General features: G+C 42.5%; 14 protein-coding genes and 1 long non-coding RNA gene across 27 annotated transcripts; 7 read left to right on the top strand and 8 right to left on the bottom strand.

The window, feature by feature from the left end:
• Nucleotides 1–5,126: 5,126 nt before the first annotated feature.
• Nucleotides 5,127–9,324, top strand: LOC119131665 (macrophage mannose receptor 1-like). The gene is made up of 17 exons (XM_037266299.1): nucleotides 5,127–5,306; nucleotides 5,406–5,583; nucleotides 5,648–5,872; nucleotides 5,959–6,128; nucleotides 6,219–6,306; nucleotides 6,406–6,462; nucleotides 6,539–6,658; nucleotides 6,726–6,863; nucleotides 6,935–7,089; nucleotides 7,156–7,255; nucleotides 7,350–7,585; nucleotides 7,668–7,851; nucleotides 7,922–8,170; nucleotides 8,459–8,641; nucleotides 8,723–8,782; nucleotides 8,909–9,045; nucleotides 9,123–9,324. Exons 1-17 carry the CDS (start codon nucleotides 5,127–5,129, stop codon nucleotides 9,150–9,152), a joined length of 2,490 nt encoding a protein of 829 aa, XP_037122194.1. The 3' UTR covers nucleotides 9,153–9,324.
• Nucleotides 9,325–9,668: 344 nt separating this feature from the next.
• Nucleotides 9,669–19,047, bottom strand: LOC119131281 (AF4/FMR2 family member 1-like). Of its 3 annotated transcripts, none has more exons than XM_037265580.1 (19): nucleotides 18,824–19,047; nucleotides 16,294–16,414; nucleotides 15,071–15,802; nucleotides 14,892–14,933; nucleotides 14,726–14,797; nucleotides 14,495–14,531; nucleotides 14,188–14,248; nucleotides 13,748–13,883; nucleotides 12,817–13,572; nucleotides 12,609–12,700; nucleotides 12,165–12,366; nucleotides 12,016–12,086; nucleotides 11,889–11,952; nucleotides 11,666–11,802; nucleotides 11,375–11,446; nucleotides 11,075–11,168; nucleotides 10,967–11,001; nucleotides 10,723–10,904; nucleotides 9,669–10,505 (listed from the first exon to the last, which is right to left on the bottom strand). In XM_037265580.1, exons 1-19 carry the CDS (start codon nucleotides 18,838–18,840, stop codon nucleotides 10,381–10,383), a joined length of 3,048 nt encoding a protein of 1,015 aa, XP_037121475.1. In that variant the 5' UTR covers nucleotides 18,841–19,047; the 3' UTR covers nucleotides 9,669–10,380. The 3 variants fall into 3 exon arrangements, with proteins under 3 accessions (XP_037121475.1, XP_037121476.1, XP_037121477.1); XM_037265581.1 differs by having other exon boundaries at nucleotides 12,016–12,083; XM_037265582.1 differs by having other exon boundaries at nucleotides 14,191–14,248.
• Nucleotides 19,048–20,332: 1,285 nt separating this feature from the next.
• Nucleotides 20,333–23,703, top strand: anxa3b (annexin A3b). 2 transcript variants are annotated; one of them, XM_037266637.1, is made up of 14 exons: nucleotides 20,333–20,440; nucleotides 20,679–20,722; nucleotides 20,808–20,855; nucleotides 21,003–21,090; nucleotides 21,177–21,271; nucleotides 21,335–21,448; nucleotides 21,603–21,693; nucleotides 21,767–21,846; nucleotides 21,926–21,982; nucleotides 22,067–22,160; nucleotides 22,730–22,825; nucleotides 22,944–23,002; nucleotides 23,256–23,378; nucleotides 23,462–23,703. In XM_037266637.1, the coding sequence occupies exons 2-14, from the start codon at nucleotides 20,711–20,713 to the stop codon at nucleotides 23,516–23,518; spliced, it is 1,014 nt and encodes a 337-aa protein (XP_037122532.1). In that variant the 5' UTR covers nucleotides 20,333–20,440; nucleotides 20,679–20,710; the 3' UTR covers nucleotides 23,519–23,703. The 2 variants fall into 2 exon arrangements, with proteins under 2 accessions (XP_037122532.1, XP_037122533.1); XM_037266638.1 differs by having other exon boundaries at nucleotides 20,373–20,416; nucleotides 20,674–20,722.
• On the bottom strand, nucleotides 23,702–29,388 carry rcl1 (RNA terminal phosphate cyclase-like 1). 3 transcript variants are annotated; one of them, XM_037266603.1, is made up of 10 exons: nucleotides 29,173–29,233; nucleotides 28,658–28,888; nucleotides 28,200–28,271; nucleotides 27,765–27,940; nucleotides 27,489–27,563; nucleotides 27,287–27,411; nucleotides 27,051–27,176; nucleotides 26,431–26,587; nucleotides 24,368–24,471; nucleotides 23,702–23,874 (listed from the first exon to the last, which is right to left on the bottom strand). In XM_037266603.1, exons 1-10 carry the CDS (start codon nucleotides 29,216–29,218, stop codon nucleotides 23,721–23,723), a joined length of 1,266 nt encoding a protein of 421 aa, XP_037122498.1. In that variant the 5' UTR covers nucleotides 29,219–29,233; the 3' UTR covers nucleotides 23,702–23,720. The 3 variants fall into 3 exon arrangements, with proteins under 3 accessions (XP_037122498.1, XP_037122500.1, XP_037122499.1); XM_037266604.1 differs by lacking the exon at nucleotides 29,173–29,233 and adding an exon at nucleotides 29,278–29,388 and having other exon boundaries at nucleotides 23,704–23,874; XM_037266605.1 differs by lacking the exons at nucleotides 28,658–28,888; nucleotides 29,173–29,233 and having other exon boundaries at nucleotides 27,765–27,984; nucleotides 28,200–28,257.
• Nucleotides 29,262–32,624, top strand: ak3 (adenylate kinase 3). 2 transcript variants are annotated; one of them, XM_037266659.1, is made up of 5 exons: nucleotides 29,262–29,522; nucleotides 30,677–30,796; nucleotides 30,872–31,044; nucleotides 31,137–31,255; nucleotides 32,015–32,624. In XM_037266659.1, exons 1-5 carry the CDS (start codon nucleotides 29,375–29,377, stop codon nucleotides 32,124–32,126), a joined length of 672 nt encoding a protein of 223 aa, XP_037122554.1. In that variant the 5' UTR covers nucleotides 29,262–29,374; the 3' UTR covers nucleotides 32,127–32,624. The 2 variants fall into 2 exon arrangements, with proteins under 2 accessions (XP_037122554.1, XP_037122555.1); XM_037266660.1 differs by lacking the exon at nucleotides 29,262–29,522 and adding an exon at nucleotides 30,563–30,596.
• Nucleotides 32,625–34,300: 1,676 nt separating this feature from the next.
• cdc37l1 (cell division cycle 37-like 1) lies at nucleotides 34,301–39,856 on the bottom strand. The gene is made up of 7 exons (XM_037266639.1): nucleotides 39,560–39,856; nucleotides 38,318–38,620; nucleotides 38,098–38,185; nucleotides 37,822–37,937; nucleotides 37,591–37,713; nucleotides 37,185–37,361; nucleotides 34,301–34,549 (listed from the first exon to the last, which is right to left on the bottom strand). Exons 1-7 carry the CDS (start codon nucleotides 39,635–39,637, stop codon nucleotides 34,433–34,435), a joined length of 1,002 nt encoding a protein of 333 aa, XP_037122534.1. The 5' UTR covers nucleotides 39,638–39,856; the 3' UTR covers nucleotides 34,301–34,432.
• Nucleotides 39,857–40,083: 227 nt separating this feature from the next.
• exd3 (exonuclease 3'-5' domain containing 3) lies at nucleotides 40,084–62,469 on the top strand. 2 transcript variants are annotated; one of them, XM_037266542.1, is made up of 21 exons: nucleotides 40,084–40,358; nucleotides 40,854–40,913; nucleotides 42,695–42,759; nucleotides 43,393–43,536; nucleotides 43,744–43,929; nucleotides 44,005–44,058; nucleotides 44,283–44,425; nucleotides 44,497–44,603; nucleotides 44,669–44,742; nucleotides 44,894–44,932; nucleotides 45,025–45,191; nucleotides 45,789–45,936; nucleotides 46,005–46,203; nucleotides 46,286–46,395; nucleotides 46,478–46,661; nucleotides 46,769–46,941; nucleotides 47,435–47,659; nucleotides 47,986–48,039; nucleotides 48,118–48,249; nucleotides 61,548–61,614; nucleotides 61,703–62,469. In XM_037266542.1, exons 2-21 carry the CDS (start codon nucleotides 40,886–40,888, stop codon nucleotides 62,029–62,031), a joined length of 2,628 nt encoding a protein of 875 aa, XP_037122437.1. In that variant the 5' UTR covers nucleotides 40,084–40,358; nucleotides 40,854–40,885; the 3' UTR covers nucleotides 62,032–62,469. The 2 variants fall into 2 exon arrangements, with proteins under 2 accessions (XP_037122437.1, XP_037122436.1); XM_037266541.1 differs by having other exon boundaries at nucleotides 46,769–46,947.
• A 3,413-nt stretch (nucleotides 62,470–65,882) lies between these two features.
• nrarpa (NOTCH regulated ankyrin repeat protein a) lies at nucleotides 65,883–69,366 on the top strand. 2 transcript variants are annotated; one of them, XM_037266677.1, is made up of 2 exons: nucleotides 65,883–66,122; nucleotides 66,252–69,366. In XM_037266677.1, the coding sequence occupies exon 2, from the start codon at nucleotides 66,541–66,543 to the stop codon at nucleotides 66,877–66,879; it is 339 nt and encodes a 112-aa protein (XP_037122572.1). In that variant the 5' UTR covers nucleotides 65,883–66,122; nucleotides 66,252–66,540; the 3' UTR covers nucleotides 66,880–69,366. The 2 variants fall into 2 exon arrangements, with proteins under 2 accessions (XP_037122572.1, XP_037122571.1); XM_037266676.1 differs by having other exon boundaries at nucleotides 65,885–66,122; nucleotides 66,256–69,366.
• Nucleotides 69,367–69,623: 257 nt separating this feature from the next.
• Nucleotides 69,624–70,793, top strand: LOC119131893. The gene is made up of 3 exons (XR_005099727.1): nucleotides 69,624–70,298; nucleotides 70,384–70,492; nucleotides 70,585–70,793. It is a non-coding gene; the product is annotated as an uncharacterized LOC119131893 (long non-coding RNA).
• A 12,324-nt stretch (nucleotides 70,794–83,117) lies between these two features.
• Nucleotides 83,118–85,185, bottom strand: LOC119131855 (protein AMBP-like). Its single transcript, XM_037266636.1, has 10 exons — nucleotides 85,007–85,185; nucleotides 84,757–84,896; nucleotides 84,596–84,666; nucleotides 84,334–84,450; nucleotides 84,157–84,258; nucleotides 84,044–84,090; nucleotides 83,809–83,899; nucleotides 83,574–83,741; nucleotides 83,346–83,513; nucleotides 83,118–83,267 (listed from the first exon to the last, which is right to left on the bottom strand). The coding sequence occupies exons 1-10, from the start codon at nucleotides 85,121–85,123 to the stop codon at nucleotides 83,245–83,247; spliced, it is 1,044 nt and encodes a 347-aa protein (XP_037122531.1). The 5' UTR covers nucleotides 85,124–85,185; the 3' UTR covers nucleotides 83,118–83,244.
• Nucleotides 85,186–85,371: 186 nt separating this feature from the next.
• LOC119131874 (protein AMBP-like) lies at nucleotides 85,372–86,728 on the bottom strand. Its single transcript, XM_037266666.1, has 5 exons — nucleotides 86,479–86,728; nucleotides 86,261–86,403; nucleotides 86,054–86,130; nucleotides 85,877–85,996; nucleotides 85,372–85,510 (listed from the first exon to the last, which is right to left on the bottom strand). Exons 1-5 carry the CDS (start codon nucleotides 86,578–86,580, stop codon nucleotides 85,398–85,400), a joined length of 555 nt encoding a protein of 184 aa, XP_037122561.1. The 5' UTR covers nucleotides 86,581–86,728; the 3' UTR covers nucleotides 85,372–85,397.
• Nucleotides 86,729–86,874: 146 nt separating this feature from the next.
• Nucleotides 86,875–88,583, bottom strand: ptgdsa (prostaglandin D2 synthase a). The gene is made up of 7 exons (XM_037266658.1): nucleotides 88,350–88,583; nucleotides 87,830–87,969; nucleotides 87,690–87,766; nucleotides 87,490–87,600; nucleotides 87,325–87,426; nucleotides 87,125–87,153; nucleotides 86,875–87,037 (listed from the first exon to the last, which is right to left on the bottom strand). Exons 1-6 carry the CDS (start codon nucleotides 88,566–88,568, stop codon nucleotides 87,125–87,127), a joined length of 678 nt encoding a protein of 225 aa, XP_037122553.1. The 5' UTR covers nucleotides 88,569–88,583; the 3' UTR covers nucleotides 86,875–87,037.
• Nucleotides 88,584–89,235: 652 nt separating this feature from the next.
• slc27a4 (solute carrier family 27 member 4) lies at nucleotides 89,236–101,441 on the bottom strand. Of its 2 annotated transcripts, none has more exons than XM_037266579.1 (14): nucleotides 101,268–101,441; nucleotides 96,432–96,593; nucleotides 95,642–95,852; nucleotides 95,384–95,567; nucleotides 94,540–94,698; nucleotides 94,361–94,430; nucleotides 94,159–94,250; nucleotides 93,942–94,051; nucleotides 93,643–93,852; nucleotides 93,244–93,370; nucleotides 93,024–93,161; nucleotides 92,796–92,960; nucleotides 92,572–92,718; nucleotides 89,236–92,492 (listed from the first exon to the last, which is right to left on the bottom strand). In XM_037266579.1, exons 1-14 carry the CDS (start codon nucleotides 101,369–101,371, stop codon nucleotides 92,335–92,337), a joined length of 2,037 nt encoding a protein of 678 aa, XP_037122474.1. In that variant the 5' UTR covers nucleotides 101,372–101,441; the 3' UTR covers nucleotides 89,236–92,334. The 2 variants fall into 2 exon arrangements, with proteins under 2 accessions (XP_037122474.1, XP_037122473.1); XM_037266578.1 differs by lacking the exon at nucleotides 101,268–101,441 and adding an exon at nucleotides 97,761–98,120.
• Nucleotides 101,442–103,839: 2,398 nt separating this feature from the next.
• On the bottom strand, nucleotides 103,840–116,491 carry fam163ba (family with sequence similarity 163 member B, genome duplicate a). Of its 4 annotated transcripts, none has more exons than XM_037266667.1 (4): nucleotides 116,361–116,491; nucleotides 112,906–112,989; nucleotides 106,649–106,764; nucleotides 103,840–106,113 (listed from the first exon to the last, which is right to left on the bottom strand). In XM_037266667.1, the coding sequence occupies exons 3-4, from the start codon at nucleotides 106,739–106,741 to the stop codon at nucleotides 105,658–105,660; spliced, it is 549 nt and encodes a 182-aa protein (XP_037122562.1). In that variant the 5' UTR covers nucleotides 106,742–106,764; nucleotides 112,906–112,989; nucleotides 116,361–116,491; the 3' UTR covers nucleotides 103,840–105,657. The 4 variants fall into 4 exon arrangements, with proteins under 4 accessions (XP_037122562.1, XP_037122564.1, XP_037122565.1 ...); XM_037266669.1 differs by having other exon boundaries at nucleotides 112,906–112,980; nucleotides 116,361–116,446; XM_037266670.1 differs by lacking the exon at nucleotides 116,361–116,491 and adding an exon at nucleotides 113,207–114,828.
• dbh (dopamine beta-hydroxylase (dopamine beta-monooxygenase)) lies at nucleotides 116,258–124,599 on the top strand. The gene is made up of 12 exons (XM_037266580.1): nucleotides 116,258–116,751; nucleotides 117,891–118,037; nucleotides 118,232–118,489; nucleotides 118,827–119,003; nucleotides 120,440–120,542; nucleotides 121,583–121,749; nucleotides 121,948–122,091; nucleotides 123,291–123,329; nucleotides 123,593–123,652; nucleotides 123,807–123,934; nucleotides 124,003–124,162; nucleotides 124,331–124,599. The coding sequence occupies exons 1-12, from the start codon at nucleotides 116,374–116,376 to the stop codon at nucleotides 124,442–124,444; spliced, it is 1,875 nt and encodes a 624-aa protein (XP_037122475.1). The 5' UTR covers nucleotides 116,258–116,373; the 3' UTR covers nucleotides 124,445–124,599.
• Nucleotides 124,600–125,107: the final 508 nt, after the last annotated feature.

Here is a 125,107-nt window from a genome sequence, read left to right as displayed (position 1 = left end):
TTCCAAACTTAGGACCTAAAATAGGTTTTGGGCGATTTCCAGTAAAAATTGTTTTAAATGATTTTATTCATGCATGCAAGTTTGATTAGTATCAGTCCTGATGTCGAATGGTAATTTTAAATTCTCGACAAACAACTATTCATACTTAAATTTACATCTGGCTGTCAATGAATCTTACTTGTCGTGCACTTAATCATTGGTGCTCCAGATAAGGACCAGGATGGAACATTTCACTGGGTTGACAAAACTAGCATTAACTACACAAACTATGGTCCCGGTTGGCCCAGAAACACTGCAAACATCTGGGACTGTGGACAGATCTTCACAGGTACGATCCGTTTCATCCTAACAATCATCCTAACATAAGCTATCACATGACCAACCGATATATGTTGTTGCCCTCAAAAGGAAATTATGAAGGAAAATGGGAAACAAGCAGCTGCTTCAAGAAGCTCGGTTATATATGTGAGATGACCGGAGGACAAAACCCCAAACCGACTCCAGCACCGAGTCAGTCTCACCGATTTTTCCATCTTCAATTCTTTGAGGGTTTTGTAATAAGTGTTTCTCCCGGGTTTTAGCTTCCCACTGCGACCCTGGCTATTTGCTGTATGGTGATTTTTGCTACCATTTCGAGGGGGACCTGGTGAAAACATGGCACGATGCAGAGGCTTATTGTGTCACACAACAAGGTCATCTAGCCAGCTTCCACTCAGCGGAAGAGTTCAGCTTCTTGATTGGTGAGCACCAAGACTAAGCATCCTACAATCCAATCATCCTTTCAAGCTTTATCTTCTACAAAAGCTGATCTTTTCTTTTTCCCCCCCGAAGCACACATGCCTGGACAAGCATGGGTGGGACTTAATGACATCAAGATTGAAACCCAGTTTGTGTACACTGACGGAACAGCTGCAGTAAGTCAAACATAAATCAACAAATTGAAGTGGAGTGAGTCCCCATCTCTAGTGTAGACAACAAGCAAAAACAACATTCCAAATGATTGCACAGGACTTCCTCCTATGGGGACCTAAACAGCCCGACAACTGGCAGAACAACGAGGACTGCGTTCACCTCCGAGGTCCAACGCACACGGACCCAGGAACATTGGCTGATGACTCCTGCTCAACCACTAATGAATTCATCTGCAAAAAAGGTCTGAAACTCATTTCTAACTCTTACTTTGCATGTCTCTCATGTTTTTTATTTATCACATTCCTGCAGCCAAGGGTCAAGGGCCTCCTCCCCAGCCACCAACATCAGGACCAGGTTGATCTCACACCCGAATGATCACTCCTCTCTCATACACACACACGTAAGAAAATTGTAATGAGGCGTGTTTGTTGCAGGCTGGAATGAAAAATGCGGCTCGTGGACGGCGGACCCCTTTAATGACTTTTGCTACCTGTTCAACTATCTGTCCATGAGGACATGGGCTGAAGCACGAGCCGACTGCGTCAACCAAGGAGGAGACTTGGTCAGCATCACCGACCTCTACGAACAGGCCTTCATACAAGGTACAACAACCACGTGAAGTCTTTCGTTCGTCTATTACGTAGTTTTACTAACCCTCATTTATTTATGTGCCCTGCAATTGGCTATTAACAAGTCCAATCTACCAAAGTCAGCTGGGTCGGGTCCAACTCATTTACAACCTCTGTAAGGACAAGCAGTATTGAAAATTGATCCATTCAATTAATTCTCTGTAGGTGTGATCCAGGCAAGCCCAACCGGGATCACCCTGTGGATGGGCGGCCATGACTCCATCACTGAAGGCGGCTGGCAGTGGACTGATGGATCCCCGTTCAGATACATACGCTGGGGCGCAGGTACATCTAAAACCTTGATGGGTTACAATGTTGAGAAATGCAATATTTAAACCCTTACAGGTAACCCTGATAACTACTTTGGCGAAGACTGTCTTTCAATATACATCAACGATGGCTACTGGAATGATGACAACTGTGAAAGCAAAAGAGGGTACATCTGTAAGAGAAGAGGTAAGATGGAATGTTTCAATTGTTGTTGCAGCATTCACATCCATCATTGGGTTTTTTTTGCAGGAAAGACACCGGAACCCCCACCACCTCATGACGGTACGCCGTCTTCAAGTTAAATTAAAATAAATGCAAAACAAAATAACGCAATCGTGCTCTTGTAGGCTTCATGACGGCAATCGTTTGCCAGGGATCATCCGCTGTCCTTCACTGTCCGCAAGAAAGCGTCATCAACATCCAGTCGGTTTTCTACGGACGAAAAAGTGCTGACATCTGTCCACATGTGGAAGGGTCAGATGGTAAGACCCAAGAATCTGCATGTGCCGTCTTTAATCCAGTTTTCTAAACTTCACAATGACTGAGCTCAATATTGTGGAAATCCAAAAATCCTTACTACTTCAGTTTGCTCATGATAATCTTATGAACCGATATCTCTTGCAGAGAGCTGCACAGTGGAAGGTGTTCTCCCGCACTACAGGAAAGTGTGCGACAACCGTCAATTTTGCTTTGCATATGCCTTCACCGAAGTGGACCCCTGCCCCACAGTCTCTAAATATCTCGAGATCGTCTACAGCTGTGAACAGAAAGGTGGGCTTCACATCTTTTAAGATAAATGCTGAAGAAAAATATCAAATAGAAGACCCAGAGTGAGCTGGCTAAGGGCTGATGGTCAGACATTTAACCGTGTCTTTTTGGATGTTCTCAGTGTGTCTTCACGGTCTGGGTATTGAGGACAGGAACATCACAGACTCCCAGCTTTCAGCCTCCTCCTCAATGGGTGGCTTTACCCCCAACAAAGCCCGTCTGAAGGGAAACTCTTGTTGGAAGCCATTTGGAAATCGTACGTACAAAACTATCAAGCTTTTAAGTATCAAGTGGATATTTTGGTTGCCAATGTAATGTCGCCCTGCTGCAGCCAGCAGCAGTTGGATCCAGGCAAACCTTGGCCAGAAAAGAAAGGTGACCGGAATCGTGGTACAGGGATGTCCTAACAGTGACCATTGGGTCACCAAATTTAAGATGCAGCATAGTATTGATGGGAGAGTCTGGACTGACTACACAGCTGATGGGCAGGTGAACAGGCAGCTAGTCAATATGACTCCAACCGTGTCGTCCAGTCTGCAATTGTGAAATGCAAACTTTGAGATGTTCCATTTGTAGTTTTTGCCGGGATCAACAGACAGAAACACTGCTGACACACAGTTGCTCGGCACGCCTGTTTCTGCTCAATACATTCGGATTCTGCCTCTGGAGTATAATGGTCAAGTCGGTCTTCGCTTTGAGGTGTTGGGATGCACGCCTGACTGTAAGTAAGACACTACATCATTACGAGTGCGGCGGAAATAAAAACATGCTTTGAATTCAAACTTCTATCCGACAGATGCCATCACCTGTGCCAGCAAGCTGAACTTGAACTTCACCGATGATAAAAAGACGTGAGTGGGAATTGATGTTTTCATCTCCCGGCCTCTACTCTGATACAACCATGTCTTCCTCAGGGTCCACTGTCCAGCCGGTTGCTCCAAATCTAGCTACAGGGTCTATGGAACGTCCGTCTATCGAGCGGTATGTGATTGTAATAACTACCAAAATTAAGTATATATTTGAGCAAGAATTTCCGGTTCTTTCGGACAGGACTCAAACATCTGTGCAGCTGCTATCCACGCTGGCGTCGTATTGAATGAAGTTGGAGGAGATTGTACTTTGCTAAAAGCTCCGGGACAGAATTTCTATGCTGGCTCGACCAGGAATGGGATCACCTCGAGACAGTGAGTGGCTATGATACTGCTAAGTCCAATTAAGAGCTAATTATCGCTAAAACATCTGCAGATATAACAGCAAATATCCTGTGTCTTATACTTTTGCCGATGGAGGTAAGTACGTCTTCGTGTTAAAACGTCAACTGGTCATGATTGCTACATTCACATGGGAACTCATCTTCAGAGCTAAGATGTTCGGGAGCTGACTGGTACGAGTTTGGGGAATTCTGTTACAAACCTTTTGAGGACAAAAAGACATGGGCCGGTGCTCAAGACACCTGTAGGAATCTTGGTGCTGAACTTGTGTCTATCCGCTCCATGATGGAACAGAGCTGGCTGGAAAGTTATCTCTACTTTGGTACGCAGCAACATTTAAGGCCGAGTCGTCCCAATAACAACTAAAGAACAAATATTCCACTTTTATGTTTCTCCTCTGCAGCCACTAGTGACATGTGGACAGGACTGAACGACTTAGTATTTTCCGGCATGTTTGTTTGGTCAGACCACCACATGGTGACCTTCACTTACTGGGCCCCAGGAGAACCCAACAACCATGAAGGTTTCAGTGACCATTGTGTGGAGATGTCACATCAGGTAGAACAACATTGCAACGATCCACTCATCTACAACCATATAACAGCACGTGCAAAATCTATTGAAATTAATTCCATTTCTCTTCCAGACTGGAAGATGGAACGACGTCTCTTGTACAGAACTCAATAGCTTCATGTGTAAAATGCCCAAGGCACATTACCAGCTTCCCTCAGTGAAGCCCACTGTCTACGGCTGCCCGCAGGTGGGACAAGAGAACTTCCTATTTTTTTTTTTTTTAACTGATTATTGTACTGTAAGATGTCCATCACTTGGGTGTTACGTGTCAGGGCTGGGAGGCCTATGGCTACAGTTGCTACTGGACGGAGGAGACAGGCCGGAGTTGGTCGGACGCGAAGGCTTTCTGTAAAGAGCAGGATGGATTTTTGCTGCACATTGGAGACATGTGAGTGGTGCAATAATAATAATAATATCTCCAATGAATTTAACAATTTTTAGTGGAACCATCTTGAGACGATAAGGCCACACTATCTCGAAGTTAAAGACACTTCAAATAATCTTTCATTGCAGATACGAGCAAGCACATTTTACGGTGGTGCTGTCAGGACAAACAGGTTTGTGGTGGATTGGCTTGCGTGCTAAAGGGGGTACCGGCGGAGGGGTACAGTATATCTGGGACAACGGTTATCCACTAACCTTCACTCACTGGGACAGGAACCAGCCAGGTACAGAACTGATCCGCCAATAAAAAAAAATAGAAAAATTAAAACAGGATCGGTTGATATCGTCACTAGATAACGGGGATGGCACTTGCGTGGCCATGACGACTGGGCAAGTCGGTGGCTTCTGGGATGACAAGCAGTGCTCAGAGAAATTTGCCTTTATCTGTGAGAAACTTCGGCCAGACATCAGCCCACCCACCAAGGCCCCAACCCCTCCTCCTGTACAGGGCTGCGCTAAGAGCTGGATCTCCAAGCCCATTTTCAGGAATTGTTACAGGGTACGGTTGTCGCACTTGCACAGAAGAATTTAAATTGGTCCATCCCACTCTGGTTGATAAATCAATTGGCAACACGCTATGTGCCATGACGGCTTGCAGCTCTTCCACAATGTGGACTGGTCCATGAAGAAGAGCTGGGGGGCGGCACATGAAGACTGTGTGGCAAGAGGGGCCAACCTGGTCAGCATTCACAGTCAGGAAGAGGAGGAGTTCTTGTCCCTGTATGGCAAAGGGAGCAGCAAGTGGATTGGCCTGAAGAACAACCCCACAGAAGGAGGTACGTATAAGGTGATGGTCCCAGGAAATCCAGAAAAGACTTGAGCAACTGCTCTTACTGGTAGGCTATTCCTGGAGTGACGGTTCACCAGTCTCGCACACCAACTGGGGTCCCGGCGAGCCAAACAACCACGAAGGTCGTGAGGACTGCGTGGAGATGGTTAGCAGCACTAACGGAACCTACTCCTGGTGGAACGATCTCAACTGTGATGCCCACCAAGACTGGATATGTATGATCGCCAAAGGACAGAACCCCCTCTACCCTCCGGTGCCCCCACCGCCGGTACCGGGTAAACAAACCCTCCTCGTCATTCTACTTGACTTCAGGTCACTTTTTTGCTTGGTCAAAACAGTCTCCTGATTTGCCTTTATGCAGCTCCTGATTGTGGCAGCAACCCCGGCTGGAGGAAGAACAACAACATTTGCTACTACTACAACGACACGGACATCGTGAACTTCCACATGGCTATGCACCGCTGCTGGGCCGAGAAAGCCAGGCTCGTCTCCATTCTCAACAAGGACGAACAGGCATACGTCAACAGCATGGTAGGACTTTTTCCCTTGTTCTTAAAAAGGAAAATGTCAATTTTTATCTCCGAGTTGAAATGGCTGATCCTGTGCGATTTCGCTCTTCAGGTGGGAACGGGTCAGATTTCTGTTGCTTGGATTGGACTGAGGATGTTAGGGATCACAGATGGCCAATATGCGTGCGTCATCCCTCACTGTCAATTTAAAATGTGTCACTTGATGGATCCAACAGTTCTTTTTAATTCATGAAGGTGGCAAGACCATTCCCCTGTCACATACACTCACTGGAGTCCAGGTGAGCCCAACAACGCTAATGGGGAGGAACAATGTGTTCAGATGAACAGACATCAAGGTAATGGAGTTCCTCTCGCTGGAGAGTTGGCAGACATACTTAAGAGCTGATGTATCTAAACCCCGTCACGCTTAAGGTGGTTGGAATGACGTGAACTGCGGTCAAGCCGGAGCTGGTTACGTCTGCAAGAAGTTTCCCGGAAGTGACCACACCCCTCCTCCCCCTACGCAGCCCTGGGAGGGCTATTGCCCCGCTGGTAATGCACATTTCATGAATAGGCTGAAAAGTAGATGCATAAATTGTATTGTATTGTGTTCTCTTAGGGTGGATGCGTTTCAAAGACAAATGTTTCCTGTTCAAGGGAAACAAAAACGATATTAAAGCCAACTGGACGTACGCACGGAGTTGGTGCAAAGACCAAGGAGGAGAGCTGGCCGTTATTGACAACCAGTATGAAAATGGTATGAACGTTGCCTATGAGGATTTCTCGGTGATGGCTCCACACGAAAGAAATTTCCCCATCTCTTCTTAGACTTTGTGTCCAGTTACTTAAAAGACATGGTGCTTCCCACATGGATCGGCCTGTCTGACATTGTGGTGGAGAATCAGTACGCCTGGAGCGATGGTGTGAGCCCAGTTCTCTACACCAACTGGAACGGCAAGGAGCCCAACAATGCAGGGGGCACGGTAAAAAAAAAAAAAAACTGTCGTCACGATGGCTTTATATTGACAAAATCCTGCTTTTGCAAACAGGAACACTGCGTGGCCATGACTCACAGTGAAGTTGTGAGCGGCAAGTGGAATGACGATGCTTGTCACAACGAGTACAGTTTTGTCTGCTTCCGGAAGAAATGTCAGTAGTCCCAGCATAGAGTCACTCAATCATGATTGCACAGTTGAAACATAGAGCGGATCAAACTCAGTTTGTTCTCTGGGTTCCACCTCAGCGAGCAGTATCGCGCCACCTCCACCAACAAGCAGTCCGTGTCCCGCCGGCTACATATCCTGGTACCTCAACTGCTATAAGCTGGTGGACGAGCCAGCGACCTGGGATGAAGCTCAGAAGGCTTGCAAGCAGCATGGTGCCAACCTGGTTAGCATCGACATGAGCTATGACCAAGCCTTTGTCGCCGGGGTGGTCCTGCAGGGAAAAGCTGATGCCTGGATCGGACTGAGGCTCAAGGTGCACACAGAGTGCATTGACCACATGTATCCACACATAGTTTTGGGGTAACACTCCAGCCTCATCTGATTTTGTCTTTCAGGATGACGGCTCATTTGCCTGGACAGACGGCTGGCCAGTATTCTTCACTCAGTGGGGTCCCGGAGAACCCGGCAACCTAAAGGACGAGGGCTGTGTAAGCATGCGAGGCTCACCGTGGTTCCACGGCACCTGGAATGACACCAAGTGTGACCTAGCCAAACCCTACATCTGCAAGATCTCTTCAGGTATCTACCCCTTTTGACACTCATCAGGATTGTTTGCATATTTCACTAAATCTTACGAATCTTTCTTCAGAGAAACCACCGGTGACTCCTACCCCAGGTGACGGGAAGTGCTTCCCATTCTGGATTCCATACGGTGGCTACTGTTACTGGGTTTACAATGAGCAGAAGGGCTTCTCCTGGCCCGACTCACGACATTACTGCACAGAATTTAAGGCCGAGCTGGCGTCCTTCCATAGCAGGGCAGAGTTGGAGTTTATCAGGAATCTCAACCACACCAAATATCACAACCTCTGGATCGGCCTCACCAGGGACCGCAACTGTGAGCCAACTGAGTTTTAACATAGTACAGATTATCCAAAATTACAATCAAAGTAAAAGGACTGATTCATTTACAGCACTTGAGTAAAATTAGACTATGAAATATTTTGTTATTCATTTTACTGTCACCTTTGTACAACACCTGATTGCAAATATGGGGAGTAAAAGCAACAAGTCATCAGAAAATTAAGTAGTTCAGTAAAAAAATATATATATCTTTTTTTAATTTTTTATATTGTGACTTCCTACCATAGGTTTGTGCTCACATTTTGTATTGTGGGGTTTTCAGTTGGCTGGGGCTGGACGGACAAAACCTCTCTGGGTTTCCTCAATTGGGCTCCAGGTGAGCCCAATGAAGCTTTTCACCCAGGCCAAGTGGCTGAGGAGAACTGCGTGGAGATGTACCCTGACGGACGCTGGAATGACAACGACTGCCTACAGAAAAGAGGCTTCGTGTGCCGTCACAGACAATGTAAGCATTCCGACAGGTCGATAGTATCGTTACGCTCTTCCTGAGAAACACTCAAACTGTTTTTTGTTGTCTTTTTGTCAGACTACACAACCGATGATGGCGGAAACCCCATTTTCCCCACAGATGGACCAAATGTTTTCAGTGAGTTAGCAGAATATCATTTGTTTGTGACAATCTCATTTACTGTGGGTGTAATTTAGAAAGTAAATCAAGGTACCACCGTATTATCATTTGAATCTCCGGGATTTTTTTCCGCTGCTCTTGCAGACAGAGACGTGATCATTATTGTGGTAGTGGTCATTTTCATCCTGCTAAGTGGACTGCTCTACTACCTAATTGCCGTGCGAGGCAACAAATTGTCCTGTCAAGGATTCTCGACACGGACGAGTACTAACGTCAACATGGTGAGTTATCTATTCCTGAAAACTTGAGTTTTTTTGTTGGGTGAAGGAAGTCTAACAATTCTTTTTTTCTATTGCAGCCTGTATTCAGCAACCCCAACTATGAGTAGCGCACATAACTTTTGACAATGTGACAATTATCCGTTTCATATTTTAGACATAGAGCAGGACCTCAACTTTCAAGTCCACCAACATAGTTTTCCAAGTTGTGTTGAAAGAGCTTAAATAGAATGCGAGATGACGGGAGAGAACAAACAATATCCTCAGCTCAGTCACTGCACAATTACAGTCATAAGCCAAGATATCAATTTATATCAAATCGGCTGTACATAATACCTAAATTTTATTAGTTTGGATCGGGGAAAAAAAATGTTAATGACAAATTCATTTCCAGTGTTTATTTTTCCTCTGAACACGGAAACAGAAAACAGACACATTCCACAAATTGGGAGAAAAAAATGTTCCAGTACATGCTCATAATCATGATTATCAGCAGACCAGGAAGTGTAAATTCACTCCCGAGTCAGTCGTTAACATCTACTGCAGGTTGGACGGGGCCTAGATAAACTCAATTAATGGGAGGGGAGATAATACCCGAAGGCTATGATGACACACACATTTTTTTAAACTTCTTCTGGGGGTAAATAAATATTTTCAATCTTCATTTTTTGCTTTCGTCGTTTAACTACACACAACAACGGAATTGACGATCGAAACCAAGTGGGGTTGTTTTTTTTCTTTTCTTTTAACATCTTTTAACAATTTTAATAAGCACATCCAAACAAATTCAGTTTGTAATAAGTCAACAAAAGCTTCATAATTAAAGATTTCGATATACCCAAGGCTAGCAATTGGTGTTGTGTGAAAAAAGTTGAATTACTTCACTTGTCCTTGTTAACTGAAATGCAGAGAAATGTGAGACTCAATCCTAAAATTATTCCAACTAGCCACTTTTTTTGTGTACCTAAAAAAACAAGTGACAAACCTGGATCTGGGATGGATTCCTTTCACATACTGATCCATGGAAAAGTGCTCATGTACAAAAAGTATAACAACAATAAATTAAAAAAATAAAGTGTGCTGACAAATATGATTGGCTCGAGAAAAAGTCCTCGTCACTAGGAGAATGCCGAGAGAATAAAGGCACTTTAACCTAATTCTATGACTTGGCCTGATTTTGGGGCATTCCACCCTGCTTTAACAAGTGCATGTTTTTTTGTTTGTTTTTTAACTCAATGGCAAATCCACATAAGCCATATTTCTAGAGTCTGTCTTCAGCACATGACTTACGTACATACCCCAATTGGATCCCAAGCTTCAGGTACCTTCAGCAGACATTCATTTAGCTTTTGAGCTGTCCAGTCGGAGCCACGCCACTCCCTGTTTTGTGTAGCGCACCATGGCGCTCACGCCAGAGGTCAAGCTCAGCGGGCCGATCACAGCATCCAGCTCTGCCACGAGACCTTCAAAGACAAATGTACTTGAGTGGTTCCAACTTTACACACTGGGGTTTTTCATTTGAATCAATTCAATTGCATTTGGTTACGCTGTTTCAATTCAACCGGTCATGAATAATTACTTCAAAAAATTCTCTCTTGGTCCTAATTGGGCCAATAAAATTTGAGAAGCAGACGGTCATTGTGTTCGAAATGTTTTAGGAGAAAATTAGCACCACCGTACCGCTGCCTTTGACAGCCATCTGGTCCGCCTGCTCCCACATTTCGTGGGCATTCAGGAATAATTTAGTGATGTTGACATAGGCGAGCGCCACCTGCTCCACAGCAATGGGAACAGCCACAGTGCTGCCAGCTCCGCAGGCTGGGGACGGGATGCTGGTCAGAGGGGACGGCGTGCTCGGGCCCCTACGACAAAGACACAACATGAAGGGAATGTGTGACGGCGCCGCGGCGTGATCCTAACTTACTTTGTGGCGCTCACTGAAGACTCAAGTGCGGGGTTCTGGAAGATAATTTGAATAAATATGAAGACTGGTAAAAGTTAAGGAAATCACCACGGGATGAGAAATACTAACTTTGAAGTGGTCTGTGAGCGTCTTGGAGTACTTGAGCGCAGTTTTGTGCTTTTGGCGAAACATCGCCATCTGCAGGAGAGACTGGCACTTCAGACTGTAACACACCAGGAGGGAGAGGTTCAAAATTCATCACTACAAAAGTTGAAAGTATTAGAAATGAGCATCTGTAAAGCACATTTCCACCAAGCAATGTTGACAAATCTCTCCGACCAATAGGGTAAAAGCGTACTACAAAGAGTACCTGCTTAATTGCAATTTCTAGAAAGAAGCAAAATGATACGACTTGGTGGAAAGAATTACCATAATGCTGCAAAGTCCTTTTCTGAGGAGTGAGCTGATGTGTCCGCCAAGTTTTTAAGCTTCAGCACAAACCTGCGGAAGAGCAATATTTTAGGTGAGAAAAAAATAAAAATAATAAGCCCAAAGCGAGTACAGTGAACCCTCATCATACCAATACCCACACACACTTGCGCTATGGAAGACGTGAATGGAAATATGTTTAAATTGTGTGGGAAAGGTCAAATCCAAATAAGTTTTTATGCGGTCACTATTATGTGGATCTGGAACATATTCCCGAAATTATTCTCTCACTTGAGGAGCTCCACTGTCTCTGCAAACATAGTGTAGGAAGACATGGAAATCTGCGGGTCTTTCTCTATGGCGATTCCGCTTTCCACAAAAAACATAGCGGCGTCCAGATAGTTGAAGGCTTTGCTGAGTTTGTCCGACTAAAAGAAAGAGAGAGGGTAGCAAAAACCTTTATTCCTCCTACTGGGCAGTTTGGTAAGAATTTTCAAAGGATTTAGTGTCAAACCTCGGCATCTGCTTTGTGCTTCAGTCGTTTGGCCTCCTTGATGTAGTGCTTCACTGGATACTGCCTGCAGGAGGTCACTGGATTACGAAACCTCACCGAGAGTTTGACAAACAATGTTTCATCTCACCTGTCCTCAGCCCTGAGCAAGGGCCTGGAGGTCTCAACTTTTCTGAGGTGCTGCAAGGATGACTGCTTCTGCTGGCATCCCAAAATGGAGGTCAAACTTACTGACACCCAAACCCCAATTTGAGAACCACTGTGCAAACAGAATGTTACCTTCTCCGCTTGCGTGTTCTTTGCATGGCTGCTCTTATGCTTGGAGGAGTCTTTGCTCTTGGGGGCATCCTTGCGAGGCTCCTCCCGCGATCTTTTGTGCACCTTCAAATCTTTCCCTGAGGCTTTTGGGGGCTTCTCCAAGTCTACCTGCTTTTTCTTGGTCTTCTTGTGCTGCTGCTCACTTGGTTGGGTGGCGCAACTTCTAAAAGTTGAGAAGATAAAAGAGTTTGCTTTTACCACATACTGCTTCAAATAACACCAAGACAGTTTGAGAATTGAGAAAAAATTGAGAAAAATATATGCCTCCCTCCTAACGTTTACCAACAGGAAAGTAGGTCAAATCTCTCGAACTACATTTGCTATTGCACTGTCCCATCACCACGGCAACCTGAACTAAACTGTAATGCTACGCTTGGTGGGAATTTCGCTTTTTATGTAACCTACTCCACTTTGACAGAAGAATCCTTGTTGACTGCTGTCATCTTTTTCTCCAGCTTCCGCTTCTTTCTGGGATGAGCCTGGTCATCCGTCTCCACCTGGAAGTTGTCAATCACAAGTTTAGTTGTTTTACAGGTACAATAGGTTCATCCTGAAATTGACATCAAAATCCCAGCATCACTAACTTATTATGAGTAGTGTGTGATAAGCTCACAGTTTGAGGTAGAGTCTTCTTGCTGGCCTTGGTTTGTTTTGGGGTTTCTGCATTCCCAGATGTCGCCAGAGGGACTCTGGAGAGCAGACTGAGGTCGAGCTTTACCAGTAGGCATCTAGCAGGCCTGGTGGGGATGTCCTTAGAGGATTTAGGGGCACGGCCCAACTTCTTGCAGGACTTATTGTTAGTGGCGGACTCTTTAGGAATGGTTTTCTCCTCTCGGACGACTTCCGGGCCGGCTTTGCTCGTGCTGGTTTTGACGAGTGGGGTGTGGGTAGGAATATGGCAAGAGCATTGATGAGGGCACGACGAACACCTAGCATCAGGTTGGTGCAACTCGAGCTTAGATTCAGTTTTTTGCACGCCTGCTGATTTTAAAGTCCTCTTACTTTTAGAGTCACCGCTAGTGTTCTTGGAACGTTCTGACTTCGTTTTGACCTTAGGTCTGTCTGAGAAAGGGGGTGCTTTACTCGATAAAGTGTCCTCAGATTTCACACAGTCTTTCGGCGGTTTGCGCACGCCGGCCAGATGTTTCAAAGAACCGCCGTTCAGAGAGCTTTCATGAGAACTCTCGTTGCAAGGAAGCACTTGTGGAGGGTTTCCGCCATGCTCAGATGACTGGGTCGCCTCCACAGGAAGTTTTTTGGAGCCGCGGATAACGTTGGCGCCATCTTGGCTTTGGTTGCCGGAGTTTTGTTGACTGGACTGGATCCAGTTGCCCAACTGCCAGTTGCCACATGCTGCCGCAGCATCAGGCTAGTGAAAAATGGCAAAAAGTGCAATTCAGAAAAATATACTCTCACCAGACACGTTACAGCAGTATTTGGTTTCTATAAATAAAATGCATTTGAATCCAATTCTACATCATACATAGTCATGGCATTTAGAAATTAATGGAGGTGGTGCGAGCACTCGTTCAAAAAATGTTTACCTCAGATTTGCAGCTTGCTGTCAGTCCACAAGGCTCATCGGCAACGCTGTCACCATCCGACTCCGACCTGGAGCTGCTGTCAGAGTCACTGGAGCTGGCCGACTCCACGCCGCTGGAATGAGCCTCTTTGTGTGAACTAAAATAAAGCATGAAGTTAACCATCTGATCGAAAATGTAAATTATTACGGCATGAAAAAAAAAGTCCGATTACAATATACTATCTGTATTTACGTGTGAACATTGCTGTATGAAAATTTCATGTCCTTCACGAGATTTGTTTTTTCTTTTTATTCCACCATGTGCACAGTTTGATTTAATCACAGCGGAACATTATTTTAAAAATAAAGGATTATTCAGCGGGTTCACGCGAGTTCAATCCGCTCGCACATATTCATAACCATCTTTGGCCAGACTTGTATAAAGCGGAATTTAGGACTCACAACAGTTTGGAGCTTTGTATGTTGAGACACTGAGTCTGTCCAGGAGAACAGTTGTGGCTTTCTGAAAAAGAAACAAAAGCAAAAATGTGCAATCGTCCTGAATATATTTGATTTATTGTATACATTTTTGAAATGATGTAATCCACAGCACCTTTTGTATTTTAATATACACTTCCTTACAGAAGCAATTCGCTTATGTGTATCAGTTACAGCTGGCAGTTTCTACTTTGCATAGTCCACAAAGCACTGAAATATGAACTGTTATTCGACTGCTTTGTACTGTACAAGGGGTGCTTTATTGACTCACGTTGTCGTCCTGCACATGAAGAGGCTTGCTCTGCTTCCTGCGAGGAGACGCACACACACAAAAAATGCAATGCATGAGATTGCTAAACTTTGACACATCATACAGCGGAAGCAGAAAGTTGAAAGCCCGAGAAAGGGCACACATTTGGGATTTTGGGTGAAGGAAAATGTGCCTGTGAAGTTGCACAAAAAATCAGGGAGCAACACAAACCTACCAGATGATCAGTGTTACCTTTATTGGGGCTGCATCAGAGTTGGGGATATGTATGGCTGTCAGGAGAGGCGGCCAGGAATGAGTCATTTCCTACCAATATGCAAAAACAGAGCAAAAAAAAAAAAAACAATATGCTTTTAGCAAGCATCAGAAGCAGGTTTAAAGAAGACCTTACAAAGTATACCTTCAAGATGTCTTCCACACACACTGCTTCATTTGTCTTTGTCTACAAAAGTAAGTAAAGTATATTTAATTTTCAATGTGAAAATGCATCTACATGTCAACTATGTCAATCGGGAACAAAGCTAAAATTGCTGTTCATGCCAAAGAATCAAGTCAAAAAACAAATATTGTAGCTCTCACCTCCAGATACTGGGGCAACATTTTAGGCTCGACCTTGTGGATCTCCGGCAGAGCTACGTGTGGCTCGGGCGAAGGCTTCAACTCCGGCGAGCCGCTGATCAGTTGGTCCTGACCGTCCATAGGCCTCACGTACGCCGTGGGCTTCTGCATCACGGCAACACTGGGTTGCTTGGACGAGGACAGCGGTGGCAAGCTCTGCAAGAGCAGGGGGTTGCCGCCCTTGCCCGCCTGATGCAGGGAAGCGTCCGCTGGTGACTGCCTGAGGTTAAACGCAGAAACGTCCGCCATGACAGCCGAGGGAGCTTCTGTGGATTCCTGACGTTTGGCCTCACTGGAATGTAGGAAAGGTATCGGCTTGACGTCCAGAGACTGAGCGGACCTTCCCTTAGGACTGCTAGCATTCTCCTCGATATCCGACATAGTTTCAACCTTCTTCTGGTGATCCGTTGAAGCCTTTGGCATGGTGAGTGAGCTTCCATTGTGGTTTGGGGATGAAGTGGGGATGTCCCTCATTGTCTGAATAGGGTAACTATTACTTAGGGGGTTTTGGCTGGATACATGAAGGGCCGGGTCTTGGACGACAAGTGTGCTAGGCCTACTGGAGTTTGGCTGCCCTCCATCTGACTGTGTGAAATTTGTAGGAACTGCTGAAGGCTCTGTAGAACTGTTCACATCTTCGTAGCTTCCCAGCATTCTCTGGATCTTGTTGGACAGCTCATCACCTTTGTTTGTCTGAAACGCAAAGAAGGAAAAGGTTCGTTTCGGATCACTCTGTCATTTGCCAGTCTGAGATTCAGAAGTGTAGTTTGGAAGTCTTACTCCAGAAGCACTGTAAACAAGTATATCACAGTATTCATGTGTGAATTGTGGAATAAGCTTCGCATTGGAACGTTTTAGCTGGGCACCATTGATTCAAAGCGCTACAGTTGGCAATGATATCTTCAATAAACATCCCAAAAAACAAACTGATTTTGTTTGTTTGTTTAGAACCTAGAAGGAAATCATTGATTTTTGCCAGATTCAACATGTTATGTGGCCGGTTTCTACACTGATCTGGGTTCATCTGGACAATGAGTGTCACTTGTTCAGCTGCCGCATCATAATCATTTTTTTTTTATTATTTGAAGTACATTGAAAACTTATTGACGTTTCAAGTAAACATTTTAGACCGTAATAACTGTGACAATATCGAAAAAGCATCGTAATGTAAAAGTAGCACATACTTTGTACGGCTGCCCGAAAAGCGGCACATTCTCAGTGCCCAGTTCTTTGGCTTGGCTGGTTTCTTGGTTCCTCTGTTCCCAGGCTCGAAGGCGGAGACGATTCCTTTCTTCATCATATACGCTGTGGAGCATCACCGGGAAAGACTATTAGAACACAAATACAGTCAAGATGCATTCACGAGAATAAACTGTTTGGCGAGGAGAAGGTTGTGGGAGTACTGAGGGATTGGTCTCTTGTCGTAGACCGGTTCCACCCAAGGGACTGGTTGGGACCCAATACTTTGACAGATGTCGCTTACTGCTGTTAATTATAAACCTGCATGACTGCAGGTGTCATGAAGAATATTCTTGGGGGACATTGAACATATGTCAACATTTTCGGGTGTTGTTGATGTCCAACCCCAATGGGTTTAATTCCATGGCAACTGCAACAGTTTTGGTAGAAAGCCAAGAGAATGATGGAGCGAGTTGTGAGGATCACTCCCGGGGGAGCCTACAGTCAACTTACAATCTTCCAAAAACATGAAAGCCCAGGATTTTTCCAGATTTGTTCTGTGGAAAAGATATCAACATATAATGGGGAGCTAAGTCAACCAACAGCTTCTGAGGTGGAATGGCGGCTGTGTGAAAAGCCAGTACTGCGAGTAATGTGTGAAAGCGATTGACCCAAATTTAGTGATCAGTTATGATTTTCAAAACTTTTTAATAATTGTATATTTAGATTGCTATGCTGTCACTTATCTCAGCTGGATCTGTAATATATAAACAATAAATGCATCAAGGTTGCGATATCTCATCAGGTGGTCACCGTCTACTAGCAAGGAACAAAAAAATATTTCTTTATCAAGGAATGGGTGTGGCCGCTTCCTCTTTCATCTGTTTCCAATTCGAATGGGAATGGTCCATGAGGAGAATTCAAGCATAAGGACTGAAGCATATAGGAGGCCCACGGCCAAATGCTTGACAGTGGAAGAGGGATAGCGTGCGGCTTCTGGCCAAAGACAACAGCGTACAGAGCATCTGAGCCTCCGGGAATTTGTAGAGTTTAAAGCCTCGGCTCAATTATCCATCTTCCCTCGCTAACTCTGTTGGACAGGCGCACCGGGACTGGTTTTGTAGCAATTCCATATAGTCAGTGATGGTGAAATCATAGATGTTAACTTTTTGGAGCAGTGGTTCTCAAACTGGGACACGGGATTTTGACTACTTTCATAACATTACAACTAAATTGACCGTACATACAGTCCTTCAAGGAGACAACATATTCAAGAGCTGACTGAGGGCAGCTGCGGCAAAGTGGAGACTGCGGAGTATAATACTGCAGTGTCAGAGTGAGCCAACGTTAGCAGGCATGTTTATTTTTGTCCCGTGTATCTACGGTGCACTAGTCATAATATGGGAAAACAAATGTTTGCATTTACATTATAGCTATAAAAAGCACGCACAAAATGCTATTTTGTGGCCACAAAATAGGTGTACTGTACTCATTGGTTATTATCGTTGCCATGGATAACTTCACTAGGTGAATAAATGGAGCATACTTACCATTTCTTGAGAAAGTGCATTACATTTGCTTACCCAACTGCCCAAGACTATATGTTTACTATTTTTTTGTTTAATACAACCTTTTTACCTAATTTATTGCCACAAATTAGTATTTTGTGCACACGTCATATCTACATCGTGGCCGTAATGTTAAAAAATAAATACATTCCCATGGCATCTCTGGGGTTCGATATGGATCCTTAAAAAGAACAATGATCAATCCGTTCAAATAATGAGCAACAAGCAGAGGTTCCCGGTAACTTTTTAAAGCAAACGAAAAATTAAATTAAGATTAACGCTGAACAAAGATGTAAATGTCCCATTACAGAATCAAACTATTTTCATCATCATCATCATCGTGCAGAAATATGAACTGGGCAGTATGCTCGTCTTAGATTTCATTGCTTCTCACGACAGGCTGGCTGTACCAAGTAGAACCCATAAGAAGGTTCGGATTCTCATCCAAGTGCAATTTTCAATCATGTCGACAAAAACTTACTAGTTTGAGGGATTTATGTTGCCCACCCTTTCAACTATTTGAAAAAAGGTTGAGGTCCTAAAGTTACTTTGCTGCAAACGTCATTAGTAGGTGTCACCAAAAGTTAGGAACTATAATAAAAACGTTTTTATGAAAGTTTTTAATGTACAAAAATAACGAGACTCAACGTCAAATTCCTCAAATAAGGATCATTTTAAAAATGATAAATAAATATGTATTTCATTAACTCGCTTCAGCAATCTGAGTCTGAGTACCCCAGGTGGTTAAAATCAAAACGTCATTCACCTATCCGACTTGATTCTTTTTCTAAAAACACGGGGTGGGAAGTAAAGACTTTTCAAAAAGTTTATTTATTTTAAACGAAACGCGAACAACAGCGTGTCTTGACATTTTGACAGCCTCAATGAGCTCCTGACATGTGAGAGACAACCAGCCCCCCCTCCCCGTCAAGCTGCTAGCACGCTAGCCGCCTTTGGGTGCGCCTACCTCGGCTGAGTTGCCATGGCGTATGGCACTCTCTTTCCCGCTTGTCAAACAAGCGAAGTTGGCCGTCGTGTGCTGCTGACTTTCGCCGCCGAGCTCGTCTCATTCGGCCGCATTGTCACATCGTGTACCCGAGAGAAAAAGCTCCAATAAACGGGGCTGTCACGCCACCTTTAGCTCTCGTTCGCTAGTCTCTGCCCCCTCGCTGCGAATGTTTGGCTCGTCCATTTGCTGCCCAGTGGACTTTTCTACTCGAAGGGGTCACTTAGTGTTTACACATTCAAAGTTGTTACTAAATATCCATAACAATGCCATGTTTCTAGTTTGCACACAAATTAACCTGACAAGTCCGCAACAGAACTACCAAAATGTGTTTTATTTACTGTCATTATTTTTTACTCGTCACATACATTGCCCAAACTTTACTCAATTGCCCCTGTATGACCGACATGGTACATCCGAATTTGTTTTGGGCCTCCAGGTTCACAGTTTTGAAACAATTTTAAAAGTATACATTACTTAATACTGGATACCTGAGAGTTGGTACTTAGATGTGACACAAAAATTTTAATTATATGGATGCTGACAGTCGTTCACCATAAGCCTTGATTTGGAGATTTTGAAAATCATCCTTGCCCAATTTTTTCAGACCTTGTAAAATCCACCTCATCTTGAACTGATGATGTGATGATAAAGTGACCTCACTGAGGTCATCAATGTAGACAATTATCAATCGATTTCTACCATTTACCTAACTAATTAATCAAAAACCCTCAGCATTCATCTAAAAGTACTGTATGTATTCAATTAAACTCCTGCTTTAACTTTGAAAAACAATAATACATTTGTGTGGGTGCCTATTTTCTGACATGTTGCAGACTAAAGCAATAACAGAATCTTAATTCATGTGTGTTCTGCAAGGTCGAAGAAATGATGTGAGTAATTTGATATATAACCAGATTATTTGACAAAATAATAGTCAGATTATTTTGAATACCATAAATAATCACTAGTTGCAACCCAAATTCCTATATGCATCCATTTCCAAACTGTTTATCCTATATCTTTTTTTTAAATTATTCTTTCATAAACATGTGGATTATTGCATTTTAAAGCGACTAGCCTTTATATTCACTCAAACATCAAAGGGTCGTAACGGCAGTGTTACACGTTTACCACAAGACGGCGCAATTTTCACAACACGTCCACTTTTTAATTAAAATAATAATTGACTTCAAACTCTTTCTACCTCTTTGTAAATTACCCAGAAAATCATTAAATGATTTTATACACTATTCTTGTTCCAAAACCTGAAACACATTTTGAGAAATATTTAATTCATTTTTTAAAAGATGGTTCCTTGTTTCTTTTTTTCTTTTTTTGTGGATCCCTTTATTTTCTTTGACTTAGTTTCTTTTTATTTTATTTTTAAATTGTATTTTAACTGCATTACCGTTACTCGTCGAAAGAAATGTTGGCGACCGCAAAAAAAGAAAAAAGAAAAAGATGACTCAACTCTCGCTCTGATGGGCGTTGCCTTTTCCCTCATTCGTGAAAAAAGTCCGTGAGCGTGACATTCTGGAGTTTCACCACGGATATCAAGCTTGTCATCGGATTTAGGTAGGTAAAACTGCTCGTTGGTAGCCTTTTATCCCCGTTTAGTTTTTATTTTAAAAAGTGACAGTAAACTACGTCACTTTCTTTTTTATTTAGGAGGGCAAAAACGTTAGCGCTAATACTGATTTTCGTGCAGTTGATGGAATATTCCATCGGGTTTGGCATGTTTGCGGAAGTGAATTTGGTAGTATTGTTGATAAAGTTGAGGTGAAAGCCGATATCTTGCATTCTGCTCTTTCAGCGTAGTGCAAAACTGAATCCACTAGCACAAACATGTCAGTTTGGGTGAGTACTTAAAAAAAATTCTGCATGCAATGTTTACTTGACCAAGTAAGAGCAGTGAATGGAATCTTTATTTTAATTACTATAGGATGATTTGGATTTGCTGTTGGACTCCCCCTCCTCACTGAGCGTGACAGTAAGTTTACCATCAATTTCTCAAAAATTAATCAATTAAACAAAACAAATGAGATATATAGTCTATACAAAGTGGGTGAGAGTAAAATACCATATGTGGCCTAATGTTTATTTAGTGATTGTGTTGCGTGTTTATTATTATTATTAGTCCAACGCAAGGGGAACTGTGAAGGACAACGCCAATTTTAAAGTGGAAGAGGATGTGGCGGCCATAAGGAAGGCAATAGAGGGCATTGGTAAATTGTCATAATTCTTTTAATATATCACAAATCTTTATTCTTTACTGTGTTTATTGACATATCTGATTTCTCTTTTCTTGCAGGCACAACAGAAAAGACCCTAATCGAGGTGCTGACCCAAAGAAGCAACGCTCAGCGTCAACTCATCGCTAACGCCTACGAGAAAGCCACGGGAAGAGTAAGTGTGAAATATTGCGAGAAATATTGCGCATGGGAGGTAATATCAACTTGTCCGCCTCAGGCATTAATTGCTGATCTGGAAGGTGACACCCATGGAGACTTTGAGGATTTGTTGGTGGCCTTAGTAAAACCTCCTGCCGTCTACGACTGTCATGAGGTCATCAAAGCCATCAAGGTGAGGTGAAGCGCTCATTTCACACACCTTTTTTTTTTTTTAATCGCAAACTTCCTCACACACTTGAAAGTGGCCCTGGATCTTCACCCAGCCTAGCCTTATGCAAATTAGCACCACTATTGGGAAACAGCCTGAATACTATATGTCCTTCCAGGGAGCAGGGACCACCGAGTGCTCGTTGACTGAACTCTTTGCATCGAGATCCAATAGACAAATCAAAGCCATGTCTGACGAGTACCTGTCAGGTAAGCATCGTGTACCTCAAAGGTTTGCATTCCACCACCTAGCAATTGCGTAACAGTACTTTGTGTGTCATAGAAACGGGAAAATTGATGATTCACGACCTCAAGTCAGAGGTGTCTGGAGATTATGGCAAAGCACTGCTCATCTTGGCCGAAGTAAGTTTGAATCATTCTTTAGTTGGGAGTTCGGACTATAAAATAAGATCTAATATTAATGGTGCTGTTTTCCTCACAGGGAAAGCGGGACGAGAGCCTCGGTGTGGATTCAGCCCAAGCTAAAGCAGATGCCAAAGTACTGCACAGTGTATTATTATTGTGTTTTGTTTTTGAAGCTAACAAACTAAGGGCTTGTTCTTATTGTCCTGAATTCCCCCAGGCTTTGTATGAGGCAGGAGAAAAGAAGTGGGGAACCGACGAGGGCAGGTTCATTGACATCTTGTGCCACAAGAGTGTTCCTCAGCTAAGACAAAGTGAGTAATTTATCTTTACTTCCTGTCTTTTTTTTATGCTAAAAGGCCACATTGATTTTTTTTTAAATGAAAATGAGTTGCGCAGATCATTTGCTGAATGTAAAAAAAAAATTCATTCAATTTTTTTTTATTTAGCTAAACTGTCTCAAATTCATCACTAGGTTGCAACAGAGACTAGAAGAGTTACAGAAAGGAATAGAAATAGGCTTTCTTGGCAAACATTTATGGATCAACACCTATTGTGAATTTCTGTATTGAAAATTCTGTACTGAAAAGTTGTAGTGCGTTTGGAGTTCAAGTTGAGTTCAAGTACCCACAAGCCGGATATCCTTTACTTTTGTGAGTCACGTTCCATCAGAGAAAAAAAAAAATCTTGACACCAGTGAAGTCTCAAAAGGGGGACAACCAATGTACTTACCGCCATCTAGCGGTTAGAACATTTAATGGTTCTGCCTGTCACCACAATGTCACTGTCACACTGACAGATATTTGACCCAAATTATAATATACAATTAATTGCTGTTACAAAATAACGTCAGGAACATAACATCCATATTGCATGTGTGTAGCTCTGGTGGAGTACAAGAATATAAGTAAGAAGACTCTGCAGGAGAGCATCGAGGGTGAAATGTCCGGAAACTTGGAGGAGCTTCTCGTGGCTGTTGGTGAGAATGACTGACGCATTTGTTGAGTCTTGTTTGTTTTTGTCCTTTCAGATAATAAAATCAGATGTATGTTGTGTCCTCTTATGGAGTTGCACATTTGTTTTTGTTCCCCCTCTAGTCAAATGTGTGAAAAGCGTCCCAGCGTACCTCGCAGAGCGGCTTTTCAAGAGCATGAGGGTGAGCGGCGTCCCTTTCACGATACCCCAAAACGCATTGTTTCGCATCTTTGTTTAGTTTCAATGCAGCAGATGATCGCATTGTCATCAGAAGCGCCGAGAAGAATGTTAAGCCTGTCGCTTGGGGGTGATGGGGAAATGTGCAACGTTGGTTGAAATGTAACTCTGTGATTTAAAAAAAAAAAAAAAAGCATCAGCTTGGAAATGTGTTCCATCCCTTTATAACCTTTTTATTTTCTAAAACGTGTCTTTAGGGTTTGGGGACAACAGAGTCCACACTGACCCGGATACTGGTCAGCCGCTCCGAAATTGACTTGCTGGACATTAAAGCAGAGTATAAGAAGCTGTTTGGATATTCACTCTACTCTAAGCTGGAGGTCAATACAAACATATTTGATAAACATTGGAAAAAAAAAATACTAATAAACAACCTACCCTTCTTTTTCCTTCCCTCCCTCAGTCTGAAGTGTCAGGCAGCTACGGTGACGCCCTGAAACATCTGTGCGGCCAAGACTAACTCCCTCGAAATTCCTGCAATGACAAATGGACGAGGAGGGACTTTTCCCAATAGTGGAACACAAAGGACAACTTGAATGGAACATGGCATTTTAGCTATTTTGGTACTAAGCCTCACAAACCTAAAAGCATTTCACATTCCACTGACTGATAACTGTGACAATTAAATAAAGCAATACCAAGATATTTATGTACAAAAAGTTTTATTTCAAGGTTTTACTCAAATTGCTATAACCGACTCCGACGCACGTCATCAGGACTTTATCTCCCCCTTTGCGTTCGTCCTCTAGAGGCTTGCGAAGTTCAATTTTGAACATGATCTGGAAGAAATCTCGAATGTGTCTTAGAAACTCCATCCTGTTTGAGAGAACAAAGAGACACTTTAAGTTAGCTAGGAAATGAATTCATTTTCTGTAGTGCTTGCCCTCATTGGGGTCATTAGTGAACTGGGTCCTATAACGAGGAACCTTTAATTTAGTTAGTGACAGCACCTATATTTTGACTTCAATGCATGGGGGTCGTTTATTAATATTAAAAATGAAATCAATGAAGCTTGAGGGCAGTCATCTGGACGAAGAGGCGTGTATAGCGATGGCACTGCCAATCTTCAGTTATCATAGTACTGTACTTGAGAGCAACACAGCACCGGTACCATGATAACTGAAAATGGACAGTTCATAGTTGACTTCCAGCATCACGGCTATTTGACACCACAGAAAAACAGTTGGTGAACTTTGGGCTTATCCTGGTTGTCTTATGGTTGAATAATAACTAAGCAGGAAGTCTGTTTATACTGTAACTAAACCAAAATGGCACATTCTAACCTTCGCTGTGTGTTCCAATGACTTACGTGTACGGCGAAAGGGGTCCGAGCAAAAGTTTTGACACGTCCTGTTGGCCAAGGGTCATCAGGAGCAACGCCAGGCTCTGATTGGATGAATCCACACAGCCGCCCTTCAAACACAAAGAGGGACCACCGTGTGTTTGTCAACTTTGAAATGTACGTCATAGAATCGGGGATGTTTGGACCTGCGATGGCGGGGCAACTCCGATGCAGCAAATTTATGTTTAAAGTCAAAATTATTCTTAACTATAAGTTACAAATTGTCATTCTTTAAGCCTAACATTATTTTCTCCAAGTTACTAAAACTTATTCAACTGACCCTAATATTCCTAATTTCCACAACTGCATAGCTGATAATTGTGTCGCGTTCAGATGCTAATGACACCAGACACAAATGTGGTCAGTCACATTTTTTCTTACCAATCATCTTGTTTTCACTGTCTTTCTTTCAGTAATACAAAGAATGTCTATTTCACGGAGTGAAAAACAAAAGTCTCCCAAGACACCACAAGTCTATTTGGGAAAAGTCCCTCAAATGCCGTTTCCGTTTTCCGACAAAGCCATTATTTGTACATTTCAAAAAACAATTTGTTCTTCTATAAGGTCAATGAGAAAAATGGTAAATCTAAGAGAGAAAACTAAATCTTCAATTTTTAATACACTACAGTAAATTACTGATGAATAGCCCAAAAACAAGCAAGCATCGCAAATCAATAACATCATTCGAGGACCACTTACATCAGCTCCCGTCCATTGTTGATGTTGAGTCCAAAAACAAAATGTCCATGAAGTGAGCTTGCTTTACTACAAGCAGACTGTACTGATTAACCACAGAGCAAACATGCAGAGCACCCGTTTGTTTTTTTGTTTTTAAAAGAAAAAAAAAATTCGCAACTCCAGATGGACAATCAATATCCTTGTTCCCGCTCACTTCTCAACTGTGACCAACTCCACGATTACAGTTGGGTTATTTAAAATAGCAGTTATTCAAATAAAGACTTCTGTAAGGACCTGATCTGCCAGATGCTGCTGCCTTAAAAAAAAAAAAAAAAAAAAGCCAAGCATGCTCAAGAGCCTCTGGAGCAGGCACATCAGCTCCGGGCCGTGTGCTGCTGCGACTGAAGAGGAAGCATCCAACAATATTGCTCTTTCAGAGTTAATCAGCAATACCCTGACCAGCTAACTGGATTCACATGGCTCCAATCAGAAGCCAAGGCAGACTCACTCTCAGCACACACTTGCTGAAACGAATTCTTCATTTCACACGACTACTGTTTGACATTATTTGTTTCTGTTTTTACATAGCGATGCTCACCTTGGCAACTGCAACCGAGCAAAAACAAAAAAGTTGAATCCTGAATACCGCTTCTGAGGTTTTTTTGCGACGGCCGCATCTGACATGGAGCGATACGGCTAATTATGTCATTTATTTATTTGATCAATTATTAATTACCAGTATTTAACAATTATAGTATCGTGTAATATTTTTTTTTTTAAAGTACCGGTACCTGGCGCAACACTAAATTTGCCCTTTTGACACCTCCCACATGCTTGTCGTGTATATAAACAAATTCATAGCTGCATTCCAGAATGGCATTGGTGGTCATTACTGGGGAATGTCAGCAAACAAGGGCAGTGAGTGTAACCGTTGCAACACATCTGAGTCATGCCCTGACCGCAGCCAAAGAAGACCATATTGTCCGACGACGGGCTGAAAACAACATTCCCAAGTGCCGTTGCTGACATCTACTTGCAGTTGTAAGATACAGTGACAGTGCTTTATTGGCGTCATAATTGTTGCATGACCACGTCACCATTCCGTACAGAAATAGTTCCAACCCAAAGCCAACAGATCTTATGACTGTACTACCATCCGGTGTGGTTGAGCCCCCAAAAAGAAAGGGCTTGTCAGTTTGCATAACACTTGCATAGAACTTTACATTTGATTAACAAACCAAATCATGTTTCGCGCCATATGGTCTAAGAATCCAAATTGGTTTTACTTCTCGATTAAATGAGAAACTGAAAACAATTTAATTACTTTTTTAATTGCGTTTTACAACACTTACCCGGTATATTTCTTCCAGCAGCAGCTTGGCGCAGTTACGGCCGAGGTCCTCGGGCAAAACGGGTTCTCCTTGACCCTGTGGCGTGGAACACATCTCAGCACTGAGAAAACAGCCTTCGAGAGTCTCTGCCACTAGAGTCAGCCCGAAACCTGGTGACCTGCAACAAACCGATACGGCAGTTTGAGGACAATAACAACCGTAATGTACCTCTTCTGCAAAACCTGCCAAAATAGGAAATATGATGCTTGGAGTGTATCTTGTTTTTTTTTTTGTCATGTCATAACTGGTAAGTTAAATTTACAAATTAAGTATAGTTAAGTACCGAGCAGTGTAAAAAATACACAATTACACGTGTACAAGTGTTACATATTTACCAGGCAATTTTCAAATGTGACTGGTCCACAAAGTGTGAAAGCCTATCAATAAATTGTGTTGTACAACCACCTAGTGATGAGGTAGGTGAATTACAGTTTTGTCATGAACCCAGTAATGCAAACCTGAACTTGTGGGGTTTTTTTTTCTGGTGCTCCTGCACAAACTGCTGCATTGAGCATCGTCTGTAAAAGTATGTTGGGACTGTTCCAACTCAGAGCAAAGCAGCTACGTGGATGGAAACTCACTTGCCAGAGCTGACTCCCTTCATATGGTCCGTATAGATGTAGATATCTGGAATGAACTGGTTTAGGACGCCCCGCGCCGACTCCACAATCCTGTTGCCCATTTGAGGGGAAACTCTCACTGAATATCTGCGTTTGAATTGTCAAGGCTCATAGAAAGAAATGATGACGTTGGAAAAAGTTTACATAGCGCTCATAATGCACAAATAAGTCGTAGAGTAAGATCATTCGAAGGATACGCTACTCCTCGGATTCTCTTAATCTTTCCGGAGTCAGTAAGCTGCAGCGGCCTGACGGTCTTTCGGACGGGACACGTGAAGACAACCTCACCGCCTCCACCGGGTGCCATTCCCCTTTTGACCACCTGAGGGCACAAGAACAAAGATTCAGCCTTGGTTTTTAGTGTCTGAACTTGAACGTTAATAAAGTTTTACTCATCACCTTGAGGTCAAACCCTTCGCCCTCAATGCCAAACTTCTTCATCAGAGGAAGAGCACTAGACTTCAACCGATCAACCTAAAGAAGATGCATTTGTTAAAACAGCGGCAACAGGCATGGTTGCCATGACAACATCCATCTCCCACAAAACTTCCATCACCGCAATACTGATACTTTTTGCAGATGAGTAAATAAATCCCTCCATGAGGAACTACAGTAGGCATACACATTTATCAAAACTGATGACAGAGGCTGAGGGTGTGACAATAGTTATCTCACTGTTGGGTCCGTGGGGTTATTGGTGACGCCAAGCAAGGTGGCCTTCAATGGGGTCTTCATGAAGGGAGCCAGCATGAGCAGAGCCTCCAGGTAGTACCCAATGGACCGTTGCAGATTACAGTCGTGTTCTATAGATCCCCCGTAAAGTAAGCCAGGCTGGTAGAATAACACGGTGCCTTGAAGAGGACATGGGTAGCATCAATGAGTGAGGAATATGGAACTTGAAAGAAAAATAAACAAAAACAAGGGTTGGAAAATGTTGCTAAAAATAGATTTTGTTTTGCCACTTAGTTAACGTATGCAGAGAAAATCATGCTAATATGGAAGCTTTTTTGAATAAAATGCCCTTACAAATACATTTGAATTATTCAATAAATACGATTGCATAAATTGTAAATAGCACATTCATGTATACAATAAAAAACAAATATTCACCTGTTTGATTTATTTCTATTATGGAGCCATTGGTCACTTTGTCCAGAAGTCTGATGAAGCTGGCTTCAAAATCTGGAGAACATTCAAAAAGCAAGCATTCAAAAGCATAGAAATATAGAAGTTCTTTTAAATGTTGTTAGACAGAGTACGGATAGTTTTTAAAGGCGTGACTGTGACGTTTTCGCATACCAATCAAGACATGATCATGGAGCAATTCTAACGCAACAAAACGGCGTTTGAAATTGAGTTTATCTTTATTAAGCTTCTTGAGATTTTAAAATTAAAAAAGTATTGAATAATAACAAATGTTGATTACAATTAAACTGGAAATCCCAGAGCCTTAGGATCTCCCCCTCGATCACCGTCACCAAACTCACTCCCAACTGCGTAGCAGCTAGCACGTTAGCATGGATGCTAACTGCGACGCCACATGAATTTTGGCTGCCCAACTCACTCACCACGGAGCCCCGGGTTGTCGTCTTTGGACCTTATATTCCGGATTTTAACCCTCTTCCCACTCAGTGTGGCCAAAACGAGGCGCTGCCTGAAGAAGTTACAGCCGTCGTAGGAGAGCCCGTGGCTTGCCATGATGACGGTGGTGTTGTTGTTGTGGCTGGCTCGCTTCTCTTGCTTGGCTCGAGTCAGTGGAAATCCACGTGTGTTTCCAGGAAGACGCAGAAGGCAAGGGGCTACGGAAAAGCAGGAGAGACAAAAATAAAGCTTGATTTTTGCGATACCACTTCCGCCCTGTAGAGAGCGTTAGATAACAAAAGAAATTCCAAAAGCTTGCTTGCCGACGAGCTAAGATTTTATTATCCTTTAATATTATAAGAAGTCATTGAAATTAATTTATTTTTATTATAGCTGGACACTAGCTGCATCATTCCAGAGTATTTCGAATGACCTAATTATTTTAAATGACGCGTCATACGCAAATATAATGCAAAAACATCTCCACCTAGGAACAAATGACCTAATCGCCTAATTAACAATTTCCATAACGAAACGAACGTTCTCATTTTTATTGTGAAGCACGTACAGCCTCCGAGCCACTCCCACTCGAGTTGACGTCACGCACTTGCGTTGCCATCAGGGCCACTCTTCGCTTCACCGAGCATCCAGAAGGAGTTTAATCCGACTTCTGCAACTGAAAACCCGAAGGCGGCGTTCTCGATATGGTTCTTCAAAAGATTTTCCGTGCAGTAATCATGGGACCCCCGGGATCCGGAAAAGGGACGGTATCAGGGCGGATAAGCAAAAGTTTTGGTCTCCAACACATCTCCAGTGGAGATATTCTGAGAGCCAACATCAACGCTAAAACTGGTAAGCTTCTTAATGCACGAATAGAACGTTCATTTGTGCACCCCCAAAAAATGGGGTGTATTTGGTGGACTGCGTTGATAAGACCACCACACCTTGCTTATCTGGAACATACACAGGGAGTTGTAATCGAACTGGTTTGCAGCCTCTTTTGCTCCAGGGAGTAGTTTTATGTTTGCACTGAAAACACTTGGCCTACCTTATATGGCTTGAACGAACTTTGGAAGAAGGCCTTCTCGGGTATCACCTTGACGGAATGATTAAAAGAGCTGTAAAGATAAGCAAAACAGTGCACGTATTGATTTTTGCATTGAGCGGAAATAGATGTGTGTGATGGTGTCACGTCGAGTCTGCTGCTCTCTGCACAATTGTAAACCATTAATAACCCTTTTCACGTGGAGCACTCAGCAGTCAAAACACGTTATAATCCTTGTCCTTGATCCAATTTGCCTTAGATTTGAAAAAAAAGGTTTTGTCCTGAAGTTTTCCAATAAAAAAATAAATAAAAAAAACAAGTAGCTTTGAGTATTGCATAGTATTGTACATTCTAGGTTGAAAATTAAATGAATCACATTTAGCAAAAAAAATTCCATGGAGGTGGAGTATGACAGATGTTTGACACCTTTCAACCTTGCAACAATTTTGAACGGGTTATAAATTAATGACTGACCATGTTTGTGTTAGCACAGCTGCCTCACAATTCTGAGGTTATCAGCTCAAATCTCGGCTTTTGTCTGCATAATTAAGTTAATTGAGCATCCATTTCCATAGATGTGAGCATGAATGGTTGTTTGTCTATATGTGTACTATTGATTGACAACCAGTCCAGCGTGTACCCTCCCTCTCCCCCAAGGTCATTTGGGAGAGACCTCCAGCTCACCCATGACGTTAAAGAGGACAAGCACGATTGGGAATAGATGGATGGATGATATTCAATAGGGGCTGTTCTTTGGGCTAGTTTTTAGCACTTCTTCACAATTCTGATGTTTGGGGTTTCAATAATATTTGGATGTTGTCTCTTCTGTGGAATGAGGAAACCACAGTTGAAATTTGAACCCTGAACTTTACAACTATGAGGCAGGTGCACAATTTGCATAATTCACATTTCGTGGAATGGGAAAGACAGCTATTTCTAATCTTGTTTTCTTTTTTGTCAGAGTTGGGACTGTTACTCAAGTCGAGTATTGATCGAGGTCAGCTAGTGCCAGATGACGTTATGTCTCGCCTCATCCTCACAGACCTTCGTGCTATAGAACAAAGCAGCTGGCTGCTAGACGGTAAGAAATCTTTACACTGGCATGCATCAATAATAATAAAAGAATTCTGACACTTTATTTTTATCTCAACTCCAGGTTTCCCTCGAACCGTCACCCAAGCAGACTCTCTGGATCAAGTCTACTGTGTAGACACAGTCATCAACCTCAATGTACCTTTTGACACCATTAAAGAGAGACTGTCCTCCCGCTGGACTCACCTACCCAGCGGCAGAGTTTACAACATTGACTTCAACCCGCCAAAAGTGCCGGTAAAGTTCATTATTACTTTTACAAATGTTTTCCGACCCGGGAAACTGTTATCAGTGATTAAATTAATGAATAATAAATAAATGTTATCCAGGGTCGTGATGATGTCACAGGGGAGCTTCTGGTCCAGAGGGACGATGACACACCAGATACAGTCACGAGGAGATTGAAAGCCTACAAAAACCAGACGGAGCCTGTTTTGGAATACTACAGGTATTCAGGAACATTCTGTATGTTTTCAATTTCTATATCCAAAAGATGGATTGTAATAAGGTCCAACTCTAGTTTTGTGGAGAGGTTTTTATTCCATCAACCTCCTTAGTAGAAGTCGTGATGCTTTTTATATTTTTATTTCTGAGGTGTTGTGTGTCAGTCCAGCTATTACATCACTAGTGTCAGTTTGCATCTCAGTAGAGAGAAAAAATGAGTTAAACTTGGCAGATGGTTGCCATATTACTACTTGCAGCCTCTCACCATAACCCCCCCACCCCCCCAAGCAGCACAATGTGTAACATTTTTCTTCCTTCGTGCACATTCACGTGTTTCTTTCACCAAAGGATTGCTTCAGAGCCACATTTGTCAAGACTGTTAGAAGCATATTTGATCTTGGCACCAAAATGGTTTATAGTACAAAAACACAAATTGTGGACTGACTTTTAGAATACATGGATCATTGCTTTTGGTGGACTATTAAGAGTAAATCATTGGTCCCAGTCAAACCACGTGGCACGCATTAACATTGAACCCTGACTTATTTTCCCCTATGTGTCCCAATACTTTTGTTGAAAGTAATTCAGCACAATCCTTCAATGTCTGATTTGTTCTGATTTCTAAATAAACTTCCCTAAAGGAAATTAATTCAAGTTAATGTGTGAGGATGCTTTAAATTTATTTTTAAAATCAATTACAAGCAACACATGAAAACACAATAAAAAAATCAGTTCAACATTTTTCTTCTACTTTGTGTTACAGGAGTAAAGGTGTGCTTGAGACTTTCATCGGTACAGAAACTAACAAGATCTGGCCTCATATTGAGACCTTCCTTCACAAAAAACTCCCTGTGCTCAATCAGAAAGTTGCATAGCAGAAGACTATGAATTTACCAGCAAAATTGTATTTATTAATACAGAAGTCATTCAGGACCGTGTCAATCACGGAACCTTTTTAGAGTGGTTGAATTTTGCTCTCGTCATTCCACATTGTGCCTTACACCAAGTGAGACACAATAGAAATGTTTTCTAAAATGAATCTTATCCAGTTAACACTCCTATGGTTCCATAGAGCCCAAATAAAGATTCAGTTTCTCATGTAGTATTCTGACTTAAAAGGGAATGTGTAATGGTCTACTGTAGTGATCCAGTAAATGAACTTTTGCACTCCAGTGCCTTTGAATGTAGTAACTGAATGTTAATACCCTCATGAACTCAATTATTTTACATTAGCATAAGACCATTTGATTTTTTTCCTCAAATAATTGTTTTAACAAGCACACTATTGTCTTATGCTGTGACCAGTGCGTTGTGTTGTTAAAAGTTGCCTTGCAATGGAAACGTGAATAAATTAAAATATGAACAAAAATATTTGACTTGAAATCTTTTAAATGAGTGAATGTAAAGGATAAAAATCCACAATGCATTTTTCATGTAATTTAATGCACCATCTGGTCTATTTAATACCACTCTGCAGCAGAAAAACACTTGGTGTATATATATTTATATATATTCTTGAAATTATTACATTGAGCAGATAGGTAGCTGGAAGCCTGAGAAAACTGGCACAGTGACCACAATTAGTCATTCAAACGTGAAAACAGCAAACTAAACAAAAACTCCTCACACTGTTCAAATTAAAAGCGTACCACAAGCCTTCTTGTATTAAGTATTTGACTTTACTAGGGCTTCAAAATAAGTCAATTGTAATTTAAAGAAAAAAATGTCAAATATAAAGTGCAGTACACAGTCGAGCTCCTTTCTGCAATTGAGCATAACACTTAAAAGAACAACCTGAGCCCTTTACATCTCTACACCTTTTCCCGTAATGATGTCAACTGGAGATGTTGAAATTAAAATCTTAGGAGAAAATTAAAGCAACATGCATTAAAATCATGGCGAAAAACTTGGCGATTCTCCACTGAATTCTGTAGCAGTTCCCAACCAGTGTTTTGTGGGAAATGAGCCACTCTCACTTAATTATTCTAAAATTGATTATTTACCATGAATAATGTATATTAGCTCACCTATTTATGACAGCGACGTTTATCAACCGACAGGACGATTAAATGCTCTTTCATTAGTCTGCAGAAGGTCTAATTAAGCATCTGTTCCCATTCATGTAACAGAAAAACAGCAACAGAAACACATTTCACACTGACTAAGTCAATTTGTGGGTAAATTGAGCAAAGATCATCATCAGTGTATATACTGTACTAGTTGTAACATTTCTGTCTGGTTGCTGTGCTGTGAGATCCTTGTATTGTTAAATATGAGCCGAAAAACGTTTGAGAAGCACTTGTCTAGCCTACAACGCGGGATTTCAACACGGACGCCGCTTCTATTGCGTTAGCAACAGGCTATCTACAAATTCTGCTGCACGCCAAAAGGAGGGCTAATCAAAATGCACTTGAGCAAATGTCCACTTCTTAAAATGTGTGAGTGAGATGCATCAAGAGCCACACACACACACACTGTAGTGTATGAAGTGCCCAAACCTTGGTTGTCATGGTAACCACATCACCTTTGGCCCAGCAGTTTTGGTATGATATAACTGATTTCGGCAAGGCAAGAATTACTCTCTACAAAGTGTATTTTCATTCTTGATCTTTGGGGTATTTTATTGTTTTGGGGTATTTTATTGTTACGGAAACACCTGGTACAACATTATATTTAGACAAAGTGCATAATATCTCCTGTGTCGCCATTTGGAAAAGAAAACCCCTGGAAACTGCCAAATAAACATTATTTCTTCAAATCACATCTTATTTAGGGATAAGACATTTATCACATGGAGGACCGAAATCCGAGGAAATGCAGAACATAAAGCATGGTTTTGAATCTCCTTAATCCACACTGGTCTGGCCCACCCAAAATGCTCTTAAATATTAATTATCGATGCTGATTGAATGATGGATTTGTTTGACCTTAGCAATTTAGATCTGCGTGTTGTCTCCAGTGGGCTTTTCACTTTTCAAGAGGACTAAAAAGGTTTTAAAAAGCAAACATCGGGTCACCACTGTAGCACAGCACTCACCTCTTGTTTCTCTGACGACAAATGGTGGCATTCGAGACCTGACTAATCGTGCTGGTCTTTTTTTTTCCTGTTGTGCTTGGGTGTCGTTAAGAAGGGCTCCTAAATGGGGAAAAGGTGAAGATGGAAGAAAGGCAGCCATGTTTCCTAAGAAGTCTCCATCATGCGTGTATCGTCACTTTCCGTGGCATCGTCCTTTGTCCACCTCTCTGTGTTTATCATCAGTCCAGTTTCTAAACAGCGCTTGGTGTTGTGCTCCGCCACCTGGTGGAAGGTAAAACATGAAACATATTTAAAGAGAAACCTCATAATATTCCAAATATGTCATACAGATGAATATGAAATAGAAGGGTGAAAAAAAAGACTGTGGTTGGATGAAGCAGCGGTTGCCTCGTTAGAGGATTATTATCAATGTTTACGTAATTGCACTTTAAAGTTCACATGCTGACCAAAGGGATTTAAACAGGCAGTCGGTCCTTCTGATGCGGAGCGAGATATGAAAGCAGAGAATGACACGAGGATAAGGAGACAGGGCCAGGAGATTCCAGCTTTGGTTCCAACAGGCTGGGTTGCATTCCTCGCCAGTAAGTTTTCTTCCGAGCCTCTCCGGCAGCAAGGGGCCCACAAAAGGGGAGGAGGAAGCTTTTGCAACAGGCTTTTGCAACAAAGCATCCGGGTTTGGAGTTTAGCCAAAAAGGTCATATTATATGTAACAGCAAAAAACAAAAATCACATTTATACAATTTCATCAAATCACATTGTCATTACTTCTACAATTCAGTCAGATCAAAAATGTAACCACTGCCACAGACAAAAGTGTATCTTTACTCGATACAGTATTTGTCATTCTTTCAATTACCAAATTTGGATGCCTCCAAAATATAGTAGAATGTTAATGCTCTGACAAACTTGACATGACAAAATTTAAACTTTACAGAAACCATTGCCCAACTGAATGACAACTACTATTAAAAAAAAAGAAAATGATACGATGGCGCCACCTTACGTGTGATCTGAGTATAGCAGTTCTCAATCTTACACATTTGAAATTTGGCTTTGCTGACCGACACGTACCAAATAAAAGATCTTAAAATGATTCTATTTTTTAATTACTGATAATCATCCTATGTATGAACAGTTGCATCCTTTTATTGTGTCTGGCGTGCCCATCCATCATCGAGTCAAATTAACCAATAATAGTCACTCGGAGGTCGTAAAGGTTGCTAAATATAGCGACAACGTTGCCAAATTGGCAACACAAGGCATCTCGCCCTAGCTCTGCCCAAGTTGTCATGGGAACAAAAGCAGGACTCAGCATTTGCCTGGAGTAGAATTTCAAACCCTCACAGCAAAATATTTGAGTGGTGTCTCTAAGCAAGACATAGTGAAAATCACAGTACACGAATGAAAATACCGTAATTTTCGGACTATAAGTCGCACCGGAGTATAAGTCGCACCAGCCATAAAATGCCCAAAAATGTGAAAAAAAAACATATATAAGTCGCTCCGGAGTATAAATCGCATTTTGGGGGGCAATTTATTCGACAAAATCCAACACCAAGAACAGACATGAACGAGCAACAACAGGCTAAACGATACGGTATGCTAACGTGACAAACACAAACGAGGAGCTGAGAACGGGCCTGACGTAACATTCAGTTATTTAAAAAAAACTATTACATCTCGTAACCTTCGTTCGCAAAACGCTACCCTTTTAGCGACACCGAGGGCCAAGAAAGTGTCTGCAGGGTCTAGAGCATTTTCTATCCGGGCTCCAGAGCTTTGGAATGCCCTCCCAATGGATATTAGGACTGCTACCTCAGTAGAAACATTTAAGACACGTTTAAAGACACATTTCTATGACATGGCCTTTAACTAACTTGGAGTGGCCGATTCGGCCGGAGTTTGTTTTGTTTTCTCTCCCCCCCCCCCCCTCCCCGGCCGGGGAGGTGGTTAGGTGGCACCCAAGCTGACAGCGGCTATCTGGATTCTTGTGGGCTAATTCAGGTTGGGGGAACTGCAGCTCAACCTCCACAGCCAGGATAGCAGAGGGCTCCTCTGGCAGCCCTTCGCTCTGACTTGGACATCTACTTTTGATTTTCATATTATGTATTATTTGTGCCCTCTCTGCATCCATTACAACCTGGTGATCCTGAAAGGGGGATCCTTCCATCTGTGGTCCCTTCTCAAGGTTTCTCATTTTCCCCGGGCAGGGGTTTTGAGTTTTTCCTTGCCCTTTTGGGAGCTTAAGATCAGGGGATGCTTTGAGAATAATTGTCAATTTTTGTCTATGTGAAGCCCTTTGAGACTGCTTGTGATTTAGGGCTATACAAATAAACTTGACTTGACTTGACTTGACATAAATAACACGTTTATAAAACCATCTGTGTCACTCCAATTCATTAAATCCATCGATCGTCCTTTGTCAACAATGCCGTGTGCCGCGCCGCAGTTCAAATTATTCCACAGGCCCATACAACGATGTATAAATTATATTTTAAATAACTATCACATAAACAACAATATTATCAAACCATTTGTGTCACTCCAAATCATTAAATCCATCGATCAAATTTCTCGTCCTTTATGTCATCCTGGTGACAGAGGACATGTCCAGAGGATATGGCGCTTCAAAGTGTTAATTACTTTATTTGATTTTTTCTCTCTATTTTTCATGTTTTGAATATGTTCAAGATAAAGATATCAAAGCATGTGAAGTGATCAACTATACTAAAAATAACATGTGAAGTGGTCAACTATACTTGTAAGTGATGTGTTAATGATCAAGTAAAAATTTGTGAAAAAAAAACATATATAAGTCGCTCCTGAGTATAAGTCGCCCCCCCACCCAAACTATGAAAAAAAACGCGACTTATAGTCCGAAAATTACGGTACTCACTTGTGCTAAAATGTTCGGAGATTCTTTGGGGTCAAGTCTGCAGTTTGTGCCGTTGCTCGGCTGCTGGGTTATGTTGTTGGACGTGGTGCTTTTATACCTGACCACATGTTCTCTCACTCGGGATTTGAAGGCCTCGAGCTCGGTGTGGAAGACTTCCAAGTAGACGTCTTGTCCTTCCTGCACGGCCGCAACAGATTGAAATGCTAAGTTTGAACAGCAACACGTAGCGTAATTGAGGCCCTACTAGAAAACAAAAAAAAAGAGGCTAAAAAATAACTGTGAGTTTCAACAAACAAGACATGGAGACAATTTTAAATGTATTTGTTTACTGCCTCCTCTATAAACTTACTGATAGTTCCAAATCTCATCCAGTGGCAAATAACACCATGACATGTGGGTGCCTTACTTTGGCTTTTTTGAAGAAATGCCTGAAGCAGCCTCTGGGGTCCTGCTGTGAGTTTGAGGCCATCTCCAGGACAAACTTCATGGCGACTGCTTGGTGAGCCACCTGCTCCATGAGTGCTTCTTTCTGCAGAAAAAAAAATTATGGTGGATCTTCTGCTCACTCGCAGTGTTCCTGACATGTCTATCAAATTAGGAGGTAAAACATGTATGCAGTGCATCATTTAATCATTACCCCCTCCTGCTGGAGAGCAATGCACCACAAATATAAATAGTTGGCCGTCTCCTCGCAGATGAGCTGAGGCTTCGCTGCCAGGAATCGCTGACTGTCGTCCCATCGTCGTAACATACCTGAAAAAAGAAGTGCTCGATAAATGTGAGGAAACTGCAATTGATACTTAAAAACACTAACCATTCAATAAACTGACATGGCAAATATAATGTAACATCAGCATAAAAATGAGGACAAAAAGGTTTCTCATTTTCATTCCTGATTACGAATGTCACTTACCAAAGTGCCTGAGGTCCTGCTCAGACATGTGGACTGGCGCCTTGCACTGTTCTTCTTCCGATAGTTCATTTTGGACATTGATGATACTCTGGTGGAGACACGGGAAGTTGATGTTGTTGACAGGCAGCAAAAAAAAAAAAAGAAACGACACAAATGCAACTTCTGGCACTGTGTACACCCTAGAATTAGCTAATTGTGCATTTTGTTTCTCCACACTCACTTTATCAAAAACATCCCAACTTCCGTCAGCACCGAGCACAGGTCCTCGACTGTGCTCCCGACCTCCCAGCATGAGCTCCTTGCGGAGCCACTCCTCCACAGTATGTGTGAGCTCCGTGGGGCTCGCCCGAGTCCGAGCATGTTCCTGCTCCAGGGATTCAGAGCTGTGGAACCTTAAAGCGCAAAGGCGGTCCTGGGCCTCAGCCAGCATCCAGCTGGACACCATGGAGGTTGTCGAGCAACCCTGCTGCTGGTTTTGGCACAGGGATGCCTCGGCACAACTCGAGAGCTGTGTTGATGAGGTCTGATGGAAGCAAACAGAACATAATTATTGATTTGTTGAGTAAACAGTTAACTGATAATATAGCCAGTAGCTACCTGCAATGTATGAAAAGAAGCAGAGAAAAGAATACAAACAATACCTTCTGCCCCATTTCAATGAAAATATTTACCTAATTATAAATACCTCCACTATAATTTTACACCTATACTGAGAAGGGATTGAACTTTTACATTTTAAGTGGTTAAGTCGCTAACAAAACTATGGGGGGGAAACATTTACATATAATCTATGTACAAAGAACACGTACATTCAATACCATCTAGCAAGTACGCAGCCAAGTCCACTGTTTACAAAGAGACTAGTGTTCTTGGAAAGACAGTATTCTGCATTCTTTGTATTGAGAAAGGCCCAGTGTCTGTCTCCTTAGCTCCTCTCTGTTGACCGTCCTGTCTTATATGTAAACATTGTGCAGGTCACAAAAATGGATGTGGAGGACCAGGCTCGCCCGCGGCCTTTCTTCCATCCCGAAAATATGATTGGGTTTTAATGACCACACCCATTCATGCTTCATTTGGAACGGGAGGACTAAAAATACTTAATCTTATTTAACAGTCTGACGTTAGTGTCGGGAAATCTGGGGGGGCCCTGTGAGAATTGGAGGGTACTGCGAGTGAAAGGGGGGCTATCTCAGAGATAAACAACATAAGGGAATCGTTCTAAGTTATTAAATATACATTAGATACATACGTAGATATAGTTATCGTTATATAATAATTGTCCGTTAAGGTCACTACATAGCGAGGGTTAGCAAAACCCCAATGCAAAACGCGAGCATGTGGCTAGCTGACTTTTAACTTTGTTGTTAGAGACTGTCAGATATTCGGCTACGCGAACTATTATAGCTCGCTTGTGTTAAGCGTGGTTGGGATGGTTGTTGGGCCGCTTACTGGAGCTGCCTACCTGCTGGCGGGGACAGCGTGTGTCCCTTTCAGGGGACTCGCTGTCGGACAGCCCGTCGTTGTTGCTTCGCCACTCCATCGCTGCTCAACTAGCAACTAGCTAGTGTGCCGTTGTGATATTTATTATCTATCAACGAGGGAGGAGTTTTATGTAATCTGCAATGTGACGCACTACATCCCCACGACGTGTTTCTCTGTGAAAATAGGATAAAGCAGCTGCTGCAGTACACAACAACGTCAGGGACAACAATCTAAACTCAATGGCACTGCTACTACGGGGTACTGCATCTGTCTCTTGACGACGTAACAACCACCTGGTACAAGAAACTTTTGTTAGATTTTTTTTTTTTTAATCCAATTAAAAATATATACGAAGTCGTGTTTTGTAATTTGTCAGGGAAGGTTAAACAATCATTTATAAATTACCTCGGAAATAGGAAATAAACATTTTTCTGGCCAATCAACTATTTTTAAGCTTTCTCGCGTCACCCAATCACCGGGGGTGGTGAACGTCCCGTGACTAAATGAGGAAGTACAAGTTTTAACCATAGTGTTAGCTTGCAGGAGAAATACGCAGAATAATACGTCAACGTTTCTTTAATATTTTATGTGATATATCTATTTTTGGGCGACCATTTGTTGTATATTTGTTATATACACTTTACAAGACATTATGATAAAAGTGGCACAATTTTTAAAATGGCGAGTTACCTTAAACCTACATTGAGGAAAAAAAAAATGTAAATGCTAGCAAAAAGGTAAATTTAGTTCAGTCGAGCAGCGAACAAATTACACATGTGGTAAGTTTCACGTTCATTTCGTTTCAACACTTTGCGTTTCGATCAAACAGATACGTATTAGTTGTACTCGACGGATGAATTCAAGAGTTCCAGTGTCCAAGAGTGTTATCCCGAATTAGCACTAGATGACCTAGCTAAAATCTGTCATGACGTAATACCACTAATAGTTGAGGTAACACTTAATTAATGTGTTACGACTGTCATTGGAGTTTATGTTTAGTGTGATATTTTTTTCCCAATATTTTCGTAGAAGTGGGTTCCGTAGCTGCCTTAAACAGTAGATGGCAATAGAGGATACGTTTTAAATTGTGGTGGGCCAGCCCATAGACATATACGGATGCCTCATGTTGTGAAACATTTCTGAATACTCGCATGACGATTATTGATGATGTGTTAATTGCAGGTTTGTGAGTCTGAGCCTCATCCTCTGTAAATGTGAGCACCTGTCATATGACTGTTGTCTCATGAGTATATTTTCTATTATCTTCTTTTCAGATTGACAGAAACCTTCCAGCTGGTGGACAGAAATGAACAATTTATCTCTGGATTCAAAGGGTTTGTATCACTATTTACATATGTTGGATGTTTTGAGGTTATAATTGGCGCACAACACTGTTGTTGCTGGTTTACATTTGTTTTATATTTAGGACTGAAAGGGTTGTTTTGACAATAAGAATGTTACTTTTTGTGTAAACTGAATTTATCAGACTCCATGTTAAAGAATTGTCATTGTGGAGCCTGGAGCACAATGTATGTTAATTATTTATACAAAAATCATGCTCTTGGGGCTCCAAACTAGAGTAATTCATATGCAAACATTGCTTTATAAAGGTTCAGATTCAGCAAGTGCTCTTAATCTTCTCCTCGATGCTTTACAATGGCACCTGTTGAAAGGTTTATCCAGTACAATACAAAAGTGCTTGTTGAAGGAATGCCATGGCATCTTTCCAGTGGGGCTCAACCACTCGCGGAAGCTCTCTGCCAAGTCACACTAAAGCTGTTCTGGTGGCTGAAGTGACACCAAACACCCCATTTACACACTTGATCTTTGTGCTGCCTTTATTTTGGCAGCTCCCTGGCAACAGGCAGGCAGAGTAGCTCGTGCACTGAATTTCATAGAGATTTATTCATAGAGTTGGAAGTGTGGCTTTTATTATTTGTGAGTCATTTTGGTCAAAAGCATTCGTACTAGAAAGTATTGAGTGTTTTCCATTTCTGAGACAATTTTTTATGACCAAAACACACATTTCTCCCAATGTTTGTAGTCATAGGTCAAACTTTCCAAGATATAGTTCCGTTAAATCTCTGTAGGGGGCGCTACAAACTAATTATTTTGTACTCGTGTATGACAGCTTTCAAATATGAAGAAAAAAACAATCACCAGTCCCCATATGTGTGCAATTTGAGTTGTCATTTATGTTTAGGCCCTCAGAAATGTGCTATATTATGCAGAAAACAATAAGGTTGCTTTTCAGGCCCAATACAAAAAAGCCCGTTAAACATTTAACTTGCAAATGCTTGAAAAATATTTTTTTTAATCATTACTTCATATGATTAAGGCACCAAAATCGACCAAAGTGCATTGATGGGGTCAATATGTTGTGAATAGCGAGCCTCCAGCCTCTCATCATAGTCCATCAGTTAATTTTACAAAATATAAATGTTTAATGCGCAAGGCAGGCACATACAATGAATTGAGAGGAGGGAGAGGTCTTCTAGGGTCTACGTTCCCAGGCTGTTCATCAGGAAGGCTTTTATTTTTTACACCATGACTAGCGCATAGCCCTTTCCTGGGGAAATCCGAGACAAAATCGAGAGAGGCTGCCGCGGGGAGGGTGCGGAGGACAGGAAAACGAGCCCTGGGAAGGAGGAAGGGAGCTAGAGGGGCAGCAGGTATAGTAGTGAAAAGACAAAAATCATTCGCTATGTAATTGCGTCGACAAATCTTCCCTTCTTTGTATTTTTGTCTGTGTCCTGCCAAAAAGTGTCCTTTCAAGCTGCACATGTGTTTGGAACGCAAAGCTGATGTCAGGTTCCTTTCCTGCCCAACTACCTCAGCTGTTATTCCAATGTTATGGTGGCTCTGGTTTGCCTGTTAAAGAAATAATAATAAAGAATAACAGCTTCTTTGCTGTGTCTACTTTGATCCAAAATGACTTTCCAAGCTGGATGTTGGCCTAAACTAATTTGTAATGGTATTTTTTTCTACAATGCTGCTTGACTTCCAAATCATTTATCAAATATCAGCTATAGCTCCATTTGTTTTCGCTCCTTGACAGGTTGAAGGAGGTCAAGGGTCAAAGTGAAACCCCACCTCACGTGTGTTATCCCCACAGGTCTTGACCCGGCCTTGCTGAGACAGCACCCCTTGGAACCAGGGTGTAGCGACGATGTGCAGACGGTGAGAGTTCGCCCTATATTAGCTCCATATGTGGAATATTAATAAGGGTGAAAATATGGAGGGTTATTTTGTTCTCTACACGGAGCGGTTGAAAAGGAAGAAACACTCAATAGAGTGATGAAGAACTTGACCCTAAATGAAGCTCACCAGTGTGTGTTTGTGCGTTAATGAGGAAACCAGAGTGGCTGTCAGTAGGAAGGAAGGAATTTGCCCTGAATGAACTTGAGATCTGTGTGAGGAGGATATTGAGTGAATGACATCTGTTGGGCAAATTAGGAGGCAGCGCCAGACATTCTCACACAGATATTATTTTCTCCTAAAGGAAGTTTCTAAAGCCAAAGTTTGCATTCCTAAGTAGGCACCCCATATATGTATGTCCCCTGGCGTGTGTATGTGTGTGTGTGTGTTCCTGAACCATTTAAGTGGAAGTCTCATTATGGTGAAATGCTTGAAAGTAAAGTGGAAGTGCAAGCTGAACACTTTTTTTTTTTTTTACAGTAATGCAAATTTGATGTAAATAATCCATCATAAAACCTATTTAGTGTTCAGACAATGTTTTACTTTACTTTTAATTATCCCTTGTATCTGACTTCTCATCTCCCCCTTCTTTCCGTCGGTGTTTTCCTCCTACAGCTCCATTTGGCAGCCCAGGAAGACTTTTCAAAGCTGGACGATCCCCTGGAGGCCTTCCTAACACTCCTAGAGTGCTCTGTGTCTAAACAGAAGGGGGCCCAGATCTTCAAGGAATTCCAGAGCTGGCTAAAGGAACATCCTCAGGTCGGTGAGATTCTAATTGCAATGCTCCTCTGAATTTTTTTTTTTAGCACAATACATTTTAATCATATTATGAAGGCTACCTTTCTCTAGATTATTCTTTTTCCTCATTAAAGTAGTGAGCCTATTTCTACTATTGACAATTTGCCTTACAGCATGAATTTAACATTTAACCTCCCTTAATGTTTCTTTGATATTTTTGTGCTTCAGGTTACACTGACTTCACTTCCAAAGCAACACGCAACAGCCCTCCAGCATCGGGCTCTTCTCCTTCTCACCGACTCCCAAAGCAGCCATGTTGACAGTCTCATAAATATCTACCAGCTTACCACTTTGGATCCAGCTACCTTGCGACTGCATGTCAGAAAGTTACTGGACCGCAATTGCTACAAAGAGGCGAGTGTTGCTTGTTAACATTTAAAAACAATTGTTCCACAATACACCAAATTAACACCAACTGTTTTGTTACAGGCAGCAGTGCTCGGTAAAAAGCTGAACTTGCAGAATGAGCTAAATTTGGAGGAGGTCAGTTGCTCATTTTTATATTTTATCAAGGTGGCCTTAAAAAGATTGTTAGAACTGCATTTCTGTAACACACTTCTGACAAAGTACTTCACTTATTGCACACTTGACACAGTCCACTTTTTTGTTGTGTTGAAATCAGCCCCTGTCAACTTTGGAAAAATATTTTTTGTTGTGGTTTGTTTATATTCTCAAACCTCAGAGTGTTGTCCAAATGTCCCCTGCAGGTGTGCATGCCACTCATCCTCAAGGACAAGCTGTCATTAGCAGAGAGCTTTGTTACAGGACACGTACATCTTGAAAAGCAACTGGTCTCACTGCTTGACTCTTGGTGCCACCCCAACTTCTCCGTGAAAGACATGATCAGCAAGTATGGTGCACATTACAAGTGCAAAAAAGACAAAATGTGCACAAAAGTTCACCATTTGTGTGTTTCCATAGGCAGTTTCCTCACCTCGCCACGTCCAAACAAAGCCATCCTCAAATCAAGCCCAAATTGCTGGCAAAACATGTCTTTCGACTTGCGGAGAAATTCAATATCGATCAAGGTGAGTGTCTGTGCTCGTGTGAATCACTGTTCGGTATTCATCGGATGATATTCTCGTTGACGCAGGGCTGTGTCCTAATGCCCTGCACAAGAGGAGACATGATACACTTCAGTACCTCATGTTCAAGAGATTTGTAGATGTAAGTGAGATTTATTTTTTTTAGAAAATAATTTAAATTTCAATTGGTCAATGAAATGCCAAATTTATTTTGGCTGTGTATTTCTTTATGGGATAAAACGTTTTTTTCCCCTGCAAATCAAAACCTGCTTGGTCCACTCTTCTCTTTGTAGAACAGCATGACAGAGGAGAATTGGAGTGACCATGTGCAAGTAGGTGCCATCTTTTAGTTTATGATCATGCATGAAAAGAATTTGTATTCCTTCCACAACAGCCTTTTTTTGTGTGCGTCATAAACATCCAGACCGTCGTGGCAGATGACCTCGAGCTCCAGATCATGTTGGTGGTGAGGCTGCTGCGGTGCTGTGGACGTGAAAAAGCCGCTCAGTGGTCGCTGAGATATAGCCTTCCCAGGCATAGACTCCCTTTTGTGATTTGGAACACCCAGCAGAGTTTATCACCCGAGCTACAGTGAGTCAGCCAAAATGTTTGTAAAGTCAAAGTCAACGGCCTTAAAGTGAGACAAATGATGACAATTGGAGCTGATGGCCTGTAGTCACGTGTCCCTTCTGTCAAACCATAGTTGATTTCTTTTTATACATGTGACGTGACAAATATTGTTAAAACCAATGCTCATATTTGTATGACAATGAAAACGTTGCCTGTTAAGATGCGATGGGGTCTGGAACAAATAAATTCACAATATGATTAATCGCAATGGGAAATTCGGTTTTGGGATGTTTCACTGTTATGCAAATTGTGATGTGCACATACGGAACCAATTTTGTAAAAAGAGGAATAGTTTCACTCTCGTAGTTTGGTTGACCACATCCCCATTTTCTCACAACCCGAGCGATTCAACTTTCTTTTAGATGAATTACACAACATGGAGAAATGTAGTGAGACGCTCATATTAGAGTATGCACAATGGATCTTTTTTTTTTAGCCGCACAAACCATGTTAGTGAATGGTTTTTTTAACTCGTGAACATTGTGGCACAAACTGCAATGACAATATGTGTTTTTCCAAACACACTCAAAAGGATGCACATCTGTCACATCTTCTCAGACATCTAAGCGATTCCGCACACAGCGAGGAGTGGACGCCATCTGAAGCTCATTGTCAAAAGTTCTACCAGGTACCTCTCGCCAAAGAGAAAGTTAAGCACGTGGACACCCTGGAAGCCCTTCAAAATTGTCGGGAGACTCTCTTTAAGGTAAAGATGGGAAAACCACTGAAAATATCGAATAACTAATTAAATGATTGACCTTTTCTTTTTTTCAGAAGGGCAGTGTGGTAGGAGTTGATATGGAGTGGCGGCCCACATTTGGCTGCGGTTCAACTCAGCACGTTGCCCTGATACAGCTTGCTACTTCTGACACCGTTTTCCTATTGGACCTCTGTGCAAATGGATTGTGGCAGCATCCCGAGACCATTTTATTCCTGAGAAGTTTCTTCTCTGAGCAAAATGTCCTTAAAGTGGGTAAGCATCTAAACTAGACAACGGATATGGTTTTATTTGACATATTTGCGCAGACATACTTAGAACCATGTGTTTTCTTTAGGTTATGGCATGGCTGGAGATCTTAAGTGTCTCAAATCCACTTGGCCTCAATTTGTGCAGGAGCCACTGAAGATAGAGGGAATGCTTGATCTTCTTAACGTACACCAAAAGGTAATATCTGGCGTTCTAATCATTTCCAACAGTACATTTGAATTAAAGTTATTGCATTGTAACGCTTTTTTTTTTTTTTTAGATCCAATGTGGCAAGGTGAGCGGCGCACAGCGTGGCCCTAAGGAGGTGCTGGTGGGAGAGAACTCTCCTGAGAAAGGCCTCAGTCTTCTAGTTCAACAAGTCCTGGGAAAGGCCCTCGACAAGACCGAGCAAATGTCCAACTGGACTAAGCGTCCGCTGCGCGTCAGCCAAATCAGATATGCAGGTGAGTCACTCAGTAACACCCGATTTTTACACTTATGACTGATAAGCAATGTATTCCCTAAATAATTGCTCTCTACTAAAGTCACCTCCTCTCTCACTTCATTCCAGTGACGGATGCTTACTGTTTGTTGGATGTGTATTCTGTGCTCTCTGCTAAACCTGCCAGCTTTGGGCTTCCAAGAGATTTGCGCTCCATCACTGTAACGCAACCAGAGAAGAATGAACATGCAAAGCAGAAGGAGAAAAAAAACAAGAAGATGAATCAAAACAGCAACAAAGAGGTTAGGGTTCGAAATATCAAGTTCTTTTTTTACCCCTCAAGGACAATTTCTCAATTTGACCCATCTTTCTTTTTCTTTTCTTTTTTTTTTGATTACCTTATTTCAATTGACACTAATATTCAATCCAGCTTTCCATTGTGAAAATACCAAGGAATTTGGACACAAAAAATCAAAGTTACCATAGTAGCACTGATGAAACCAACCTTGGCAGAGATATTATACAATATACCAGTACTTGTACTTTTACTAGCGGTACTTCTTCGCGCTTGTGAGTGACACAAAATGGAAAGATCCCATGTAAAGAATCTGGATTGGGGCATCAAACCTGCGGGTGGGAACAATGTGTGTTTGACCAAGACACTCTAGCAGCGCCGGGGGTGGTGGTTGTATAGCTCACCCTGTGCTTTGACCTCCCAGCTCTCTTCTGCAAGTGAAAAGAAAATCCCCCTGTGGGGATCACTTAAGTATCGCATTATTGTCTCTGTCCATTTAGGAATGTCAGGGGGCTCAATGGGTCAGTCCCCCTTGCTCTGACACTGAGAAAGGCCTCCTGTGTGGCAAGGAGCCCCCCGAAGACTCCCCTCCTGCTCCTCTGGCCCCCCAGCAGTTGCGGGTGGTTTGTGACAACATGCTGCAAGGCCTCGGGAGGTACTTGCGCTGTTTGGGAGTCGATGTGGTCATTTTGGAGAATACTGATGACCACAGAGTGGCTGCAAAGGTACATGTGTTGAAAAAAGCAGCATTTGTACTGACACCGACTTGTATTTGGAACTGTTTGTAATTCCCTCCACCTGAGCTTGTTTTGTGAGATTTCTTGTCCACATGCAGAATGCGCTGACTCCTTTGCCCCTCCTAGCTTAGCATTGCCGTAGGCATACAGCACGTGTCGTATCATTTTTATATCCATGAGCCAATTGCTAATCTGAGCTCACCACAGTCAACAGTCAGCCATCTCTAATCTAAGATGCACAATAAAAACCACAGCCAAATACCTTGTTAACATGATTGTTAAAAAAAAAAAAAAACATGTGTTCTTTTGTCCAGATAGCACAAGCCGAACACCGTGTTATACTCACATGCGGACAACCATACCAGACTGTAAGAAACCAATTCTAAGTTATATTTGCAAAAGCTTAATTGATTTTGATTCATCAGGGTTTGTTTGTACCATTACAGTTGAGATCCCAGGTGGGCGAAGGCCGCTGTCTGTCCCTCGACTGCTCGGAAAAGGCCAAAGATCAAGCTGTCCGAGTGCTCAAACACTTCAACGTCCGGCCTACTCCTTGCGATGTATTCAGCCGCTGCCAGGTAGGAAGAATGTTCAAGATGTTCTGTCTTTTGACTTGATATATGCCATATGACCTGACAATATCTTTGTGGGTGGCTGTTTTGAGAAACGTTTGTGCTGACTGTGAGGGCGTCCAAATCTTGGGTGTTCTTAACCCCCTGCCCTCCCCCCCAAAAAATATGTGTCAGGATACACCACTTGGCGCTGTTTTGTCAGGCTTCCAACATGTAGACCAACCTGGACCACCAATAAAAATGATCCTGCATTGCCGTAAAATTAACATATGCTGTACTGTAATAACAGTACATAAATAACTAGAATATACTATAATAATCATAATAGTGCTTAATGACCAATAAAAGGCAAAAATAATCATCTTTGACCCACATCGGGTCCCTACTTTAAGTTAGTGAAATATTACCAAGTTGAATACATTCTTATCAATAGACGGTCAATTTGTTACGTTTACACTTTATGTAATTTCCACAAAGATCAGATTGTGGTGTTGTCCTTTATCTTTAAATTTCATCTTTTTCAAATGTTTGCAAAGGGTTTGGTCTATGGGTGGAGTTCACAGTGTTAGACACTTCATTACACTCCACTTATTCAGCTTCATCCACCATCCTTACCACAAATATGCCACATGTGTACTAATATACTTTCCTGCCACACGCACGCATGCACATAAACTTCCGTTCAGATGTTCAGTGCCTCGCTAGCCATTTATAGTCATGCTGTGATTGCACAGATTGCCTGTGAGATAGACAATCTAGCAAACGCATATCACACATAGCGTGAGATGCATGCACACTAAAAAAAATCCCTAACTCACACTTCCTGGCACTATCACGCACAGTACCTATACACACACACATGCATACATGCATCCACACACACACTCAGACAGGAATTGAGTCAGTCATAGACAGTGCTGCTGCAGCAGCGGCGACGTTGGTTCCCACGCACCAGACTTCTGGGGAAGTGAAAACAAGAGCAACAGGAACCGCCACACCACGCGAGGGAGGGGTCAGACCTACGATGGGGCTAGCGAGAGGAAAAGAGCAGGGAGGGGTGAGAAAAGAGAATAGAGGTGATGACAAGGAGGGGAAAAAGCAAAAGAGAACCAGTGAAAGTAAATGAGAATTAAGAGAGGCTAAACTAGCACACATTAGTTATGACAAAGAGGTTATGAGTGAGATGCCACTCAAAAGGAGCTTAGATGAGAATGAGGCAACTTCTCTTTGCTTTGATCTGCAAAACGCCGTGGGCTGACAACCATAAGGAATGTGAAAAGTTTCAACATGTTTGAAGATACTTTGTGTTGTGCGGGTATATGAGCACACGTGTGAATTGGCCAAGCCTCATTCATATTTGTGTGATTCTCTTTTTCCCCAATCCACCGCAAATATGCTCACACAACTGTAATTTTAAACAATGTCTCTCAGTGCAGCATTGCAAAGAATCTCGAAACCACAGTATTGTTTGAAAGGCTCATATAAATCTCTGCATGAGAAGCATAAGCCTGAGAACGAACAGTAAGTGCAGATAAATGACCTTCTGACAACACTTGTGTGGATGAATTTCTTTGCGCTGATTCTGAACTTGTCCTTGTTTTTCCTTAGCACATCAGGTTTTCATAATAATAATATAACAAAAATATATGCAATACAGTATCAGTTTCAGTCATATTTATGATTTAAGTCTTAGGTTCAGCAACGGGTGGAATTTCTTTTCAAAAACGTCTTAGGTTAAAATTTGTATTGCGCAAGCTTTTATAAGTCAAATTTAAAAACAAAAAAGAATGAACATTTCTGAAAACATGACGTGTTGGGGAAAGAAATGTAAAAAAAAAAATGTGGACAAATTTTAGCCAGAATGAAATGCCTTTTAATCCCCTGCATTAATATTATCTTTGCACTTGCAAGGTGACATTGATGCACTTTAGCGGTTTCCCATTGCCCCTGCTCACAGCAGATGACGGGGAGCTACAGCAAGAAAAGGGAGTTACAGACGGTTAAAAAGGGGGAGGGGGGGAGAGGACATTCCATAGGCATGCCAAAACATTCCGAGGGAAACCATCCCAAATATTTCCCACTGTGTGTGGTGAGCGCTTCACGGCTCCTCTTACACACACTCGCAGGACTTGAGAAAATGCTAATGGGCGCGTGCACGCACACACACACACACACACACACACACACACACAAGTGTGGTCATTTTCTACATCTGACATTATTACAGTGCGATGCCGTCGTTAAGATGAAGAGCCTAAATATTTGTCTTCTTTTTTTCTGTGTGTGGAGGGAAACCTGCTGCGTCTGTGTGTCTGACTGGAGCCACACCAGGACAAAATCCCACTGTGCAAACATGAGTGGACCACTAATGTGTAGCTTTTACTTTACTGTTCAGGAACTGTCATGTGACGTGGAAATGATTTTTTTAAGTGCAACAGGAGCTGACACATTCAATAATAATTATTCTGGAGAAATGAGTGGAACACTGGCATTGTGATAGCGTTCTTACTTTAGGAGTTAAGTTACGTTTTGGTAGTTGAAGTAACAATTTTAGGTCAAAAAAATGTTTTCAAGTTCAATTATGTCTTATAATTACGGTATCGATTCTCTGTTCAAAATTAGAGCATATCCTCAACTCCCTGAAATTCAATCCACTCTCCCTGAGCTCACCTTTATTTCTCGCTGTCTGACCCCGTCTCCCCATCTGCTCCTGGCCTCCTTGCCCCTGCCTCACTTCTCCACACCCACCCTCAGAGTCTCACTCTCCGTTTCACTTTAGCAAAGGCGAGGAATCCGGTGCAGCCGGCAGCTGGAATGTCCTGTTTGTCTTGCTCTGTTTGTCTACATGTGTGTGTGCGTGAAGTTGGCGAGGCTGGTGGCGAGTTTTGATGTGTTCCATTGTCTGAGAGCCAAGCTGCTTCCTGTCACCGAGCCTGAGAGAATCAGAGTGGGTTTAAGGAGCCAGGGAAGGGAGCGAGAGGGAGAAGGAAGCAAGTGTCCATGACAATGACATGGTGAGATGGAGGTAGGGATGCAAGATGGAATATGAAAGGGGGAGATGATGGTAGCTGAGTGAGAAGGAGACAGATGAAGCAGGTTGATGATGATGGAAGGAACAGAAAAGGGAGGAAGAGGTGAGAAGGGAGGAGAAAGCCTCAACAGGGCTTTTCCTCTAAGCACCAATTCAAGGAAGTAATGCGTAATTTCCCTTGTTTTCCCACACACACACACTGAAACACACAAAAGTCCCTTTTGCGCCACACACTATTGAGGCTCAATCTTCTGTAAAAAAAAAAAAAAAAAAAAAAAATGCATTGGCAAAGAAGCCAATAGCCATCAACCATCTAGTTGTGCTAAAAGCTATTGCAGTCTCGGGTCACAGTTCATCAGCTGTAAACATGCTAATGCTAATTGGCTGTTTTGATATCTTTCAAATCAAATTCACCAACCCTATTATTTTGATGAGTCTTTGTGTGTGGGTGGGCTTGCGACAACACACGTATCCAAGTGGTGAAGAATGATGGGGCTACATTTTAAAAGTAGGGACGCGAATGATTCATTAAAACCGACCGTTGAGGAAAAGGAATGCAGGAGGAGAGTAAATAACTCAAATGCCACTCACGTGCGTGTTGTGTACACTATACATTACCCTGGAAAAAAAAAATGCTGCTGGTGGCGCATTAATCATTCAACGTCTGCTTTTGTGCATGTGTGTGTTGGTACGTGTGAGTTCCTGGCCGGCGGAGGGGTTTCGACAGGGCAGAGTGGTGCATTCCTGACGGGTGGTGATGTCATGAGAACTAGCTTCGCGCTTGCAGACAGACAGCCCTGTTTATGTTCCCCTCCTGAGGAGAAACCACACTGTGCGTGTGCGTGTCCAACCACGCTGCCGGTTCACGGGGGAGGCGGGGGAAGCCGAGGGGCACTCGAGAGGGTCTACTTTCCCCCGCAGCTCGGGGGAACGGGAACCACTTACCGATGCTTTCCCCTCCGACGTCCTCGCAGAAAGAGGAAGTTTCTCATGTTTTGCAGAGCACAGTAGCTCCATGGCCTGACTGCTGCTGTGAGTGATTGCCCTCCGAGTCTCCTAAGGGAGGGACAATTCTAGGCTGCATAATAACAAAGCTGGCTTCAAATAATGCCAACAATACCACACAGTAAAAGAACGACATGTTTTCTTTTGATTTAAAAATGCCCGGACGATAATGTCAAAATGATCCACAGCTTGCAAAAAATAGAGTAATTGCTCTGTAGCTTTTATTCTGCTGGATCCCGACTTCAAAAGCCAAGTACAAATGGATTCCTTTTAGAGACTTTTATCAATCCCGATTGTAAAAATGTATAATAATGACACATAACTCGACAAATTCCCCTCAGTGAAATGTAACTGAAAAACCTGTTGAGAGGACGAGTCCCGGCAGCCGCGACTTTCCCCTCCCCAGATCCTGCTGCCGTGTCTGTGGTCATGGTATAATGGTTTCCCTTGCGGTAGTGAAATGTGATCTTGGGCCTTTGCAGCTTAGTGAAGCATGGAGCATTCTCCCACACTCGAGTGTCAGTGCAGCATAGCAAAGCTCTTTTGCAACTCATTCTGCCGATGTAGCACACAACTTGCATGATGGGCAACTCTTCCCGCCCTTCTCAGCAGGGACCTGGGTTGTTTCGCTTTATTATTATCTTGACTCTGTGGCACACTAAGCTTGCTTTTATACCTTGGCGTGTCTCCGCGACATGCAATCATGCCTTTCATGTCTTGTCCGCTCTTGCTTTGATTTGACAGTATGTTATCCGGAACCGGGGGTTGTTTATTGTGTTGTTGATGTGACTTCTAGGAGAGAATACACTTGATTATAGGTTGAAGTTTAAGAGATTGAGGGATACATCAATTTTGGAGGATGCAAACAAGTTTACAAGCTTGCCTGAAGTCAGCATTCTGGACGGACGGGTTTTAAACGACTGTGTACTTTTCTATGCTTCACGAGGTTTTTTTTTTTGGTCCTCTTTCAACTTTATTGTTATCTATTGCCAGCAGGGTCACTGACATTTTTATTAGCTATTCAAATCAATTAGCATTTACATTGCCAACGGCAGCTAAAATATTATTTATTTGCTACTAGTCAGTTGTTGTTTTTGCATTATTATATTTTTGTTTTGGCTTTGGGAGAAAACATTCACTTTTGCGGACATCCGGTTGTCTTGAAATGTGATGGCCTCAACTCAGTGAGAATTACCATTCTAGACTTATTGTGAAAATAATGTGGACAGATGAGGAAGACTGTTAAAATATAACCTTGGAATCAGGCTGACAAGCGTTACAAAGATTTGTGCGTGGCCTTCGTGGCCACTTAGTTTCCTTCTCGTTTCCTCCTCTGTTACACATAGTCGGATTAAAGTCAATGCGCTTGGCGGGTGGGAATAGCCACAGGCGGATACCCCTCACCCCCAGGGATCTGAGAGGTAGAAGTCTAGGGAGGTCAGGCTTGCTTGGCCTGGGAAAAGCCTGGATGAGCACAAGGGGGGGGAGAGATAGATGGAGAGGATAAGAATGAAAAAAGAACTGACGGAGATAGACATGAGTCACATGGAAGATAAATCATTGGGGCAAGATGGAATGTAATGCTCAATTACATTTAGGATGGTGATACCTAATCAGAGATCTTTGTAAGAGTAGATTTCTTGGACTCCTATGTTGGAATCAAGAGGATGTGCTGTACTGTAAATGGAATGGAAAATTCAATTTGCAGCAGTTCAAAAAAAAAAAAAGAAAACATGACGATGGTATGTATTTGCATCTTTTCCCATTTCCTCCTCCTCCCCCTTTCAGACCGAGGAAGCCTCGTGTCTATGTTTCTCATAGGAACCTCATTCCGGTATTTTATCTTGCGTCATCAAAGTGTGTTTGCATGCGAGTATTTTTGTGTATGCTCCCTTGGGACCAGTAGCCATTGCCTATGGACCAAACACAAATAAACACCAATATGGCTTGATTTCCACAAAAAGATATCGCCGTTAAGGACACAAGCTGCCGACTATTCCGCTCATGTCTACTCTGAACTTAGGGTCGACTTTCAGACTCGCCTCAAGTTTGCTAATGTGGTTTTTGGGGCCAATGTGGTTACTGGGTGTGTGTGTGTTTCTGTTGCATCAGTGTCTTCAAGTGGAGGGTCTTTGTGGTCAGTTGCTACTATTCTGTTGACGGTGCAAAATGTGTGCAAGAGCCAGATCACCACCGCAATCTTTGAGCTGAAGCAACTCGGCGTCCCCTTCTGCTGTCGGCGTCACCCAAAAATGAGAGACTACCTGGATGATCTCATGGACTTGTCACATGTAGCCTCACTCCTCCATCCTGGGAGTCTTTTCTATCTTTCCTTCTTTCTTTCCTTCCATTTTGCTGCTGTCTATTTTGGTCAACTGGTGGCCCGTTCCCACAGTGCTGCTGTTCCCATGGTTATCGCCGCGGAGATAGCGAATAGGGGCGGAGGGGGGGTGGCGTTGAGCTTGATGGAGAGCGGTAGAGACAGCGTTGCTCTGTTCCAAGGGATCGGGGACTCTGTGGCTAGGGGGGGGGAGTCGATGGTGGGGGTGAATGCAGGGTAAGGGGTTCAGTGTGCGTGTGTGTGAGCGTGTGTGATATGTAGCTCCCATGAAGATCACAGGTGGCCCACGAGGATTCAGGATCCCTTCGATACAATGTTTTTAATTTAATTACCAGTTGGTGATGGGCTTTTCACTCCCATCCATGAAAATGGGATCAATCCTGAGATATGGATGATAGAGTCCATCTTATAATTAGTTTACCGTATAAGGTCGAAAGTAAACTCACCCTTTGTTCACACTGTTAGTCTTTTTTTTGTGTGTCATTAAGAGCAATTAATATTGACACAATGTTGACATATTCAACTTCTTGGCATTAAAAACACCACTCACCATTCATTGTGATCCTGTCATCCTAAAAGGGGGATCCCTCCATCTGTGATCCTCTTCTCAAGGTTTCTTCCGGTTTCCTAAATTGGTTTTCTGGTACTTTTTCTATGCCCGGATGGGGGGTTTACACCAGCCGATGTTGTCAATCCCAACCTTATGGTCGGAATGCAAAATTAGGTCACGCGTCAGTTTTTATTGCCTCGCAGATTGTCAGCGAGTAAAATTAGTTTAAGTGATCTCATCAAACTAATGTACTCCATGTTCTCAATAATTGTTTGTATACAGTCGCTTTAATTGTCACCGCTATGGCAATACGTGAAACATTGTTTTCGGCTTAAGCTTAAATCATTAACCCTGATGTAGAAACATGAAAATTTCCTTGGCGACATGTTGGGCCCTCGGGCTTAAGAACGAAGGTGAGGTGACAAAGGTGGCACAGGAAGTTGAGAGAAAGGCTAGCTGCCTGAAGCTGCTTGGAGGGCAACGAGGAGTGAAAGGATGGGAGCAAGCCCGGGTTGCGAGAGAGGGAGGGGGGGGGGGGGCTTGTGGGGCTCAGAAAGAGGGTTGGATTCAGTTCCCACACTTCTAATTACTGTGTCACTGGAGACTGAAAGGGGACTGCCCCTGGCCCTAGGGAATTCGCTGGGGCCGGTTGCGGAGAGGGAGACTCATCGCAGGGAAGGAACGAATAGTAGAATTAAAGAGTGTGCGTGACAGACCAACTCTCTCCATCATCCCCTCTCTTCACACTCCAGGCGATTTATTTCACTGGAAACCCCAACTCTCTCTGATTTCACCCACGTAGCCCAACCGTCCACCAGTTCTCCTTTTGCTCCGCCATCTTCCCCTGCGCTCTTTGTTCACCATGGTGTACTGCCACCCGTCTCCAACATTGTACGCACTCCCTTTTTAACCTCTGCCCCCCCCTTTTCCGTGTCTCTTGTTGACATGGGCAAGGCTCCCTGAAACACTTTGATGTGAGTTTTAACTCGCATGTACACACAAACCCACTCATGTCTTATCCCGCATCATTATTGCCACTTAACCCCCGGGTCCCCTCCCTCTTTTATGTGCTATTATCGCACCTTTCCATAACCGGTGCCCCTTTGCTTTCATGCTAATAGCGTTTTTGATGTCAACAAGACAAATGGGAAAACTACCCTTATCATTTTTGCCCCCTCCCCCAAATCAAGGAATTATGAATTAACCTAAATGTATACTATATAAAAAGATTTATCATGTAGATTAAGTACAAATATGAATGTGTTGTCACAAAACTTTCCAATTTATTTTAAAGTCACGAAGAGAACCAGTACTTGTATTCCACAGCTTTATACATTCACACTTTGAAGTAATGGGCAACTGCCAAACAGCATGTCTCCAACCTCGTCTTATGGTGACCTTCTATGTCCTCAAGAGAGAGCGGCCCCGCTTGCGGCCGCCGCTATTGTCAATATTTACAATCTTGGATGAGTCACTCAACATTACAATAACATTCCCCGCGTGCCTCCGCGTCAGGAACAGATGAGAACAAAGTGAAGCGCGCTGTAGGATGAGCTGTAGCAGTGTTGAGCCAAAGATTGTGCCGCGAAGTATGTGTGCACAAATTAAGTTCACATTGCGACAGTGAGCTAAACAAGCATTTTAATTATGGCTGTGTAGCTTTAAATTAGCGAGACTTAAAAGGGCATTAACAAGCTGCTTAGAAAGCAGCCATCCGAGCACCATCAACAACCTTATGTTCGCATGGGAATGAGTTTACTCCACTTGTGAATCACCCATGTGCCAAGTAGTGTATGTCATCCGATCCCCGTCGCAGTGCCAGGCTTCAAGTTTGCTCTCGTTGTTTTTCATTTTTACCCATCGTGCCAAAAGCTAGCCATCAATAGATGCTGTGTGGTTGTCTAATCCAGCTATTAATGCATTTTTATCCCTCCTCAAAACACACTGCTGAGCGAACAGCATTGTCAATAGACCTTTTCAGCGTAGTGTTTTTCCTCCGAGCTGCTTGTCTTAGGACTGGCCTCAGCTATCTGGCGTCTAAAGAGGGAAGAAAGAGTCCTCAGAGAAGCAGAGAAAGAAGAAGGTTAGAGGTGAGAGACAACCAGAGAGAAGTGGCGAGGTAGATTGAAGGGAACCCTGGAAGGGGGTAGATGAAGCTCTAAGCAAGACATAGAGTGAGAGAGACAACATGGGTCCAATTGGTGAGAGAGCCAGAAAGAGGTTGGGGTTGAAGGTTGAGTGGGGAGAAAACAGAATTAACTGCTGAGGGAGAGCATTAGTGCCGTTTGTGTAACGGGCAGACTATCTTCTCGACCACCGACGGTTATTTTTCAAATCTCGTCTTGGTACCTTGAAGATTCGGAATGACCGTTATTTCTGCGCAGTCTATGCAGCGACTAGTGTGGGTTTTTTTTTTTTCTGTGTGTGTGTGTGTGTGATTGAAGTGAGTCAGAGGAAGGAGTGTGTGATGTCAAGTCCAGACAAGCCCTGCTTCGGTCCAAGTTCAGGTTGCCGTCAGGTGGTAGTGGTTAGTTAGCAGAGCTGCTAATTACGTCAGACTCGGGGTTCGGAGACACTAGCCAGATCCCCCCCTCCCCCTCAGGATCCTGTGGGAAACGTGACCACGGCACGTCTTACCTCAGATTCCCTCCGGCTTTAGTGGAGTGTTGACTGCCCGAGATTTTAACTCGGATAATTTACAGTCGGCGCTTATTTGGAATTGCCTAGCATCTGCATAGGAATGGCAACAGATTTAAGCTCAGGTGGGCAGACAAGCCAAAAATGTGTCTCTTTGGCTTTTCTGGTGCGATCCAATAAAATGAATAGATTTCTGTTTACTGCATGTTTGGTTTCAGTTTAAGTCTGGTGTTGATTATGGTCACTTCCAAACCGCAGAGTGGTTTTTTTTTCTGAGTTCAAACAACTTTTTTCAGAAAGCCAGGCTAAGGTCCTGGCATCCTCCATTATGTTGTTGGCGCTACCTTCACACTGCTGTAAAAATCAGTCCCCCCCCTCCCCATATGTGACTTTTTCTTGGCAATGTCAGAAACACAAACCACACAGAATGTGATATTTTCCAGATCGGATGTGGGTCACTTCAACATGTGGTCTTGAAGTTGCTCTTAAAGACAAGTGTGAGTTGTAAAGAGATGTGACCTGACTTTAAAAAGGCCCAGCAGACTTCCAGTCAAAGAAATTAAATGAAGTTTTATGCTTGTTGAAAAAGTTTTGTTAACGCATGAAGAATTCACCAGCTTGCAGTCCAAATGGCACGGGGAATTTTCTTTTCATAACTCAAGTTGGACCTCGAATGTTGAGCGTAGCTGAAGTCCTACGATTTTAAGACTTCTAAAATCAGTATCCAAGGAAGATTACTTTAAGTTGCCCTTTATTCAAGAAGTTCCCTTGACTTCTGCTTGTGTCCCTTTCCTCTTCAGTCAGCCAGGGGGCTTATCCCAGCGGGAAAGTGACATCATTGAATCCCCTTTATGCTAAGCGCCGTCTTATGTCACTTGAACATTCCTGGCGGTGTGAACGCATATAGGAAGAAATAAGCCCTGGAAAGCTTGTGTTATTCTTGAGAAACCTCCGGCACAGCGGGTAGGTCCTCTCAAACCAAGCCTCACGAGTTCCTCGAACCCTCTGGTTGTAAAAATAAATCTCATTTTATATGCAGCGTGTGCTGACTGATTTATGAATGTATTTGCTGCTAATAGTAGTTTTTAATGTATCTATATTAATGGCTGCTTTGTGACTTTTTTTGGAACGGCTTATGTCATGTAAATCTTGTATAACGCACTTTCCTTGACCCAGACAGACTTTATAAATGCAGAACGCATCACACAATCATTTCCACGTGGCGCTAAAACGCTGCCGAACAAAATGATGGGGAACCTAAAATGTTAAAATTCTGTCGACATGGGACAATGGGAAAAAACAATGAGTCTGTGCAATGTATTTTTTTTCCCCTTTCAAGGAAGGATGTACTTTTCCTAAATATTGTATATATGGGTTAGACCGCAGCGCTCTCCAACAGCGGACTTCGGTATTCTTAACCTTTTTCTGGACTACCAAAGTGAAAAAACAACATTCAAAGGGAAACGATGACTTGCTCCCCATTTCTACGTCTTCTCTTCCAGTTCCCACGCTGCCCCTTACCTGACTCGCCACAGTTTGAATCAAATCACCGGCACGCAATTGGCTGCCCAAACCATGTGACCTACATGGGCCCTAAAAAGCGCCGCCTTTTTATATTGGTGTAGGATTTTCCCATGGGAGCTGCCTACGGAGTCAGCGCCGGGTGTGTGAGCGCGTCGGGGGGGAATCTCCCCCCCACCACCTCCTTTCCAATATCCCCCCTTTCTCTCCCCTTTTTTCCACCACCTCCCATCCTTTGAAACACAGTATCACACTTTAGATGGCCTTTGTTGTCACAGCAAGGAGCATTCTTTCTCTGGCACGGCCACACGGAGTGTGAGAATGCCCGAGGTCCCCTGGAAAACACCGAAGGGAACAAAAGAAGGCGACGACGTGTCGCAAGTGTCTAAAATTAGAAACGTTCCGTTAAAACAAGAGTTCAGTTTGAATGTTTGCCGTCCTGAACGTTTTGATTTTGGCTAACGATTGCACTTTAGAGCATGAAAACCGGTCTCAATTTGGACTTTATTAAAGACAACATGGGGATCAATTCTATTTTATTGCTGTGAAAACAAAAAATCTGTTACACGTGTGTCAAGTGTTCACTGTGAGCATTTGGAGTGCGTCACAACAACAATAGCTAACCACATTGCTGTTATTACTTTTATGGTTATTGGGTACATTTATTAAAAAGACTGCCTCAAATTAGACCCGAGAGAACACACAGTGAAGAAACCTTCCCAATTTTAAAATGAATTAGTCATGAACGGGAATGAAAACAGCTGCTTTGCTTTTGGGTGATGTAAGGAGATATTTTTCGTATTTATTTATTTTCTTTTCCTGCCTGTGTAGACACGGCAGATTTGTATCAGTATAACAATGTAATGATCTTTGTGCAGTCACCTATGTACTTTTTTGGCATGACTTGTGCTCTTTATGAAAAACAGAAAAAACTCCAGCAGTTAAATGTATTGATGTGGAAAGTCTAGTCTTCATGTGCTTTGGCTAGCCAAAAGCAGCAGCGAAAAAGAAAAATCATCCGGTCTCAGGCAGTGAGATGGAAGCATTGCCATCTGTATTCATTTAAAGACAAACCACCCACTTTGACAAAATTCATTTTGCACTTTATTGCCATCCGAACCATAAATGTGTTTAAAGCACTCCACAAATGTGTTCATACCACTTAATCACCCCGCGTGTGCCTTCTGGTCGTCTTTCGTAGCGTACCTGCACTTGTCGTTGTGTTTTGATGAATCACGGCACCGTTTCCATGCAGGTTTGCGTGTGTGCCTGCCTATGCGTGGCTCAGCCCTGAGACTTCATTGCAGGTTTTGGCTTGCTCCGCTCTGGGAAACTTTTGAGCTGAGCAAATAGCACTCTGTTTTTCTGGCTGCCGCCTCGCTCGTATGTGTGAGCCATGTGCACGCACTTTTTGGATGCCCGCGGTTTTGCACGCACTGCGAGTGTTTTGTCTGTGCCGGTGGAATTTTTTTTTTTTCCTGGTGTGTGCGCAAATGCATGTTTTCCGCAAGTGTGAAGGCGGAATGACGGGAGTGATGAGCCTCATTCCCACGGACAAGACAGGAGCTGACACCTCACTCTTCCCACACCTCCACTGTCTAGCCGCTCTCCCCATGTCTTGGCCTCAGTCACCGCAGCGGCAAACACAGCTCGCCAGAAGCCAGATCCAAAAAAGCTTCGGCCTTTTAGGTCATATGGGGCCAACAGAGCATTTCATCTACTCTAACTTGACTGCGATATGCTGAATAGGGTTTGATTTAAAACCCTGCACTTAAGTGGAATGTTGTTTGCTGGGTGGAGCTCAGGTGTGTTGACAAGGCTTTTAGCACTCTCATGCTGTCAGGATGGCTCGCAGACAAGTGTGTGTGTGTGTGAGAGTAGGAGTGTGTGTGTGTGTATGTGCGCACGAACGTCGGGGGGCTGGCAAACAAGAGGTCACTAATGTCCTGCCGGGGAGGGGAGGGGTGTCCTGCACCGTCGAGGACAGGACGGCACGGACGTGTGAATGTTAGAGGCGTAAACACTCTCCTGCACACACTCGCACACACACTCTCCCATAGATCCGATCCGTGTGCATCTTCAGAAAGCATTGCTCCACGTACCACAGTACCATTAAAACTTTACCACAAGTTCATTCAATTGCGTCAGTAATTATTCACAAATTGTTAAGTCCTTTATGACTGGCTTTTAATTATTGTTTTCTTTTATTCTTGATGCAGGCGTGTAACAGCGATCAGTATGTGGCACTGCCCAGACAAGACATGATCAGGATGCTTAAACAAAAAGGTTAGTCAACCACCTCGAATTGACACGCAACGCTAGCATAACACGATGCTAATGTATGTGTGTTTGCCATTTCTTTTTCTTTTTGTAGGATTTGTGCAGGCGACCGATACGTCGCTGACACCACCGGAGGAGGAGCCGCTTCATCTTGAACTCCCCAGATATGGTCCTCAGTGTAAATGGGCCTCCCTGTCAGATCTGGACCCCGTGACCCTGAACTTTCCCGGAGGGGCACCCATACAGCTGCACACGGTACCACCGACCCTGGTACCCAAAGTACCCCACTATTTTGTCTGTACCCGCTGTGGAAAGGTGTTCTGGGAGGGCTCTCACTTTGACCGTGTTGTCTCCATGTTTAAGGAGGTCATGCACATCACAGATATACATTTTAAACGGAACGGGAGAAACACCAAAAGTTAGGTGGAAGGTGTCTAAAATTAGACACAAAAAGTGACTGTTTTCTAATTCATTTTTAGTATTATTAGATTTGTTGGAGCTTACCTGGGTTAAAATGTAAACACGTTTATCATCACGGTGTTTCTTCAATCAAGGATGTTTTTGTTGTAGAAGCCTTAAAATGGAATCCACCATGAAGTTGAATCACAACTTGATATCATGTAAGTTAGAACAGACAGCTATTGAAAGTTTTTTTAAAAACTTTTAATTCAACTTTTTTGGTAATTATTTTTTTTAAATTGTCTTTATTCAAGAAGCTGGCCATTTTTATTGCAATTCTCTGGCTGTCTCAAAAATTGTATAACGTGTACATTTAATATTTGTTATTAAAATGTTGTGTTTCTTCTAAGGACAATTTTGCAGCATTGTGAGAATGTGCTTGCCGCTGTTTTTTTTTTCCTTAAAAAAAATTTTTAAAAAAATTGAAGCTGCACAGGTGCAACATGAACAATTTGGGAGGTTTAGGATTCTGACCTGAAAGAATAACCCAACACATGCGGTGAGAATTCCTTCACATTTCATCTCCAACCTCTTTCTGTCTCTTCCCAAATACTTCATTGACTTTATGTGTTTGCCCTTGAAGGTTTTAAGAGATTCACATGCATTTTCTTCACTCATAAAAATCCAACTATCCTTAACGCTTGGCAGATGTCCACGCCGCTTTATTGACGTCTCACATTAAAAAAAAAAAAAAAATGTAAAAAGCCACAGGGATTTCCATGAGTCATGTTGTGCTGAGTGTCTTTCAGGTAAATATCTTCTGAGTCATCCATTCAATTTGTGGGACTGACAGTTGAGGAATGTCATTTAATGCCGTGTTGCTAATTGCCTAACTTCAAGGGATTGGCCACCACAGATTGAGGCTTTGTCGGTAGAAGTAACATTACACCACGTACAATCTGTAGGGGCTTTGCAAAGTATTGTGTCTTTTGAAAGATAATGGTGACGATCTTTTCTTTGTGGCTGTTTGGAATTGGACCTGTGAAATTGATCAGTGACCAAAGGACAAAGGAGATGATGTCTAAGTCTGACATTTAATTAACACTATGATATTAATGCAAAAAAAAATTCTGAGAAGGGCTCTAAATATTACCACAATTTATCACTAAGTGTGACCTAATTCCCCAAATTTTGCAAAGAATGATTTTCCCTTTTTAAAATAACTGAATAAAGACACCTCCTGCTTTTTGCATTTACCGCCACCCCTTTTCAAACCAAAACAATAATCAAGCAAATCTAAAATGATTAGAATGCAAAGAGTTGACACCCTCTAGCTCCAAAACGACACCCTATGTGCCTGGTCCAGGTGGTCGCAGCTCCCTCCACATGTCTTTGTGCTCAGCTCAGCTCCTCCGCCTTTTAAACTAAACCACACAGCCTCAACTCTTTTGCAGAAGTTGCCACTTTCTCTGGGCAGAAATCAGCTCTGCCTTTGGAGTGAACTCCTTGCCTGTCTGCTGAGCACCATCTCTGCTGCAGCGCCATGTTATTTGATCCTTGCTCTTTCTTTGCTGGGAAGAAAAGCTCGCCTCTTTCCCACGCTCTGAGGACACGTGGTGTCCGGAATGAATTGGATGTAGAAGGCCCCTCCCTCCGCAGTACCACGTCACCTCTTTCTCTCACTCTCTCTTGCTCTACACACACACACACACACACACACCCTAATACAGGCTTTTCAGCAAGAATTCCACTGTTACCAATGTGAGGTGTTGGTTTTTTATTTTCCAACTGACATTTTTACATGACACTTTTACATGCATTTCCTCTGCAAGTTTTCCTGTCTCCTCATTTTTGCATACCGTCCCCACCCTCTCCCGGGACCCCCCTCCTGTCTTTCCCCGCACGTCTCGGCGCCAAAGCTCGGCCTTGCGCGCCGAGTTGCCTCGCTCCGTCCGGCCCGTGCGTTTACAACGCGTCACCTCGACTCCGGGCTCTTTTGTCTTTACGCTGGAAAATGCACGCCTTGTTTATCAACACGGCTCCAATAATAGAACCGCAACTGACTTGCGTGAGCGTTCAAACAGTTCATTCCATCATGGATGATTTAGTAGCCCCAATAATGTGGTAATAACAGTTTGAATCATCCAATCATTCTTTTGTTACTTCCCAAAGCATTGTTTATCTGGTTTTGGCTGCGTCCCAGAGAATTATTCCTAAGAATTAAACGGAAGAAACGCCGAAACATTTTGCCGCTGCGGTCTGCGCAAATGTTTTCCAAGTGTCCAGACGCACTAAAGCCAAAGTTCTGATGGTGGACAGATGTTCCTGATTTTCCGCAAGTTCTCCTCCATTCACCAAGTCAAGGAGAGAGGGAGGAAAAACACACAGAAAAACATAAGCAAAACACATGTAGATCGAAATCCCATTGACACAGAAAAACCATGAGCCGCATTCCATGTTTGAAGTACAATGCGTGTGCACTCTTTCAGGTCAGCGATGGCGGCGGCAAGGACTACACATCTGTTTCTGAACACGACATAAAAAGATCTGAGTTAAATTCTCACCGCAGTGATTGGAGTGAGTCAGAACTATTCTTTTGAACCTTTGCAGCTGTGGGAACAAACAATAAGGAAGCTCACCGACACCTGCAGACGCACCTACAAAAATGCATTGATGAATCACATTCAGGTTTGGCACCTAAGATCATTTTAATGTTAATTTTAGCATGGCATGCTTTGATAAATCCTGACTCAGTTCATACCTGTGGGACGGACTGGAAAAAAAATTATTTTGGATGAATGGGCACCAAAATTTAAAATAGTTAACATCATTTCCAACTAGGCTAGTAATTTTGGTTTTATCTAGAAAATATGCAACTTTTTCTCCTAAACATACCCTGTTTTTTCCCCTCATTAGTGCTGCTTAAAGTCTTTACGCCTATGTTTTAGAGGTGTTTTCTTTTCTTTTTTTTTTTTCAAGTAAGCAAATCCGGTTGAAACTTGCAGCCGCAAATGTGCACCAAATGTGTAGTTGAGTGTGGGAAACAAAAAACAAACGGTGCAAACGGCCCACATACACCTTTGTGCGGTTTGCACTCATTTCCTCCATCCATACGTTTGTTACACTTCAACAATATTCTCTCACCACCTCACACTAGGCGTCAGTCTCACACACACACAAGCACTCGGTTCCCACGGTGGTGGGGGTGGCCGAGCGGCGTGTCAATCTGCGCACAGCGTCACCTCTTTTCACTCGCTAAAAAAAAAAAGAGGAAGTAGAGCGGGCCCTTTTGTTATGGCAAGTCCCACACAGTCTAGTCATTTCAAAACAACTGCAATATATCCGCAGTTTATGATTTAAGAAACCGACTCTAATCTCCTGTGCGGCAGTTGTTCTAAATGAGGGGGGGGGACAGACTTCCGGGTTGCGTTTGGAGGGCGTTTGTAGTGCCATTTGACCCCCACCCACCCCCGACACACCCACCCGCACTCATTTTATAGTAACAACAAATAAATAGTTAAGGAATTCCATGTTTGCTTGGAACTTTTAATTTGTAGAAAATAGTAAAGTCACAATACAACGGCACCTAAGCACATATCAATTATTTTTCTTGAATAGATGACATGATCCAATCTCATTAACATTGACCTGGGGATTTCAGGAAAAATAATCATAGAGACCGTACCCATTTGGCTAATTAATCAGACATTATGATAGATGGATAGACATAGGTAGATAGAAAGATAGATAATGACAGCACATTTGGAGGGGTGCTCGGGCAGAGACCACGCCTCTCTCTCCCGCCGCCCCTCTTCCAGAGCCGGCATCAGCCTATAACCTCGCCGGGTTTCCACCCATTCCTCCACATTTGTCCCCCCCCCCCCCCCCCCCCCTCCTCCTCCCTTGTATTGTCATGCAAATAAAGGACGCGTAAAATATTCCCCCAGAGCGCAGCCACCAGCCAGCCAGAGCGCACCGAGGACGCAACAGAGCGGACCAAACGCTGGTGGATTTTTAACCTTTTTCGGGGGGGTTGTTTTTGTTTTGTTTGTTTGTTTGTTTGTTTGTTTGTTTTTTGTCTTTTATTCGGCGTTCTTAATCCGTCCGTCCCACAGGTAAGTCCGAAAGACCCAAAGGTGTCCGTGCGTAAAAGCATAGCGCACGGGTTTGGATGTGGTGGAATGCGGTCTGGTGTCTGATCTAGTTTGGACTTTGGTGCGCGCGTGTGTGTCCCGCTTTTTCAGGCAGACTCTCGCATGAACAGCCGACGTGGACGTGGGAGAACCAAAGAAGGAGAGTGGTCCGAGGTGTCCCTATATAACATCATCTGCCGCTGCTAGGAAACTGTACAGAGCACCACGCCAACACCGCCGCTCCACACAACACACGGGATCAACTACCTTGAGGATCTGCGTGTTTTCACTCCTTTTTGGGGATATACAAACAAGTGTGGCCAAGCGCGAGAGCTTTTTTAGACGGGATTACTGGGCGCCCCCCCTTTCCCCTCCCTGCTCCTTGTCCTCCGACGCAGCCATGAGCCAGGCGGACGTGTCCACATGCTCAGCCCCGCAAAGGGTCTTTCAGGAGGCGGTGAAGAAGGGCAACACCAAGGAGCTGCACTCGCTGCTGCAGAACATGACGAACTGCGAATTCAACGTCAACTCGTTCGGACCCGAGGGTCAGACGGCGCTGCACCAGTCCGTCATCGACGGCAACCTGGAGTTGGTCAAGCTGCTGGTCAAATTCGGTGCGGACATCCGGCTCGCCAACCGGGAGGGTTGGAGCGCCCTGCACATCGCCGCCTTCGGGGGTCACCAGGACATTGTGCTATACCTCATCACCAAGGCCAAGTACTCCTCTGGGGCCCGGTGATCGCTCGCTCCCAGCCTCCCTTTCTCCTTCCTCCTCTCTCTGCTGTGTGTCAGGTAAAAAAAAAGAAAGAAAAAGAAGGAAAAAAAAGGTAATGGCAGCAACACAACTCTAAACTCCATGTGCCAAACATCAATTGGGCCGCATCTGAATCTTTTAATAACACACACTTATTTTGTTGGTACTAAAGCAGGGGTGGGGGACATTTTTCCAATCAGTCCTCTTGGCACAGTGCTAAATTCATGATCATAATTGTATCATCTTCAAACGCACTTGGCTGGCCGCTGAATGGCCCGCAAGCCGTAGGTTGCCCACCCCTGTCCTAAAAGCTTTTTCTTCTTGAATGTGTCTACAGATGGTGCGTTCCACTCATTGTCCCCCCCCTCCATCTTCAATAATGCTCATCATTGTCCAATAAACCAACCATTTTAACTTATTTAAAGTGAATTAGGGCACTTGATGCTGGAATATCTGAAAGGGAGGACACTCAAAGCAAGAAAAGGCAGAAATATTTTATTGTACTGAACTCAAAGAGCGGCATTATGGCTATCTGACATGCTTTTATGTTTGTTTGTTTGGTTTGTTTGTTTAACCGTCTTGATATAACAAATGGCTTCAATGTGGTTGTGAAGTACTGTACACCATAGCTTTACTTTGTTTCTGTCATTGTTTGAAGAGAGATACAAAACATTCAACTCGCCATCATCCACGCTGGCGTCCAACTTTTTCAAGCCAATCTGCCAATGGTCATTGTGTTGTTACTTTTAAGAAAGAAAGAAAAAAAAAACAGCTGCTTTGTTTTAAAGAAGAAAAAAAAATCAATGAAAAATTGGAATCACTTTATAAACACACTTCAGTATTCTATTAACATCCTCACTGTGAAAGCAGGCTGTTTTGTATTTTTGTCATATTTATGAAGGTACATTTTGATTGAAAAAAAAAAGAGAAAAAAATCTTTAAATGTTAGAGAGTGACTCAAGCTGCTTCAGTTAAAAAAAAAGAAAACTGTCCCATGTGGAGGTATCTCCTCTGTGCGTGCCCCCTCCCATTCCTCCCATTCCTCCCATCAGGATTGGTTGCCTTTTGCCAGCTACCTCGACTTTTAAAGTATTTTCATGTTGTGCTTATGCCAGTATGTTGTGTGTTTTTGCCCCCTTCCACTCCCCCCAAAAAAATATCCTGCATCCTCATTTGGGACTATTTGTTTCACACTACAACCAAACCAGTTCAGACAAGCTAAGCATCAGTGTGCCTTTCTGCAATCTCTCCTTTTTGGGAGGGGTCTGGGGGGGTGTTTTTTTGTTTCCAGTCAAGACAACAAGTGGAATGGCTTCTAAATGCAGGGAGTTTGAATTGCACAAATACACGGAGCCTTGAGAGTCTCTTGGCTTTGGATGGAAGAGTTACTACTACTGACTTTTTGAACAAACACATCAGAACTCACAACATGTGGCAATTGCAGGACTCACAAAGAAAATCCTTAAAGTTGCCTGCTGCATTTAATAAAAGACAAAAAAAAAAAAAAAGCCGTGGCACCCTAACATTTGAATCAACGCTGCTTGTATTTTGTCATAATTATTTTTTTTCTTTTCAAAGGCTTCACAGCAGCTTCATGGGAAGAGTGTTTGAAAGTGTATGCTTCTCATGAGGCCCAAAATTGAGGCCTTCTCATGAGGCCCGCACACACACACAAAACACACACGCACCAGTAAACTGAAGCGATTGGATTGGTATCAGGCAACACATGAAATATGCATCGCTTGTCTTAAACTTGATGTTTTTATTTTTTTTTTTGTTTCAATATTGCACTGATGACTGCTGTTGAGGTTGGCTTTTTATGTGCCAACATTTAAGAATTTTTTTCTGATTAGAAAAAAAAAAATCAAACAGCAAAATACTATTGTATAAATATATGCTCCAGGTGATGAATGCGCATGTTACTTTGTGGAAACTGTTTTTCAAGCAAAGGTATGTACGGTTGTTTATTTGTGTGTATGTGTGTATGTATATATATAGATATATATATATATCTATATATATACACACACACACACACGCTAATGATGAAATTGGGGCACTTTCTTTTCTGAAGTGCTGTCTTCCTGTTTTTTATGAAAGGGGAATACATTTGATGGTAAGATCATTGTAACATGATTAAAAATTGCACGGTTGTGTGGTTGTAAGGCTTACCAGAGTCATAACATTTATGACGTAATGAGCCAGCTGCCGGAGTGGTGTACATGATATGAGTGTGTTGTTCTTTTTTTGTGAAGAAAAGTTTGTTTTTTGTGGGGGGCGCAAGTTGTATTTCAGTTTTTTGTTTTTTTTTGCTTAATTTCAAGCAAGAGGAAACGGCTGATTTTCCTTTTTCTGAATTTTATTTTGAATGTTTGTAACACTGTGATGATGACGTGATGTCACATGGAGATGAGTGCTGTATTATTTTTGTACGTTTGTGTACAAGCCAGTAAAGAAAACATGAAACTTCCAGATTTCCGTGTATCTTTCTATTGTCATGCTTGTACAAAAAGTACATTCGCATTCTGAATTTCCCATAGAACGTTGGTGAAGCTCCACACACGCACGCATGCACGCACACCCTCCTTTTGCTCTTCTGTCTTCTAACCAAGCAGGTCCAGCCCAAATCGACATTCTCTCCCTTTGTCATTCATCTGGCCTCATCCTTTCACCGCCGGCATAAAAGGGCCCGGTGCATTGTGGGTAGGCTCCGTTTAAAGCAGCCTTCCCCTCCCTTGCGTGTGTTTTGGGAGAGATGGTTTTATGTTACCCGCACACATCCAAACCCCCTTGTGCACTCCATCAAGGTTCTGCTCTTAACTAAGCCTTCCAGTCATTATTATTTGCTTCTTGTTCTGAAATAATTATTTTTTATCACTAAGGGTGGTTGCCGTACTGTAAGCTATCATGTGAAAAATTCCATGACACGAGGAAGGCCGTGGGAAAAAAAAAAAGGCAACATGACAAAGCATTTGTCTACATGTTGAACCTGTTAGTGGTGCAAAACTTGAGTGGGCGTTGACTGACGGTTAACTACAAAAGTTACGTCCTCGCCGATTCAACTTTGCGGCCTGGGAACTTTCTGTTTGACATTGTTTACAGTAAGTATAAGGGTAGGATAGATTTGCGCTCCACCACAGAATCTGATCCAGCCCGCCGTGCAATTCTGAAAATAAATAAAATCTCAGAGGAACTATTACGAGAAAACCTCAACCATCCATTTTCTACGGTATATCGCTTGTCCACATTAAGATTGCGGGTGAGGCGGGTGACACCCTGCATTGGTTGCCCACCAGTCGCAGGACAAATATAAACCAACCGCCCATTCACACCTGAGGACAATTTTGAGTCGACTCTAACATGCATGTTTGTGCAATGCGGGAGGAAGCCACAGTACAACCACGGTAAGAAAATTTAACAAATCCACATGGGAAAGCCAGATCTTAGATTTGAACCATGCTAACCTCTTCATTGTCATTTGAAATTCAGGAGGGCTTAAAAAAAAAAGCATTCAAGGGACAGTGCAAGACATTTGAAAGCTTCTTTGACCAGCAGCTGAACCTTCAACCTGCACCTTCTGCATCTCTCTGCGCTTCAGGTACACAAATGCAGGAAAGTTGGTGTGTTTGACATGGCAGCCTGCCGCTGGCTCATTCTGCTGCTCTCTCTCTCTCTCTTTCACTTGTGCAGGATGTTTTTGTTGAGCTTAGCTCCCATTGTTCACGCAGCAACTTGGCTGGCCTCCCACGGCTGCTGCTTGCCGCTGCTGGCTGCTGGTTCCTATCGCCCCCCCACCCCTCGTAATGGCTTCTTCATGTGCCTCCTGCGTGAGCCAGACAGACAACGCAAAGCATCATGGGAGAGAAGAACCAGCTGAAAGTAAATAAACAGATCGACAGGAGTGAGCTCAGCGCTGCAAAGGGCTTAAACTGTTTTTCGACTGTTACCTAAACGGTGGTGGGCTGTGTTTTTGGTACCTATCCCAAAATTGAAATTCGATTGGATAAAAAAATTCATTGCTGGCCCTAGTGTCTCGCCACGGGAGATGGATGCTCTTGCAGCAGCTGCAAACAAGTGTGTGATAATCTTCAGTGTCATTGTTGGGACCCCTCTCATAAAATATTCATAGCAGTGCTCAAAGAGGCCTCACATGATAAGTGTAACATGCAAATGACCAATCAATTCCTCATTTTCTAACGGCAACTGTTCAACCTCAGTGTTGGCTTTGATTGCGTGATCCTTCGCGCCACTTCCTCAAAGTCCCTGACGGTTAGTAAGACAGCGCATATGTGCGGTTTGTGAACTAGGGTGAGAATAAAGCGGGAAACCGCAAAGAGGAACTCAAAGAATGTCTTTCTCATAGCTTCAGTTCCACCAGCAGGTTATTAGCTGACGCTGCACAATCTAATGAGAGCTCTATTGATTTAATGACATGTATGTAACATATTGTAAAGGATTTGTTTTTATAGAATTTTGAAGGGCAAAAGAAATGCAATCCATTTTTAAATACAGTCGATTTGGGAAAATGGAGTTAATTGGTTCCGAATGCTTTTAGGCCAATGGCGAGCTTGGCATTTGTTACCATGACAACAGGTGGCAAAGCCTGAGCATTAGAGGGTTAATTGTTCACATTCAACAACATCAAGTGATAGATTCTTGCAGTAAGGTTATATTTAGCACAGAGCTGATGATGCTCAGTGCATCGCTATGAACATGCTGATGGTGCACAAACAAAAACATGTCTGTGGGCCCCCCACCCAACTACCGGCACCCCGGCCAAAGTCTGCTCGGGTGTAAGACATAAAGAGAGAGAGACAGGTGGTCAGGACGGTCTCTCCCTCGCCCCTACGCTCCTTTTTGAACTCCTCTTTCATTCTCGCACTTCATTCTGCGCTCCTCTCCACGGCGCTGGTGACAAGGCGCTCCATTCACGGCCTCATTCTTACACCCGCCCCGTACCCCATCTCCCCTCCCGGTGCACCACGACCCCGTCCCCCTCCCTGGTAGCTCCATTGTCTCGCTCGTGGGGGCCTGCTTTAGCTGCTATTCACCAGCCAGACGGACTGCCATTGACTGGACACCCCCCACACCCAAGACCCCCTCTGCCCCCACCCTCCTCACACACATATGCACACAGCAACCTGGCCCGTCCCCACCCTGCAAGCTTGCATCAGGCAGCTGCTATGCTAATAGGGAGGAAGGCCCCGGCTGGAGGGCGGATGAGGAGGGGTTCAGAGTAGCCAGCCTATAGCAAAAGGGGGAGATGGGGGGGTGACCCTGCTCCCTCCATCTCCATAGTCATGCCAGAGCAGCAGCAGACCTCCTGTTACACAAAGGGAGCCCCCCACAACACCCCCCGCACCTTCACCCTCCCCATGGCCTCCTCTGTTCCACCTCTTTCTCATTCAAATCCATTTTATACCCCAGTGGTAAAGGCAGCTGTAAGTGCAGTATGTGAAGTAACCCTACTCCTACCCCGCGGGCGCAGCCATTCAACGCGTGCGTGTGCGAGTGCATGCGTGTGTGTGTATAAGTGTGTGTGTGTGCAAGCTTTGTTTTGGTCTGTGCCCCATACCTACACACGCACACACCTGTCCTTGAGTTCAGTTGCATAGACAAATAGTGCAACAATTCACTACCCATCCTGACCGCAAAACAAAGATATGAACCAAACTGTGGATTCAGGCACCCATGCAAATTTTGCTCCTCCACTATATAAAAAACAAATATTATTTTTATTACATTAATGCAGTGATAATCATAGGCAAAATAATATAACAAAGTAAAATGTGACTGTACTGTAAAAAGTTTTTATACTCAACTTTTGATCATGACATGTGGTGTGTGTTGGTATGTTGCATTGTGTCAGTCATGTTTGTACATCTCTTTTAGTGGGCTTTAAAGAGGGAGGGGTAGTTAGAGCTGGCGTTGTTGGCAGGAAGGCATCCCTCGCTCACTCTCTCCTCTTCTGTTATTTAGCCTCTGTAGTGTGACCCTGTGCCCCATTGGGGGAGCCATGTTCCATTTGACATCTGCCTGTTTGTTAGGGAAAGGAGGGGGGGGGTTGCCCATATGGAACTCCAACCCCTCTCACCCCCAACCCTGACATGCACCCACACACACACACACACATACATACATGTACACCTCCTGCCGCTTGCTCCCTTTGTCTTTGCATGTCATGCCATTCCAGCACACAGACCCGCTGCAAGCAAGAACTGGGTAGGGGGGTGTAGATTTGGGGGTCATAGCCAAACAGGTAGATAGACACACAGCGTAAAAAAACCTGCCATCTGATGTGAGAGGGCACTTTTAATTTGACCTACAAGTACACACTCTGGATGGGGCCACTCGTGTCATGACCTGGCCCAGCTGGACTGTGTATGTGTATGTTTTTTGTACAATTTTCACATTTAGAATTGTGTATTTTAGTAGGCTATTCTTGTGGTTTTGGGTTGTGGGTTAACAAATATTATGTAGAAGCAATCGACTCAAGATGACATTAGCACTTGGTCTAATAGGCTACTATTATAATTCATAGTTAGCTATCATGCTAATGAATCAATATGCCCGGATTATCTCAATTCAATTGATTAGATTATTTGTGCTTGAATTCTTGTTTGATACAATTCATTTGTTAATTGACACGCTGCTGCACACCTGAACGTGCACACATGTCGCACGATGAGCTGCACCCATGACCCTCCATATGGATTACACAGTAACACAATGATTCAGTGTGTGAGTTAGCACAATGGATCTGGATGTAGGCTAACGATTTGAAATGCCCCAGTGTGATGATGACAAACCTGCCGGTGATGCCATGTCGTCTGGCAACCTGCTTACCATAATACCTCTTGTCCAAAAGGGGGCTTACCGTGAATTAGGTTGTTAACACCATGATGCACATCTGTTGCGCGATTCTCCTTTATGTGAAAATGCTCAAATTCATCCGCTTACTGCAGCCACCTCTGTTTTGCCTCAAAATATCACCATCATAAAACATTTCGCATCGCTGCACGTATTAAATCCCAATCTATGCAATGTATACTGTATGTGTGTGTGTTTGCGCGCGCATGTGTGTCAGGGAGTAATTACAGAGAATAAAGGCTTGCTTGTACAGAATGAAACTGTGGGGTTTGAAGTGAGATGGAAGATGCTTTTCTGTTTGGCTGAGCACACTCAATGGTGCTATTCAGCCAGCCCCCTTACAGCCCATTGTACTCCCACCAGTAGCCTTACACACACACACACACACACACATGGACGGACGGTGCAGTGTTGGGGGATGAAGGAGCGCCTGCTCAATGTGATGTTTGTAAAGCGGAGATTTTGATTCTGCTTTTTTTTTTTTATCATATCGTACCTTGTTGCTAATACCTGGTGGTCAAGTGGTTCTGGTTCGGGTTTGACTCCTGGTCAGAAATTGATCTCAGTGGTGCAGCAATGTAAAGCTAGTCCATCCCTGCACTCTTGAGAAGTCTTTGTGTCAAAAATCAATACAACACATACTGTCAGTGTCTCCAAGCCTGGTTTGGTTCTGTGCTCCAGCAGTTAATCAGCTCCGCATGACACGCACAGACAAAGTCACACAATAGTCTGGCAAGGCGTTAGACTCCCTCACGCTTGTTGGCGGGGTGGCAGGGTGGTCAATGATAATCAGCCATTGGTGTGCAGCCCATTAGGCCATTGATCCGTTCTGCCACCTGGGGAAAGGAATGTGCCGGGACCTCCCTTGTGTCTGCTTGTGTCACTTTGTGGTCAGTGTGGGTGTGTGGTTTGGTTAGATTACAAACTCATGCCCGTTTTTTTTGTGCTGGAAGATAATACAAGGTATTATTTGTCAATTTCTGCCGTTGTTGTTTTTTTGACTTCATTGTTGCCAAATAGTACACATCGTCTTAAGGAGACGCAACGATAGTGCTGAGTTCAGCATGTTTAACACGTACGTGAGTCGCATATTTACACGGCGTGCGCACAAAGGGGAGAAAGGAGGTTCATTCATTAGCTGCTTCTGTTTGTCACCTCCTTTTCTCAAAGCGGCACAAGCGATGCAACTTTTCTGTGAGTGCAAAAAAAGGACTAATTAAAAGCACTCGGCTTTCGCTGACACTTCTTGGCTGAGACATCATTAAATCACACACTAAAGTTGATTTGATCCAAGAGCTATTTGTTATTCAGCTGCTGTATTTACACTGAAGTTTATTTTTTTGCCGTTTTTGTTTTAGATCAGGTTAGCAAATTTGCAGATTGTACAGGTTGACCTCAACCAAACACATTTCAAGGCGTCCAAATTAATCGATGAATTGATCAAATTAATCGACACCTAATAACTGAGTAATCGTTTATAGCCATTGATACAAAACTTCAAATGTCTGATTTTGCTTCTGATGTCTGTCCTTGACATTATATTAGTTTTGGATTTATAGACTCTGGCTGGACCTCATACACATTAGAAAGTCCTTTTATTCATATATTGACAATGGAAGGACTGATGACTCGGCTTGTCATATAGGTCATCATATATCTTTCGGAAGGAACTTCAGCTTTTCTTCCCCTTTCACTTCCTGTTTATGTCACGGCCAGCTGCCCCAATACTTGTCCATGTGGTGTGCTTTAGAAGTTGCCCGAGTGGTCTCACTTGTGTGTGTGTGTGTGTGTGCATGTGTGTGTCTTTGTGATGAACTTGAAGCAAAGAAAGTGCAAGGGGGAGAGAGAGGCTTGCTGCCATAACAATAGACTGCAGCAGCAGCTGACCAGAGGATCTCCTCTTCTTTTGTCATCCTGTATAATGACATGTCCTCCTCACACCCTCCCCTTCCTCCCTTAGGCCTTCATCATCATGCAGCATCATCTCCCTCATCTCACTACCATGTCCACTGCTCAAATATGCAACCTTCGGGAGCTTACCAACACTCTGTGACCCTCCGCCCACATTCCCCCCCCCACTTGACATGTGTTAGTGCCCATCTGTTTTGAACGTATTATGGAATAAGACCGCTTTACAATAAAGCTACCCTTATGAAAACATTATTATCTCTCATATCGTACCACCCAATTATTTGTTAGGATTATTTGATGTTAGCACTAAATTCTATATATGACAAGAGTTGTATTGTGTTTTGTAGTTATCCAGCTCGAAGCTACTGAAAAGTTTCCATCCAACCAATTACAGACATCACTTCCCGTCACTCTCCGTGGGAACTTCCACACAATAAGCTGTCACTCTCCCTCCTCCAGTGTGTGTGTGTGTGTGTGTGTGTGAGTGTGTGCAAGTATGTGTGTGCATTTGCCATAGTAGCGGTTGAGGCAGCGCCAGGTGATACGGGCCGGTGCGGAAGGTCAGCGCTGTGATGTCACTTCCCCTTCCTGTCCGGATATTCCCAGCATTCTACCAGCACAAGCCGGGAACTCTGGGAACTAAGAGCAGGAAGTCTGGCTCCTTCAGAGAGAATTTCTTTTTTTTTTTAGAAAAACACTTTATTAACAAAAGAAATGAACAAAAAGACATTGCAAAAAAATTTTAATTTTGCTTTGCTATCTTTAAACCCTACTTTGAAACCCTAACTCTAGTATAAAACCCTACTTTGAAACCCTAACCCTAGTTTGAAACCATAGTTTGAAACCCTAACCCTAAGTTTAAACCCATGTTTGAAACCCTAACCCTAGCTTTAAACCCTACTTTGAAACCCTATCTCTAGTATGAAACCCTACTTTGAAACCCTAACCCTAGATTTAAACCCTAGTTTGAAACCCTAACTCTAGTATGAAACCCTACTTTGAAACCCTAACCCTAGCTTTAAACCCTACTTTGAAACCCTAACCCTAGTTTGAAACCATAGTTTGAAACCCTAACCCTAAGTTTAAACCCATGTTTGAAACCCTAACCCTAGCTTTAAACCCTACTTTGAAACCCTATCTCTAGTATGAAACCCTACTTTGAAGCCTTAACCCTATCTTTAAACCCTACTTTGAAACCCTAACTCTAGTATAAAACCCTACTTTGAAACCCTAACCCTAGTTTGAAACCATAGTTTGAAACCCTAACCCTAAGTTTAAACCCATGTTTGAAACCCTAACCCTAGCTTAACCCTACTTTGAAACCCCATCTCTAGTATGAAACCCTACTTTGAAGCCTTAACCCTATCTTTAAACCCTACTTTGAAACCCTAACTCTAGTATAAAACCCATGTTTGAAACCCTAACCCTAGCTTTAAACCCTACTTTGAAACCCTATCTCTAGTATGAAACCCTACTTTGAAACCCTAACCCTAGATTTAAACCCTAGTTTGAAACCCTAACTCTAGTATGAAACCCTACTTTGAAACCCTAACCCTAGCTTTAAACCCTACTTTGAAACCCTAACTCTAGTATAAAACCCTACTTTGAAACCCTAACCCTAGTTTGAAACCATAGTTTGAAACCCTAACCCTAAGTTTAAACCCATGTTTGAAACCCTAGCCCTAGCTTTAAACCCTACTTTGAAACCCCATCTCTAGTATGAAACCCTACTTTGAAGCCTTAACCCTATCTTTAAACCCTACTTTGAAACCCTAACTCTAGTATAAAACCCATGTTTGAAACCCTAACCCTAGCTTTAAACCCTACTTTGAAACCCTATCTCTAGTATGAAACCCTACTTTGAAACCCTAACCCTAGATTTAAACCCTAGTTTGAAACCCTAACTCTAGTATGAAACCCTACTTTGAAACCCTAACCCTAGCTTTAAACCCTACTTTGAAACCCTAACTCTAGTATAAAACCCTACTTTGAAACCCTAACCCTAGTTTGAAACCATAGTTTGAAACCCTAACCCTAAGTTTAAACCCATGTTTGAAACCCTAGCCCTAGCTTTAAACCCTACTTTGAAACCCTATCTCTAGTATAAAACCCTACTTTGAAACCCTAACCCTAGTTTGAAACCATAGTTTGAAACCCTAACCCTAAGTTTAAACCCATGTTTGAAACCCTAACCCTAGCTTTAAACCCTACTTTGAAACCCTATCTCTAGTATGAAACCTTACTTTGAAGCCTTAACCCTATCTTTAAACCCTACTTTGAAACCCTAACTCTAGTATAAAACCCTACTTTGAAACCCTAACCCTAGTTTGAAACCATAGTTTGAAACCCTAACCCTAAGTTTAAACCCATGTTTGAAACCCTAACCCTAGCTTTAAACTCTACTTTGAAACCCTATCTCTAGTATGAAACCCTACTTTGAAACCCTAACCCTAGATTTAAACCCTAGTTTGAAACCCTAACTCGAGTATAAAACCCTACGTTGAACCCTAACCCTAGCTTTAAACCCTACTTTGAAACCCCAACTCTAGTATGAAACCCTACTTTGAAACCCTAACCCTAGTTTGAAACCCTAGTTTGAAACCCTAACTCTAGTATGAAACCCTACTTTGAAACCCTAACCCTAGCTTTAAACCCTACTTTGAAACCCTAACCCTAGCTTTAAACCCTACTTTGAAACCCTAACTCTAGTATAAAACCCTACTTTGAAACCCTAACCCTACTTTGAAACCCTAACCCTAGCTTTAAACCCTAGTTTGAAACCCTAACTCTAGTATGAAACCCTACTTTGATGCCCTAACCCTGTCTTTAAACCCTACTTTGAAACCCTAACTCTAGTATGAAACCCTACTTTGAAACCCTAACCCTAGTTTGAAACCATAGTTTGAAACCCTTACCCTACTTTGAAACCCTACTTTGCAAGCCTTCAATATTAGATCAGGGTTCAACAAAGGCCACCCGTTTCAGGGTACAAATCCTAAAGTGATGCCTTTTAACAATCAGTGGTATATTTTTAAAACAAACTATGTATACAAATACTTCCCACGATATGGGTTGTTGCTGTTGATGTTGAGTCATTTACACTTTTATGCAAATTGTAAAACACGCGCTTTTGTTTCCATTTAAATTGAGCTTTCGCGCTTACCGTACAGCGACAACCCCTCCAGTTGTGTTGAGTGGGTAAAGTAAGCATTTTCAAGCTCTTTATTTACTGTTTATATATGTGTGTATTTCCACAATATAGGATCATCATAGTGATGGGTCCATGAGGCGTCGTGTATCGTTTCGACACATGGCCAAACTGTATTGATACTGTCGATACTGTGTCACTGAGTGCTGACACCTGCTGGACATTAAACATACTACAGGCAACCTAGTTGAGAGACTCGACACTGATTTGATGACCTCGTATATACATTAATTAATCTAAGTAATTATGTTTTATATTGTATTATTTCACATATTCATTTCAATTGAAAACATATTTTATTTATTAGTTACAGTCAATCAATAATGTGAACATGTATCATAACATGAAAATCTAATGAATGTGTTGTGAAAGAGGATGTTTGTTTTTTTTACAAATTTTTAAATTTGTAAAATTACATGCAGACTATAGGCTGAAACGGGTTTTAAAACAATAACTTTTCTCAATGTTTTGAAATAACCTGTTGCGCTTTTTGGACACAATTTCTCCTCACACGGCACAGATGAGGCTGGAGTACGGGGATTGAACCCGCGACCTTGGCGTTATTAATACCACGCTCTAACCAATTTAACCAGCCGTGGGTGCATGGTTGCGTAATATAATTTTCTATAGGTGTTCGACCGATGACATGGCAATCCAGACTCCGCAAAAGCACTGGAATGCAGAGAAATTGCAACGCAAGCCGGAAGAGGTTTGTCTTTTGATTGTCCCAGTATCTGACTTGGGGCTGCTCCATAATTCTTGATAACTTCGAGGATGAACTGCAAAAGATTAGATATTGTTTTGGCAGATCCATCCCGTTGACAATGCGCTTCCTTGACAGCTCGTTCAGTGGGTCAAAACGAACTAAGTGGGATGGGTGCAGTACAACATGGCTCCAGCAGAGGGCACAAATCCTCTATAGTCGAGCAGTATTGGGTTTTGGTCAGTTGATGGTTTGAAGTTTTCTGTTAAATTGTAATGTTAAGGGTTAAAAAACAAGACGGCACATCATTATAGCTGACAAGGAAATCGTTTTAAAAAAAACACGCAGGAAAGAGACGATAATTTAATTCAGCATCAAATCAGTCTTAAATAACCAGAAACACTTGCTAGTCATTTAAAAGCCTACAATGGCACTGGAAGGATTTATTGTCAAACAGAAACAGCCTCCACCCCAAAATCAAAAATCTAGCCAAGTAGTATGTGCTGAAAGGAATCTCCAATATGTAAGTGAGCAAATGTTGTGTTTGGGTACAGAGACAACTTCTTTGGCCAGTATTTTAAGTCTGTGTTGGCTCGTGAGTAAACGATTCATTCAAAAGATCGATTTTTTTCAGTGAACGAATCACTTCCTAAAGTGATTGGTTGTTTTTTCAGTTCATATGACTTCAACCAGTAGGTGTCGGTAATGCGTATTGAAGCTGGTGCCACCTCGCCGTAAAACAAAACGAAGAAGAAAATGACGTAACTTCCCGTTCACGAACGAGTCATGAATTGCATTTGCCGTTCACCAACTGAACGGTTCTGTGAGTGAACGAGTCAGTGAGTGATTTGCATTTCCAGTTCATCGCGAGAACAGATCAGTGAGGGAACGAATCCTGACTTTCCCTTTCGCGAACGAGTTAATGGGTGAACTGCCTTCCTTCCCGTGCATCAACGGATCAGTCAGTGAACGTGTTGCGTCTCCTGGCATGAACTATGTAAGCCAGAATGTAGATTTACGATTTACCATAGAAAGAACCACTCACTGAAAGACCACTTCTTTTATGCACGTTTTCTCCAAGCTAACGGCTAACTTTATTGCATGAAGGGATGCGCCGTTATGCAACAACTTGATTTTATAACACTTATAGTAGTTTTTAAATAACGTGTATGCATATATACGCCTAAATATTGTTATCCAAGATATCTACTGCAATTTCACATTAGATTGCTGGTTTGAGATGTACTTTTAATATTATTTCTTTTAAATAAACATTTATGTTAAAACTTGTCTGGTGTTTTATTCCTTGTTTTTATATTCGCCAATTAAACCATAAAAATCAGACATTTGATTAACTGCTTTATATGACAATATGTGTTTTATGTTATAGGAGTTGGTGTTCCGCAAAATAACAAATGTCGGCATAACTGGGGTTTTTTTTCAACCTTTTATTCAAACACAAACACATTCAGTATCATAACACCATCAACTACAATCCAACAAATACAAAATTAAAACATCAATGTCGGCATAACGTATGTCGGCTGGCATAGCAGCAACGCTGTCTGTCACTCACTCGTGAATCTTCGCGAACGAACCTAAAAATGGCGGTGTACCTAATAGAGTGTCCGAATGACGTCACAGATCAAACAGCCAATCAGAAAGTGGGGGTGAGGGCGGGTGTGGCACTTTTCACTTTCAGTTAAGCTTTGACCATGATTTTTCCCTAATAAAGTGGCCTGTTATTAGGTACACTTGAAAATGGCGGTGTACCTAATGGAGTGTCCGTGTGGTTCCCTCGTTAAGTGCACCTGCGTGAAAAGTTTTAGCTCCTGCGGAACGTGAAAGTGACCAAAAACTTTTCACGCAGGTGCGCTTAACGAGGGTCACTTGGAAAACATATTGGAACGCGGCCCCGAAGACTAGAGCTTGACACCTGTGACCTTTGACCATGATATTTCCCTAATAAAGTGGCCTGTTATTAGGTACACTTGAAAATGGCGGTGTACCTAATGGAGTGTCCGTGTGGTTCCCTCGTTAAGTGCACCTGCGTGAAAAGTTTTAGCTCCTGCGGAACGTGAAAGTGACCAAAAACTTTTCACGCAGGTGCGCTTAACGAGGGTCACTTGGAAAACATATTGGAACGTGGCCCGAAGACTCGAGCTTGACACCTGTGACCTTTGACCATGATATTTCCCTAATAAAGTGGCCTGTTATTAGGTACACTTGAAAATGGCGGTGTACCTAATGGAGTGTCCGTGTGGTTCCCTCGTTAAGTGCACCTGCGTGAAAAGTTTTAGCTCCTGCAGAACGTGAAAGGAGCTAAAACTTTTCACGCAGGTGCGCTTAACGAGGGTCACTTGGAAAACATATTGGAACGTGGCCCGAAGACTAGAGCTTGACACCTGTGACCTTTGACCATGATATTTCCCTAATAAAGTGGCCTGTTATTAGGTACACTTGAAAATGGCGGTGTACCTAATGGAGTGTCCGTGTAATTCCCTCGTTAAGTGCACCTGCGTGAAAAGTTTTAGCTCCTGCAGAACGTGAAAGGAGCTAAAACTTTTCACGCAGGTGCGCTTAACGAGGGTCACTTGGAAAACATATTGGAACGTGGCCCGAAGACTAGAGCTTGACACCTGTGACCTTTGACCATGATATTTCCCTAATAAAGTGGCCTGTTATTAGGTACACTTGAAAATGGCGGTGTACCTAATGGAGTGTCCGTGTAATTCCCTCGTTAAGTGCACCTGCGTGAAAAGTTTTAGCTCCTGCAGAACGTGAAAGGAGCTAAAACTTTTCACGCAGGTGCGCTTAACGAGGGTAACTTGGAAAACATATTGGAACGCGGCCCCTCGAGGGCTGGAGGTCGATACCCCTGGTTTAAGTGAAAAGTGCCACACCCGCCCTCACCCCCACTTTCTGATTGGCTGTTTGATCTGTGACGTCATTCGGACACTCCATTAGTTACACCGCCATTTTCAGGTGTACCTAACCACAGGCCACTTCATTAGGGAAAAATCATGGTCAAAGCTTAACTGAAAGTGAAAAGTGCCACACCCGCCCTCACCCCCACTTTCTGATTGGCTGTTTGATCTGTGACATCATTCGGACACTCCATTAGGTACACCGCCATTTTCAGGTGTTCCTAATAACAGGCCACTTTATTAGGGAATATCATGGTCAAAGCTTAAAAGGAACGTGAAAAGTGCCACACCCGCCCTCACCCCCACTTTCTGATTGGCTGTTTGATCTGTGACGTCATTCGGACACTCCATTAGGTACACCGCCATTTTCAGGCGTACCTAACCACAGGGCACTTCATTAGGGAAAAATCATGGTCAAAGCTTAAAAGGAACGTGAAAAGTGCCACACCCGCCCTCACCCCCACCTCCTGATTGGCTGTTTGATTTGGCCATGTGCACCAATTGAAGGAAGCATAAATGCAGTGAGATTAATGACTGTCTTGGCCCTCCTTTGAAATCTTACATAGCTTGGCTGAAGATAGGCTCAAAAGAAATTGACAAGACATTAATTTTCACATTTCATTTCTTTATTTGCAAAGTGTTCTGGCATAATATCCAAAGACATTTCCCCTACAAATAAATTGCAGTCGGTGTTTGGAATTTTGACTGTCAAAAAGCTTTGGATGTTCCCCTTAGTCTTCCAAGACTATTGCATCTGTTGAAGAGAAAAAAAAAAGAATATCAAATGAAATATTTCACGAGGCGCCTTTCAAACGGCGTGTGGCCTGCTCACTTTTTACGCCGCAGTACTCATCACACTCGGCCTTGCTGTAGAACTTGTTGCCGTTGGTCTGGCAGAAGCCTGCTTTGTAAGGCACACACTCGCCCAGCATGGAATCAAAAGACCAGTTGAGGGGCTCACCCGAGCACGCCACGGCGGTCAGGGGGAGACGACACACCGCTGCAAGGAAGGAATAATGGCATCAGCATCTCAAAAAATACTAAGCTCACCCATGCTCACCTTCAGTGCGGCACCTCTGCAGACACTCCCTCTCGCTCTTGAAGTTGTTCTTGTTGCCCAGACAACCTCCATAGTTGAACATCTGACAGCTCATGGCGCTGGAGTTGTAGAAGTAGCGCTGGTGTATACCAAAACAAGGCCCCGCCTCCACTCCTAGACTGCACGCCTCTGAGGGGATGACAAAGATCTGACCCTCTGACGTTTTTTGATTGACTCTTATTTTTGCTGCTCTTACCTGATCCGTTGAACATGAGGGTGTCGTCACCAGAACCGACAAATTCCATTTCTTCCAGCGGGTCAGTTGATTCTACGTCCCTCTTCACCTTCTGTCTCGCAAACATGAACAACATGAACATATTTTTCCTCTTATATGTAGCTCCGCCCTTGACTATTGATAACAAAGATACAAAGCAGTTCCACTCACATCACTAATTAACTTAACAGAGCATATTGACGAAATAATAACTTACCTCGACCACAATTGGTTCTTCCACCTGCTCACCAGGAACACAGTCACCTGTAAAAACATCTGCTGGAGAAACTGCCATTCGGAAAGCATCAATGTTACTGCTTTGTGCCATACCTTTGTTATGTTTAAAGACAACGTTGTCGTGGCTGATCTCTTGTTCTCCGACCAGCGTTCGAAAGTCATCCAGCACCGTGTCCCTCACGTCCATGGTCCTACCTGTGGGAAGATTGCAACAACCCGGCTGAGGATAAAGCCCAGCAAAGCGATGCTGCGTCATGAGCGTCCACTCACTGTAAAGCTTCACTGTGGTGCAGTTCTGGCCCGATGATCCCTCCTTCATCATTACCATGAGGGCGTATTCCTCGTAGTTAGTGTGCACCACGTAGGCGTCCACTTCGGCGTCCAACTCTGCGGCGAAAGTAAGCAGAGTCACACAAATGGACGTCACAGTCGTTGGAGCTACCGAGAACAGCACTTTCCTGCAAAATAACAACATTGGGAATTTCCCCACTCTAGTTCTCGGTGGCTTATTTATGATGAGAGAGAAACATACTTGCAAAACGAAAACGTCCCGGTGTTGGAGTTAGATTATAGACTCCACTTTTGTGCTTACAGGTCCCATTTCTAAACACACACGGGAAAGAAAAAATCTTCAATTGTGAGTAATTGCGCATGCTGTAAAAGTGTATGAAGCACAAAACAACATGCACTGACTTGAGTACTGTTCTGGTCATTTGCAGTTTATCCTCAGCGGAACCTTTCTGCAGCACCAGATTGCCGATTGCGGAGTCCTTCGTGGGGCAATCATGAAGGCATGTCTTGGCCACAGCGACATCATGCCAAGTCCCTAAAAACTGGAATAAAAATATTGATTCTACACTTTGGTAGCAAAGCACATTTTAGTCCAGTACTGAGCAAAAAAAGGAGGAGGTAGAAGTTTCTTCAAGAAAGAAGTGCCACTCACCCTGGTTAGGTCAAAGTTCTCCTGCGTAGGATACAGAGGTTCTGGGAGAACCAGAGCCTGGCTGCTGCAGGTCCATCCCAGGATTAGCGTAAAAGCTAGAAACACAGCTTTCTGCATGATCACAGTCTTTCGATGCTCTGGTTCATGTGAGGAGCATTGACCCTGTGTTATATGTGTGCCTCAGCAGACAATGCAAACAAGGGAAAGAGCAAAGTTCTGCCACTCGTCCACTGACGGACTTCAGAATTTTGGCTAAATCAATATGTAATTATTTGAGGGATTAATGAATAACTGATGTGTGGTGTGTGGTGCTTGTTACTTTTTGCTTTAGGAATTAACCTTGATCATTTTAGTTACTGACGGGCTCAAGACAACAGAGTCGAGTCGTGTGTCAAGTTTCATTAACTTTGTTCTCATTAACAATGATGTCATCCCTCATTCCATATGTTCGGACCAGCGTCTGGAAGTCGTCCAGCACGGCTTGCCTAACATCCAAAGATCGATCTAACAAAGACACAATCACAACCACAATTTTTTTTTTATAACAAACCAGCCTCAAATATTGAAATATATACACTATGTTGAATTGGTATAAGTTAGCACATCATGTTTTATATGTTTTATATTAAAAAATAATAATACAATATGCAATATATTTAGTAGAATTTATAACTTGGCTATTTACTAGGGTTATTCTATCCTGACATCCCTAGTTTGAGCTAAGGCAATAATTGTTCAGGCAATAATTTTATTTCAAATAATATGATACAATTTTAATTCGCAAAATTAATCATTTAATTACTAATTGTTCATTTGCTAAAATTATATTAAAAATGATTTAACATGATACATTTTATTATCACAACTCACTGTAAAGTTTGAAGATGGTCGTCTTGTTCTGTGATGCTATCTCCGTGCTCAGCAGCCCCAACATGGCATACTGGTCATAGTCCGTCCGGACTACGTAGGCGTCAACATCCACGCCAAGCCCTTGAGGGAGATAATGGTTGATGTGGTGGTGGGCTATGGACAGTTATTGAAACTTACTTGGGACGTGGTAGAAAAATTGTCCTGCGGTGTCAGTTGAAGCATACTGAGTGGATGTCTGATGACATGAGCCATTCCTATGCAAAAAACAAACAGTCAAGTGCATTTAAGTACAATTTTTTTTAGCTTGAGTATTATTTTTTTCTGGTGACTTTTAATATTTTTTCCCCTTCATTTGAAACCATAAAGCTGTACTTTCATCCTCACCTGGGAACTGTGGCCAGCACAGTGACGTTCCCCTGCTGAGAGGCTTTCAGGTCCAAAATGACAATGACGGGGTTTCCCTTCTTCTTTTGCATATAATGAGGACAGTCAGAAACAACCGCCACCTCGTACCACTTCCCCATGAACTGCAAGGAAGCATAATATCATGAAGCATGAACTATGTTGCAAAACAATCAAATTTGGGTTCGAGCTATGCTCACTTGGTCCAGATCAAAGCTCTCCTGAGGGACGATTCGACTTTCACCATGCAGGATCCAGTCAAAGACAAACAAAACCAACAAACTCAGAATTCCTGGCTTCATAGTTTCTCTGCCTGGAAGTTACTCACCCCCCGTAAAAAAGCTAAGATTGGCATGTTGACTTTATGTAGGCGGTCGAGCAAAGTTCTGTGTGCAGGCGTCTGCGTTTGTAAACAAGAAGAAACGAGACTCTACCACTAAAAAAAAAAAAAAAAAAAAAAAAAGGTAATTTATCGAGTGCTACCGTTGTCAAACGTTTGTTTGTCTGCCCCCTTGTGGTTATTTAAAGGATGGACACGTACTGGGAATCAATAATACTCAAAAATAGTGAAACAAAAACAACGACACAGTTTGGAGGATAGTGTTGTAATCTGTAAATGATTTATTCATGGGAATGTGAACCAGCAGATTTGTTTACATCATCATTCTCATAGTCAGGTTATTATTGAAAGAGAGGTGTTTACAGTAACTGATGGCAGGTAAAAGGCCAAGTCAATACAATGGAGAAGCAACAAGGGACCTGCAGATTTTAACACACATAGTGAAGACGTGCTGAATACATGATGAATCCTCATGCATTTAAATATTTGATTATCAATTAACTCACTTATCCAGAAGGTGATGGAGGGCAATTGTCTGTTGGTTGAAAAAAAAAAATGCAATAACTTTAATCCAGTCATTTTAATAGAATATGATTTTTTAAATATATTTTTCTCTTTTTTTGAGGGCGTGTGCAGTGTGTTCCTTCATTTCAATGTGTTCTAAAATAGTCACAAAAATTATTTATTGCTGCCTGCCAATTTATACCTGCTAGCGGCGGAGTGAGAATGGCTTCTCTTGGAAATCCTCGAGATAAAGCGAAGGCTTTAAACTTCTGAATGACGTCAACCCTCACCCTGGGTGTGCGACCTGCGAGCAAATACGTGATCATTGCGACGTTACTGCTGGTGCGCTTGTGCATGTGTGTCTCACCATAGAGGGCCACCTGGGTGTACTCTCTATGAAACACTTTGTGTTTGAGCACCACTGCATATTCACTGTAGTTTGTGTCCACAACAGTGATGTCCTTCACCATGTTGTGACCTACGCATAGAAAAGCCCCAGAAAAAAAAAATCACCTATGAAAACAGCCAACATAACACACTGACCAATAAAAGCAATGAGTCACTTACGTGTACTAAAGTATGTAAATTGTCCTGGAAGATTTGCTTTCTCATAGTAGTACATTTTACTTTGACATCCTGCAGGCCTACAATACAAAGTGTCAAATTCTCGCTGTCAAATAAGAAGTAGGTAACGCCAAAACACTTACGTGGCGTCCCACATTGTGAGATTAACGTTGCCGTTTGCCTGCGTTGTGACGACACCCAGGGAGACCTTCATTTTGTCTCTGTATGGGACAAAGCTTGCCGAGTCATACGCCAGGCCCACGCGGTACCACCTACCTGCAAACTAAACACTCACAAACATAAATAAGTCATATTCTGCCTGAAAAAAAGTACACAAAAGTGAGTAAAAGTAAAGGTCATTTGTGGCCAACATTAAATAATCAGTTTCGTGTTATCTTTTAAGATAACATTCAAGGTCATTTAGGATAGCCAGCAGAGTTTTAGTCAATGTCAAAGCAAGAGCTTGATTACAAAACAACAAAAAGGAACATTATTTGAGAACACACAACATAATAGTTTGTCAGAGATATTAAAGTTACTTGTTGGATTATTAATAATACAGCCTGCTGGTCTTTAAAAAAAAATTTGTACTTATTTCTCAAATTCCTAGCAATTATTGTACGCAAAATAAATGTCCTCAAAAGAACGTGAAGTCGAACGTACCCTCTGCAAGTTGAAATCCCTCTGCGGCCTCACATCCCTGCTCGCCATCGATGTACACAACATCACCATGGCAACAGCCACCACGGCGGTCCTCATGGTGGCGTGGAGGGGGGCGGGGGAGCGGATATAATGGACTGAGGTGAGGTGGATGAGCTGCAAAAACGGGGCACGGGAGCGAGTTGTGATCCAAGTGGACTCAAATCCTCTCTGCAGCGACATTTGTTTATTCTGTGCGATCCACCCACCCAGTGGTCAGCCAATCACGGCTGAGCAGCAGCAGGGAGCAGGAAACGGGGGCCAAGAGTTGGAGAAGCCAAAACAAGCGTCTGGCTCTGATCAATTCAGTGAGGGCAATAAATCATAGCTTTGTGGTTTTGGAGTATCAGCTGAGGTTCATGTGGGGACCTCACAAGCACAAAAAGCTTTGGTGTCATGAGATTTGGGCTTATTGGGTCATTCTTTTTTGCTGTAAATGAGTGTTGATATACACAAACCTGCTGATCACAAGATCAACACCATGTTGGTGGTGGCATCATACTGTTTTTCTTCAGCTGGAATTGGGCCTTAGACACGGTGGAAGGAATTATCAGCAGCAGCGGCTTCTGCAAGAAAGAAAAACAAACATCAGGGTAAAGCCTACTAGAACATCTGAACTTCATTTGGGGTACGCTAAATGGTGGGAGGCTTAATTCTCAATACAGCCACATCCCAGTTGTAAAAGGGTGTGCATATTAATGCAACTACATTATCTCATAATAAACTCAGTTGTACAGGTTAAAGTGGAAAATATTTGAACAACAAAAAAGCTGAGTAAGGACTTTTTATATCTTCTGAACATGTTTTGAGTGGAGCGTTATGGGAAAAGGATATATGTCACCAACGAGTCAAGAATTTGCATGGTTTTATTCACGATCTTTCATTTTTCACAACAGCCTTTCTCATTTGCTTGAAAGTCACATATGCAACAATATGGTGGATAAGAGGACATCGATGTGTGTGTCGCAGACACACAGCACACTTCACGCACCTTTTATATTCCACACACACAGCGTGAGCTGAGAGCTGCCACCTGTGCAGGGACATCATATCTCAAAACAAAATAAACAAAAAAGCTTTAAAGCACTCATGTACAATTTTTTTTTCCTTTCTCTAGCATCGCTTCATGTCATTAATGGGGGAAAAATAAAAAGTGCAAGAATAAGGTTGGGACGTGTTGATTGGGGTAGAGAGACAAGAGTGCTACATAAACATGTTATACAGTACAGTAGTTCTTCAAAATGTTTGTACTGAAGTTTCGCAGATTGTATTAAATCACTTTTCAATTTTAAATTGTGTGTTGGATGATGAACACAAACGGTGAATATATATTACAGATGATTCCGATCATTTAAAAAGGCCAATCAAAAGCCAGTAGAGGGACATTTCCTATAAATTATAATCATTAGATGTGTTCGTATTTACTCATGGAATCACAGTGCAACACAAGAAAAAGAAAATACTTTTTAAATTGTTTGTATACTAATAGGTTGGTCTCTCGAGTGCACATCTCCTCCACAAGCCTTCGATAACACTAAAACGATTGCTCATCATTGAAACAAAACAAAATGAAAACAACAAAAATACTCACAATTTGCATGACCAGTGTGATTTCAACTAGAATGTGACAAGGGGCTATTAAGTGTACTGTAATTTGATATTTTTGTGAACGCAGCACCCCTTTTTATCCTACAAGTCTCAAAATCAAAACATGCATTCCCTTTTACTGCATGACACCTTCAGTCAAATTCCAACACAGAATTTCCAAAAACTATTTAGCTTAAAATGAGACCATTTCAGAAATCTTACACATATATGTTTGCAGCAGATTGTCTTCCACTTAGGCATGAACCCTTCCCAACAGTGAAAAAATAATCACACAAATCAAAAATTTCACACAAAGACGACATGAAAAATACACAAACATTGACAGATCAAAATATAATTAATAGTTTCTCAGAAATAATAATTTAAAATCATAAAAAAATGTGAAAATGGAAACCATACATTTTAGTGTGCTGCTCCTGTAAGGCTATTGAGTCACGCGCCCCCTTCATGGGTCAAAGTTGACCCTTGGAAGCATCATTTACAGCCCTCAAGTGCTCCCATGAGATAAACGTTGCTATCCATCACCGTCTTTTTACATTTTTATTATTACCAGTAGGAAGTGGAGCAGACAAAAAAAAAAAAAAAACTCAGCTGATGGGTAAACGCAGTTTGGTTTCTTGTCACACGTCTCAAAGTGCATGACAAGAAACCACTCCAGTTTGCATTCTTCTCTTTTTTTATGGTTGCAAGAATGTAAAAAGGAAAAATGTTTGCTGGACGGAGCAAGGAATGAAACAGAGCTACAAACATAAACATGAAGGATTTGATCATTTAGCCAGTTGGACCGGACGTTTTGGTGGGTGCACCTGAAGAAGAAAAAGGGACAAAACATTTGGAGACAGATGCTGAATTAAAAAAAAAAAAAAAAAGCGACCCTGAGAACCACACTTCATATTTTGTACTTTCTGGATGCCAGTGGGTCAGGGCCTGCGAATCACAAGTAAGGCACTGCTTGACGATGCGCATTCATGCCTTTACAACCGCTGATGACAGACACTGCAAAAAAAAAATACAATAAAGACATTTTGGACTTTCCCAGTTTTTTCCTACTCGAACCGTCTTTGGATCTTGTTCATTAAAAATGTGTTTCCTTCAAACACAGACACACAAAAAGTGCTGTCTAACTGAACAAAGCCGCATAGCGTTACGTTGCCAGAGTCAGTTATGCACAAAGGAGTATTTGGGCCACACTAAAAAAAAAAACAAAAAAAACAAAACAAGGGGTGGGGGACAAAATGTAATGTCACAAAAAATGCTTTGGAATGTTACAACGTCATAACCTTCAGAGAAATTAATTGTAATGTGACCGGAAAAGTCGCATGGTTCTGAAAATTGAGTTGTACCTTTACAAGAATGAAACTAATTATCGTAAATTGTCGTGAAATTACAAGAAATAAGTTGCAATGTTACTAGAACAAGATCACATTGTTCCTAGAACTTAGTTGGGATGTTGCAAGAACAGATTAAGTCGTAATGTTAAAAGCCATAATGAGAATTGTTGTAATTTTGACACATGTACTAGTTATATTGCAACTTTATTCATTGTAATTCAAACGATACTATAAATTCATTACGTCACGATTTTGTTTCAGTGTGTTTGCATTACGCCTTTGGAGTCACAAAACAAACCTCACAAAAAATGTACTTTCTGCAGCACAACTGCATACAAATAAAGCTTGAGAGATGTTGTCAAACAAAAATGACATTTTTGATGGCTATGGCGAACATAAATAACTTACATTCCCATTAAATATGTAAACAAAGAAAATATTTGGTGCAACTTATTTGACTAAAACGCTTTGAATCACATCAGCTCCTGCGGGGTGTTTTCCGAGTATTGCGCTCCACAACACTTGATGCCTTTTCCACATGTCGTCCGGTGTCAGCCAAAGTTGACGAAGCTCACTTGGAGCCTTTTTGCAAGTCAAAAGACAAAAAAAAAAAAAAAAGAAGACAGACGACTTCTCTGATGTCACAATCCCTCTCAGCATCCTTCAAGTGTGTGTTTGTGCATGTGTGTCCTGTTTTTTTTTTTTTTTGGGCGGTCCAGCAAAAACAGACTCAATGTGGTTGGTTTCAAGCTACCAGATATATCTGGTTACTGGCTTCATGTATGTGTTATAACTGAGGTAGCCAAAGGGGTCGCTAGGGAGACTTCAGCAGGGGATGAAGGGAGAGCACTGCTGTGTGTGTTGTAGCAATCCAAAATGGGGCTCCGGGGATGTGGCTATTTCAGTTGCTGGAATTTTCCATCTTGATCACAAATCTTCATTTTTGAATCCGTTTGCGTGTGAGCGTGTGCATACATACACGTTGGGAGATGTCGAGGCAAGCTCCGTTATCACAATTTATGTTTCCCTGAAAGTATGGAGCGGTACAACTCCTCATCCAGCAGCACATAGCGCCCTCTGCTGGAATCCAGGAAGTACAGTCTGTCTGACACCGCTTTAGGGTCAAAGCCTTCTCGTCGAAGATCCGTTTTCTGGAATTTAAACGTTCCTGTCAAGATAGAAAACACATGTTAGGATTTCAAATGAATGAGAATGTACAGAAAAAAAAAAAAGGGGAGCACTTTTACCAGTTTTGTTGACTTCTGGGAGAAAGCGGAGGAAGACCGGCCTGGCATATGGAGGAAGAGCCTTGTCCAGATCCTTCACAAACTTTTCCAGGTCAGAGGAGTGATTTGGATCGGCGATGGCGGCCATCCCAGCCTTCCCTTCTGCACCTAAATAAACAATGGAGATTCTTCCTGTGAACCTTTCAAGTCAGAACAGATGACTTAAACCAGTATTAAGATTTTACCAGGTACTTCCACCCCATAGACCACAACATCTTTCATGTCAAGCAGCCTGCTGAGTGTCCCTTCCACCTCGGTGGTGGAGACGTTCTCTCCTTTCCAGCGAAACGTGTCTCCCGTCCTGTCCTTGAAGTACATGTGGCCGCACTCATCCATGATCAGCACGTCGCCTGGTGAGAAGATAAAATATCAAACCCAAAGAACTGCATAGCGTCGAGGCAGTACACACTTACCGGATAAATAAGCACTGTCTCCCTTCTTGAAGACACTCTGAGCAATCTTCTTGCTGGTTGCCGATTGATTGACATAACCGTCGAACCTGCGGAGAGGGTCATTCTGAATGATCCTGCCCACCAATTGACCAGGCTCGCCTAAACAGATGAACATTTGGAGAGTGAGGACTTAGCAGATTTGTTTTCATGAATAGTATCCAGAAATGATGAAGCCACTCACCGGGTTTACAGGGAATGCAGACACCGTCGGGCCCTCGGATGAGCTCCATAGTCTCTTCATCTACCCTTACGAGTCGGATGGGGTAGATGAAGGGTAGAATTTGACTGTTGAAGCCGCACGCTCCCACCTGTAGGACACCCAAGGATCAAGAACAGAATTGAGAACCACAGGTGCAAAACTTGTCTTCATGCCATGTCAGGAAACAACTTTCTGTTCACATTCACTGGCGGAGCTAGAGGGGGTTATGTGAGGGGCACTAGCCCCCCCTGAAATATGCTCAGCCGCCCACTCCTCGGGTGCCAAGCAATTGACTTTTGGATGTTTTTCAATTTTTCTTCGAGTGACACAGCCATTCACCAGACCTCAAACAATCAGGTTCCTCACATCTCAAGCGCCTACCTTGTTGTCAAAGTTTCCTAAGCTGCAGTTGCACTCAGTTGCACCATAGAATTCGGCTATCTGCGGAATGTTGAATCGCGTCATGAATTCCTCCCATATGGACTGACGCAGGCCGTTCCCGAGCGCCATGCGCACACAGTGCCGTTTTTCCATGTCGCGTATCGGCTGGTTGAGCAGGTAGCGGCAAATCTCACCTATGTACTGAACAATCTGAAGGACAAGAAGAGAACACGGGTCTGCCTTCAAAGAAGGAAATAAACATGCTCAAGATAAAATAAATGACTTGTGTGCTTACTTACAGTGCAGTTGTACTTAGCGCAGTCGTCCCAGAAACGGGAGGCAGAGAACTTCTTTCTGATGACGACACTCATGCCATGGATTATACACTGGCCCACCCCCACAATGTTACCTGTCAACAACAGAGACATTAGCAGGTGGACAGTAAAAGTTTTTTTTTTTAATTTACTGTTTATTTTTATTTACTGTAAACAAGTCAAAATACAGAAGCTTGTTTACCTGCAGAGTGGTAGAGTGGAAGGCAGTCGTACAAGACGTCATCCGGCGTCATCCTGAAACCGTAATACACCAGAGCGGCCATGCGGTAATACCTTTGACCAGAGGAATGTGAGAGTCAAGTTAAAACTATGTTTGCTGCAGCACTCTTTGTGCTTGGTGCACGAAAAGCCAAACGTATAAATCAAAACCGCTTGCTTCCTACCTGCTGTGCACAACAATGGCCGCTTTAGGCATCCCGGTGGTTCCTGACGTGTAGATGTAGAAGAGGCGATCTGCAAAATAAAGCAGTGAGATCACAGGGAGTGGTGGAAAGGTTTTTCTGCATGCCGATGCGACTACGTGACTGTTTCAGAAATATTTGATTTGGCGTGGCCTTCTTACCTGTGAAGCAGCGTTGTGGTCGACTGGGCAGGTGCGACGGGGCAGCGGCCAGCAGCGGCTCGAGGCACTCGGTACCCTGAGGTACCCGTTTGGGGTCCCAATCTCCGGCGCAAAACATCTGCACCGTCTTCCCCATTGAAACGTGAACCTCGGACACAGCTGGAGGAAACAAAGCACTTATTTTAAAAACAGATACAATCATTAAGAAGATGTGGAGGATTCGATGCAAAGTAGCCATCAAATAAATGACTCTGCAAAACCGCTGACTTCAGCACCTTTTTTATTTTAACATTGGGCAGTCACTCAAAAAAGTGCCACGAGGCATTAATGACTAATTTATGAGCACTCCACAACGCTGGCGTGCAGTTGTCCGACTGTAATGCGGCTTCGAATGTTTAAAAGCAAAAAATACTGCAGGTAAGAGAATGACATCATAGGAAAGGTTATTTGTTCATTTATGAATTGTTTAGAGTTCATTTAATTAAATCTTAATATTAGTCAGAGACTGAACAAGTCACTTAGCAACCGACTCAAATAAGGCTTAGTAACTTGCTATGAGTTCAAGACGCTTTCAGCTACAGAAGCAAACTCCCAATCTTATCGCTTTCACTGTTTTTAGTCTTAAGAGAATGTTGTGTGCTGACATTCCATCATTCTTTCATGAGCCATTTAAAAGCTCCATTGGCTGATACCAAAGCGAGGCCCCGCCCCCCCAATATTATAAGAGCGCCGTACATTTTCTGTGCTCCACTTAACGTCTCGTGCCAAAGCACTCAGCAACGCACGTCAACGGATGCAACGGTGTTTCAGCTAGCTTTCCCGCTAGCTAGCAAACGCTCCTTACCATCAGTCAGCTCAGATCCAAACACCACCGCTTTGGCTTTGGAAATGGTTACGCAGTGCACCAAGGCCTCGAGTCTCAAATTAAAGTTGATGAGGGCGGCCTCCACTCCAATCTTGGCCATGCCAAGCCACAGTCCCACATACTGGGACCTGTTCTCCATGAAAACGGCCACCACGTCGCCCTCCTGAGGGTTGAGACAAAGAAATGGAGTGAACGTCAAACCACTGCGAGTCGTTTACAAATCTGGATTTGCCGTACTTGAAAGCCGCGTTGGAGCAGCAGGTTGCCCACTCGGTTGGAGTACTCGTCTAATTGTCGGAAGGTCCACGTCTCGCCGGTGCCTTCGAAGATCAGCGCCGTTTTGTCGGCGTGACGACGCACCGTCTCGGCGAAGATGGCGGGGATAGTGTTGTTCTGCCGTAAGTGGCGTTTGACGTTCATCTTGACCCGCAGCAGCACCACTGCCGCGCTGAAAAAAAAAAAAAGGACTCATTGGCATCTATAGAAGGCTTTTAAACAAAAACTTTTAATATCAAAACAATGATATAATTGATTCCATTCATGTGTGATGATGGTAAGAAAACAACTATACGATAATTTTTTTTTTTTATCTAGGATAGTGACGATGACAACACCTGCAATAAAAAAGGTGATGGTCCGAGGGGCAAAACGGAAACCTTGCACTTGGTATTTCACGTACGCAGCAACGGTGTAAAGGTCCCGATAATAGAGTGCCATATAATTATTGCTACATCAGCAAAACTAGTTACCACTGCAGCCATTCAAATTTCACAATTTCTTCCACTTAATCACAACTGCTTAGTTTACAAAAGGAGTGATTGATGACATCAGTCAACAGTATCACATTAGGGAAGAATGTTTTGCTCTTCCTATTCAACTGCCATTATGCACTAACCTGCTCTGCCACAAAGTTCCTAAAGAATCTCTGTCATTTAATCCAAGCCAATGACTAAGATGAAATTCATACTTCTGCTTCATGATCACTGGCGAAGCTGGGATTTTTAAATTCACTTGACTCAAAACTTACTGCAAGTCTCTGCCGATTGTTTTGACGAAAATCCGCAGGAAGCGCCATCCTCCGCTACCCAGGTAGAAGATGAGGATGGCTGGCAGGACTTGGAACCAGGGCAGGCCAATCAGCAGCCTCAAGACAAACAGCAGGGCTGTGCAACACGCTAAACGCAGCATCCTGCAATGACGTAAGCGTGTCAAAGGGTCAAAGGTGTGACAAGAAAACAGCCCAGTTGAAGAAAGGTTACATGAGATAAGACTTTTTATTGTGCTGGATTGCCGCAAAACACACATTCTTAATAAAATGGTCGGATTAAAATGCTACTCTGCATTTTTTTCTAAGGTAACACAGCTGACCTAAAAGTTTTTGTGGGGCGTTCATGACTGTCGTTATGTCAGATTACCCGACATGATGTCATTCATTAATTTGGTGTTTTGGACCGTGCATACGAGTGGAATCACTATAAGTGGACACCGATCAGACCCCGCCCGATCATAGCGTCCACCCAGAGGACAGAGCGCGTCCGGTCACCCCGAGTGCCCCGTCACATAAATGTCTAGAAACAAATCGTGGGGGCACGTCAGTACCTCGCAATTACCTCAAACCTTAGTAAGCATCAAAGAATCAACTCTGTGCGTGTTTCGCTCATTGATCAAACAGCCTCGAACAAACAACCTCAATGATGCAGGTTCGATATTGGCAAACTACCAAATTAGAATCTTTAGCTAATTGATTAAAAGAGAAAACCTATAGTCTCCCTGGTGGAGGTCACATGTGTGAAGTGACAGCTGGGAAGGTATCCGATGACACCTCGGGATGAAGTTAACTTTTCATGATGCAGTCATATACATTAAAAAACGTAGCCGCCGGGCTATCATCGAGCGTCATGGAAGGTTGCATTCTGACGATATTCGTCAGCTCTTTGCCTTCCTTCTTCCTTAAAACGTAGATGTGAGCGGCGAGGTAAGCGGTTGTTGTTGCACCCGGAAATTTGCGCGCAGCATCATATTGCAGTTGTGGGATGGCAGCGAGTATGCCATGTGCGCGTTTACACAGGGCCTCGAGAGATCGTGTGGTCGGGCAGGTCCAACCTGAAGGTGCTGCCATGCGCAATCGAGACGCAAATGATACAGATGGGTGGATGGATGCTTGGTGCGGTATAATAACGCGAAAAAACACAGCGGATGTGCCGTATCGCTGCCGGAGCTGCGTAAAGCGGTCGAACGAGCTCTCAGTCAAATGGGTTTAGCGCACTGATCGCTCACAAGGTTGACAGAGGACAAGCGCACGGTCATCATCACGTCAATCTTTTGTTACACGCACTCGGACACAAACGCCTCTCACCTGGCCCGGTCACAGCGTGTAATATGCCAAAAAAAAAAGAAATCCCAGACGCGAAGCTTCTTGATCGGCTTACAGGCCAGCCTGCTGCTGGTCTCCTCCTCCGCCTCGCGCACGGCCGCTTGAGACGCACGGAAACGAATACGCGCACCGGGGATCTTCCTCCCTCTTGTTAATAGCACAGCGCCTCCGTTCCGATTGGCCTGGCTGAGCGTGTCGACTTTGACCCGGCGAGCATCATTCGTCCATTATGCCGATGCGCGATGTTTTCTAGCTTCATTGTTGCTTGATGAAGCCCTCGCGTTGTCGTAATTCAAATGACCTTATAGTTTTCGCATCAAGCCCCCGCCCACCGCGGGCAGCTTGCAGCCAGAGCCGTGAGAATAAGCGGTGATTGACAGGGATCTCGACAAATCGAAGTCTTGTATTCTTGCCGACGTCACGGCTAGGCAGGGGCAAAGAGCTTGACGGGAAGGAAAATGCGGCGAGGCCTGCCCGCTTGTTACCGCCCGCTGCTGCTGTTCATTGACACAGAGCATTTGTGCACCCGGTAGTGAAAAAGACCCCGATGCGGAACTAGGGGGGGAGTTTAACAAGCACTGCCGACAGCGCATGCGTTACGGTCGCTGTGTTCACCAATGCGCATGCGTGGACTCATAATTTGAGTATCCTGAAACACAGTCCTTAAAATATTTCATTATTAGTATTCAACAAGTGAAACGTTTCAACACGTGCAGTGTAACTAATAACGTTGATCAACCTTTAATTTAATAAACAATTTTCATTCACATTGCAAAGTGTCACTTATCTCACTGTCACTCTTAACTAGTGCCTTATCAACATTTTGTCTTGGTGGTGTCTTCAACAATACCAAAGTCTAAAGAGATAAATTTTAATACATTATCTGCTGGGACGGATCTACCGCTATGACTCAAGATAAGAACACAAGATCACTTTTAGCCTTAAAAGTAGACCCAAGAATATTGTGGGCTATACACAGCACTATTACAGGCCACAAAAATGCCTGTGCTGCTCTCGTGGAGAAAACCCGCTAACTGTTTCAGGATAGATAAGGACACACCCGACCGACTCTGTCTATACTCAACATGTCAGACGAGCCGAACTGAATTAGTGATTTAATTTCACGAGGAAACTTTTTTGTGGATCTGTACTATCTGCACAACTTTATCCAAAGCGGCTTATTTGTTAAATGCTGACAACTGAAACCAATAACATGCTATGCTTTAACATATTTTAAATGACACTATTATTAAAATAAATAAACATAAGTAGCTATGGTCCCATAGAGTCTTGTTTAGATGACTGTCCAAATAAACTTAAACTGTGTGCTATACTTTCAAACCTTTTCAAAACTGTTTTCTTTTTTTTTTTTTTTTTTTTTTTACTGTTAGTCCTCCAGTTCCAGACCAAAGTGGCTGTAGAGGTCTCGTACAGTGGTCCCGCGTAGAGCAGCTGCAAGACACAGAAAAGCAGGAGGAGTTAAACCTGCCTTTGACTCATGTCAGGGTCACCCCTCCCTCTTGTCTTCTTAAAATAAACTACAAAACACTGACCAGGCTGACATCTCGGGTGTTCCAACAACCCAATGGCTTTAAACAACTATTTTGTGCTGGATGAAGCATGCCGCATTTTGTTTTCATAGTTTAAGTCATCTCGACACCCGTGCATTTGTGGTTTGAAAGAAAAAAAGATGTCCAATGCTGTGGCTGACAGATGCACATGGCGAGAGACAAAGTGACAGTTGTCTCCGGCGAGTGCTGCAGAGCATCTCCTCACATCACCATTCTCTCACTATAGGCCGCCCACCCATGCCGGCCCCCAGAGTGACGCCGTGTAGCGCGTCAAACGGCGTGTCCAAGCGTGGGCTCTTTGTGAAACACAAATGAACGAGCGAAGTCCGAAGGGAGGAAGTTTCTGTGTGTTTGTGTCAGACTGTACACGTGTGGAAATGATGGACAGAGATGGCGATTGTGCCTAAGTGGTAAATGAGGGCCATTGTGCTGGAAGGGAAATGTTACCTCTATTTACAAAGAAGTCATTATTGAGCTTTCAAAAAATGCTGGATGCGTCATGATAAGCATAGGAAGTATATATATATATGTGTGAAACCGAAAATAGAACTGGTGGAGATGTCATCTTGTCACATTTTATGTGCTAAAGTGGGTAAAAGGTCCATCACCTCTGATGATACATACTAGACAAGCCTATGATTCATCCAAACTTTCCTAACAGTCTTCGATTCGATAACCTTCCTCATTTTCAGCCAGGCTTAATACTGTACAAAGGTAACCCTTGGGATTCATTCAAATCCTCTGGAGAAAAAACAATACTTTAGTGGCCTCTACTGGTTGACTGCAGAATTACAATTCAATTTTAATTCAATGAATGGCAAAAAAAAGAGATTTTTCCGTTTGCCAAATTTCCTACACAAGCGGTGCAAAAGGAGATTACCCAAAATACCTTTCTCCATATTGCAAAGAATTTTCATTGGAATTAACATGAACCTTTTTGAAAAAGACATTCATTCTACAGGAGATGGTTGTTTAATTGCGATACTACCAGGCTTGCATATTAGCCATAAAGTGTGTTTCCTCTAAACAGCTGTCCCAAATGTTCCCAAACATTGTTTTTAATGTTGCTAGAGGTCAACTCGCCCCTGGAATCATGGTTGCATAATCAGTACTCTGCATATACATTTTCTTTTGTTCATGTCAATCCAATAATTTCCAGACACTTTCCAGAACCATAGAAACACTTCACTAGTTTTATACCTGGAGGTACATCCATCATAGTATTGATCTTCAGTGTGTATATGATCATTTTTCATACCTATTCTGCCCAAGAGGGACTGTCCAATGTCCTTGATGTCGTTGTACTCATGCAGCATATCAATGTGACAGTCCAGCTCCTCCACGTTGTATCCTCTGGCAAAAGACAACTTTACTTTAGACAGACTGAAGACTGAACATGAATTACATGGTCTTATCTTCTATTTGTCCCCTGAAATAAATACGCAAATAAGCCACCTGCATTACATGTTCATAATTTCAAAAGCAACTGTACTCACTCCATTTCCAGTTGTGCAATCTCAGTATCCAACTTCATTGACCTTTTCTCAAGCTCTTCCACCTCTTCTTCAGGACTAACTTTACAAGACTTAGTTATTTGACCCTGTGATGTAAACAAAATAAACGTATCCTTATATTTGAGAAATATGTTTGGATTTGAGGCGGCTACGTACCGGTGATTTGAAGTTGGAATGTACTTTCCTCATTTTTGAGAAAGAAGTTCTGTAAGAAGAATGATTTTTAAAGTGAAAGGCAACTCTAGGTCGCTCGTATGTTGGAACTGAACAGTAAATAAATAGATTATATAAAGAAAATATGTTACACAATACAGCTTAAAAAGAAATAAAATGGCAGTCTTTGAAATGGCCTAACAGGACACCGTCTAACTTATAGACAAGCAAGCAAACGTAAAAATACGAACCTTTTCAAAAGTCCTCTTTTTAAATCATTCCCTTCTGGTGTCGAAATTGGGCTTGCGGAGTTATTTTGTTCCCCGATATCTTCAGACAATTGCTCAGAATTCATATTTACACTAACAAGTAGCTCGCTCGTGTTTAAACACAGAAACAGGAAGTGCACACATGGCGGGTTGTGGTCACTCTTTAATATGATTGGTTGTCAAAACTTGATAGGCGGAGCTTTAGAAACTGAAAACTACGGCGGCCGAAAAAGAAATGTTACGTAGAAGAAAGGCGAGTGCTGCTGGGAAGCATTATTATGGAAACAAAAGTACATAAACATTTTATGACTAATAACTAACACACTGCATTTAAAAGTACTTTTTAGTGCAACCACCAGAGGGCAACATATTACCGATTCATTTCCTGACACTTGAGTCCCTCTTCCTTTGCCCTAAAGTTGACATACTGTGCAGTCTATACTCGGGTGTTAATCTACACACTGAGACCTCTCTGGAGATCTGAAGCTAAAACTGCCTTTCAGATTGATTCACCACTACCGGCGCTCTAAATCTAAATCACTGGTGGATTAACAAAGCAAAGGTCAAGTAGTGCATGCAACGCACACACACACAGAATTTAAGACTTTTACTGTTGCAACACACGTTGGAGGCTAGAGATTCTCCTCACGGATCACTGGGTAAGCAGAAGTGGAAGACGGTGAAAGATTTAGCTTTAAAAACACAGAAAGAGGGAAGGCTTCATGGAGCGAGAACAAAAATTGGAGAAAATGTGCCGCTTCCGGCAATGCAGGACATAAAATCAAGTCCATTCGGTTTTATGTCCTCGGGATTCATTGCTTATTTATTAGTTTGTACAAAGACAGAGAGGGTGGGAATGAAAAATTCAGACAGGAGACATAGACTTTGTCTCCTTTTAGAAAGATCACACACACCGGCTGCTAATGGCTCATGCGAGATGGGTTGTACCCCATAAACACTCCCAACAAATATGTATGGAGCAGCTGTTTTTGTTGATGCACTGGTGTGCACTCACTGGACAACATTTGGTACACGTTCAAAATCTAATTAGATCCAGTTCATAAGAGCTGCATCAAATGTTTAGATGATGCAGTCGATAAGAGGGAAAAATACACATGATAATTAGTTTTTTCCAAAATCCTCATTTGGAAAAAAGCAGTGATTGGGAAGGCAACGTTGGTTAGCGGCTTTTTTTGGAAAGCTTCATATCTATATATCATCTTCATAATTCATGGCCATCCCAGCTACTCTACTGTGCTGCATCTAATTTGCACTGCTGGAGATGTGCAAAGAGGAACAAACAATGGGCGCACGTTGATACACAAACACAAAAATACACTTTCACTGCTGATGAATTTGCATCTAAATGGTTAATGCTCATTTACACAATTACGGCGCAAACACAGAAAGCCCATGTGTAAGAAAAGTGTACTATCATGACTGTGCTCTTTAATTCAACAAAATGAGGGCAAAAGATCATTTTCAAAAGGCTTTAGTTAAGACAACTAGCCGAGACAGCTGTCAGCAGAAAAGAGAAAGGAACATTTTGAATGTTATTGCTTGTAAAAATGGTGTTGCCAAAGCCAGAGCAAACTCCACATAAGAAACCAGAGCTGAGATTCAAACTAAACATCTGACAGGCGAGGTTTGCAGTGTGTCCTGCAGAGATAAGCTGCAGAAATCAAATGATGTCAAATTAAATGGAAACCAATTAATTTAAATTAGTTGACGTGTCACTGGAGAGATTCTTGATCTGCACACGAACAGGGGCGGAATTACTCCGAAAATGTTGGTGTTGCATATTAGCTTTTATTTATGCTTCCTGGTCATAACGAGACCACATCTGCTCTTCTTTTCTACTCACAAACCATATTTGGGTGTTTTTCCACAGCTGTCTGCTCCAAGCTGTTTGTTCCATGTGACACGTTTAAAATAAAAGAACAGGTGATCCAGCAAGTGCTTTGTGATTCAAGTCAAACGGCACAAGAAGTAAATGTTACCATGGGAGCCTTGTCAAAGCTCTGATGAAATCAGCAGTGACGGAAGCGAGTTTGCACTCAGCTCCAGTCAGCCCTGAGGTGAAGAAAACGCCTGTTTGTGAAAATCACTGGCTAACTTTTCCCCGAGATTCACAAGAGTGATAATGAACCAACCTGGCAGCAATGCGATGGAACGATAACCAGAATTATTTCAATAATAAAGTGACTGAGTCATAGAAGAAAGCGGACCATATATAAATACACTGACGATCAAGGGAGAGGAAATAGATGCACTTATTAGACGAGTGAGTCAGAGCTAATGAATGAGAGAAGACTGTGACAGATGGAGACGTGTGAGGAGCCTCCCCGGCACAGACGTGAATAGTCGCTTTGTGACAACGTTTTTTACAACATTCAGACATGAAAACCTTTTCAGTGGTTTTTCTTTGGACAGTACGTGCGGGTGGGGGACTAAGTACTCACCGTACATCAAATTATTCTGGATTATCTCCAGCAAACCTGCGATGGAGGATACAAAGAAATGTCACAATTGATGGAAATATTGCGACATCAGCTATGCTTTAACACCATTTTATTATCAACATTGTGTCTGTTAGCCGGGTTTCCATTTAAAAACAAAGACATTAAATGTGTCTGTTGTTCATGAGCAAATACTTTTGACGTAAAAGCAACACTGCGTTTGAATATGTTATTTGTTATCTGAATAATACTAACAAGAATAGAGTTTGTCTTCTTCGTTATGGCACCAAGTTCCCTGTCGAAATGTCTCGTCGCGAAAGCATCACGGTATAGTTGCAAGAAAGCACGTCAATCACTCCATCTATGATCCTTTGGAAAAATAAATGAGCGTGTCCTGTAATAGATAAACAAAGAGGGGAGGGGGGGAGGATGAAGAGGATGTGCAATAGCATCCGGTTGAAGAAGGAAGGGCGTCCAAGTGTAGTCGCGTCCGCTTTCACTTCCTCTTGTTATCAAGCCATAATTAATTCCATTCATTAAGACCATGAACAATCAAAAGCCGCTGCTTCATAGTCCGAGCGGGCGGCAGCCTTCCAACAAGGCCACTCAGCAAGTCACCTTTTTGGAGCTTGGAAAATATTTAGAGAAATGCTTTCAAAGCTTGATTAAATTCACCATGGATTGACAAATCAAGGACAACAGAAAGAAGAAAGTCCGGAAGAGTCCATGAAGCTTCAGCAGAGGAGAGCTTTTTTTTTTTAGGAATAATCAATAATTATGGTAAATTGTCTTGCAGTACATGCAAAACATATTGCTGCCGATTAGCACATGGGTAACGCAAAAATAAATAAATAAATACATGGCTACGTTCCCATGAGAATTTAGTAGGATTTCTAGAAGAATTCCATCAAAAATATTATTTTTTGCATGGTTTCTTACCCACCAGAAAACGTACATGTTTTGCTTTCAGTAACATTTCCTAAATAATTAAAAATGATCATTAAATGCGCATTAAACAGCTTTTTGTTCTTTAGCTCTGTACTTGATTTCTTTAAAACATTGTGTACAATATACGGCCTATATGAAGTAAACATGGTTGATTTGCCCCTAAATAGATCAAATATGGTTTCTTGCCCTAAAGTCATTACCTAAAGTTGCGCTCCTTATAAAGTTAGCAAATGGGATTTTGTGCCCTATGTCACCAACTATGGTTCCTTGTTCTATACTATTGCCACATCCTGTACAGATAATGGCAAAAACAGATTTAAAAATACACTTTTCAATGAATGAATATTTTTTTTAGCGCCACCTTATGTAACGTTTCCTACTAAATTCTTGCGAGAACCCCGTCGAGGGATTAAATAGAAGTTATACATTCACAGTCACGTGAGCGTATAACTGACAGATTCACATCAATTTACGAAGCGTACTGGAAAAAAAAAATTGGGGATAGGAAATAAATTTCTAGCTTCCGTCAGCCCTTTATGTCATTTTGACATCACAGCCAAAGTTAAATCTATCTGCAAAAAAAAAAGCAAGGCACCCTCGTCTCGCAGGCGCTGAATTATGTTTCATAATCTCCATAATCTGTGCATGGACGAGGAGACAGAGGGAAACACGGCTCCTAATCACATTTTACTTTGTTTTGTCGCAACGATGGCAGAGAGAAAATCCCTGACCGTGACGTCATCCCGCAGAAGAGGGGGGCCTGACTATATAAATGACATTTTGTAATCTTTTACAAAAGCGCTATCAAGCCAAGAAGTTAGGTCACAACTGGAATAAATCAACTTTCTTGACCTGAACATAGCAAATGGAGTCCTGAGAGTGTCCAAAGCAGACCACATCAGATGACACCACAAGAGGGATTACAATGACATTGAACACCGCCATCTTTTTTTTTTTTTTTTGGGCTAAACGTCAGTGCTGATGCTACAGCTGCGAGTGAACATTTCCCTCATGGTGACTGAACGGGCCAAGTGCGGCTTACGATAGTTGGAAATGTTAACGGGCACGGGGAGTTCCATGTCCGGTTGCTGCAGCGGGGGTGGCGGCATGCTGCGGTAGCTAACGCGATCGCCGCCGTTCCTCAAGCCATCGACTTGGTGGAGGACCGGCGGGGGGGCGGGGGGCTGCAGGTAAAAGGGTAGCTCGTAGTGAGTGCACGACGGGCAGAAGGTCTGCGAGCGGGTTAGTTTCCGGGCCAGAGGCGGGGTGGGGAAGAGGGCGGGGCCATTTGGAATGGACGAGGCGGCGGCCGTGGCCGCCACAATGTTGTGGTTGGAGTGGACCGGCGGCAGGCGCGACGTGACGGCAAAGTCCGGCTCCTCCTCCTCCGACTCGGACTCCTCCTTCTTACAGCAGTAATACTAGAGTAGAGACAAAATGGGGTCAATGAAAGTCAATCAAATCAAATCGCTGTCATTCCGGTACAAGTTTTTTTTTTTTTTGCTCTAACGCTTTCCCAGCAGTGTGATATAGCAATCCGAGATTCGTCTCCAATGAAATCAGACACTGTTAAAACGAGATAACTTACTCACTGGGAAATGAGATTGATGTACGACGACGAGTGAGGAAGGAATTTGGCCAAAAGAAAAAAAAATCTCATGAATGATTTACCGCAGGCTCAGACAGAAGCGCCACTGAGGCAGAATCGATGATGTAAGTCACAGCGCATGTTTCTTTCTTTGAGAGGCCGGCGTGAAATGAAAACTATGCAAACACACTTTGGTGAGTGCAGATATGAGTTTTAGTCCTCAAACAATCCAGCAAGTACAAGTTCATTTTCCATTCTAGAGGGTCACCACATCCAGATCCATTTAAAATGTCTTTACAATGTAATGCGTCTTGTTAAATCAAAAAAAGTCGGCAAACTACAAAAAAAAAAAAAAAAAAACTCCTCACCTGCAATCTGCAGTAGCACAGTACTGCGATGATAAGGAGTAATATGACCGTAGCAAGAATTCCACCGGTGATGACCACTGTCCCAGCTGTCATTCGTATGGCTCTCCATCAACTGCCTGCACGGAGCAAAGAAGAAGAAAAAAGTGAAGAGCATGACGACAAGAATAACCAAAGCGCAGAAGGCTCACAATGGAGAGGCGCCATCAAGTAGATTACACCAGCGTGTCATCTCGGCACCGCTTATTAAATGATCCAGCTGTTACAAATAAATGTAATAGAATTGTCTGGCAAGTGCTGCTTGCTGTGTCAGCGTAGACGTTTGGGGAAAGGAGGGGAAAATAAAAGTTGTTTGAGAATGCTTGATTACAAGTAAATCGAGAACCGCAGAATGAAAGAGCAGATTGGAAAAGAGTCAAATAAACGAGAGAGAGCGAGAGAGCGAGAGAGGAGGGGAAGGTCAGGATGAGAGACAAATATGATGACTGGATATGAAATGAAGACAAGATGCTGGGAGGAAGTGAAACAGGATAGGGGATAAAATGGAGCCTGCTAACAAAAGGCAAACACTAGTCAATGCTAACACAACAAATAATCAAACGATAAAAATGATTAGAAAAAAATATCGGTTTGTTTGCACATAAAGTTTGCATTGATTAGAATAAATATTACCGTAATTTTCGGACTATAAGTCGCGTTTTTTTTTCATAGTTTGGGTGGGGGGGCGACTTATACTCAGGAGCGATTTATATACATATATATGGGTTTTTTTCACTTTTTTGGGCATTTTATGGCTGGTGCGACTTATACTCCGGTGCGACTTATAGTCCGAAAATTACAGTATATAACTATTCCACTTGGTCAGGAACTCATTTTATTATGATTTACTATTTTGAGAAAAAGAAAAAAAAAAAAACATGCTCAATATTGGGTGACCAATATGCTAAACTTGCTATCCACCATGATAACAAGTATGCAAACATGACAACTTTGCAAATCAATGTTGAGCTTTGTCAAATTTATTAGCGTTAAGTAAGGCTGGCTCATATTTTACAGTTCAATAAGATACACGCAAGAATCATTAATAATGCTAACCATTATGTTAATGGACCACATTAGCATGACAACTTTAGATGAAATATTCAATGCACAACTTGACCTCATTTTGGATCTACCACAGGAGCGGGTTCTGCATGGTGGGAATTTAGATGCGTTTCCTCCAGCGCACTCACTACCCTAATGACCTGATCACTGTCTTTCCACTGTGTTAAATATTCAACACACACAGTGTGTAATAGCTTCGCTTTGGCTGGTGTTGGTCCAGCATGCTGACACGAGGTTAGCGGCAATCCTCGGTCGCCGCTAACGCGCTCAGACAACAACGTGGGAATAAAGTGCCACACTTTGATGGAACATGGCAGAGATCACAGCGGAGGTCTAGCTAGAAATAATGGCCGCAGACAAGCTCTCAGCTGGAGCGCGGGGCGGGAGCACTCGCGAGGTGGTGAACGATGAGATTGGCACTCTTACACGTTTAGGCTGTCAACACACACATGCATCCACGCAATTGTGTGTTTTGTGATTAACTTCTACAGCTTTGCTCTGCTCTCGTTCTCTCTGCGTCTTAGAATAGAAGTGCAATTTGTTCCGACAACGACGGTGTCAATCAACAACCTTTTGTTGCCCGCTGATTATTCATTCAATCTAAAAATCTTTTCGTCTTCCTAATCGAGCTACTTTTTGGTTGAGAAACTGAATTTAGCACCATGACCACAAGCACTACTTAATTGAAAAAATGCTGAGGCTAATGAAGGACCTCGTCGTGATCCATACAATGTCCTTGATTAATCAATAAAAGAGCAAAGTGGCTATTGAGTGGAAGAGTGAAAGTTTAAAAGGGATAAATGACGGAAAATTGACTTTTTAAGGGCTTCTACACAAGCAGTTGGCTCTCTGGAGCTCTTGCCCACCCGTTAAGTGCGAAATTAAACAGCCAAGCAAATCTTTTGTTTGCTGTCTAATTGTGAAATTGTGGCTGTGAGTGAGCTCACTTCTTTTATTTACTTTATATAATAACCCCCCGACCCCTCTGAGTTTATATGCTAGGCTTGGCTAGGCTTTTGAGCCGTGACAAAAGCAATGTCCTGTCCGCACGACTGCAGCATCACCTGATTCAACCTGGCCTGGTGTCACATTTCGGATTTGACACTGTCTCATTGCAACTCCGCAATCACCGCGTGATGTTATGACCACAGTAGCAGAAAAAAAAAACACTCCAGCGTCATCGCTATATTGGACATTACAGGCTACCTGAATTCGCTGACTCGTTTCTTATACTGTGCTGTATATCGCTAGCATTAGCCCAAACCATTCTTGGTGCTAACAAAGGAGAGCACAGTGAGCAGTCTGAAACAAATGACCTTTCACTTTCCAGTCATTGGAAAATGATTGCCTCTATGGAATAGAGTGACAAAGGTGAGGTCTTATAGGAGTGCATTTTGAAAAGTGTTCGCAATGCAGAAAGTGGACCTAAAAGGGAAATTTCTGACCGTCAGCTTGCGATACTAAAATTCTATCTAAATTATAAGAAAACTATAAATTATATTAATCTATTTTTTTTAATTTGACTAATCCGAGTGGAACGATCACAAAAATCGAAAAATGCTTATGATTAGTATAATAATTCAAATCCTGCCAACTATGACGCATAGGTTAAATACATTTCATACACAACCGTATTATTAACAATAAATGACTCACAGATTATTTGATTTCAAAATGACGCTTCCGAATTGAGTATCTCCACTAACAACCCAGGCTAAACTTAGCCCCTGTCCAAAGCTTGCCAAAGTTGAGATATATAACTTCAAAATACTTTATTGGCGCCATCGTACAGGATTTTGGTGCCATCCTGTGGAATTCTAGTGAGTTAAAAAAGCAACTAAAAAAAAAGCAACTAAAGCGTTCCCAATGCAAACACATTAAGCAGTTGGTTTCCTATCCATTTCTCCTCTTCTTTCCCCGCTGCTCGGCTGATGCGGGGAGGCACCGCGAGGCATCTGTTTCAACATGACTTTGAACAGCCACTGAGCCACGAAAGACAATGCCTGTGATGCGCAGATGGAGGGACAAAACTACAGAGCGTAGAACATCGACTTGGTGTGCGTTCCCCAGAGTCAGACTATAGGAAATGCTTTAAAGTCAAGAATGAGGTTTTTTTTATTTTTATTTTTAAAGCTCACAACTTACTATTAACAGTGGTTCAATTACTTTTTTATATGGGTGTGACATCTGTGCTGCCCCACTTGAGTATCACAATAAAGTAGTGGGTTAGCTTGATGCTATATACATGGCTATTTGTTTTTTTCTGGGTTTTCTATTATTAAATGTAGCAATTTCTTTCACAATCTTTTCTCAAGCTTGTATGACAAGTTAATGTCAAAATTCATCGCTGGATATTGCCAACAACCCACATCCCCTTCCTCAATGCTCTCCACAATAGAAGATAGTGACTCACCAGAATCTGGCAATGGAATGGATTTTCAAAAAATAACAAGGTCGATATAGCGTCAGCTCCTTTCTGCACGGTGATGCTGCTTAAAATGTGACACTGTGCTCAATATTCCATTTTAACAACAAAAACCTGCACATTTTCAGAGCTTGGTGAGGACTGACTGAAAACGAAGCCGAAAAATGAAACAGTGTAGGAGCATGTTTGATTTGGGCCAGATTCTTTTCAGTCGCGTTGCAAAAGGTAAGCAGAGCTGCAGTAAATTTTGTTTTTTTTACATGCACAGATTAGCGTACTTTTTGCTTGCATATTACTCCCATTAAACAAAATCAGGCTGATTTCAGCAAGACTCGAAATAGGCATTGTATAGTGTTCTGTAATTTTGGATCTTTGGGGTATTTTGACCAAAATATAAAAAATAAATACTCCTTTGGAAGCGAGAAAAAGACGTGTTTAAGCATCCTTGGCAAATATATACAGTTTGGTGGAAGGAAAAGGAGAGAAAAAGACAACCATATGAGAACTTGTGTTACTATGGCGACTGGTTGACTTACAGTAGCATCACCTTTTTGTTACTTGAGTGGGCGCTTTGCACTAAAAAGTTCGAGGTCTGTTTTGCAACTTATCACGCATGAAAAATATCTTATCGACAAGTCAAGCTGAAATAAATATCGAAATATACATTTAGATGTGTAATCCAACACAGTAAAATGCTCGTGTAGTTGTTTCTAAATAAGCACAAAGACACACTTAGTGTATTCTCAGCACTAAAACCTAAAAGGACGGATTATGCATAATTACAGATGCACACTCATTGGCAAGTGTAATTCAGCAGCTTGGCAATAAGTAGAATTGCGCTGGGCACGAAAATAGGGCCCTAAAAGTAAGTAGAATTGAATTGCCATGACAACATCTGAGCGCTAATATGCCAGTCTACCGCTTAGAATGCTTTAAAAGAGACTATTGAATGGCATTTAAAAGGGAGAGGAGTTTCAGTCATTATAAACCATCAAACTATCTGCTGCCTCCACCCAAAAAAAAAAAAGACTTAAAAATCTGTGCTATAGCAGAGCTGCTAATAATGACCCAACCAAATGGAATAATGTAATCTCTCCCGCTACTTCCTGTTACCATGACCATACCCCACCAATCACTCAGCTGGATGAGGTCAACTGACCACCGGCTGGCGCATGAGGACACTCCATCACAGAGCACGGCAGGGTGGAGCCGAGAAGAGGGTGGGGGAGCGGGGATGGAGGAAGGGAGTAGCAGGGTGGCGACTATTTAACATGATCATATCCTTCCCCGTTTTTATGTGCTTGGTCCAGGATCTGCAGCGATGCTCACTCCCTGTGGTGCATTTTAAAGGTAATTAAGGCTGCTGGGTGAGCACTCAAGTGGACATGTAATTGCATTTACCACTCCGCTTTTCTGCCATCATTGAACCCCCCCCCTTTTTTTTTTATATGTATTTCATAAGCCCCCTCCTCCTCTTACATAGCCTTTCCTCATGTTTTTTCATCAAGCTCTTTTGATATCTCAGATCCTCCTCCTCCTCATCCTTCATCTCCCATCTCTTCGCCAGCTCTCTAATGGCCGAGGGTCTCGTGTTGGAACATCAGCAGTAAAAACACACAGTCACGCTGTGTGTGTATGTTTGTGTGTGTGTGTGTGTGTGTGTGCATGGAGAGTATGACTGATCTCCCAGGGGGCCAAGGTTATTCAGAGGGTCACTGGTGCATGTCGCCATGGGAACCCAAGCCCCGCCTTTTCTGCCGTTGCTCGAGGGCCTCTTAAAAGGCACAATGAGCGAGTGGATTGTCTGAGATAAAAAAAAATAATAATAAAAAAAAATTCTTAGCAATTCTTTTGTTGAAAATGATTCCTTGATGTAATTGTATTCATAATAGACTATTTGATCAGATGGCAACCGTGACATGAATGGTATTAATTCTTATTTATTATCAATACATTTATTCAATTTTAGTTTGTGAGTTGAGCATGCTAACCATAAAGTACAGTTTTAGTTAGATTGAATTTGTGTAAAATAATTTTTCTGTTTATTTTGTTGCTGAAAATATTTCATATATATTATCATTTTTATATATTTTAATATTTTAAAAAATTTTCATTATTCATTAACTAACCTTTCTGACAACTTGACAGAATCCACTGCTGAACCCAAAAGTTTCCAACATGAACATTCTAAAAACTGTGCTCAAAGCCACCTTACTGCAAAATGCATCCGTTACAAAAACCCCAACAATGAGTAGCATTGCCGACCATTTTAACAGTTGGTGCCTAAAAATAAGCATGGCTACCACCGGGCCGTTTAGAAGATAGATGGATGGGCTCCCACTTGTCTACAGGAGCAGTGACTCGCAAGTCATGCTGTTTTGTCAGCATGTGGCAACTCTCGCTCACCTTCCTCACCCCGCTCCCATCGCACTCATTTTTGCCTCTTTGCTCGGCTCCATGTACAACAACAACACAGTGGTACTGCAGCCAATGCCGTGTTTATGGACTATAACCAATTATGCATTAAATTGAGGAGCGTGCAGGGAGATAAGAAGCAGATGTCTCCCATTACGACTGGAAGGAGGCGGTGATGCTGTCCGTGGTTCTGAAATTGGACGCGCCACCGCCTCGCAAACTTTACTTTGGGGGGAAATAACGCGGGAAACGATCACAATGGAGGATGTATTCAGAATAAATCAAACCTCCAGAAGACTTTAAAATTCAGTCTTACCTTCAGAGATAAGATGAATCAAGCAGGTCACATGGAGGGTCGTGGCAGCTGATTGGGTGACAGGTCCTGATCTGGCTGGAAAGTCTTCAGGTCGACCCCAGTCACAGAAATTATAGAAAGGTGTTGTACAAATAAAAAATTCAAAAAATCAAGTCAGTCAAAATAAGAGCTGGACTTAAAAAATACAAGACAGACAAAAATGAATGTGAATAGAAGATATTAATTTCTAGACTCTCAAAACTGTTGAATCCAAGCACAAAAAAAACAAAACAAAAACACAATTAGATTGTTGCACACACACATCCATTCACAGCTCCAGATGTTGTTTTGGGAGAAAGATGAGCAGGAGAGGCTGATGAAGAAAATAAAAGCCTCCTAGGCAAACACCCCCCTCAGCCTCAGCGGCATATGCGATGGAGTAGAAGACAGCGTGATACAAAAGTCCACACCTCCATCCCAATATGAGGAAGAGAGTAGGAAAAAAAAAAAAAAAAAAAACACACCCTCCGAGGAGGTCCGGCTTGCTTCCTTGGTTTTGGCTCATCCACAACCAGTCCAAGCACAGGGCTCAACAATGTATTGCCCCTCCTGTGCAGCCCCTTCACAAGCAAAAATAAACTGTGCTGGGGAGGTTATGTCAAAAGAAAAGAGGAATGCACGCCGATTCCTGCAGAGCCAAGTGAAAACATGCGGCGGTGGTGCCAGTGAGCACGCTCAGTGAGCGAACAGCCTGAGAGAGGGCGCTTTAGTCACAGCCTCACATTGGATATGAGAGGCGAGGGATGGGGGAGCGAGAAAGAGCTAGAGAGAGAGAGAGAGAGAGAGAGAGAGAGAAGATGGGGGTTAGAAAGCAAAAACGGGACAAGTCCCTTTTGAGTCTTTGAGGCTGTGCATGGTTGGATGCTGAGTCAGTGGAAGGATGTGGCTTGAAAATAAATGAATGAAAAAGGGGCGCGTGCAATGAAACGTCATCAATCAGCACCACACAAAAGAATTAAATTGACAATAGGAGAAGAAAGTAAAGACTTTGTTTTTAAATAAAAACTGTTAAGAAGTTTGAATCCACCAGAAGCTGCTATGAAGCAGTGATGGGAAGCCAAGAAATACAAAAACTTATACTCGTTGACATTTATTATTTTTCACCAAAAACTAGGCTGTGCAGAAATACGGCTTTGTTTCTTCTTCTCTAAAATTTGCACCGAATCAAATTAAATATATCTGCTGCCATCTTGTGGCCGATAGCGGAATTACACTTATTATAAACTTCAGTAAAAAAATAGCAGGCAATTGAACTGTGATGTCAAGGTGCCGTTTTGGACAAATGGACAGAAAATACCACAGACAAAAACACCAAGACCTTATAATTAGTCTTACATAACTCAATATAAACATCCTTTTGGTGTAATGATCAGCTGTCCCGATACTTTTGTCTACTCCCCTCATGAGGTATAAAATCAATCACAGGAGGAAAATATTCCATTTGGATGACGCAAGTGTCCTCACACTTTTTTTGTCCCCCCAGGGGTCGTTCACGTCCTCATGTCAACATCGATCAGCTGCGGGTGTGACAAACATCCCCTCTCAGCTGTCACTCTTCCCTTTCCAATACCCACTTTCTTCTATCTCCACTTTCCACCTTCCACATCAGATGAGTTTTTATTGCATTCATTATTCACACACAAAGACATGGAGATTAGTGCTCTTGGAAAGTGTATGGTGTTGAATTATTTAATATCAGTGGCATATGAGAATACACTGTGGCCAGATTGGTGGTGTTTGGTTGAAATTGGCTTTTATTCCACTTTCTCTCGCTGCCGGTCTGTGCATAACTTCATAACCTTCAAGTGATTTGCGATGATTCATGCTTATAATCCACTGCAAGATGCAAATGCTATGAAGTGCAATACTTTATATCATAACATTGGGCACCCCAAATGATCTTAAAAGCCAATATATTTTTTGTAAGAGTGTTCAATATCACTTTTTTTCCCAGTTCTTGAGTTGTCACCTATACCGATATCATGTACTGATACTATTAGTATTTTTGATAAATAAAACTTCCTGCCCAAAACACAATGAAGGCTATTTTTAAAGAAAGATTTATATATTTCCAATTTCCCTCAAAATGACTAGAACATGCAATTAATGGCAATATTCTCTTCTAATCTAATTTAATTTATTATTATTTTAAATTTAATTACTTTAGTAGATATAGTGCTGACTGTCTCAAAAATTCATTATGCATGTGAGCTTTTTTTTGCATTAAAAAATGCATTCTTTCATTTGTGTTTGTGTTCTTCTGTCGGGATTGTCATGCGCAGAACAATATCAGAAAAACCTAAAGGCTCGCCACATACACGCCAACAAACGCACACATAGGAGAGCACACAAAGCTCGGTCATCTTCCCCCTAAATCCTTTCCTCGGTTGCCCCTCCCCCATTTTTTGCCCCAGTCTCTGCTGAAAATGCCTACAATGTGGTGCCTTATTTGTGTTTGCTGACACATCAGCACAAACAGGACCAACGTATATCCATACGTGACAAATGAAGCGGGTTAAAGGAAATGCATTTGGACCTCGCGGACGATACATTTTGATTGTATTACCGGCAAATAACAATCTCAACTACATCTCCCCTACCCTTGGTTTGTTTACTGAAACGCTGTCCCTTTAGTCCAGGAAAAGACAATTCAATGTCATCATGGACAAAATTCAATTAAAAAAGTCCAGGTCTGTATTCAGGACCTGGTACAATACAATTATTGTCATTTAAGGTGAAAATACAAAAAACGTTTTTACACCTACATCCAAGGCTTTTTCACTCGATCAACTTATTTAATTTTTAATTGATTACACACATATGAGGCGGAGGACATGGTCACCTGTTCCGCGCACACACATGTTCCCTCTAGGGATGGGCTAACCTTTTTAAACAACTTTACCGTGTCCATCTTGTGTGTGCCGGCCGTAATTGGCAGCGCAATTAGGTTGTTCACAGCCCGAGGAGGCGGCTCGAGGAAAGCGACAAATGCATTAAGTTGTTTATGGCTTCATGAAAAGCTTGCTGACTAATGCAAAAGGTCAGATTTCTTTGAAAAAGAAACATGTGATATATATATATATTTTTTAAACGGATAGAGCAATAAACGCTGATGATTGTCATTGATAATGTCCATGGTAGGTTTTGGACCAATTAGGGTATGGCAGATGTGCACCATCATGTTTGACCCGTGGGCATTCTGGGATACAATTGAATTGCGCTCGACAAATAATAGCATTAGTCTGCATCAAAACAGACAAATCGCGAAGGGAGGAGTCTCTTAAAAAGCATAGATTGGGTACGAGAAGATGAGAAGACGCGAGGAATGGTACGAGACGCTGTTGAGCTTCCGTGACCCGCGAGGACATTTTTCAACTTTCATATATTTTAGAATATACTTGAGAAAGTGAACTCACACGTCTTTCGGCCATGAGGATCCTGAGCAAAGAATTCCGCCTGCAGGATATCACCGTCATGTACTTCACCGCCCTGGCCGCCCTCATGGTCATCCTCGTGGCTTCCTACCAGGCTCCCGCTCACATCACAACGGTGGAGCTGGCCCGTCCTGACTCAGAGTCATCAGAACCGTCGCCACCTGAGCTGCCAATGCCCTTCCAGGTACTACTGGACCCGCTCGGCAAGCTCCGGCTGGCGTGGAACATCAGCTACTCCCGCCAGGAGGTCTACATGGAACTGAAGGTGGCTGAGCTGAAGCACGGCGTGGTGCTGGGTATGTCCGAGCGAGGGGAGCTGACCGATGCTGATCTGGTGTTGCTTTGGGACTCTGGAAGAAAAAATTATTTTGGGGTGAGTCAATGGACAATATCTATCTTTGCATTTAACTTAAAAAAAAATGTACATTCAGTTTTTCTCTTTACACATTCCTGAGCAGTAGAAATGATTGAAACAGTAAACGAGTAACACTGCAGTGGGAATCACGAAGACATGATGTTGGTTGTTATTATTTCTCTGTGTCACGTTGTGGCCCCAGTGGAGCATAGAGCAGACCTCCATCAGGTTCCGTGTTCTAGTTTGAGACAAATCAATGGCAGGTGCACATGTGGTTTGATGGTTCACTGGGTGTACACAAACGTGACCTCTGCGCCGGAGGCCATCCCGGCGCACAAATGACACCCTGGTAATGAAGGAGGTTTCAGCACAGCGCTGCAGTCATCACCTGTGCTGTCAACTCGCCGACATGTTTGGAGGCTGGCCGCCAGAGCAAATGATCTAGACACTGGTGGTGTACACGCCATGTAATCAATGTGATAATCAATTGGGGGTTGAATGAGACCCGTTCATCTTTATTATTTATCGAACTGGGACCATTCGTCTATTTCGTGCTGGAGTCTATCCCAGCTGACTTTGGGTAAAAGGAAGACCACACCCTGGATTGGGCGCCAGTTAATAACATTGGTGTCGAACTTGAGGCCCGGGGGCCAGATTCGGCCCGCCGTCTCATTTTGTCTCAAGCAAAGTCAAACAATTAAAAAATGAAATGCAGATTTATTTTATCTTACCATGTAAGACAAAATTTGAAGCAACCATCAAATGCAATACAGTACTACACCATTTTTGTGGACATAAAATGGAGCAGTCGATATATTGTATCTTTGTGCATGAGGGCATAAAATAGTATATGGATGGATTTTGAGATGTGTGCAGGCTGTTCCATTTGAGAAGAGTTATATAAGAGGAGGAACGAGATAAGTATAGCAATAGATCTTGGGTGCTATTCCAGACTAAAATGCGAAGAAAAATGTGAGAAAGATAACAAGTGGATGGATGCACCTGTCATAAAGCACACACTGTGGTGACAATGATAAGAATATATATAATGAGATTTAAAGCGCTTTTAATATGTCATTAAAATCTATTTCCATGCAGTATGCTGAATGGTTTTGACACAATTCCTAATGTCTCCCATTTGTGGTGTTTTCCTTCAGGACGCCTGGAGCGACAGTGAGGGCAGAGTGACGCTGGACAGCCAACAAGACTACGAGCTGATAGAAGCCAAATGGAAGTCCGGAGGCTTCTACTTGCTCTTCAAGAGACCATTTAGCACCTGTGACCCCAGAGACTACCTCATTGAGGTTAAATGAAATAATAAATTGAATTACATTTCTTTTTAACATTACACTTTATTGCAACAATTATGTCACATATTAAATAAATATATATTAAATTAATATAAATAAATGTATTATTTATTTTTATTCCATTATTTATTACTTTATTCTGATAATATTATGTTATTTTTGTAACATTATACATTCGCTTTGCTTAGGAGGGAACCGTCCACATTATTTACGGCCTCTTGGATAAACCACTTGCCTCACCGGAGCAGCTCAACCTCTCTCGCATCCACATGGGTCTTCAACGCATCTTGATGCTCCGCCCCGACACGCCGGCTCCCGCGCTGCCCCCCGACGTGCAGACGCTAGACGTGGTGTCGCCCGACGTGGTCATCCCTACTCAGGAGACCACCTACTGGTGCTCCATCCACAAGCTGCCTGAAAGAATGCCCAAGAATCACATCGTCATGGTACGAGGGGGTGGCGAAGGGGTGGAGATAGTTCACAAGCTGCAATTATACTGCGGCTTTTTTTGGCAGCATCTGGAGGAAGCAAACAGCAGATGGACTGTCATGCTTGGCAGGAAGAAGCGTATATCAAGGCAAATGCAGAAACACCATGAATTTCATTCCTGCGCAATTCTGTCTGATTTACATACAGTATGCTTTACATTTTGATGACAGTAAAGTGACCTGATAGTTTGGCTACGAAAAAAAATAATGTTTCATAAACCAGATTTGAAGCTTCAGATGTTTATGATATTCTATTGCTTACATAACGGGATATTTTCTTTCTTTTCCGCGTCAGTACGAGTCGGTGATAACGCCAGGAAACGAGGCCATCGTGCATCACATCGAGGTGTTTGAATGCTCGCCGGACGACGGTAACGTTCCCGAGTACAGCGGCTCCTGCGACAACAACATGGTGCCGGCTAAACTCAACTTCTGCCGGCACGTTCTGGCCGCCTGGGCCATGGGCGCCGAGGTATGATGAAATTTGATCTATTAATGGTGTGATTCTGTGACTTAAAATGTGATAAACTATTAAAACAAATCAGCCAGAATCCAAAATGTCGGATCCTCCCAATAATAGAAGCGCCATCTAATGAGAGCAGCACTTGAAATTCAGTCAAATCTTTTTGGGGCGCAGTCCTCGACTGTATTCATTGGAGACCAACTCCTACTCAAATAATGTGAAAGCCGCCTGGAAGTATCTGCAAAAAGTCTATTATTACGGCTGTGCAGCCAGTCGGTATGTGGGAAGAAAATTCACATGCAAGGAGTCGCACACAAAGCCTTGCACAGCATCACACACACAAAGACAAAAAGAGTTATTTAAAGTAAAAATTCCATTATACTCAAAAACGTTTTGTGGTTTATAATTTTTTTTCCTTTGCGGAACCCCCGAGATATCCTTGGCTCCCCCACTGCCACCCCAAGGTAAAAAATCCTAGCTCCGCCATTGTACAAGATTGTTTTAAGGTTGTAATATTTTTAAAGTTTGCACACTGGCTAGCTTCTATTTTTAGTCTTACATTACATTTAGAAAATTTAGTAGGCATCATCATGAGACTCACTTTTGAAATGGACACGATAAGGTATTAACAGTTTCCATGGAGTGAGGCTCTAAATAGTTGAAAACTGCTATGGTAGACTAGTTTAAGTAATAGATAGTCGCTAAAGTTTAGCGTAATAAACAGAAGCTAGAGAGCAGCCAGCGGAGCGGGCCAGCAGGCAGTGGGGGGTGACACATAAAACAAAGAGGACAGCGGAACGGGGAGCCTGTCACCATATTTCTGCGCTCCCCAGCCAGGCTGCTCTCTGATTGGATTATGTGTCAGCCAAACAAGAACAAGCGGGATGCCTCCCTTGCCTTGTGTGAGCGGTGAAGACGAGATTAGGTGGGAAATATTCAGGCCTCTTTCATCACCTCGTAATAGCGTTGTTCAATTCTCCCCGGCAGCGCCACAAAAAGAAATGAGACATTGCAAAAATAAACACAAAGTTGTGTGTGTGTGCAGAAGAGGCTTCGAGTCTTCAAATATTTTTGCTTTGGGAAATAACGTTATAATATAAAAATGACACTCCGCAATTGGATCAACAGAAGGCATGTGCGCTTGCATCTGGTGCACGATTAAATGATGTATTAAGATTAAATCGAGATTTCCCGACGATAGTGATGTAGATACCCCAAAGGCTTTTGTTATTTCATGGAACATAAGCGAGAACTGGACAGAGCCATCTTGCGCGTTGCCAAAAATATGGCTCGGTCTTTTATGGTTCTGAAAAATTTGCATTTTTTTTTTTTTTTACGGTTCCAGTATTTAAGCAGAAAATATTTAAAATGGTGTTTTCTGTCATTAAGTTTTACTTTTGGTAACATTTGTGTCAATCAAAATGTTGTCGTCTGTGTTTTTGCAGGAATTCTACTACCCTCCCGATGCAGGCCTCCCTATTGGTGGACCAGGTTCCTCACGGTTCCTCCGCCTGGAAGTCCATTACCACAACCCTCTTCTTATATCCGGTAAAACACGGGAGGCACACGTGTGATCACACACTCGAACAAGCAGCAGGAGAGTGTTCCTGAGAAGCTGCGGGCTAATTTCCAACAGAGCAATTCATTTCAAATTTTCCAGATGACGCTTTTCATCTGGGCCATAGTCATTATTACAGACTATTCTCCTCAGGTGACCTTCAACACCTTGTCCGCATATTCTAATGCTAGAGCAGATATACTGTGGACGTAGTCCTATGGTTAAAATGCATCTTTTTTTTTATTTTTTATTAGCATAAGCCACAACGCCTCCATCAAGTTCCAATGTTGGTGAGGAGTTTGAATTCTGTTGACAAACAAGCAAACATGTAGCGCACTGGGGAGATAATTACACTCGCCTCTTCTAATGGAGGGGGATGTCAATCAGCACAGTGACGGGGCTAATTCATGTGTTCCTTATTATCCATGACACAACAACATCTGGCAGGTTTACTTTTTTCTACTATTTGATATCAAATACCAAATTCAGTTTCTTACATTTTTTGGACTATTTTTTAATTTTTTTATTTATATTATTATTTATATTGTATTTATATTATTTTATTTATTTTTATATTTTGGAGTGATCTTTTTATAGTGTGCGTAAATTACTGTGCTAAATGAGACAAAGAAAATTAATCTGTGAAATTACATAACACAAAGCAGCGCCTGTAATTTAAAAAATTTTCGACACTATTTGAAGTGAAACCACTCGTCTACGTCCGGCGGGCTGCTGGCCTAGATTGTGTAATGTTTCACTGGAAATACATTGTGCAGCAGATTTAGTCATGACGACATTGTCTTTTCTGCCTCAAGTTAATGACATCCTGAATTCTTTCCCGTCATCCCCGCCTCAATGTCCTCTACCAAAGCTACGAGAGAAAAAACAAGGCCCGCCTTGAATCATTCACTCATGAATGCTTATGAGTCCTGCTGAAATTATTCTGCCCTGCGAGCATGTGAATATGTTACAGGGAGTCAATGGAGCGCACGTGAAGCACATTAACGATCCGCGACGTCGTTGCGTGCAGGCAGACGTGACTCATCCGGGATAAGGTTACATTACACCCCCAGTCTGAGGCGCGACGACGCCGGGATCATGGAGCTGGGCCTGGTCTACACACCTATCATGGCTGTCCCACCTAAACAACACGCCTTCTACCTCACTGGCTACTGCACCTCGAAGTGTACACGCGCTGTAAGTACACGCGACACATACTATGGGTCGAGTACCAATAGTCAGGGGCGGAGCTAAGATGTTTTCCTTGGGGGGGCCATGGGGAGGGTCAAGGAGATCGCAGGGGGCCCGCAAAACATTTTTTTATGTTGACCTTTTTGGAGGTAATATATTTAGTCTATATATTCAGAATCTATTTCTCATCATCTGCTTTGATAGGCTTTGCCTCGTGGCGGCATCTTCATATTCGCGTCGCAGCTGCACACGCATTTGGCGGGCCGCGGGGTGCGCACCATCTTGGTTAGGGAGGGCAAAGAGGTGGAGGTGGTGCAGGAGGATCAACATTTCAGCACCCACTACCAGGTGAGACACAGTGAAGCCTCTCTTGCATGACTTGCGTTTTTTTCCACATATTCAATGGTGTGTTTGCAAATGTTTTTTTGATCAATTTTTCTTTGATTAAATGATTTATTTCAATTGATAATAATGTATCATTAATTCACATGTTCAAAATTATTTAATGTAATTTTACCTCGATTTGGTTGCCTCTGCTCAAGCTGTCGATCATCACAAAGAGTCTTTGTGTCATTGGAATGCGGCTGACAGACGGACAAACAAAAAACAAACAAACAAACAAACAAACAAACAAACGGAGATAATTAACACTTCTAATGGAGGAGGACGTCAATCAGAATGTGTGCTCCTCAAACAACATGTGACCATCCCAATAATCCAATATTAATTGAATTAAGAATTTCTACACTTAGGAAAGATAACTTTTTTTTTTTTTTATTGAGTCTATTCAATTTTATTAATCGGTAATGGGGATTGATTTTTAATGTTTTAGTTCATCAATGTTTGTATGAAATTAGGAAAAAACATTTGTCAGTATGAGTAAGCACAATCTCTTTCGATCAACATCTGCTTTTGCTCTCATCATCACAACAAATAGCAAGCAACACCTAACATCTGTTCTTTGCATTGCCATCCGAAGGAAGATGAATTAAACATACGAGCGTGGCGCAGAGGAACATCTGCTTGTGCCTTGAACATCACCAGCCCGCCCGAGTGGTGCTGCTGTCTAAGTACTCAGCCTCATTAGGAATATTCCGACACGCCGTCAATGGATGTGCTAGCCGGATGATACTACGAAAGCTTCAAGTGCGGCGACGCCTTGAACAAATGCTTGGAGAGATATAAAGAAATAGCAAAAATCTGAAAATCCATTTTTAGGAGCCCAGTCATTCTACTTTAAATTCATGAACACCCTTAGGTGCAATAATTAATTATTCACTCAATTAATCCTAATGCCATATATAGTAAGAAAAAGAAAGAACATCTATTTCTACCGTTTCCTCCTGTAGTGGTTTAATTTAGTAGAGGTAAAACATTTAATTCATTAGACTATTTGTGTAATGGTTTATTTAGGTTGTGTTATAGAAAAGATGTAAAAAATATATAATTATTTGTCATAGATATTAATTAGCATTATCCATTTCTTGATATTAATTTGAATTGATTCAATCTGGTTCCTTGTCCCTATTTTTTTCTTTTTCTTATAGACTATTCGAGTTCTGAGGAAGATGGCAAATGTTTTACCGGTGAGTATGAAGAGACCAAGAATTTCAGAAAAAATAAATAAATTAAACTCGACTAGTATTGACTTTACTATTGTAATATTTATTTTTACTCAAGAACAGAGTGATAGCAATCTCAAAGGGTCCCATTGATTTTGTAAGTTTAATAGAGTAGACATGGAGGTATTTGGTGGCATAATGGGAAATACCATAAAAAAGTTTTACAATTTTTTGATTTTGTGGTTTGTGGTGCATAATAAAAAAAAATGATGTGCTTCTCCTGACAGGGTGATGTCCTCATAACAAAGTGTACTTATAACACAGAGGACAGGGACAAGCCCACTGTGGTGAGTAGCCAATTACAACTCAAATTAATTCTATTAAAAAAAAAAAAAAACTAAAAAATGTTTAATATAAATTTCCATTCCTGGAATCCCGCACAAAAATTTGAACATGGCATACCTAGGTCATTTCGTGTCCGTTTTTTCTGGGGTTCCTCAGGGCGGTTTTGGCATCATGGAGGAAATGTGCGTCAACTACGTCCACTACTACCCTCGCACTCAGCTGGAGCTGTGCAAGACCCATGTGGACTTGGACCACCTACAGAAATATTTCAGCTTCATGAACAGGTAGTGTGCAATCATCCAACCATCAATCAATAATCTACTTCCCAATCAATCTTGTGACATGTTGCTAGATTCCAAGGAAAGGATCAGTGTGTTTGTGGCGACGAAGGTGTGACAGAGCAGTACTCCAAACTCGAGTGGGACGGCTTTGCCACGCAGGTGCTGGATTCCCTTTACAACACGGCGCCCATCTCGATGCACTGCAACCAATCAACTGCTCGCCTCTTTCCTGTGAGTCTCACAAACACACACCAAAATTTGACAGGCTAAACTAAGCTGACATTTGAAATGGATATATACAGACTCCATGATATGGGAACATTCAGTGGACAAAAAGGATACATTAAAAGCGAAGCGTGAAGAGTCTCAGTCATAAAAATCATGTTCTCTTCTCTCCAGGGAGATTGGACTAAGCAGACTCTACCTGTGGTAACCTCGACACTCAAAAAGCCGCCTTACCCTTGTGAGGTCGGCGCACGCCCTACCAGTCGCCCGGATGTCCCCCCAGTCTGAGCCAAGCCGAAGCGGGTTGAGCCCAAGGAGGAGGTTCCACTTCTGGGGCAAAATTACACTGCATACATTGTCTGTGATGACTTCTGAGTTTAATTATACGCTTATACGAAAATACACACTAGCTTGTTGTTTGGAGTATTGTGTTGGTATAGGGGGGGGGAAAAAAAGAACTGTGAAGAAAAATCTTTGAATTTTTTTTTTTAACTGCAGCTGTGAAAATGGACTAATTTTAAGCTCATATGATTTGTAAATTGACCAAATAATTTTAGAAAAAAGTAATTAATAATATATGGTACCGGTCGATGTTTTGACAATGGATGTTGAAGCAGTTGCCGCATTAACGATATGGAGCAGCGGCTTGCTTCAATAGAAACACAATGAGACACAATTAATCAAACAAGCAGGATTTATCCAATAGAAATTGAAAACCCGATAGGCCATTAGAAAGATGAATTGCCGCAGACAGACACGCTCATCTCAATTCAAAACTAAACGCGCCACAATTCAATTTCTTTTTGTAAACAATTTTTCCACATAATTAGACAAGAAGTCGTTCACAGAAAGTCTCCGGTGATTCTTATTCATCCTGGACATTAAATGTAAAAGTGATCAAGACTGCATCAAAAAATGTTTTTCTGTTTTTGTGCTCAATGTCATTGAAGT

This window comes from Syngnathus acus, chromosome 12 (genome assembly GCF_901709675.1).
Source record: "Syngnathus acus chromosome 12, fSynAcu1.2, whole genome shotgun sequence".
Taxonomy (NCBI): Eukaryota; Metazoa; Chordata; class Actinopteri; order Syngnathiformes; family Syngnathidae; genus Syngnathus; species Syngnathus acus.
This window is presented reverse-complemented; position numbering and strand designations above follow the sequence as displayed.

Coding starts and splice junctions, on each gene's coding strand:
- exd3 (XM_037266541.1), top strand. CDS start 40,886: ATGAACAATTTATCTCTGGATTCAAAGG. Junction 40,914..42,694: donor TTTATCTCTGGATTCAAAGG/GTTTGTATCACT, acceptor TTATCCCCACAG/GTCTTGACCCGGCCTTGCTG. Junction 43,537..43,743: donor GGCTAAAGGAACATCCTCAG/GTCGGTGAGATT, acceptor TTTGTGCTTCAG/GTTACACTGACTTCACTTCC.
- LOC119131665 (XM_037266299.1), top strand. CDS start 5,127: ATGACGACTGGGCAAGTCGGTGGCTTCTGGGATGACAAGCAGTGCTCA. Junction 5,307..5,405: donor TTTTCAGGAATTGTTACAGG/GTACGGTTGTCG, acceptor GACGGCTTGCAG/CTCTTCCACAATGTGGACTG. Junction 6,307..6,405: donor TGCGTGCGTCATCCCTCACT/GTCAATTTAAAA, acceptor ACTGGAGTCCAG/GTGAGCCCAACAACGCTAAT.
- fam163ba (XM_037266667.1), bottom strand. CDS start 106,741: ATGACAGCTGGGACAGTGGTCATCACCGGTGGAATTCTTGCTACGGTC. Junction 106,114..106,648: donor TGTGCTACTGCAGATTGCAG/GTGAGGAGTTTT, acceptor TCTCTACTCTAG/TATTACTGCTGTAAGAAGGA.
- nrarpa (XM_037266677.1), top strand. CDS start 66,541: ATGAGCCAGGCGGACGTGTCCACATGCTCAGCCCCGCAAAGGGTCTTT.
- LOC119131874 (XM_037266666.1), bottom strand. CDS start 86,580: ATGAAGCCAGGAATTCTGAGTTTGTTGGTTTTGTTTGTCTTTGACTGG. Junction 86,131..86,260: donor GTGCTGGCCACAGTTCCCAG/GTGAGGATGAAA, acceptor TTTTTTGCATAG/GAATGGCTCATGTCATCAGA. Junction 85,997..86,053: donor ATTTTTCTACCACGTCCCAA/GTAAGTTTCAAT, acceptor ATCTCCCTCAAG/GGCTTGGCGTGGATGTTGAC.
- ak3 (XM_037266659.1), top strand. CDS start 29,375: ATGGTTCTTCAAAAGATTTTCCGTGCAGTAATCATGGGACCCCCGGGA. Junction 30,797..30,871: donor AAGCAGCTGGCTGCTAGACG/GTAAGAAATCTT, acceptor TCTCAACTCCAG/GTTTCCCTCGAACCGTCACC. Junction 31,256..32,014: donor CCTGTTTTGGAATACTACAG/GTATTCAGGAAC, acceptor TTTGTGTTACAG/GAGTAAAGGTGTGCTTGAGA.
- cdc37l1 (XM_037266639.1), bottom strand. CDS start 39,637: ATGGAGTGGCGAAGCAACAACGACGGGCTGTCCGACAGCGAGTCCCCT. Junction 38,621..39,559: donor CACGCTGTCCCCGCCAGCAG/GTAGGCAGCTCC, acceptor TGCTTCCATCAG/ACCTCATCAACACAGCTCTC. Junction 34,550..37,184: donor CTCCGAACATTTTAGCACAA/GTGAGTACCGTA, acceptor ACCTTCCACCAG/GTGGCGGAGCACAACACCAA.
- dbh (XM_037266580.1), top strand. CDS start 116,374: ATGAGGATCCTGAGCAAAGAATTCCGCCTGCAGGATATCACCGTCATG. Junction 118,038..118,231: donor CCAGAGACTACCTCATTGAG/GTTAAATGAAAT, acceptor CGCTTTGCTTAG/GAGGGAACCGTCCACATTAT. Junction 123,653..123,806: donor ACAGGGACAAGCCCACTGTG/GTGAGTAGCCAA, acceptor GGGGTTCCTCAG/GGCGGTTTTGGCATCATGGA.
- ptgdsa (XM_037266658.1), bottom strand. CDS start 88,568: ATGTCGCTGCAGAGAGGATTTGAGTCCACTTGGATCACAACTCGCTCC. Junction 87,970..88,349: donor GGGATTTCAACTTGCAGAGG/GTACGTTCGACT, acceptor GTGAGTGTTTAG/TTTGCAGGTAGGTGGTACCG. Junction 87,427..87,489: donor CACCCAGGTGGCCCTCTATG/GTGAGACACACA, acceptor ATTTGCTCGCAG/GTCGCACACCCAGGGTGAGG.
- LOC119131281 (XM_037265580.1), bottom strand. Junction 13,884..14,187: donor ATACAAAGCTCCAAACTGTT/GTGAGTCCTAAA, acceptor GCTTTATTTTAG/TTCACACAAAGAGGCTCATT. Junction 11,803..11,888: donor AGCACAAAGCAGATGCCGAG/GTTTGACACTAA, acceptor TCTTTCTTTTAG/TCGGACAAACTCAGCAAAGC.
- rcl1 (XM_037266603.1), bottom strand. CDS start 29,218: ATGAGAACGTTCGTTTCGTTATGGAAATTGTTAATTAGGCGATTAG. Junction 28,272..28,657: donor CGACAACCCGGGGCTCCGTG/GTGAGTGAGTTG, acceptor AATGTTCTCCAG/ATTTTGAAGCCAGCTTCATC. Junction 23,875..24,367: donor GGACCCCTTTCGCCGTACAC/GTAAGTCATTGG, acceptor TCTCTCAAACAG/GATGGAGTTTCTAAGACACA.
- anxa3b (XM_037266637.1), top strand. Junction 21,272..21,334: donor ACGAGAAAGCCACGGGAAGA/GTAAGTGTGAAA, acceptor TGTCCGCCTCAG/GCATTAATTGCTGATCTGGA. Junction 22,826..22,943: donor GGAGCTTCTCGTGGCTGTTG/GTGAGAATGACT, acceptor TTCCCCCTCTAG/TCAAATGTGTGAAAAGCGTC.
- slc27a4 (XM_037266579.1), bottom strand. CDS start 101,371: ATGAATTCTGAGCAATTGTCTGAAGATATCGGGGAACAAAATAACTCC. Junction 94,251..94,360: donor GCCATTGTTGTGCACAGCAG/GTAGGAAGCAAG, acceptor CTCTGGTCAAAG/GTATTACCGCATGGCCGCTC. Junction 92,719..92,795: donor CTATGGGGTGGAAGTACCTG/GTAAAATCTTAA, acceptor TTGTTTATTTAG/GTGCAGAAGGGAAGGCTGGG.
- LOC119131855 (XM_037266636.1), bottom strand. CDS start 85,123: ATGCAGAAAGCTGTGTTTCTAGCTTTTACGCTAATCCTGGGATGGACC. Junction 84,667..84,756: donor ATGACCAGAACAGTACTCAA/GTCAGTGCATGT, acceptor GTGTGTGTTTAG/AAATGGGACCTGTAAGCACA. Junction 83,900..84,043: donor AAGAACCAATTGTGGTCGAG/GTAAGTTATTAT, acceptor TTTGCGAGACAG/AAGGTGAAGAGGGACGTAGA.